Source organism: Prionailurus bengalensis, chromosome A2 (genome assembly GCF_016509475.1).
Source record: "Prionailurus bengalensis isolate Pbe53 chromosome A2, Fcat_Pben_1.1_paternal_pri, whole genome shotgun sequence".
Classification (NCBI taxonomy): domain Eukaryota; kingdom Metazoa; phylum Chordata; class Mammalia; order Carnivora; family Felidae; genus Prionailurus; species Prionailurus bengalensis.
The window spans coordinates 84,711,720-84,855,898 of record NC_057348.1 but is presented as its reverse complement, the minus strand read 5'-3'; positions in this window follow the sequence as shown (position 1 = coordinate 84,855,898).

Below are 144,179 nucleotides of genomic sequence, written 5' to 3'. Positions count from 1 at the left end.
ACAATGAAGTTGAACTGCTCTATACGTTATACAAACATTCACTCTTCATATAAAAATGAACATCGTATTAATTTTCAGCTATCCATCAAGGGCCTACTTTATACTCAACACTGTGTAATTTAATAGTGCATTTAATTATTGAGTTAATCCTATAAATACTGAGTGATTATATATTCAAAACACTGCTAAATGATACTGATATGTGGACAAAAAATATCCCCTGAAAAGGGATTTAATTATAATTGAGAAGCAATAAAAGACAGCTGAAATGCAGTTGCTTCCTTAAAAATAACAGCAATGTATGGTGACAGTAGGTACACTTGTGAGGAGCAGGACATAACATGTAGACTTGTGGAATCACCATGTTGTACACCTGAAACATTGTATCTCAACCATACTTCAGTAAATAAATTTTAAAAATGTAACCAAGTAATTATAATAACATATAGACTATTTAGAAAGATAAGTGTAAGTATATTTGAAAAGGAATTTTCAGTCCTCCTGAACACACACACACACACACACACACACACACACACACATATATATAAACATGATCTTCTAGAAGGAAATAGCCTAATATTACTAATAGGCAAAGTTTTTTTAATGCTTATTTATTTTGTGATACAGAGAGAGAGAGAGAGAAGGGGGGAAGGACACAGACAGAAAGAGAGAGAAAGCATCCCAAGCAGTTTCTGCGCTGTCAGCATAGAGACCAACACAGGGCTTGAAACCATGAACCATGAGATCATGACCTAAGCCAAAATCGAGAGTCGGATGTCCAACCCACTGAGCCATCAAGCGCCCCTTGAATGCATAGTCATACGAATTAAGATAATGGTAAAATCAAGAAGTTGAAATATGTTCCCTATTTGGTTGCAAGTCACAAGGTCCAAAGAAGGTGGTGCTATTCACAAATCTTAATCAGATTCCGTGTAATGACTTTATGTTTGTTTATTGCCCAGGAATGAAGCTACGCTAAAGAAAAGCTATGAGACTTTCTCTTAAGCATAATTAAAAGGGGGTTTCCTTGGTGATTCTTTTTATCAGTTTACATATAACACCATTACACATTGCTATTCTCATTTGAGTATGAATGACTATATAGCAAATTACTACTTTTCACCTGTTTTTTAAAATAAATATTGCTAAGTAAAAGTAATCTGCACAGAATAGTCAGGACACAATCCAGTCATCATTCTGTGTGCCCTAATTATGTGACTTTGAAAACTTAGTGGACACATCTAAAAAATGGTGATAACATTTATATAAATCTCATTCTGAATGGTAAATATATACACACACACACACACACACACACACACACACACACACATGATTTCTATGCACATTAGAACTAAAGAAATTTTACTGTATAATAAATGGATGTAATTTTATACAAAATTAAATACGAGTCATCGTTAATTAAAGTAGTGGGAAAATATTGTTCTAATTTTAAACGTATGCAAGGTATATTTTTAATTTGCTACATTAACACAAAGTTTGGATGAAAAATTATACATGCTTTATTATATACTATGTTTTTTAATGACCACATCGAATTTATAATAAGATTATGATACATACATGCTATTTCACAAAAATAACATGGATATTTAGCTGAACCTGAAAAGCAACTGCTCTAAAATTATAATTTGATTATTTTTCCAGGAGAAGAATTTACTGTCCTATTGATGTAATTAGTATTTTTCCATAGAATTTCTTTACTGAAAGCCCAATCTATAAAGTAAACTGATGACAACTGGATGAGGATGTGTTTATGACAGATGGGAACTAATCCCTGCTTCTAGTAAACCTGGCTGCACCACTAACTGCATAAATTTGAGCAAGTAACCTCTGTCTTATTTTCCTCATCTGAGTTATAGGAATACAAATAGTACCTAATTTGTATTGTTGTTGAATAATAACCTAAAATATGTAAAAGCCCCAGTGGCTGCCAAAGAGTCGACCCTTAACAAATGTTAACTATAGATAGCTAAATGCATCAAAATTTATAGGAATTTTTTAATAGAGATAAAGCTTAATTAGATGACTAAAGACAATTGAGAGGACCAATTTATGCAATCTGACTTCAGGATTTAATCTGTATAATCCCTAACTTCAATCCTATTTCTCTATCCATTATAAATTAAAATACAAAAAGATTCTCTTTGCAGTAGCAATATAAATGAGGCAGCATGAGAGAGCATAAAGAATATGGAATTTGCTCATACACTGGGCCTAAATTCTAAATTTAATATTTACTAATTTTAATAATGGAGAAGTCATTTAAAATTTCTGAAGTCATTTAAGACTTCAGCCTCTTTCTTACAAAGTAGAGTGAAAATAAATCTTATATCATCTCCCAGAGATATTTAAGGTTTAAATAAGAAATACATGTAAGGAAATATTGCCATTGCTGTTATCACTTACAGCTTTTCATTAAAATGAAAGCTAAGTAAATTTATACACAAAGTCAATACTAATTTCAAAATCCTTAAAGTATTTTTATGAATTAGCTTTTTAAGTAGATTACAGTTTCATATGTAATTAATTTATACAAACCAAATATTTCTAATTGTGCAATTTGTTCAAGAAATTACTGAAGAAAAATTCTACCGTGTATAAAGTTTTACAAAAAACATTCATAAATGTAGAATGTTTAAAATGATATAGGATTTATATAGTTTATTTATGATATTTTGAAATAAAGTTTGCCTAAACACAGATGTCAAGATTTTCAATTTAGATTTAAAAGAGAAAAATAATTAGTAAATAATTGAAATGTGACTACAATTTTTATTAGGATAAATCTAAGAAATATATTCATAGAAGTCACTTCACATATGCATCATATACAGTATTTATTAGCTCTAATTTACTGAATGCAAAATCTATTAAAGAATAGTTTCATTTCAATTTGTATTAGAAACATATGCTACTCAAAAAACTACATTAATCTTTCACAAGCATGTAGAAAATTAACATTTATTCTTTATTTAAACAAAAGTTTTTAATAAACCTGTTCCATTCAAAATTGAGAATCTTAAATGTATATTTAATACTATTTTTAGAAGATTAATTTCTTCTCATTTATAGACTCTGTTTTGGTACGCATTCTTACATGTGTTTTTTAGGCAATACTAATTTTAATGACTTAAGATAGATACATTAAAATATATCTTCTGTAAAATAAATGCCAACTTTTTGTCACTCTGGAAACAAAGGAGTGTTTTGGAGGATTTGTGTTATTTGAAATACATTGAAATATTCCAAAACTCAAATGTGAGTTACTACTGGGGACAGAAAACATTCCCCCATAACATCCCTAAGTGCTTTTAACATTTTCAACCTTAATTTCTTAAAGGAGGTGAGGTGGGAATGTTGAACTAGAAAATAAAAGCAGACCACCATAGCTTGGTCATGAATCTTAGTAGACTTCATATTTCTTTAATCCAAACACCCTTGATGAAGGAAATGTTGGTATGTGGCCAACTATTTGAAAGAGCAAGTTCAGTACTTCCCCTAGGCTACTTGTTTGATTGTATCCTAAAGACTCCAAGTTTCCCTTTCTTCCTTAATTTTCACATATTCATTTATTCATTTATTTGTTCAATAAGTACTTTTTAAGCATTAACATGTGTGGAGAAGTGTTCTAGATTCTGAGAATACAACGATGAGTAAGACACAAAACTTGCTCCCAAGTTGTTTCAAGGATTTTTTAAATATTTATAATTGTGTTACAATAGTATAATATGAACAAAGTGACCATATCTAATTGAGGTAAAAAATGAGGTGAAGTTTAAAGGCAGGACAATCTTAATTCATTGCCCAACTAGAACAGCTATTCCAGAACAACTGGATTATTTCAAAACTGGAACAAGCCAAAATTTATCAGCACCCTATTTAAAGGAGAATAGGATTATGGGGAAAAGGCAGAAGAGGATTGGCTAAGGAAGACTGTGGAATGAAACTGATACACTTCAAAAAAGACTAAGATCATTCTGTCTGGAACATAGCTAGTGACTACCAAAGGACAGAGAGAATGAGTGTCATGGTATTATTTACAAAAACGACAGAAGAGCTTCTAGATTCATCTAATTACTGACCTAATAAGTGCCTCTGAGAACTCTAAAGCTGTGCCCTGCATGCTGTTTGTGGCCATGCTCTCTGATACTGTTTCTAAGTTGTGATGTTGAACATTCTTTAACTGTGCACATAGACAACATAGTTCCATCTGGTTTTACTTCAGGTTTTGCCACATATCCAGGAAATCACATTCTGAAAGAATTGTGTTTTGTTTTTACTCTCAGATATAACTTAGAATAAACTCAATTTTACTGTGGAAAAATACAGAAGAAACATGTATCCTTCATCGAAGAATGGAAACCTCTTTGGAATCTAGGAAACAAAATTGATGGCAGTATTATTTAATCTGTTAACATCAGCTTTTTGCTTCGATGCTAATTTTTTAAGGTTTTTTTTTTTAATTTAATGAGAGAAAGAACCAGCAGGGGAAGGGGAGAGGGAGAGGGAGAGCGAGGGAGGGAGAGAGAGACAGAGAGAGAGAGAATCCCAAGCAGGCTCTGTACTGTCAGTGCAGAGCCTAACTCAGGGCTTGATCCCACAAACCATGAAATCATGACCTGAGTCTAAATCAAGGGTCAGACACTTAACTGATTGAGCCATCCAGGCGCCCGTAAGTGTTTGGTATATGTACACACAATTTACTTTAGAGAATTTGGCGGGGGGAGGGGGGGATAAATCTAATATTGATAAAACATGTGCTTGGATAATCCAAATGATTATCATTGAATCATAATGGAGTTTTATATTCAAAGTTGAGTTTGTCAAACATTTTTTTCCCACCTTAGAGCATCCACACACTGTAACAAACCACAAAAAGAATGCCAGCTGTCTAAGTGGTAAACATTGTTTCCACCGATACTGTAATGGCTACTAATTGGGTGTATGGCACACTTAGTCATGAATAAGCATGAGAAAAGAAGTTTGGCTGTATGACCAGGAATAAAAGCAAAGAGAACTGCAGGAGGATGTTTCAATAATCCCAGAATAAGAAACAACACACTTGGATTAAGATGGGTAGGGAAATGAGTAGGAATAAATAAATGAAAAACATTAGGAAAGATTAATTTGGAGAACTTGGTAATTAGTTCAATATGAAGGTGAAAATTAAAGGGAAGACATTGAGGACTTAGAAGTTGCAAATATGGCCGGATACTAATTTAAGAATCCTATTAATCAATATCAAACTTCCAAGCAAAAGTCTAAGACCACTCTGGGCAGAGGTACAATACACACACATTCACATATGTTTACATAATGTATGTGTGCTCTGTTTTAAAAGGAAAATTGTTACGGAAAATTATTTTAGTTCAAGATATTAAAGAAGAATAGATACATTAATGACCCATTTCCAGTAAAGCTGACAATGTTCCTTAAATTACTCATTTAAATCCCTTAAAACCAATGCAAAGGTTAAACTTACCCCTGGCAGTCCAGGTGAGTATGCAGTAAGTAAATCATAACTGAACCTTGAAATCTTGAACTGCAAAGTTTATGTACCTAAGTAACTGTATCTTAAATGAGAACACACCTTAGCTTTAACTCTGAAGCTTAGCTTCTGGCAAAGCTCCCTTCAGGAATATTATCTCTGGCAAACCACATTCAATTTAAAACTCACAGACTTCATCTTCGGCAGCATACGCCTCAGCTAATCACCTAACCCTGAGAGATTTAACCTCCGGTAGTACCGATGCAATCTAAGCTTTAGAACTTCTTCTCCAGGGAACTGATTTGTAAGACATCGTGGAAATCCTTTACTGAACCAGTGAATAACAACAAAAGTGAAAAAAACTACATTTTTTTCAGTTTTAATTTCCTCTCTTTTACTGACCTTTGTTTCAATGTGTAAAGAAAGTCACAACAACACAAAAATTAGAGGGGAAATGAATCCAGTTTCCATTAACTATATAGATTGCAAAAACTGGTTCTGAGTTTTGTATTTTGTTATGTGACTAGTTTTATTAATTCTGTGAACATTATGACGTGGAGATAGAATAATATATCATGATATTCAAAATGTATATCTATTAGTTGCAAAAAGAAAACCACAAATTTTGTCCTAAAATTCATTTATCAGCTCTGATTGTATAGCCTCTTCTCCAGATGCTGATTGTCTCCACATGGCTATTTACCCTGAATTTCCTGGATAAGTGGTGTCTTGAGTAAGATCCAAAGTCATTTTAGAATCTTGGACTCTATTCTAAAGCATAGCAAACACAGTTACCAATAATGCAAAGAATTTAAACATAAATTTATTGAGAAGCCATATCTTGGATTAAATTGATCCTTTTCTACTTCTAGTCTCTCCTATATATACATACCTTTCTTTAAATAGGGATCTGTATTAAAAAAAAATTCACTTGCAGATTATCAAAGACATGCAAATTTAACTGACAGCAAGTTACAATTTTGCCTAAATTTAAAAAAAATCATCCCAAATGCCTAATACTGTTGAGGGTGATATTCAGATACACCCCTGCTAACAAATTATACTATGACAACTTATTTGGAAAACATCCTAACTCCAATCTCTCAGCTCAGCAAATAGCATTTATTTCATTGAAAAAAATATAATCAAACCATTAATACCCATATCACAATCTATAAACTACTGTGATATTGCAATATCATGTTGTCTTTCTTTCTGCTTAAAACACATAAACTCAGCTTCTATCTAAAACCAACCCCACCAATGAGCTACAGCTCACATCATACTTAATTCTTTTGCTTAATTATTTTTACTATATTTTTTCCTTCCCTGGTCTATCATTACCATCAGCATACAATCATTCAAAAAATTTTCTATCTTAAGATAATAAAGTCTCAGAGGCCCCATATCTTCCTGTTAAAGCCTCTAAAACTGCACTACAACAGGGGAGCCTGGGTGGATCAATCAGCTGAGCATCTGACTCTTGATTTTGGCTCAGGTCATGATCCCAGGATTGTGGAATTGAGCCCCACTTCAGGCTCCCCACTGAATGTGGTGCCTGCTTAAGACTCTCTCTTTCTCGCTCGCTCTCTCTCTCTCTCTCTCTCTCTCTCGCCCCCTCCCCCATTAACTCTCTCTCTAAAATAAAAAATAAAAACCGGGCACCTGGGTGGTTCAGTTGGTTGAGCACCCAACTTTAGCTCAGGTCATGATCTCACGGTTTAGGAGTTAGAGTCCCACATCAGGCTTGCTGCTATGAGCACAGAGTCCACTTTGGATCCTCTGTCCCCCTCTCTCTATCCCTCCTCAGCCTGTGCTCTTTCTCAAAATTAAATAAAACATTAAGAAAAAACTGCAATAGAACAGAAATCTTAAAAGAGTTCTCTATAATTCTTACCTCCAATGTCTCACCTCCAAATTTCTCATCTGCCTAATCCTAAAGTTTCATTCAAAACATTTTACTAAAACTGGTCTCGAAGAGATTACGAATGACCTTTTCCTCACCATATTGAATTGCTCATTCTAATTTCTCTTATTTACACAATCACTATAATTTGATACTATTGATCATTCCTTTTTTGAATGTTATAAATTGGTCTATATGATTCCACACTCTACTAGGTTTCTTCCCACATCAATGTTTACTTTTTTGTCTCTTTTGCCAACACTATTCTCTTTTCCACTTTGAAATGCTAGATTTCCTTCTGTCATAGTATATCCAGTATCCATTTTTATACCAGTCCAATGACTTTAAAAAACTCTTAAACTTAGAGCTTCAAAATCAAGCCATCCTCTTAGGTCTGGACATGAAAATCAACTTGCTACCTGGTTGGCTTGGAAGAGTTGAAGAATGGGGAGAAGAGAGGTGTGAGAGGGAAAATAAAAAGAGACAGACTGAGTACATGGCACTAGGTTGTCAGAAAGAATGGTGGGGGGAAAAAGTTCCCATTGCTATGAGACAGGATGTTCAATTCTCATTACAAAGTTACTTGTGTTTCTAGGGTGTAACACCTCCCACCCACCCTTCCACTGCATCATGCATCAAGTCTATATACAAAGATAGCTTTGAGCAAGAGAGGTTATCTTTGTGGACATTAAGAAAATGGTCTGAGTTTCACAGCTGGGTCCATGTGAGGCCAAATACTAACTGCATACGGGGAAAAGCAAGAAAATCTATAAACTAAGCTAATTAAGCAGAAGTAGAAAAATAGAGCCAGAAGGGACTATGATGATGTAAAGTCCTCTTGGGATTTTTCAGAGATGTGGGTAAAGAAATGCATACAATGTGAGTTAAACCTTGAGGGTAGTGATAATAGCTAATTTCCCGACTACACATGCACATTCCCATCTGGAGGCTATTGTCAACAAGAAGGAGGTATGATAAAGATCTGATGTGAAGTAAAATATATTTACATAGCTTCTACCTAATAGTGTCTTGAATAAGTTTCTATTCAACACGCATGCAAATAAATGTAATCTGAATATAAAACTCAATAGGGAGAAATGACCATAATTGAAAAATTTTCATCATGTATCCTATACAGAGTATACAATGAAAAGGGAAGATGTTTTACACAAACTGAGGATGAAAAATATCTCTCTGAATAAAAATATATGGCCTCAATCACACTTCACACACACCTGACTTACATAAATGTTGTTTAGATTAATTCTAAAGACAACATGAAAGCAGAGGGGAAATACCGCATGTGAAAGGATTTTAGAACTGAGTTTATCTAGAAATTAATCAACTTAATCTACCTTAAAGTTTGCTTGTGTATTAAAATTTTCATGAATTTTTCATAAGCTAAATGAGTGCCAAGTTAATAAGGTGGCCTATATCTTTTTCTTTCCTGAAATTCTTTATCAAAATCACATTTATATGCAATGTATCCAAGTAGTGCAGTTGTAAAATAAGAAAACTAGAGTCTCTGTTTTAGTATATTTTCTACATTCAAAGGACAGTAACCACATCTTACATTCTTTAGTTAATAAACTACTTTGAGTTGGTGATGTTTACCAACAAGTGACTTTAGTTTGTAAAGCCAGCATTCCAGGGCTATTATTCATAGATGTATTGATCTAGATTTTGGTTTACAGCCAACAAATGCACAGGGATGCTTAGCTTTAGTTTCAGGTTTCAAATCTTTCCACCTCATTTGGGCTTTTCCTATACGAATGGAATTTTATATTAGAATAGTAAAGTGTAACAATCAAATCACTTGTTTAAATGTTAGCTAAACAATTTAGAACAAAGTATAAACAAGCTAAAGTTAGGCTCAAATCTGATTCCTGTTAGCAAGAATCAGGTTTTGAGACTGCTATCCCCAGACACTTAAACTTCCATTTTGTGTTGTATCATCTGCCTTTGAGCTCTTGATTGCACTATAAAATATTTGATTCCTTGCTGGGCTAGGACACTGCTTGGAGATAAAAAGCTCTATGTCCTCTATTACCGCTAAGAACTGTGTTAATTTCCAGAACAGTTTCAGGTTATCTTCCTTGCATTTCTCATTAGAATTTCTGAGTATTTAAGGTTCCACATCGCCCACAGATGGAAGCAAAACAAAAACAAAAACAAAAAATTCATAGCATGCCATATTTACCATCATGGAATCTTCTTAAATGCATTTAAAAATTTTTATTAAACAAAAATTTATTTTATGTTATTATCAAAATTATCCTAAGTAAATTGACTATAGAAACTTTGGACATAATGAGGGGTGCCTGAATGGCTCAGTTGGTTAAGCACCCGACTTCAGCTCAGGTCATGATCTCATGGTTCACGGGTTTGAGTCCCATGTCCGGCTCTGTGCTGACAGCTCAGAGCCTAGATCCTGCTTCGGATTCTGTGTCTCCCTCTCTCTCTGCCCCTACCTCACTTGTGCTCTGTCTCTCTCAAACATAAACATTAGGAAAAAAAAAATTTTTTTAAAGAAACTTTGGACATAATAGAAATACATATAAAAAAGTTTAAAACTACCTAGTTGTAAGTACTGCATTAGTTTTCTGAGGCTGCTAGAAGAAATTACCACAAATATGACAGTTTAAAACAACATATATGTATTCCCTCACAGCTCTACAGGCTCTAAGTCTGAAATTCAACATGACTGTGCTGCCTACAGAGCCTCTAAGGATGAATTCATTTCCTTCCTCTTCCAGCTTCTGGTGGCTCCAGGCATTCCTTGGTTTATGATAACATCATTCCAAGATCTACATTAGTGGTCACATTGCATCTTCTGTGTCTGTGTAATCTCCCTCTGTTTCAGTCTCACAAGAACTCTTGGCACTGGATTTAGGGCCCAATAGATAATCTAAGATGATCTCACCATCTCAAGATTCTGTTATACCTACAAAGATTCTTTTTTCAAATAAGGTTAACATTTACATTTAAATAAGCATTTACATTTTTTAGTTCATTTCCCCAATCTTACTTTCTCTAAAACTCTCTCGTTACTGACTTCATACTACATAGGGTTTCCCATAAACAATAGAAACCTAAGTAATATATGTTTAGGAATATAGTCCTATTTTGGTAAACCTCATTTTTAACTATGACATAATTGGGGCACCTGGGTGGCTCAGTCAGTTGAGCATCCAACTCTTGATTTTGGATCAGGTCAGGATCTCACAGTTCATGAGATCAAGCCCTGTGTCAGGCTCTGGGCTGGTGGCACAGAGCCTAGTTGGGATTCTCTTTCATGCTCTCTCCCTCTCTGTCCCTCACCCTCCCTCCGTCCATCTCCCTCTCCCTCCCCTTCTCTCAATCTCAAAAATAAATAAAAAACTAAAAATTAAATAAGACATAATAGAGAAAAATCTAAAATTTAAATTCTTGAAGGGAACAGCATGGGGACAAGGGGATATATAGGAGAATCATATAGTTCTCTTCAGAGAGCATACACACACGCGCGCGCGCACACACACACACACACACACACAATGGACTATTACTCGTCCATCAAAAAGAATGAAATCTTGCCATTTGTAATAGCATGGATGGAGCTAGAGAGTATTACGCTAAGCAAAGTAAGTCAGAGAAAGACAAATACTATATGATTTCACTTATATGGAATTTAAGAAAAAAAAAACACATGAACATGAAGGGAAAAAAAGGCAAACCAAGAAAGAGACTCTTAACTAGAAAGAAAAAACTGAGGGTTGCTGAAGGGGAGGTGGAGAGGGGGATGGATTAAATAGGATCATATAGAAACTTAGAACATTAGTAACAATGGCCTGGTTCTAACACCGAGTACTTGTTTCATGGGTGTGTATTTCATTATGATTTAATAACTTATTTATACGTTATATGCAATCTTTGAGTCAATATCACATTAGATAATTGAAGACTTTAAAAGGAATTTTACAGAATGCTCCCAAAATGGTGGTATCAATATACTCTCCAGTAGCATTAGGAGCACCTTTCACACTACAGAACACTGTCTACATTGAATGAAGCCTTAAAAAAAAGAAAAAAAATTGCTACTTAATAAACAAAGAGACAAATGTGTCACATTTTAATTTATATATTTATACCCCTATTTTTTTATTCAGAATTGTCTTATCATTTTCTTAAATATTTATTCTTTTGCATGTATTTCAGAAAAACTCAAGCTTCTGAAAATCTTTGTATTTTGATTGGACTCACCTTAACATATAGTTTTATAGAAAATTAACATCATAAAAATATTGAATCTTCTTAATACTGTGCCTCCTACCCATGTACACAATATAAATCACCATTTATATAGGTTTAATAACATTCAACAAAAATATAAATTAGTTCTCCATAAATGTCATGCATATATTTTGATATATTTATCCCTGTTGCTAGTTGTTTATCCCTGTTGTCTCACTATTCCATAGGCTTCTTTTATTTCAATTAATGTACTTTTCTATTTTTCTATTTGTAAAACACCATATGTCTAATAGAACAATATGTCATAACTGTCTTTCAATAATCAGAAGATTAGATGTTTCCATGTGTTTACATAATTATCTTTATATATATTTATACATATATATACACATATATACATATATGTATACATATATATATAATCAGAATATTTTTAATCGTTAAGTGAAATAAACCCATTTAAAACTAGCTCAAGCAAATAAGCAATCTACTGATCACATAATGGTAAAGGACAGAGATAGAACAGGCCATGAAAAGACATTGTTGGACTCTTTTTATCCATTTCTAGAACTTTACTGAATTTGATAAATTTGGTTAAGAAGTTTTTGTCTAACTTAATCAGTTATTGATCTATTTTTCTTCTAATGTATTTGCCTGTTTTTTTTGTTTCATAGTAGTAATGATACCTGAATTCCTTGATGTCATTTAAATTAGGTTCATTATAAAAACCATACATTTATGTCTGATTTTTTTAACCCAACCCACAATATCCACCTTTGAATAGGAGTATTTGAACTATATATAAAATTCAACTATTGATATAGTATGGTTTAAATCTGCCATCTTACTATTTCTTTTTTATGTACCTATATTATTCTTTGCTTTCTAATCCCCTTTATATTTCCTGCTTTCTTTTGGATTGATGAGTATTTTAACTGGTTCTATTTATCTCCACTATTTGTTTATCAACATTTTTTTCATTTTTTGTGACTGCTTTAAGATCTATAATATACAACTTTAACTTAGTACCATCTACATTCAAATGATACTATACCACTTCCAAACACTACTAATAAGCTTGTAAGAGTCTACTTCATTTCTTCCATCCTAAACTTTGTACTATTATTACTATACATTTTCCTTTGTCATGTTAAAACCATGCAGTGCATTACCTTCACTTAGTCTATTTTTCTAATGTTTATTTGTTCTTAGAGAGAGAGAGAGAGAGAGCCACCCAGGTGTCCCAATACTTAAACATATTTTTAAAAATAGATTGTTGGGGTGCCTGGGTGGCTCAGTCGGTTAAGCATCTGACTTCAATTCAGGTCATAATCTCACAGTCTGTAAATTCAAGCTCTGCCACTGGTTCTGTGCTGACGGCTCAGAGCCTGGAGGCTGCTTCGGGATTCTGTGTCTCCCTTTCTCTTTGTTCCTCCACTGCTTGTGGTCTCTCTCTCTCTCTCTCTCTCTTTCTCTTTCTCTCTCAAAAATAAACATTAAACAAAACAGAAAAAATAAATAAAAGATGTTTATTTAAGTATTAAGAAAAATGTTTATTACTTTACACAGGTAGTTACCAGCGTTTTTCATTCTTTTATGTGGATCCAGATTTACATCTGGTATCATTTCCCTTATACCCCCAACATTTTTTACCACTGATTTTAGTTTAGGTTTTCTGGTGAGTTATTTTACCTTTTGATGCCCTCTTTTATCATTAATATTTTGCCTTAATTTTTGAAGTGGGTCTATAATTCTAAATTAACATTCCTAGTACTTTAAAGATGTACTGTCTCCTGGTTTGCAGTGATTTCAACAAGATACCTGCTATAAAATATTTAACTCTGCTCCTTAGCATGTAATTTGTCTTTTTTTTTTCTCTTACTGCTTTAAATTTTTCTCTTTATCACTGATTTTAAGTAATTTCATTATTATGTGCCCTTGTGCAGATATCTTCAGGTCTCTGAAAGATAAGATTTATTAGGCAAGTTGGATCTGTGAGTTTATCAAAACTGGAAAATTTCAGCAATTATTTCTACTTTGTTTTCTGTTTTCTCATTTTTCCTCTCCATTGGGAATGCTAATTATATACATTTTTAAACAGTTGAAATTGTTCTCAGTTCACCAATAAAGACTGTTTTTTTTTTTAATTTACTTTTCTCTTTGTATTTCATTTTGGATTGTTTCTACTGTTATGACTTCAAGTCCACTAATCTTCTCTTCTGTATATCTAATATGTTCTAATATGCCACAAATCTGATCAAGTGCATTTTAAAATTTCAGACATATAATTACATCTTTGGAAATATGATTTATGTCCTCTATATATCTCCAATATATCTATTTAACAGGTTCAACATTTCCTCTATCTTCTAGAATGACTGGAGTACATTTAAAATGCTCATTTTGTCCTTTAATATTTTTCTTTCAGCTGTTTCATTTACAAGTAAGTTTCAAATAATTGATATTTCTCTTCATTATGGGTTGTATTTTCCTGCTTCTTTGAATGCCTGATAATTTTGGTGGGGATGCCATTGTGAATTTTACTTTGTTAGATTATTTTTTGTATCCCTATAAGCATTCTCAAGTGTTGTTCCATACCCTGAGTATATTACATTGAAACCATTCAACCTTTTTGGATCTTGCTTTTAATTTCCCCCCCCCCCCCAGGAATGCTGGTTATAGTTTTAGAATCACTGATGTAATCATTGCTGCATCTTGTACCTATATTTTATCCCAATCCAATACAAAAGAGAACTTTAGGAAATGTGAAACTGAAGCATATCAGGCTTTATTACCACTTCACTTACTAGGCATGTTATCCTTATTGGCATCTGACTGGTGAGTGATCCAATTCTAAAATCCCAACCTAAAGGGCTACTTTCTAGGCTCTAAAGAACAAGCAGTTTTGTTTGAGTTCCTTCTGAAAGCCAAACTTGAGACAAGGACATGGAAGTATATAGTTTACTGGAAAGGCAATCTTAGAAAATGCAAGGACACGGGAAAAGTAAGATCAGAAACAGTTTTAAGTGACAATAAAGACTGTTACCAAGTTAGTTAGTACTGTCAGCAATTAAGAGACTCTATCCCTTGGGTGACCATCTGAAGTATCATGTAGAACTTGCTACAGAATTAATCCACCAGAAAATGAGGAGGCTGGGATACCTAAGTCCCCATTCACATCCTTCATCATTTGAAGACTATCCCATGGAAATTAACTCCTGCATTCCCTGATTCCACAAGCCCATGGGTGAATGACTTTTTTTGTGGAAACAGAGTAGCTAGATATGAACATGGGCAAACATGCACAGGAATGTCAGCAGATGGGCCAAGGAGATGTGATATGGCGCCTCACAAGTGTCTGCCACAGCCTATTATATAGATGTGTTGAAGTAGCGACTAGAAGAAACAGCTAAGGGTTAAAAATAATTGGATCTGGAGAATAGTACTTAAGGAGTTGGGCACTGGGAAGGAAGTGGGGGCATTAAGGGACTCAATTTTGGGGGATTTTTGCTGTTTTGTTTTTACCGTAAGCTCTAGAGAGCACTTTGACTTTTAAATTGTGCATACATATTATTTTAATTAAAAATTAAACTGTATAGTTGACAAATGCAGTAACTATAGTCTAAAACATGCAGTTTGGTAGTCCTTAAAAGTTGAAAAAAGCAGCATCTGCTTTTTAAATTTTTTTTTAAAGTTTATTTTTGAGAGAGAGAGCAAGCAGGGGAGGGACAGAAAGAGGGAGAAGAGAATCCGAAGCAGGATCCAGGCTCTGAGCTGTCAGCACAGAACCTGATGTGGGACTCGAACTCAAGAACTGTGATGGGGCGCCTGGGTGGCACAGTCGGTTAAGCATCCGACTTCAGCCAGGTCACGATCTCGCGGTCTGTGAGTTCAAGCCCCGCGTCGGGCTCTGGGCTGATGGCTCAGAGCCTGGAGCCTGTTTCCGACTCTGTGTCTCCCTCTCTCTCTGCCCCTCCCCCGTTCATGCTCTGTCTCTCTCTGTCTCAAAAATAAATAAACATTAAAAAAAAAAAAAAAAAAAAAGAACTGTGAGATCATGACCTGAGGGGAAGTCAGATGCTTAACTGACTTGAGCCACCCAGGTGCCCCTGCAGCATCTGCTTCTTAATTTCTCCTTTAATATACTTTATTTTTGTTCTATTTTTCCCATTGCTTCAGCTAAGACATAATAATCTAGAAAGGACAGGCTCTTTTTAATTTCTCTTTTAACAGATGGGTCTGGGTTGATTTGCCAAACATCCACCCAGAAATCTTGACTCACTGAAGAAGGGTGGAGATGTTCTGAGCTAAAGGAGGTTGTTTTCTCTTCCACCTCTCTGAGGCAGCTCCTGCAGCCAACCCCTAAGGCCAGAATCAGTTATTTGGAATTCAAAATCTGACTTCACTCTGAGCTACAAAGTCCAAGACCTCCAGCATCTGCCAGTTTCACTGACATACTAATAGTCTAGAAGACAATGTTTTGTTTTTTTGTTTTTTTTATTTTCTGTTTTGCTTTAAAGAAGATTAAATGAGAATTGCTGATATCACATTATGAAGTTTCTTTTTTATTTTCTTTTCAGAAGTGCATATTTAGTCCAGAAGATTTTTAGTTGCTAACAAAAATCCAAATATTGAATTCAGAAGTAATTTGCCACATTATTATATTGCTCTGTAGTGTTCTACACATTATTCTCTGTGTGCAGCTGACACTACACCTTTCCTGAGAACAGGTACCTAACCTCTTTCATGTCTGTGCACCCCCTTCTAGCCCTAGAATGTCAGGCATTATAATTATTGGTAATTAATGTCTAATAATATTCTTATCTAATGCATAATATCTTCACAGAAATAGTCACGTAATTACTACAAACCAGTAATGAATGGCCAGGTTTTAAAGACAGGAATCCCAAATTCTTCTATAGGGTTCTAAATTTGCATTTTAACAAAGCCTATTCTTGGTAAAAGGTGTCTTACCTGTTTATTTTTATTACTTTTATTGTGAAGCTTCCAAGCCAGCAGTACAGTTGAGGAGATGAATGGAAGAAACTTACTTTGGCCACTTACTTTTTCTCACTCCTCACTATTCACATCACAATGTGTTTACTCTAGCTTGTCCACACTAATGACTGCTGCTTTCTAGTAGGATTACTTCCATGTGATTACATTCTTAAATATACTTCTGTACCATCAACTCCAATATATATCCTTCAAATAAGAGAAAGAGCTGTTTGCCTAATCTTCTGCTACATATATATCACATTCATGGTATTTCCAAATGAAAGGAAATTTAGAAACTATTATATTCAACCACTTATTTTTTTAATTAAATAACCATGGCCCACTCTGAAAAGTAAAATAAATCTCCCAAGTAAACATGAAGAATCAGTGCAGAGGTGATAGCTGAAATGCATCACCTGATTTTTAATTTGAGTTCTCATTGTAGTCATTGACTTTTTTTTCTTGGTTTAAATTAAAATGCATTTACTTATTGATGAGCTTGACATCAAAGCTAAGTGATCTGTGAATTATATTATTCTGTTTATAATGTAAACAGAAAATGTCAATTCTGGCTGCTAGAAAAGAAGTGGAGATACCGGTAATTTAATAATAGATGATTTCTAAAGATAAATTAGTAATTATTTCATTCAAGAAATGGCAATGAAATAATAGGTAAGCATGTTTTCAGAGAACAAAAATAACAATTTTGTTATTATATTCAAAAGATTAGAAATTTTGAAAATAATTATTTTAAGAAAACATATTAAATTTCTAATTTTAGGTGAATATTGGGTTCATTTGAAGATTTGATGTGCAAATTTTTTTTTGTCTGTGTGCTTTTTTATTATTTGTTTCATTAAGTTATTTCTCAGTAGTTAAATTATCATCTGTTGCATACGAATTTCTTTGGAAAAAATAAAGAGGAAAAAATAATCAAAATATAGAAATTGTTAGAAATATCTGAATTTTTCAATAATGTTCTATATATTTTTCAATAATGCTCCAAGTAAGAATAAGGTCTGCAAATTATGATACATTTCTTAAGTAATGTAATATAAAAAAAATACTTGGAAATGCTAGTCTATCTCTACTGGCTCTTTTCATTTATTTTTGGTTGAAATGATTCCCCATTTCTTTCCCAAAGGTCACGGTATTACTAATTTGTCAATATTAACTATTTTGAAGCAAATGTTATAGTTAAATAGTTATATTTGATTTTGCCAAAGTATTGAGATTATTCAGTGAATAACACACACACACACACACACACACACACACACCTTTGGAAAATTACAGATCTCATTATCCTCTATTCAAAAACTTCCTATTAATTTAGTAATCATAAAGTAGACAGTAAAGTACATTGGAGATAATCATTAACAAGGTAGGAAATTGTTTTATATGTGCCATTAAGATGCCAACAAATATATATGGATAGGAATCTATCTATGGATCAGGAAGGAGTCTTAAGGAATAAAAACCGATACTCACAAACAAAAGAAAAAATAATATATCATATATCAGTATCAGGTAGCTTGCAGAATTGAAAGACTTGAAAATCTTTTAGCCAATAGGCAGGAGGTAGGACTATAGCCAAGGTCAGGCCCAGGAATAGCATAATGCTATCTGTCACAGCACAGGTGACATTTCTGCCCCTGGGCACTTACTGCCATTGCTGTGCTCACAAAGCTACCATCACTTTTGGTTTGGTTTTGAAACTATATGCTGTTATCAACACCACTGACACCACTGAATGGTTTTGCAATTGTTTCTACAATTTAGTATCACAAGTTAAGATCAAAAGTTTCCAACGAGGACCTGATTGGGCAAGTCTAGGACACATGTTCATGCCCTAGTTTGTCATAGATGGAAGAGGTTGTATTTGTCTCCTTTGGATTATTTATTTGCATAATTAATATTTCTTCTCACCAAGACTCATTCCAAACAGAACAAATGTTCAGATTCCTGATATAAAAAAAAACAAAAAAACAAAAAAAAAAACGCTTGCAAAGTGTATCTGTGTTAAGATTATAGCTTAAATTTCATCAGTTTCTATCAAAATAAGAATTGTTTTTCTCACTGATTTTTGTTATACTATTATTTTGCAAGATTTGTAAGCTCTTTTCCTGGTCTATGCAACTGATAAAGAACCTTCACTTCTATAATTTCCTATTAAGACAATATAAAATGTTCAAAAATCAGTTTCTGATTAAAAATAAAACTAGTTTCAGGGCACCTGAGTGGCTTACTTGGCTGAGCGTCCAACTCTAGATTTCAGCCCAGGTCCTGATCCCAGGATTGTGGGATTGAGCCCTGTGTCAGACTCTGTGCTGTATGTGGAGCCTGCTTAAGATTCATTCTCTCTGTCTCTCTCTCCCACCCTCACTCCCTCCCTCTCCCACTGCCCCTCTCCTCCACTTGCATTCTCTCACTCTCTAAAATGAAATTAAAAAAACAAACAAACTAGTTTTACTAAGCATTTTAAGAAAATTGGAGTGCCTGGGTGGCTCAGTAGGTTAAGCGTCTGACTTTGGCTCAGGCCACGATCTCATGGTTCATGGGTTCGAGCTTCGCGTCGGGCTCTGTGCTGACAGCTCAGAGCCTGGAATCTGCTTTAGATTCTGTGTATCCTTCTCTCTCTGTCCCTCCCCCACCTGTGTGCGTGCTCTCTCTCTCTCTCTCTCAATAATAAATAAACATCAAAAAAATTAAAAATAAAAGAAAATTGACATATATTACTGTATGTTTATGTTCTAGAAACATGTTAAGGAGAGTATTTGTAGAATTTGAAGCCATTAATTATATCAGTACAATTGAGAAGTGGCAATGGAGATTATAGAGATAAAGAGATAAAGATATAGTTATATAAAATATATAGTATATTATTTGTAGTTATTATATAAAATTTTATATATAGCACTCCTAAAATATTCATAACATATAAATAGTATTTTGAAATGTCAGAGTGAGTCTACATTTTACATACATTATAAAAGTGTGCGTGTGTATGTGTGTGTGTATTTTTTTAAGTAGGCTTCATGGCCAGCGTGGAGCCCAAAGCAGGGCTTGAACTCACCACCCTGAGATCATGACCTGAGTGGAGATCAAGAGTCAAACACTTAAGCAACTGAGTCACCCTGGCACCTCTGCATTATATATTTTTATCATTGAAACAAACTAGAGAGGAAACTGAAGCTCAAGGACATGACACAGTGTTACCATTAGAGCTTAGGCAAGAAAGACTTCATTATGTTACTTAGCACTCTTCCCTGAATATTGTGGAAACAATATCTGTCAGAGCAGATCAAATTCTATCTACTTAGGTTATACTTTCATCTCCTAAGGCTGTCTACACTGTTCTTTTTCTGATTTCAGAGGAGTTCAAAATTGGTAGTCAGAAGAAGCACCAATATGGCCCAATTCCAGCTATTTCTGGATTTCAAGAGGCCTCATTTTGCTGTGAACTTTTGTCCCAGCTCCAGAAGTGAGGTTCTATCCTTCCCATGAACTAATATCCTCCATGAGTCCTTAGCCTCTGTCCCTTTAGTTGTTCCTATTACAGCTAGAAATATGTGGGCTTGTTTAAAAACTATGTGGTTGCCATAGAGGTTCTTTTTTTACTTTTTAAATTGTATTTATATTTTTGTTTTGTTTTTCCATTCTTTAATATGAATGACCAAAAGACAGTGTTAGAAATAACAATTTCAGCATATCACGAAGTTGGGTGGGTTTGAAAACTTCTTGATGGTCACCACTGGTCTAGACAAGACCATAACTGCCCTCCTCAGTGTAGTGGTAAAAGTCAGAATTGAGTCTGTGACAGACGCTGTGGGTTGGCTGTCCCCACTATTTCCAATCCAACTCCACACTTGTTTCTCAAACTCTTTTGCACCTAGGAATATCTATATGATATGCTTACCAAACAGACATCAAGTGGACTATGGCTGGGGAGCTGTGTAAAAAGTTATTCCTCTAAGGGTGAAGAATGTATAGCATATACAAGGAAGAGCAACTTTAGATCTTCCTTTGAAGTTTGAAACAATTTTTCAAACTAATTCTTATTTAGCTCAAATTGATGATCATACTCCTTGATGTAAGCAAACAAACAATCTCTAAGGATGAGGAGTGACTAGTGTACAATTTTAATGGAGACAGTGAGTCATAAACAACCTTGTGCTGACACTATTATCATTGTTATTCAATTCAGTCAGCAATCTAGGGCTGCTATAAAGATCAAGCTGTGAATGCATATGAAAGTTTTTGGGGAATGTAAACCTCCAAATAAAAGGCATAATACTGTTATTATCTTTTCTTCTAATGACCCTTACCCTTTCACGCTTCAGCACTTGACTCTGCTTTCACCACCAAGTTTCTCTGAGTAAAACACGGACTATTGTTGAAGTTCCACTTGCTCTAAGAGTAGAGAGCAAGCGTATCACTGGCTCTACCTACCATCCTGCATCTTGACCATATCTTGGCAAAACTGTCAGCTGGAAAGGGTTTCCTATGAAGAGCTCCCTCTCATCTGCAATTCTGCATTCTGTTTACTGCTAAGACATTAACTAGAAAATTAAAAGGTTGTTTCATAAGGATTTAAGTTGTAATCTTTTGAGAATTAACATTCAGGACAGTAATAAATGATGGTGTTTCACTGATAAGCAGTCAGTAGCTTCACAAAACTCACCACCTAAGCAACCAGCTCCTGTGCTGTCTATTCCCACAGCCAGCCCTGCCTGTTGGGCAACATTGCTGAGACTTGCTTTTGATCACAGTCATTGAAAATTCCTATTCAACAACAAGTTCCTCACTGTTTGCATTTCCCCTGAGGAGGAAGCAGTCTGGACTCCTGAGATTTAAATTCACCATTAAAATGAGGTTTTTCTTTTCCCACCCTTACTGCCAATTATTTCATGGTGGCATGTTCAGCACATTTGCCAGCCCCACAAGGCATACAAATGGGTTCTCCATGGAGATGAAATTCTTCATTGTTGCCATTCCAAAATCGTATGCTTTGGAAAGAATGTGCTAAGTTCTGTAAATACCTCTCCTACTGATATAAGTTTATATCTTTGCTACTGAAGTTTGAGCACTTTTTTTCTGTCAACGCACACACATAAAATGACCTCCTACAGTATAAGTGTATACATCTGACAAGCTTGCTTGCAGACACAGCTGAACTGACCTTTATTTTTTTCCTCCTTTCATGACACATCAACAGCTGGTCTCCTAAAGGGATGGGCGAACCCAGTCATATTTTAAGCCAGATAACTTTTCAAAAAATTTGTCAAGTGTTTTTGCCAAATATCTAACCTCTATTTCTTTAAACCCTTGTGTATTTGAAGAAAACATTTGATCTGCATGTTTCTGAATAACTTTCCTCTAACTCATCAACATATTTTATCAGAAAAAAACTATCATCCAAACAGCATATATCTTATTACTTCAATTAACCTGTTTAAGATAAATTTATGTATTATCTCACAAAATTTGATCTGAGGCTCAAACTAGATTTAGTTCATGGAAGTTATAGACTGAAAATAATACACTGATCTGAATGCAAAGTTTTTGTTGTTGTTGTTGTTGTTGTTTTGTTTTGTTTTTGATTTTAAGGGGAGGGAAGCAATACTTTGATGCATACATACAAAATTTAAAGTTACTTTCTCCCTCCTCCTTTGCTTCCTTCCTTCCATCCATCCTTCCTTCCTTCTTTCCTTTACCCATACTTTCTTTTTTTCTATCTATAAAAATGGCATTTCTGTTATGCTATTTAATTTACTACATTAGTCACATAATTTTCTGGAAGGGTATTCACATTCTAGTCCACATACATTGTACTCCCTGGAATTGTGGACATCATGACCTGCAAAGTCCTGAAATGTATACCCAGGAGAAGCTGCTCATGTTATAATTTAGCATCAAATAGTAATGAATTTTAGTTCAGACTAAAGTTACCTAGTATTTACATATATTAAACTGATAAAAAAGTAATAAATTATAATCAATATTGTTATAGATGTGAGAGTATTTCAAAGGAAGAAAAGAAATGTCAGGACCAAAGACAGTGTAGTTTTTCTGACTTTCTCCCTCTTGGGAAGAATGTGGAGGAAAAGAATAACAGATTACTGACCTCATGCAGAAACTCTTTTTGTTTCACACAAATAGGGATTTTTACCCTATTGTTCAAACATGTGGTAAAAGAGAAGTCAAGAAATTCCATAGAAAATCCTTTTAGACATAGATTGACCTTTGACCACTGAACTGCCTTCATTGTTCTCTAGGAAAAGGAGAAACAGAATTTTGAAAGTCAGTTCTAGTTACATCATAAGAACTTCCTTTTCCTTGGTGTTTGTTTTCTTTGGCTGGTAGTGCACAGCTTCTTGTAGAAAATAAATCCCTTGGTAGTGTTTGTGTTTCTTGTATGTGTGTGGGACTATTTGGCTCAAACAAGTTCAAGCCAAATCAAGAGTTCCAGTGTGAGCTGAACCTAAGCAGCCTTTACCATGAACATAAAGAACATGGTCCATCAGTTCAACTGGTCCTTCCAGCATTTCACCAGTGATGCATGCAGAAATCCATCACAGAGGAATGCATCACTTCATTTGACATGGATTCTTGCCCAGAAACTTAGTAAATCTCAGTCCAAAAATTCATTCAAGAGTGTGTTTGATAACACATGGGTATTAGTGATTATGAAAGGACCACAGGGAAGTTAAGCTTATCCGGAACTGCCTTAATCAACTTTACCTCAGTTTGTGCCTTCCTATAAATCACATTATATTGTTTAAAGTATTAAAAGTAAAATCAGGTACCACTAGAACCAATCATGAACCCAAACAATAATATACAAGCTAACAGTAAAAATAGGAGGCATATGAAAATAAATAAGACACCAGAGTGCTTCATTGGTCTTAAAAAAAAATTCTATCTAGATTCACAAAACATATCCTCATGTGGAAATGAAATCCCCAACATATCAGTGAAATCATGGAAATATTTCAAATGCATTATAAGTTTGGTATATGAGTAAATGAGCATTTTGAATACCATAAATCCACATAAGGATTTTGGTGTGTGATAATACGCAGGTATGAAAATGAGAAAGGAAACAAAGCCAAAATATTTTCTTTTAAATGTTTATTTATGTTGAGAGAGACAGACTGAGAGTGTGCAAGAGGCCAAGAGGGAGAGAGAGAATCCCAAGCAGGCTCTGCACTGTCAGCACAACCCTGATGTGGAGCTTGATCCCACAAACTGTAAGATCATTACCTGAGATGAAATCAAGAGTCAGATGCCTAACCAACTGAACCACCCAGATGCCCCAGGCCTAGAGTATTTTTAAGATGGCTTAGCCATGAGTGTAAAAACAAAAACAAAAACAAAAACAAAAACAAACTGTAATACAAGCTTAATAATGTAATAATACAAGTTATATAATATTTTTTTCAAACAGAAGTATTACTTTTATATAGAGAGTTCATTTTATATTTCAAGTCATAGGGATGGGAAGGGAGGCACATTTCGAGTCTTCATTATTATACAATATGCAGGATAAGTTTAGGAAACAAAACAACCCATGCAACATATAAATAAGTTACAAGTAGATCACAGATATTTATGTCTCTTGTTAAAATGTACACTATAGAGGGATGCCTGGGTGGCTCAGTCGGTTAAGCATCTGACTTCGGATCAGGTCATGATCTCATGGTTTGTGGGCCCAAGCCCTGCGTTGGGCTCTGTGCTCACCCCTCAGAGCCTGGAGCCTGTTTCATATCTGTGTATCCCTCTCTCTCTCTCTCTCTCTGCCCCTCCCCTGCTCGCACTCTATCTCTCTCTCTCAAAAACAAATAAACATAAAAAAAATTTTAATGTACACGTTAAAAAGAGTCAAGCTTTCATCTCTGGCTTTCGATTGTGATATTAACTATTCATGTGGTAAACAGTCTTCCTCATTTATAGGAAACAGAGTTCTGATAGTTTAGAATATTTTCCCTGTTCAAATGTAGATAGGTAATACAAATGGTTAAGAAATGTGGCCAGAGGAAAACTTGAAGAAACTAGAAATTTAATGGAATTTTAAAGAGAGTTTTTTGGTCTTCTCAGGAGAGTCTCAGGGATCTGCCTTCCATTGTTGTGTTGCTGCCTGACTTGGTTTCAGCATGGTTCTATGCAAAGCAAAATTCTAAGGGCACTGGGTAACAGAAAAGCCAATAAGTTATAACTGGTTTTGCCAGAACTGGTTTCTTAATAGGCTCTAAAATCTTTATCTTTTCCTTTAGTAAAAATTACCAATGATCTCTTTAAGAGTAAACACTCCCATTTCATATATTCCTCATTTGCTGAGTTTTTAACATATAGCAAGATTCAGAATGACAACATAAAGCTCAAGCATTAAAATGTATTTCCTCTAGAATCTTCACGATGTTGAAATATCAATATAATTATTTCATGTTGTAGAATATTACTAAAAAAGATTATATGTTGGCTGTGTTCTAATTAAAATTAGAGATATTTCAAGCTCTACATATAAGCATATTTAAATGTAACAGTTTAACTTATTTGGGTAGATTTAAAAGTTCGTGCATTTTTTTTAAGTTTTGGAGATATTCAGAGTGCTCCAGTTCAATTTACTAGCTTCAGTCCTTGAGCAGGTGACTTGATTCCTCAGCTTTCACTTTGCGCTGGGAATAACATTGTTAACCATTTATATACTGTTAGCCAATATTAGTTGTGAAGCTATAATGTAAGAATAACAGTGACAGGCATACACAAGTAGTTTGATATGATCTGATTACCATATTACATATTACCATATTACAATATGAGCAAGGAAGTATTCAGTTTGTGCACATGAACTTTAATATTAAAGTTGACAAGGTTGAGGGTATTTTCTCATTTAAAAACCATAACAATGTTTATCAGAATGATATAAGTATGCTGTACAAAATCTTGAAATTATACATTTTTGCAGTTATAGAATCTTGTGCTAAACAAGCAACTTGACTGAAAGAAGAATTAATAAATCATAAGTTCTGCAATTTGTAAATTTCTGCCTGTAGTACTGGGAATTATATCTATTTGAGATACAGTTGTGAGTATACTACCAGTCTCTTACATCTCCACGTTTAGAGGATGACAAGACATCCAGTCAAGAAATGCTAAAGTAGGAGAAACTGACAACTAGATCAAGGTGCAATTAGGGCAGGCAGTATACCTGGCCAGTCTTCTGTAGACAACTATCTGATGGCTTTTGACTTCTAACAAACGCTGTACTTCATGTGACCTCAAAAGACTAGTGAAGTTCATCAATCTGTAGTAGGAAGACTTATTGAACTAACAGCAATTTTAACTGCTGAATAAGAAAAGTATGGTAGAAAATATTCCATGGAAAAGACAGTGTCAAATAGATATGAATTTGTATCAATATCTCCTATTTATTATCTGAAACTTGGTCAAGAATATCACTTAACCTGTTTTCTCCTTTGTAAAAGAGAGTAACAATACTAGTTCACTGAGTTTTTGTGACGATCAAAGATATATATCTATTTATATTTATATGCACTAAACATGAGTTTTGGTATATAGCACATATTCAGAATATGTTCGTGACTGTTATTATTATGTACCTATTAAATCTGCTAACTTCCGTATATCCATTATATATTTTTTTTGTTATAAAATGGTGGTGATTTCTGAATTTTCTTTGTTAACATGAAAATTTATTCTGGATTTGGCACTCATATATGATAAGTAAAAAACAGACTTAAGCCTTGGGGACCAACACAATCCTAGGCTTGATTTTTCCTATCCATTTCCTCAAAAAAAAGTTCACCCTATTTCTCCCTTCAGTGTATGTTGTGGAGGTGTATTCTTGAAGTATAATTGACATATAACATTAGTTTCAAGTGTAAAACATAATGATTTGACATTTGTATATATTGTGAAACAGTTACCACAGTAAGTCTAGTTAACATCTGTCATCAGAGTTATATTCTTAAGGATGAAGAATTAAATATTTGAGAATCCATTACTCCCAATATCTACTGTGCCCTGAATAGTATTATCTTTTTATCCCTGAAGGAACATAGATAAGAGGTGATGGTAATCTGACAATGCTGACAGCAGTGAAACAATTGTGATGAGTGACTTTAGTCCATTAAGATTCATTTCTAATGAATTTATCTGTTTCTCTTTCTGCTCCTTTACATTTATTTCACTACTATTCGGCTCTACCAATTTTCTCACTTTCCCTGGGTCTTGATCTCTCTTAACTTACAACCAATAATATAGTATTGAAATGTATTTTTAAACTCTTTGATACATACTTTAATAATCTTTTTTTTACTATAAATGGCAATTGAGTTTAATAAACTCTAAGTAACTTATCATGAGAATAGTTTTCTTACCCTCTGGTCCAGACATTTGAAAGAAAATATCCCCTCAATCTAAGACATGGGTTTAAAGTAATTTTTCAGTGATAAACAATAAATACTTCTCTGTCTTTATTTTTAAATGAAATTAAGACTTTAAGTAGGAGTCTTCCCATGTTTTCATCTAGTGACTCAGAAGGAAAAAATATGTACTATTTTATCACTTTGTACCACACCTTCATGTTTAAAAAAAAAATACTTTAGCTAAAATAAAGAACCAGAGGTATTTCAAACAAAATAAACTACCGAAGATCATTTGTGTTAACTTCTAGCCTTCAAGCAGATAAATTTATTATTTCCATATTAAAAGTTAGTAGTCTGAAAAGTAAAGTGTACAGCCTATTGACTTTTGTGCAGTATTCAAAAATAATGCCGCCATATTCTGATAGTCCATTATCTTATGGGATAATGGTACGATATCTTGATACAACTTGACACTTGAGCATTCAATCTAGAGTATTCACAATGTATCAGATAATTTAGTAAATAAAATACAAGCTCTTGGGTAAATTCATTTAGACCTGGTTGAATACTATGTCTCAAAAGACAGGTCTACGAGAACACATGAATGTGACCTTATTTGGAAAAATGGTCTTTGCAAATGTAACTGAGTTAAAGGTCTCAATGAGATCATCTAGGTTTATCCAGGTGGGCCCTAAATCCAATGCCAAGTATTTCTGTAAGACAGAAAAGGAGCAGACACAAATACACAAGTCCAAGCCAAAGATGCAGAAAAGGCTATATGAAGACATAAAAAGAATAAAGCGACATGAAGTCAGAGGCAGAGATTCAAGCTGTGCATCTTAAGCCAAAGAATACCTGGAGCCATCTGAAGCCGAAAGAGGCAAGAAAGGATTTTCTCCCAGAGCTTATGGAGGAAATGTGGCTTTTCTAACACTGTGATGGTTTACATCTAGCTTCCAGAACTATGAGAGAATAAATTTCTGTTGTTTGAAACCACAAGTTTGTGGTAATTTGTTATGGCCGCCCTAAGAATCTACTATACCCAATATTCAGCTTCTTCAAGTAAAAACTAAAGAGCTAGATCAACACTGGTAAATAAAATCATATAATGGATTATATTAGATATATATTAATTATATATAACTACTTCCAATTTAAATTCATAGGCATTAATAGTAACAAACTTTACTCAATTCTATCAAGAAAAACTAGCATGTTTCTCACTTTTCTATATACCAAGAAGAAAATTCACATCTCCTGTTCAATTATTAAACTCCCTTCATTCTCACCTTTATATGGTCTATGCGATCATCTGTACTCATTTTTCTTTGAAAACAGAAGAAATTAAACTTAAATTCCTTCATCTTACACTGGTAAACCTGTAAACCTCCTGCAGTAACAGGTATTTCATCTTCTTCCCAAATGTGACAATGGAGAATGTCCAAATCCACCACCTTTTATCAAAGAACATCTATCAAAATGTTCTGAGGACCGACTCTACTCTTGCCTTCCCAATGAATGAACTTTAGTTTGTCTCTCTTTTCAGCACAGTCTGACTTTTTATCTGTTCTGAAGCACTCCAATAAGCACACAAACATGTTCTAATATTGGCCATCTTATAAAACTCTCCATTGACCTCTTATCTGCCTTCAACTCCAATTCTCTGTTTTCATAGAAAAGATATTGAGATTTGCTCACTTCCCAATAACTTTTAACATTCTTCAATCTGCCTTCTCTCTCCACCATGTTTTCAAAAGGACACATCAAGGTCATCAGTAACCTGTAGATTGTCCAATCCACTGAATAATTCCCTATCCTCATACATTAGATCTTTCAGTAACCATTAATATGGATATCCCCTTTCCTTCTTTCTTGAAGCTCAATCTTCTCTTAATGTCTTTATCACTACATTCTCTTGTTCTTTCTCCTTGCTTTGTGGTTCCTCTTTTTCTACTTGAGGTTTTAATATTAATACTCTTCATGATTCAGTTCTAGGTCATCATCTTACAAAAAATAAAACAAAAAAACTTCCTTTTCATGTGATGTCATCCATACTCATTTCTTTACATTACTGAAAATCTAACTCACATTTTTTTTTAATCTGAAGCTCAGACCCCAGTATGTGAGTTATAGTCCGTCTATCTACTTGCCTGCTAGACATCTTCACTTACATGTCTCACAGAACCACGCCCCACCCCCCACCTAGTTTTTAGCTACTTCTGTATTCCACAAATAAATGGTATCACTCTCCACCTGGCTGTTAAAACTAAACATAATAAATCATTATAAATTCCATACTTCCCTCCACCCTCCACATCCCACCCAGCATAAAGTTTTGTTTATGATACTTACCAAATGTATTTCAACTTTGTCTAATTTTATTGTTCTCCACTGCTACCTTCCAAAGGCCACAACTGTCTTTTACCACTATCTCCCGCTAGACCAAAAGCTTTGACTGCATTGCCTACTTCTACTCTTTTCCCTCCTCCAATTCATTAAGTCTCGTCATTTCTCTGATAAAACTTTTCAATTATTTATTCTTTTACTTCGAACAATATTGAAATTCTTTCCAATGGCTACAGACCCTCCAACATGTAGCAATTACCTATTTCCTTAAATTTACTGCATATACTTCTCTCTCTCTTTAATCATTGTATTCTGGCCTTATTGGTCTTTTTTTCAGGTTTTGAACATATCAAATATACTTTCTTCAGGGTACTTGTAATGTTCTTCTGTAGCTCTTCTCACATGAATTCTTTTTCATCTTCCAGTTATGAGCTTAACTTATCTAATCAGAGATGCTTTACTTGACCACCCTATATAAATAGCTCTTCATTCTATTATTTTCCATTCTAGTCTCTTATTTGTTTTCTTAGTGACAATAATTTGTAATTGTTTAATCTGATTTCTTTATAGTTTCTTGCATTAGAATGAAAACTCTATGATAGTAGGGGAGCGTATCTCCTTTGCTAATCATTGAATGTGCTTGAGAAAAGTCTCTGATTAAAAAAAAAAAAGAGGGGTGCCTGGGTGGCGCAGTCGGTTAAGCGTCCGACTTCAGCCAGGTCATGATCTCGCGGTCCGTGAGTTCGAGCCCCGCGTCAGGCTCTGGGCTGATGGCTCAGAGCCTGGAGCCTGTTTCCGATTCTGTGTCTCCCTATCTCTCTGCCCTTCCCCCGTTCATGCTCTGTCTCTCTCTGTCCCAAAAATAAATAAACGTTGAAAAAAAAAAATTCAAAAAAACAAACAAACAAAAAAAAGTAAGTCTGCTTGCAGACTATCCATTTTATTAGCTTCAGAAAATTAAAATTGTACAATCGTTAACAAATGATGCCCAGATAATAAGAGATAACTGAACTTTGAAAGTAATACTCAAGGGTTTCCTTATTTATTAATGTATTTATTTTAAAATAATTACTAATTGTAACTTTGTATCCAGAACCATCGGCTCTGGATGAGCTCAGACTATAGACCAACTCTCAGTATAATATCTTTATACGGTAACATAAGCCACTTAATTAAGGGAGGAAACTAGACACAAGACAAGTGTTAGAGGGAAGTTCTGTTATGCATGGTAACAAATCTACACTATTGTTGGCCAGTGTGGAGTTGAAAGCGAGACATTAGATGACTTATTCAGGGATATTTATATGAAGAAGTCCATAATACAAGCCTGTAATATCAGACTCATACACTTTCCAAATAAAATCTTCTGGTTTTTTTTTTCCATTATCATTATCAGAGATTCCTCACAGTAGCATTTTGAATTACTAAAGCAGATATGAAAAGAAAAATCAGAGACCTAAGTTAAGACCTCATTTCTCAAATATTCTGGATAAGAGGAGTTTACAGATCATTTTAAAAGAGGGGAAAAAAAGGTAATTGATGGCAGACACATAGATAAGGGTTGTATAGGAAAACTTCTGTCTGCATTAAATATCCCAGGGGAAGTGGCATGGTGTTATTTCTATATCAAGAGATGAATGCAATTTGCAGGTTGAGCCCTGTAATTAGAACAAATGACTCTTGACTCTACAAATGAAACAATCTTGTTTTTTCTTAAAACCAAAAAAAGAAAGAAAGAAAGAAACAAACAAACAACAAATGTGTCAAAGCAGAAACATAAATAATACAGATCAGATTAGGAAACAGTATGTTACAAACCAAGCTACCAGCTTGTGGATAGAATCACAGACTATAAAAAAAGCATGGTTCATATTTTTCATGTACTTTCTGAGAATACAGAAAATGCTTAATATCTTATGTTCAGGCTTTTAAAACAAAATAAAAATTATCAGTCTGGTTAATACATTCTCATTTAGTTTCATGTGGTATTAACAGAAGGGAAATGTAAACTTTATTAATTTCTGAACCTTTATAAGGTATTTACAATGAAATTCTAAGTAATTATATATTCTATTTTTGTTTTATATGTATTACAGCTTTTATAAATGATATTCTTAAATACCATTTCAAAACATTACTAACTTGGCAGGCTATTTTCCTATTTGCTCATAATTAAAAAAATTTAGATCAACAGATGAGAGATCTTTAACCGTAAAATAAATATGTGACCACTCCCAAGTCTAATTTTCTATGGAGAGTGACAAAATACTCATAGTCTGATGGCCTGCCTGTTTCAGCCCTTCTGTGGTCCCCTCAGTATGGAAGGACACCATATTTGAAGACTAGAACTTGTTTGTCCTTGTGTTTTGTTTTTTCTTCTGCCCATTGCAAGTACTCTAAATGGCTGAAATTCAATGGTTTCGTGTAATAGATCAAGGCATTGGTTTAGGGAAAGCTATGTTATTGTGGAACTAAGCATTTAGGACTTGATTGATTCAAAAAGTCTTCAGGGGAAAGGAAAGAGATCTAGCCAGATGGCGCTTAAGAAAAAAAAATCTGAATCACTTACACATAAATCAGCCAATTAATATGCTAAGTCACAAAAGGGTAAATCCCCAAACTGCTCCTTTCCAATTCCAAAGCTGTCCTTTTCTGATGTTTGCTCAATTTTTAAGCTACTTTTCAGTTTTTCCCCACTAATTTTAATGTTTAGATATAGAACTAAAGATTACTACTAAATATAAAAAGAAATGTATATTTATCCCAGATGTTGGCACTGGTCTGGTGGCAAGAATACATAGTAGGAGTCTGCTTTTCACTGACCTTATGCTGCTTAAATATGAACCATTTGTATAACCTAATTATTAAATTTTCTCATGCACATGGTAGGGTGAGCATTACCTTCCTCCAGAGTTGTTGTAAGGATTCAATGAAGTAGAGGATTCATGGTTAAAGGATTCACCATTAGCTTAGGTAATGCCCAGCTGAAATGCAGACATATACAGACAACTCTTTCAAAGCTTGGTGAAGATGACCTAACAGCAGTTTATTTACCTAAACGCACAAGTGGCTTTCTGGTAGAAACCATTTTTAAAAAGGAGATAGAGAAAGACACAAAAGATGCAAATTAGAAGTCTCAGTTTCCTGAAAAGAAAGGTAATTTTGAGCCCAATATAATGATGATCACTTACATCTATTTTCTGCCCTAACCAATGAACTCATGAACAAATCCTAAAGATACTGTCCAAAGAAAACAAATAAAAATTCAAATAGGACAATAAACTGTTTCATTAAGATTTTGAAGATATTGGACAACAAAAGTAGTCATTTTCAAACTATAGCACTAAAATGAGAGATTTGAATATTTTCTGCTTATACATGGAACTTGGCATGGCTATGCACATTTACTGCATATGAGAGCACCTCTCAGCTCTGTCATATCAAGGACTTCAGGGGACCATGGATATCCTTGCCAGGGACAACCAGAGATATCTGGCATCCTGACAGCAGTGGCTATAAATATGAAACTCCAAAGGCCTCTATTTTAGTGGCTTCCAGAGCTACAAACAACATTTACATCTGAATTGGGAATTTAATTTTGTTTTTTGAGAAAGAAGGTAGGGGAGAGGGTCAGAGAGAGGGAGAGAGAGAGAATCTCAAGCAGGCACCACCCTTACTGTGGAGCCTGATGCGGGGCTCAACGTGGGGCTCAATCTCACAACTGTGAGAGCATGACCTGAGCCAAAATCAAGAGTCAGACACTTAACTAACTAAGCCACACAGGTCCCCTTGAATTGAGAATTTTAATTGAGTATAGCCACAGGGGTGATATCCATATGGAAGTATCACATTTAGTGATATTTAATAAGGTAAAGTAAGTATAAGGTACAAGACAAGACACAAGAAAATGGCTACTTGGTACTCTGGGTCAGGGGTCAGCAAACTTTTTCTATAAAGGGCCAGACAATAAATATTCTAGGTTTTGTGGGCCATTTAGTCTCCATTGCAACTACTTAACTTTATTTCAACCACTCAACTACCAATGTAGTGAGAAAGTATCCATAGGTAATTGGGACATGAATGGGTATGGCTGTATTTGAACAGTTATTTTGTTAACAAAAACAGGTTGGGGTTGAGTTCGTGACAGGACCTGTTTGTGAGTGTAATAGAATGATCCTTGAAGATTATTAGAAATAAATAACTAAATACTTAAAAAAAACTTGAAACTATGACTGCACTGGCAATGAGTGTCAAATAAACAATGTTTCACACACTGATGTGATACTCTTCTTAATACCAAAGGAACTATAGTTACATATCCAATCTTCTTCAAATATAGGTGTCAAACAAAATTATTTTATTTCTCTCTCTCCCTCTCCCCACCCTCTCTCTCTATATCTTCCAGAAGAGAAGTTTTTGAGCCTGTTCTTCCATTTCTAACAACAGTTTCACTGTACTAAATTCCACTTTTCTGATAATGTAAATAATTACATTGGTCAGTGTCAACCTGATAGTTTGCCTACTGACTGACCATATATCCTTGATTTTAGCTAAGTTCTGAGAATGTAGGATATTTTAGGATTCAAAATTCTTTTTTTTATATTTTTTTTTATTTTTTTTTCCAACGTTTATTTATTTTTGGGACAGAGAGAGACAGAGCATGAACGGGGGAGGGGCAGAGAGAGAGGGAGACACAGAATCGGAAACAGGCTCCAGGCTCTCAGCCATCAGCCCAGAGCCCGACGCGGGGCTCGAACTCACGGACCGCGAGATCATGACCTGGCTGAAGTCGGACGCCCAACCGACTGGGCCACCCAGGCGCCCCGGATTCAAAATTCTTAAGAGTGACAATCATTAAGATCATTAGTAATTTTCCTTAAGAATATGGAACTGGAGAGTATGCAAGATATGATAATTTACAAGAATGAGGGTTATAGATGATTACTTTTAGAAATGATTGTGTCCTAATTCTGCTAATAAGTTATAAAATCAAGTATGCTGAAGATTATCTGGGAAGGATATCCTCATTGTTAAAAAGACAGATTCCCTACCCTTACATCCTTCTTTTCCACCACTGTCAGCATCTTGTTCTCTTGGGCAATTATTTTCATAGTCTAAGAATATTTCCAGGCACCATTAAAGACAACAAAATTGGGACCTGTTGGTTCTTTTTAAGAGTGCAGAAAGCTTTCCCAAAGGGTCTCCAGTAGCTTTATACCTAAAATGTTATGTAGATGTAATATATATCACAACTGAAACATAAAAAGAGATTGGTAAAGGTACCCATATGGTTGAAGGCTGTAGTTTACTTAAAGTAAATATTTATCTTTAAGTAGAATGTAAAAGTTAAGCAATTATATTTGCAATCCACCACAGCAATACATAAAAACTATAGAGGAAATGGAGTGAAAAATTCAATAGATAAATTATATGAAATAATAATTCAAATAATCAAAAGGAGATAGGAAGAAAAAAATTAAAAGATGGTATGGACATAAAACTAATAATAAAATGGTGGACCTGCATCCAACTGTATCAGTGACTACATTAAATGTAAGTGGTCTAATACACTTTATTAAAAGACATTCTGATACTGAATTATTTTAAAAGACCAAAATATATGCTGATACACATAAGAATTTCATATAAGAACTTGAAATAGAATGATTAAGAAGGCTGAAAGAAAAACAATGGAAAAAGCCGTATCACACAAACACTAATAAAAAGATGCCTGGGGTCACTATATTGATATCTGGAAATAGTGACTTCAGGAAAAAGGAAAATTAGTAGAAATAAAGAAGGATATTATGTTATGATAAAAATGTCAATTCATCACAGAGATCTAATAACACTGTGCCTACATGTAATAACAGAATTTCAAAATACATCAAGCAATAACTGATTATTCTAAAAGGAGAAACAGATGATTCTACAACTTCAGTTAGAGAGTTCAACACTCATTTCTCAGTAATTGATAAAACAGGTAGACAAAAAAAACAGTAAAAATGTACAAGTTCTGAAGAACATCATCAGTCATCCTGTTATTTGTAGAACATTCCACCCAAAATCAGTTAAAATACACATTCTTTTCAAGTAGACATCAACATTTACCAAGATAGACCATATTCTTGGTTATAAAATACACTTATTAAATTTAAAAAATAAAAAGTAAATTCTGGGATCATACATAATAAAAATAAAAACAAAATTAAAAGAAATGTTTGCTAAAATCAAATATTTTGGTAACAAACAATATACTTCTAAACAATACCCAGGTCAAAGAATGTCATGAAGTGAATAAAAATGAAAATATAGCATATCAAAAATGAGTGTTTTAGATAAAGCAGCACATACTGTAAATGTGTATGCTAGAAAGAGGGAAGAACATCAATAACTTAAGCTTCTAACTCAATAAACTAGAAGAGAAAAAAATGCAATAGGAAATAACAGAAATTGATTAACTGAACACCGAGAATCATAGAGAAAATCTATTAAATCAAAAGCTGCCTGACTAAAAAGATCAATAAAAATGATAGACCTCTTAATCAAAATGAAGGATTTAAAAATTGATGACCCAATTAGCATCGTCAGAAATAAAAGGAAGAAGACACTAAGAAAATGCTATAAACCCCTCTATGAACACACATGCAACAAATTCTATGAATTGGATCAATTCCTTGAAAGATGTAAATTACAAGAAATTGAATTCATCATTAAAAACCTTCTGAAAATGTCAAAATAAAAATAAATCCCATGTTTAGATGGTTTATAAGTAAATTCTACTAATAATTATAAAATATCACCAAAGCTACAAAATTTCTTCCAGAAAAAAGAACCAAAAAAAATATTTCCCAAATCATTTTATGAAGTACCATTACTTTAGTAGCAAAACTAGATAAAGACAATAAAAGAAAACAGGGCAGTCCAATATCCTTCATGAACACGAAAATCTTTAACAAAATATTAGCCAAATGAATAAGCAATATATAGAATGGATGAAACATCCTGATCATGTGGAGTTTGTCTCAGGAATGCAAGCTTGCTTCCACATTCAAAAATAAATAGACCTATTTACATCACCATGTTAACAGATAAAACAATAGAGACTGATAAAATTCAATATCTATTTATGATAAAAAAAACAAGTGTAAATAAAAACTTTCCAAACCTGATAAAGTCCATCTACCAAAAACTTAAACCTATCACCATACTTAATCTTAATGGTGAAAAACTGAATGTTTATATCTGTTCTTTATACTCCTACTCTATATCATATTAGTTGCTATAGACTGATAAAGTGAAGGAAAAAAAAAGTGTCAGTTCTCCCTAAATTAATCTATAGATTTCATGCCTCCCAATTAAAATCTTAACAGATATTTTGTAGGTATTATCAAGTTAGTTCTAATGGAAAGAGAAATGTACAAGAAATCTCCAACCAGGAGTACTTGGGTGGCTCAGTCAGTTATGCTTCCAACTTTGGCTCAGGTCATGATCTTATGGTTTGAGAGTTCAAGCCCACAACAGGCTCTCTGCTGTCAGCACGGAGCCTGCTTCCGATTCTCTGTCCCCTTCTCTCTTGGCCCCTCCCCCACTCACTGTCTCTCTCAAAAATAAATATTTAAAAAAAGAAAAAAAATGTCCAAGCAATTTGCCAATAAAAGAGCAAAGTTGGAGGTACAATATTACCACACATTTTAAGACTGACTACTGACCTACAGTGATTAAAAGACTGTGCCATTAATAAAAAGATCAACATAGATGGAAGAGACAGAACAGATAATGCTGAATTAGACCCATGCAAATAGACCAATTGTTTTTTACCAAGGTGCATATATAATTCAATGGAGAAAGGTTTTTTTTTAAATAAATGTTGCTGGAACAATTGGACCACTGATTATGAATAATTCAAAACCAAAGAACCTCTAATTGTATCTCATTCAGTACAAAAACATCATTTCAAAATGGATCAAAAACTATAAAATTTTGTAAAAATACAGTATAAATCTTTATAACCTTAGATTATGCAAAGAATTCCTATATAAGACACCAAAAGCATGATTTGTAAAAGAAACAACTGCTAAAGTAGAATTAATCAATATTTAATATATTTTCCCTCCAAAATACTTAAAAACTAGACATATACTGGACAAAAATTTCCAAATCAAATATCTGATAAGGGAATTTGAGTAGGTGAAAGATCTGAACAGATTCTTTACAAAGAATATATGCAGATGACAAGTATGTACATGGAAAAGATGTCCAATAACATTAGTTATTAATAATAAGAGTTAAAAATTAAAAAGTATTCAGGTACTACTACATACCTATTAGAACTAAAATTTTAAAAAAAAGCCAAACAAGCAAAAAATTAAAAAATAAAAAAGTTAACAATGGCATGTGCTACTGAGGATGCATTTTGCTGATGAGACTACAAATTAATACAACCACCCTGTAGTAAAGTGTCATTTTTCATCAAGTTAAACATAGACTCATGTGATCCAGAAATCCAGGTATTTTAGAATAAAGGTTCTTATTGGTGGGTGATTTTTTCACCCAGGAGATATTTGTTAAAATGTTGGGATATTTTTGCTTGTTACATCCATGGATGCTACTGGCATCTAGTTGCTAGAGGCCAGGGATACTACAAAACATCCTACAATGCCCAGGACAGTCCCCTGTATTAAAAAAAAAAACCTGTACAGTATGAAGTTTCAATAGTTTGGAGGCTAACAAATATTGTCCTAGAAAAAGGAAAAGGTTTGCTATGCAAAAACCTGCAGACAAATAGCACTATTATTCATAATTGTCCCCAAACAGAAAACAACCCAAATACCTTACAATTGGTGAATGGATAAGCAACCTGTGATACATCCATACAATAGAATACTACTTAGCAATAAAAGAAAATAAACTACTGATACATGAAACAACATGAATAAATCTCAAATGCATTATGCTAAGTGAAAAGATACCAACCTCAAAAGATTACAGTATGTATGATGCTTTTATAGGATGTCCTTTTAAAGAAAAACTCTAGGAATAGAGAGAAATCAGTAGTTTCCAGGAAATCAGGGGAGTGTCTGACAATGAAGGGCATCAAGAGGTAATTTTGGGAGCTAACATAATTGTCCTGTATCCTGTCTTTAGTGGTGGTTATACCAATCTGTAAATATGTTAAAACTCAAAGAATTGTTTAACAAAACAAACAAAAAAAGAAATTTATTGTATGTAAGTTTTCAAATGATTTTTAAAAGCACATAAATATTTTTTTAAACTGACAGAAGCAAATAATTTTATATATTTATTTAAATGATTACATTTCTTAATGACATATTGACTTAATAGATCCTGGAGCAATGACAACTGGGTTCAAATTCCAGCTCTGCCACTTATTAGCCCTGTGACCTTGGACACAGGGCTCATCTAACCTCTCTGAACAACAGTATCCTCATCTATAGACTGGAAATGATAATAGTCTCTATATCAGAGGCTTGTTGTGAGTTAATATACAATAACATACTTAGAGTATTGCCTGACAGATTATAAATACACTATGAAATTCAGTTATTTATATTATAAATGACAATATTTATATCGTATGTACTTTTATGTTAATTTTTTAAAGAAGAATTTGAAAGACATTACTATATTAAAATTTTAATACATTTTCATCAAAAAATAATAGGTTGGATATTGTTACATATATCATACTTCATAATTTTTGTGCCATATGTTGGTGCACTTTCATGAACCCCATCAATGTCTTCTTTTCCCACTTATTGGATCATCAATACTTTTCCATTGCAGCAAGTTTGTACATAAAACCCCATTTAAATGATCTAGTATAGATAGATGATAGAGTAGAGATATAGAATGATTTAACTGATACCCCACTACCAAACATTCAACTCATTTCCATCTTTTCAAAAAGTATCTTTTTCCTATATAATTAGTTTTATACTAAATTAGAACTTGGTAATTCTTTCTCCAAGATATTTTATTAACATCTTTTTCAAAAACTGAAGCCCTATCATTTTGCAGTTGCTAGTTACTGAATATTCTTAGAAAGAATTCCCATTCTGCCTTTAAAAACAGTATGAGATGATAATCAATTTGAGAATGCAAATTTATATTTCCAGAACCACATATACATATATGTATATATGAAAAATATCATATATATCATATATATATATTTTTTTTTACCAAAGCAATATGCCCCATTCTATCCTCTATGAAAAATGTATTTGTAACTTTATCTTAAAAAAGCAACCTCAGGCTCTGTACTCTGCTTATTCACTTTTGATTCCCAGCTCCCAGCCTAGACAGCCATGGAAGATGGGTCACCTGCTCTGAAAGAGGACTCTTGTTTCCAAGAGAAAGCATCACTTCTATTATTTGTAGTGGCACAGGTCAGGTCTCCATCATGAATCTTTAGAAGAACATGTGTCAAAATAATTTGAACTATATACTTCATTGATAAAGAATCTGAGTTTTGAAGATGTCTGAATTGCACACTTCCTAATCACGTTATCTAAAAAAAAAAACCAAAACACCGTGTCCAATAATAAATATTTTTTCTCACTAGACTACAACCTTTTCAAACCAGGAAACTTAACCTTACTTATTTCATATCCCTGCAACATGCAGAATGCTCAAATGTGATTTAAATGAATACTTAGTGGATGTATTTTTAAAATAGATATATGTGCATTTGATAAATGCTTAGATTTCTTACTTGTAGGACAAGAGGATAAAAATGTTCTAAGCCAGAACTCTGCTTTGCTGTATAATAATATGATCATATAACCATATAATGACAAAGAATTGTCCAAATAAGCCACAGACTCTTCCAATTTTTTCCCTTATGGTTGAAATGTGATATTACTGTTGCTCTTTGTTACTTAAAATTATAGATAGATAGATAGATAGATAGATAGATAGATAGACAGATCTAAAAGTTATATATAGAGAGAAATGAGATATAGATATATACACACACTCAAAACATCTACAAACAAGTACTGAAAAGGAAGAAAAATATACTAACTTCCTTAAAGTTAGTATATTTACATTTAGGTTATTTATAATCTACATTAAGTGAAATGTTTATCTTCATAGTTATAGAATTTCCAATTATCTTATTTACTCTTATGCATTTTAAAATTTGTAATTTAGGAATTACCTAAACTCTACTATCTGACATTAATGATTTCTCTTCAAGGTGATGGTCCTACGTGCTAATTTAGTTAGCTACAAAGAAATTTAAAAGAGAAATCAGATGGATAATTATATAATTCTTTTGTTTGATGAACACTTACTATTTTTGATAGTTTAGGTAATGCCCAAAATTATCAGTAAGGAATAATAATAATCATTTTAGGTTAATCTGGCAATCAAAAATAAATATATATATTTTCCCCCATTGATCATATGTTAGAGACAATCATGAAATCTGAGTGGGAACATGTTGGGAAACATACTACCATAAATTTACAGCTGGGCTTAAGATGGCTAAGAGATTGATGACCCACTTGTTAATGTGGGAGAAATATTCACAGGGTATATAGAGTTACTTTATTGTGGGTAGTTTGATGTGTTGTATTATGTTAGAACTACTCTATTTGACCTCTGTTCAGTGATGCATTAAAAATGTGAAGTATTGTACTTCCTTAGAAAGCAGACTCAATGCATTTCAACCCCATGCTGGTTGTTACCCAAAGCAAGCATGGTTAAATTACACGCATCTCTTGGTTTTAAAGGAAAGGAAAAATAAGGGGAGGGGACACATTTCTCATGGATTAGCATCCTCTGATCTATTTTTGCAACTAACTTAATATAAATTCTGTAGATCATTTTTTCATGGTTGAAAAGAAAGATGTTTTATGTCTGTGTTTTTAATGTTGAACAGATCTGAAAAACATTTAAAAACAGTCCTGGCAAATGAAGTGGTCACATTAAATATAAATGTTTTTACTTTTATTTAAAATATTTAAAATGTAATAAACTGTGAACATGAAAGGTATAATGTGTACTCGGGGTGGCAGTAAAGTACATATTTCAAACAATAAAAATTTTATTGATTATAAATCTTTAAAATTTGTTTTTTTTTCTTTAAATTGTTGATTTTAAAGAGTGACTTAAAATAATGATCATTATTAATCATTCATTGCAAGATGATTACCAATATAATTTTTTATATAAATATAAGGGATATTAAAAATTATCTGCTCTGGGTATCATATATGCAAGATGTTCTTTTGTTGAAATCAACAGGAGAGAAGTTGGGGTAGGAAAAAGTAAAAGTAGTATGTTACCTAACAGTTTCTATCACATCAGAACATTTCTATGTCTTTAATTTTTTTTTAATTGTCACTTTTTTTCTTTTTTTCCCCCGTGATTATAGCATTTCATTCAAGAAATTATTATTCATGATGCCTGATTAAAAATGTTTTATTTTCTCAGATGCACTTGTTTCAAGGCTAAGAAATGATAAATTCCTCCTGCTTGAGTTATTAAGATTGAACCATGTCTTCAAACTGACACTTAGACTAGCCTATAAAGGATGCATTCAGACTTTTTATGAGCTGTATTTCTTAGAAGCCAATAGGAAGTGAAGCCATGCTTATATAACATACAATTTGCTCAATATTTTAATATAAATAGTGTGTAGTTCCACACATGAATCCCTGAGGCTAAAAATTCTATGGGACATGTTTCTTTGAAATTTGAGAGGAGCCATCAGGGAACTGATATGGAATCATTCATTATTGTGAAACCCAATAAATGAAAAAAAATGAAATAACAATATTAACTTTTAGTAAATGTCACTGTTAACTGTAACTTATTTATCCAACATATCATTAACTAAAATGACATGTCTTGTGGAGTGCTGGGATTTTTCTGGGTCTGTCGCAGGAGGATGGTGGTGGTTGTGATTAGAAGATATTGGAAGAAGCAGAAAAGAAACAGGTATTGATTGGAAAATAAGAAAATAAATTTGACTTATGAGAGATGCTCTACTGAAAAATAAGGAATGAAGATGTGTTTCTAAAAAAAAAAATCAGGAATGGAACAATAAATATAGTATTAAGCTGTTAAAATGAGATCGAAAATCATAGATGTTTAAGTTACCCAACACATTGTTGATGTTAAACAAAGAGAAATATTGCTCCTCTAAAGTTCTAGTATTTTATGGTAACCAGGATTTTAAAACAACAGCAAAAATTGCTACATGAGAGTAGTACTTTAAGAAAATAATGATCTATCTTTCTATGACCTTGACTAACATATTAGCTCTCAAGTTTTATTCTGGGGCTTAGTAAAATGAGCCACACATCTCCCCACATCAACTGTGGGCTTGCCTCTCCTCTATTCCTTTCTTTTTCTTGGCTTTCAACTCCTTCATTTGTGGTAAACTTCTCTTTCTTCATTATTCCTGTTTCCTGCCTCATCTTTTGGTTTAAGCTCTTTACTAAGCATTCCTCTCCACCATATACTTCTGGGTGATATGGATTATTTGAGTTTTCAGGCACAAATGAGTAACGTTTGCATGAAAATGTAACTAATAGTAGAATAGCTCTCTGTTTGCTTTCATGGCAGCTATTCAATAGTGGTTATTCATTAACAAGTTCTCTTCCAGAGTAAAGTACTTGGAAAGAACTGGTTCAGAATGTAGTCTTTGTTTCCAAGTCTTCCTTTTATCTTGGTTTGTTCCCTATGTCCTCATGCTTGAAGCAGTTACTCTGTTCTTGCATGTCAAACTGTTACAATTACCTTCACATTCTACTCGAACAGTCATCACTCACAAACTCCCACTCAACGTCTCTGTATCAGTGGGAATGAAGCACAGTTGATATGATTTCCCACCAATTCAGCAGTGAAGTCAGAAATATACTGCATGGTTTAAAATATATTTCATGGTTTTAGACTTAAAGACACTCCTATTGAAGGATATAAGGCCAAAGACTAATATATATGCAATAAGCTGTGAATGTATGGAACCTTGAGGATTTAAACAAGGAGACAAAGCAAAAGAAAACAAAAATTCAAGTGCTCTGGAAGACAGGTGTAAAACCTATTGTGGGGCATCTGGAGGTAGTTACCTATTGATTCAGCTACTAAACATTTTTCACTGAAGATTAAAAATATGTGGGTAGCATTAAACACAGTTTGAGACTATTCACAAGATGTATAAATATAATGAAAGACACTGTGAACTTTTGTTTAAAAAAATGTATCCTTTTCAGGTGCCTAGGTTGCTCAGTTAAGTGTCCGACTTTGGCTCAGGGCCATAATCTTGCAGTTTGTGAGTTCAAGCCCCACATTAGGCTCTGTGCTGGAAGCTCAGAGCCTACAGCCTGCTTCGGATTCTGTGCCTCCCTCTCTCTCTGCCCCTCCCCTGCTCACACTCCATCTTTCTCTCTCAAAAATAAACATTAAAAAGTATCCTTTTTAAATTACCAAAATAATAAAAAGGCAATACAATACTTGGAAATAAATAAAAATAAAATATATCATCCGTATCTTCTGTTATGGATTGAGTTGTCTCTTAAAAAGTCAAATATTGAAGTACTAATTGCCAGTACCTCAGGGTGTGTCCTTTAATTGTGGACACAGAGGCATGCAAACGGTGAGAACACAATGTGAAGTGGCAAAGGAAGTAAATGGCAATCTACAAGCCACGGCAAGAGGGTTGAACAGATTGTTCCCTCATAACGCTCAGAAGGAACCAATCCTACTAATACCTTGATCTTGGACTTCAAGCCTCCACAACTATGAGACAATAAATTTCCGCTGTTGAAGCCACCTGTTGTGGCTATTGCTATTATTGCATCTACTGTGCTATCGTTGTGGTACCTTGCTGTAGCAGCCCTAGCAAACTAGTGCACCCTCATTACCCAGAGATCATCTCTATAAAAATTTATTATAAATTATTTAATCTGTGAAGATTTCTGTTTTTTAGTATAGTTTTATGTTTTTTTCCACATAATAATAAATTGTGAATCATTGTTTTTTAGGCTTTGGCAATGAGTATTTGTGTCCTATACTGAAATCTGGTATTCCATCCTCCTGGTAGTAATACACCTATTTTGGGGCGCCTGGGTGGCTCAGTCAGTTCAGCATCCGATTTCGGCTCAGGTCATGATCTTGCAGTCCCTGGTTCGAGCCCCCTGTTGGGCTCTGTGCTGACAGCTCCAGGCCTGGAGCCTGCTTCCCATTCTGTGTCTCCCTCTCTCTGCCCCTCCCCCACTCATGTTCATGCACGCGCTGTCAAAAATAAATAAAAACATTTAAAAAAGTAATACACCAACTTTACTGCTAAGCTAAATAATAACATTCCTCAGGCTCCCTTCGTTCTAGGTATACTTATTTGCCTAAATTGAACTAAGGGAAATTAGAAGAAATGGTGTGACACTATGAAGAACTGCAAAGTTTCCACAATCTTATACTTCCTACAATCAAGCAAATAAATTGGCACACCACAGTCCCTTAGAAGCTAGCAGAAGATATGAGATTCATGGGTCAGAGTTAAAGGATTTTATTTCTCACAGCAACAGCAGTAGTCAGAATATCCGCATTTTCCTATTTGTTAAAGAGCCAATTCTAAGCCCTTCAACAGGGCTCTGAGAAGAGGGCCAAGGAAACATTTGTGCTTATGGAGCCTGAAACTTATAACAGTCAGTAAGCCTGCCTACCCTTTGCCCAAGAAGGAGACATTATATGTATTGTCCAAGTATGATGACTATAAAAGCATTCTTTACAAGATGGACCAGTAGCCACATTCTAAGGCGCAACCATGTTCTGAGCCTGGCAGCCGTGTTCTCAGAATGACAGCAGAAAGAGAGGAAACTGAATTCCAGGCCACTACTGGCCTGTCTGCCCCTACATTTCTTTTATGCCTGAGGAAAATTAAATTTCTATAGTTAAATCACTATTCTTTCAGAATTTTATGTTTCATGATTCAAATCTAGTCCTAATTAATAAGAAGTCATATTAAAACATATTTAAAACATCCGTTTTCATAATGGTTAAGAAATTCATATACAGTTTTATCATCATTTACTAATCTGATCCTTTTTATTTTGTCCCCTTTATTCTGTTTCCATGTTTTACTCTAATACAAAAAAGTTTAATGCACATTATTATCTCTGCATTTTTTGTTCATTAAAATTATTTCCACAAGATTGGTTAATGCTTTTCTTTTCTGTTGTGAGGTTGTTTTAGTATATTTTTATGTAAATATGTGATTATGCAGACAAAAAATTAAAATCTTAAGTTTAAAAAATAGAATCACCATTTCTATCTCTGCCTTCTCTATTTTCTTTCTACATATATATAAAACACCAATCCAAAACTTAAGTCTTAAGAAGTAACACCACTTGAATTTTTCAGTTCTGGTAATAAACTGCATAGTTCTATATGGCATGCTTTTATTATGATATCATAGTTTATTAAATCTAACATCTGTTAAGATTCTTCAATGAATTTAGAGTAACTGAGTTTGTTTACATTACTTTTCTTCTCTTTGTAAATATGATTACTTGCACATATATTTCTCTTATTTTTAATTTCTCCCTTGATTGCCAGTTGCTAATGCTCATAAATCCAACTTCTTTAATTTACTCAATATATACCCTTTTTTATTTTTTACTAATAATAGATATTCATGATCAATAAAAGAGATAAATGAGCCTATTTGGACAGAATTAATATCAATAGGTTCTCTTATTGAGGTTGAATAACAGAACTGTATATATTAACTAAGACTATGTTGGTGTGTTTGATAATGCAGAAAAGACCTGGTCATATCCTCCCAGTAGCTTCCAGCTTCCTGTAATTCATAATGCTTTTAGCTCTTAAGATAATGATTTTGGATATAAGTATATTAAATGTAATGCAACTTGATAGATATCCTGCATAGAAAATTTATTTTAAGTGTTAATATTCATGAACATAATTCATATCCATAACATTTTTTGTGTTTTGTGAAATGGTGAGCTCAGAACTTTTGCTTCTTACAGTGTCCCTGTATGTAACTCCCCGTGTGCATGTGTGTGTGTGTGTGTGTGTGTGTGTGCGCGCATAAGAGAGAGAGAGAGAATGAGAATAAGAGAGTCTTGCATGCCTGTATTAACAGCTGCACAAATGCATTTAGGCACCAAGTGACAATTATCTAGGAATCAGATCAAGGAAAGGAAAGTAATAATTATGTTAGATTCACTGATACGCTAGTACTAATACTGTAGAGAGAACAAACTAGGTCTGAGAACAAATGGAAATTTTCTTCCATCTAGGCACCAATAATAAAGACATTTTTAGTCAGGATTCACTAATAACAAGTAAATCCCAATAAAAGAGACACTAAGAACTGAATACTCAATCGATTTGTACATCATAATTTAAACTAAATCCACTGGGTTAGGATCATCTTATGGAGAAGACATCACCTTGGTACACTTCAACTCTTTATTGGTAATGAGCCAAAGCTGAATAAAAGGCTAAAATGAAACCTTTAATTTTTAGGAAGATTAATTTTGCAAATAAAAATGATTCATACTAAAGAGCATCACCAATGCATAAGAAATTCAGGTGGAGGTACAAACAACAGTTCAGAAAATTTTGATCATTTGGGAAAATATAATAGTTTGAAGCTTCTATGTGACCAACGTCACAATAGAAACAGGGATCAAAATCAAGGAGACAAACAATGAGACAGATATTGTTTCCTTTTATGGCTGATTAGCACTGAAATAGTCTTCCTATGGTTGGGCAGTCTGACAGCTTGCAAGGCCTGGTGTAGTCTTCCTGCTAAAACCAAAAGGGCCAGTTCCATATTCTCGTAAGCCCTTGGCAGCTCAAACATAGTGATAATGACCAAGTCGGAGCTTAGGATTTTTGCTCTATTGGTCAGATTCACTTGCCCTCTTAGGTATTTCTGTACTGACTGTTCACAAATCCTCTAGAACACTGTGGTGGCAGTTAAAATAGCCAGAGTCTAATGTCCACAGTAGCAGCTGCATTGAATTCCAACAACTCAGCAGGACATGTCCAGTAGTCTCAGTACTAGATCCAATTTTCTAACCAGACCCGATGCATGTTGTGATTTTGGCTATGTTCTTGACTGCCTAGTCTCCCTTTTGTCTTACTGTTTTTTTCCCAGTCCGATTCAGCAGCTTCCTTTTTGGTTCTTTCATTTTTCTGTTAAACTAACCAAAGGTAGTTTTACTTGTTTGAAATTAGTAATCTTTGCTTGGTTACATTAATGGTCCCAATGATAAAATGATTCTAAACCTCATTTGTAATCCTCATAAATTAAAGATATCCAATGTTTTATATAATCTAAATTAGTGTAATATAGACATTAGAAGTCTTAAAGCACACTTGAAATTTACCGAGAATTTGTAAATTAATATATCAGGTATTTAGAGAAGAGAAAGTGAACTTAATCTAAATAATTTGGAAAATTTCATAGTTTCAAATTCTTCAGAATAAGACTTTAAGAAATTGCTAGTAATAAAAGTTCCTTGATTTGGGGAAGGAAAACTCATCATTCATTTCTTTCATTCTTATTCTCAGAATATATACATATGCATACAAAGAATATACTAAGTATATAGGGGTGCCTGGGTGGCTCAGTTGGTTAAGCATCCAACTCTTGATGTTAGCTCAGGTCATAATATCATGGTTCACGGGATCAAGCTCTGTGTGGGGGTCTGAGCTGACAGCATGGAGCCTGCTTGGGATTCTCTCTCTCCCTCTCCCCAGTTCACACCCTCTCTCTCAAAATAAATAAATAAACTTTGAAAATACATTAAGTATATAATCTTAATTTAAATGGCATTATGCACATGTCATTGAGAATAAATGAAACAAACTACAAGAGAGAATATCCTGCAATATTCTCAGTCTTTTTTTCTAACCCAATTCAAGTGAGAAAACTGGCTATCCTTATTAATAACAAAGACAGACTAAATGTATGACATTTTGTTGAGGTCTATTTGATACTGTTTTGGTATGACTAATATGAATCTGTTACAATGTAGAATCACTGATATTAAAAAAAAAAAAAAAAAACTTGAACAGACATACACAGCATTAGCTAATTATATTATCTTTACCTTAGTTCTGGCCTCCTAATCCCTGGCTTCTAATCCAGATAACATCAGCCTTAACATAGTGAATGCCCATCGCTGCTTAGGGTCAGAAAGACTGTATGATTAAGTAAAGGACTGAAGAAGTCTATTTCACCCATCACTTAGTAATTTTAAAAGCTCTTTATTATTTTTTTTCTTGCCGTTTGCTAAAAATGACCATATCAAAATTGCAGTGTGACATATATCTTGGCTTATGATTGGGCTAATTGAAGAAAGGGAGGAAAGGAAACCTACTGGAGCGTAACAGGCATTTTAGAAGAAGATACGTTGTTTTGTAAGGCTCTTTTCTCCATTCAAATCATTGTGACTAAAGCATTCCAAGAATGGGTAGCAACATGAACAATGAAATGGAGCCAGCTCTGAATGTTGTGTACATGTATTGATGTATTTGCTGTACTTCAATATTTTAAGTGTCAGATGTAAGGAGATCGATCTGAATGGAAGGGCTTATATAAATTACATTAGAAATCTTGCCCCTATAATATAGACTGAATTGTACCGTAACCCCTTAAAATTCGTATGTTGAAGCTCTAAACTCCAATGTGGTAGAATTTGGAGATGGGGCCTTTGGGTCACAATTAGGTTTAGATGAGGTTATAAAGTAGAATCTTCATGATGGAACTAGTTTATTTTTAAGAAGAGGCACCAGTGAACTTGCTGGTTCTCTCTCACCGCTATTTGAATACAAAGCAAGAAGGTGGCCATCTGCAAGCTAAGAAGTGTACCCTCAAAGAACCCAATTATGCAGGCACCCTGATCTCCAGAACTATGAGAAATTATTTCCATTGTATAAGCCACCCAGTGTATGGAATTTTATTATAGAAACCTTGGCAGACTAAGATACCCTACAAACGAGAATTTCTACTCTACTGTGAAACTTGTTATAATTCTTTCACTAACAAACCATTCATCATTATTTTTTCATAACACTAATGTGTTTGTTTGAAAGCATCTAAAAGGAGAAGACTTCGAGATGCTTGTTCTCAAGAACCTTAAAACTTGAAGAAATATCACATGTACTTGTGGACAGCTAGAGAGCAATTCTGAAGTTATATAAACAAGTATACAGGCTATATATACATAAATGCTAAATACAAAGTGAGGTAAGAAAAAACAAGGGCTGGGGTCACCACAGGTTCCTGGAAGAAATATGGCAAAATAGTTGTGCAAATCTGGGGGGGTAGTTTAATCTTTCTGGACCGCACTTAACATTTTAGTTGGTTTCCATTCCTTAGAGTCTGTGAAATTAGGATTCTTAGTTTAACTACCGTAGTGGGAGTCATGCATTGACAAAGAGAAAGGGTAGGCTTTCTTAAGAGCAGGCACAAAGTTTGCTAAACATTTGTTCAACACATTTTACAAGACAGGCCTCTGAAAAGATTTGAGTAAATGGACCTGCAATTGTTTATTTGTTGGCTGACCAGACTGACTAAATGAATCAGCTCATTTGGAGTTCTTATATTTACACAATTATGTTAATATAAACAGTCACTCATTAAGTATCATACATATACCAATCATCCTACATATTTTGTCAGTGACCTTTACTGTAGCTACTATTCAGTTATAAAATGAGTATAGTTGAATCTAATCTTTATAGATGAAAAAATAAGGGTCAGAAAATTTAACGTGACTAGAAGGGCAGACCTGGGATTTAAGGACAAATTTGATTCCAATGCATGTTATCTTTCCACTTTCCACTCTCTAACATTTAGTGAGAATTTACTGGGGACTTGTTCTAAAGGTTGTGCAGATATAAATTCATTTGATTCTTCAGCAACCCCATGAGATAAGTACACCTTTTATCCCTGTATAATAGATGAGGAATCTGAAGAACAGAAAGGTTAAGTAACATGTGGGTGATTACACAGCTGCAGTGATGACACTGCATCATGCAGGCTGACCTATAAAATGCTATGTAAATGCTGGTTAGATGTGTATGGTCATTACTAATTAGTATTAGATGGAGAAAATAACCCATTTTATCACATCTCAGTTATGTCTTAACTATTGGGTGAAATGAATAAAATGGTGCATAGTAAAAGGTCTGACCAAATATTAAGTAAATTGTTCGATCCACCAAGAGCCAAGGTAATTACTTGTGGAGAAATCCTAAAGATTTTCTCATCAGGCTGATGTTATCACTAATAAACATAGGCAAACATTTATTTACAATACGTCAACAGTTGAATTCAAGTTTTAACTATAATCGCACTATGGTAGCAGGTGGTATTTTTTGGAAATAAATTATATTTTATGTAGATATTATTGTCCTGTATGAGACTAGTCAGAGAAAATTCCTTCTCTTTCATTTTATTACATGGCACAACCAAGGAGGGTCTTGGAATGTTTTTAGATAAAAACGAAATAAGAAAAGTGGAAATTTCTATCTGGAGTGAAAAATGGTAGTATGTATCAATAGTGGAAATATGAGCTTTCTTTTGCAAAGAAGCAAAAGGAGAGCTGGTAGGGGACTTTGTCTCTATGGAACTTTATTCTCTATTTAGGCCTATAAAACAGAAAAATTACTTCCTGTCCATATCCCACATCCAGATGTCAGGATAATGATATTCTCTGTGACTTTTATTAAAAACACCACTGTATTTTTACTTTAATGTCATGGTGGCTAAAAATTTATAGAAGTATGTGGGAACTAAGGTTCAGGCACTCTTTTCATTAACAAGTTACTAAGAAATTCCTGAAGAGATTTTCATTCAAGTTTTGCATTTCAAGTAAAGGAATATGTGATTGAAATAATATCAAAGAGAGAACAGAGGAGGAAGAAGGAAGAGAAGAGTGAAGTGGGCAAAGGATTATAAATACTCCTGTAAAAATAGTAATTCAGCCAGAAAATCATGCCAATTATTGGGAGCTTAGAAGAGAGGCTTAGGTCAAAGTTGGGCAAGGCTTTTCCTTAAACAGCCAAATACAAAATAGGTTTTATGAGCCATATGGTTTTTCGCCTAACTATTCAACTCTGCCAATTCAATGAGGAAAAAGTCATAAAAACATGTAAACAAATGGATGTCACTATGTCACTAAGTTTCTAAAACTTCATTTAGAAAATCAGTCCTCAGTCTTTGTCTAAATTATAATGCTAAGATTATATCCCTGTATACTTTCTGATAGAACTTTCCACTTTGAAGGAAATGCCCTGTATCTGTCCAATTTGGTAGCCACCAGTCACAAGTGGCTGCTGAACATTTCAGATGTGAGCATGTGAGTGTGAAGAAAATTAAATTTTATTTTATTTTAATTATTTTACACTTACACAGTCATGTGACTCATTGCTTACTCCTTGGACTTCACAGCCCATTTCTGTTCTTTATTTTTTTCATCTGAGAGTAGAACTACTGAATTTCCTTCTATTGTTAATAAAGCAAAGAAAATTTATGTTGAAGATTTTCAAAGTGCAAAATTTGAAAAGGTGGGAAAACTTTCCACTATAATTATATAAATATTAAATTTAAAAGGCAATTTAACCTGAAAAAAAGACTATTAACCTCACTTTATGGCTTATGATATATTAATATAATATAAATATACAACAAATACCTGAATTTACACATTTGAGGTTCCTTTGCCTCAAGAGAAATTGTGAGAGAGAATGTAAATGTGAGAAAAATACAGATAAAATATATTTAATTTGTTCCTTCTTAAGATTTTGTTCTGATTCAATAATCAAACGAGACTGATGTCATTCTATACACAAGTTTTGGAAATGTATGTGGTATTCATTATATTATGAAGCATTTTTCTAAAAGGATAACAGTGTTATTGGCTGAGAAGAACCTGAGCTTTGTAATTAAAAGTCTTGAGTTCAAGAACCAACTTCATTACTAATTAAATAATATTTCCAAAATGTTACTTCATTTCTTGAAGTCACTGTTTTGCAGGTTCCTTGGTGGTAAAATTGGTATAAAAATATCACCTACTATAATAAGTTGTGGTGGGTTTTGTGGGATTTAATATTATATACCAGTTGCATTTACCATAAACTGGTACACAGGTGTCCACCTTTATTACTCTGAGGTAAAGGATAAATAAGTAGTCCACAATGTAGTCTTTCTGAAAACGTCTGCAATTAGTCATACTCACCTCTCCCACCAATGACCTAATTCTGCAATTAGCAATTTCAGCATTTGCTTCTGAAGAGGCAGTTACTGGATCAAATAAACCTTGGGTTAGGTTTTTAACATATGAATTAGAGGTAAGGGACCACACACATTCAGAGCATAGCTTTGTTCAAATAAGTACTTTTATTCCTGGCTAATTTATTCTGAGGAATCTGTACATCAGGTTACTTCACAATCAGATCTGAATACTGTGATCATAATTTCTTGCTAATTGGAAGTTATTAAATCCCACTGCAATCAAGGAATGCAGCTATCTTGTAGAAATCTTCAGAATAGCATTACTTTTCTATAGACACAAATTGTTATAACCAGCAAGTACTCTATCTGGAATATACACATATATCCTTTGTCCTTTACTGAAAATACCATGTAACAAGATGGTTTACCACCCATAGTGAAAGTGAAAGCTCTTTCCTTATAAAGAACTGAAATTTCCACAGAACAATAATAGGTATTACAAGATCAACTTGAAGTCAAACTGTAGGAAGAGCAGTCATGTCTTAACAGAATGTATGGGCAACAATACATTTTCTCTTTTTCTTTTTGGGTTTTACAGATTTTTAATTTCTGATGCTTTCAGCCTGTTAACACCATTTACTTCTCAACAGTATAGCTTTCCTTTCTAATTCAGTTTCTCATCCCCATAAATTCAGCTTGGCCCTGGGTTTCTTCTGCCACAGCACCGTGACCATTCAACATCAGAGTCCGCTGCCAGCTTATTTAAAATTTGTTACAAAGAAACAGATTATTCCTTTCACCTATAATGGAATGAGTTTCTTTGAGTCAGATGCTCACCCCTGCCCAATCAGCTATGACCAAGAAATAGTGTATGTGGTACAAAACTAACCATCCAGATTTTAAAAGTAAAAGGTGATCTGGGTAAGCACGAAAAATATGCACTCTACCAAAGGGCACGGAATCCTTGTTCATCACCAACTGAACAGTTTCTGGAAGATGAATGATTATACATGTCAGGCTTGTGTGAATGAATCTGGAGTGTGAGGAACTTAATATCCCATTAAAATACAATTCTAGAGATATAATTTCTGTAATAGACTCTGAATAAGAGAAAAATTAAATCTAAAAATCAGAATAACATATTATAAATGTTTTTGGCCTCCCTAAAAGAAAGACATAAAATGAAAAATATCACACAGATGCCATACAATTCTAAGATATATATGTATAAATTTTTATTTGAGGCATCTTTTGTGATATAAAATATTTTATTTGAAAGATAAATATCTTAATATAAATCTAGCTAGAATAAATAGGATTCTGGGTAAGTCTGAATATAACAAATGGTTATTTCTTAAAATGCTAACTTCCCAAGCCTACAAATTATATATGGAAATAGCTATCATGCTGATCAATTTCTCATTAATCACGACCTATAAAGACATATATTTCTTCAGTTCCACAGATACATCACAGAAGATATATCTCCTTCACTAAAATGTTCTCAATAACACGAAGTTTTTGTTTTAGCTTAAATTTACATCTTGCATAGATAACTGGTGCCTGATTTACTGGGCTGGTAGTAATTTAATTGTCTAATATCCCCAAGTGAGGTTGTATACAGTGGAATAAAAAAAGTCAACTATATAAATCATTTTTTTGAAGTTTCTGTTTTGTTTTGATGCCTACTCTCAGCAAACAATACCTTTTCATGGCAATCCAGTATGCACAAATATTTATATCTAAATATATAACTGAAACAAAAAAATTACATAATAATTACTCCAACTATATGTAGTACAATTTAATATTGTCTCTTCTCTTATGCTTATTTAAACCAAAGCCACAAAAGATTATATTGATTTTATGACCCCCTAATGAATTTATCAGACCCCAAATTTAAAAACACTGCACGAAATAATTCTCAATGAGTTAAGATCACAATGATGGTGGGTGGCATTAGTTCAAATATTTGTTTAAGTTTTGTGCAGTCTTTCTGGTTTGGGGCTGGTTTTAGTGCTACTCTAAAGGATTATTGATGGCATTGTGGAACAGGATAGTCCTTTGTTGTATGGAAGTCTCCTCTGTATTGTGAGATATTTACTCCTCATGACCCTTGTCCGCTAAATGCTAGAAGTACCCCTCAATTATTGAAAACCAAAACAGCTCCCACACATGTCTAATGTTTGGAGAAGAGCAGTGCTATGCTATTGACCCACTTGAGAACTCATGAAATAAATGCGGAGTATAATAGCCAGTTAGATTATTTATATATGGTACTTGTGAAAATCAACCCAGTAATATTTCAGAGTAATTATAATAAAATAAAGATTAAATCAACTAATCCATTCATTATTGTTTATTGCCAAATAAGTCTCTTTAAGAGCCTATAAGACACCGTGCATCACTTTCAAAAACAGAAAATTTGGATCTCAGATCATTCACTTACTGACAAATTTCTCATCTATACTGCGAGAATAGCACCAAATTCTCACTAACAGTGTTTTTGTGAGAAGCACATGAGCAAATATATTTAGAATATCTGGCACAATGCCTGGCATATAGTAGGTACTCAATATATTTACTTTTAAAAATAAGATAAGAAAAAATGCACACAGGAATAAATATGTAGGATGAGAATGTACGCTGGTAGGCTGAAAAGTCCTCAGCATAGCAAGTGGTGTCAGTGTTCAAAGCATCTTCCCTTGTGCAGTAGCAGTCGTGTGAGGGAGATAAAATGAAATTAATTTTGGAAAATCACTTGCCTAAAATATGTGGAAAGGACCACCTCTATTTTCTTTGTTCATTGTTAAAGATATGGCTAGAAAAAGCATGATACTTGCCTTTTTGGCAGAAGTTTATTCAAATGATTATTAGTATCAGTAAAAGTATAATATCCCTAAATTATCATTTGGCCTCATGAAAAACAAAGAAAACAAATACCATTTTTGAAGAAATTATTTGGAACTATTTCTTTCTCTTTAAAATATATTTTATAAAAGTCAAATTCATACACATGTGATGTGAACATATGACTTAGTTGAATGCAAAAGAAAAGCTGTTAGATATAAATTGTATAAAGTTAGTTATATGTCTGATTATAAACAAAAAAAAATGGAATAAAGTACTTCACAGAAAAAATTATTTTTCCTAATTTCAAATTATCAAATTAAAAGATCAGGTTTTTTTAAAACCCTCTGAAGTTTGTAGACTATTAAATCTTTTCATATGTTAAGGAGCATACCATCTTATTTACTTATTTAGAATTTGTCTAGGAAATGTGAGTAGTAGTAGAAAATGCAAGAAATATATATGGTCTAATATATCTCCTAACATTACTATCTAAACCACTTATTTTTCTTTGAAAAAAAAGCAAGCAAATAATAACTGCTAATTCATTCCTACAGTATGTCAAACATATTATCATTATTAAAACACTAGAAATTTTGGAATCTGCAAGACAAAATAAAGAAATATCTGTAAGTGTTCCTGGCAGTGATCAAAACTTTTTCATAAATGAACTCTATCTCTGTGGATTTTCTTCACCATTTTATTTTGTATAATAAAATGTTTCCTGTCACTTCTATTTTCCAAACAGTTTTAAAATGTTCTCCACTTTTTTTGGATATAATAAGTATATACGTTTTACACCAACAAAGAATATTTTTCTGTCTTAAAATGAATCATTTTATTTCCAGGAGATTAATAAGGCCTGTGTTCAAGGAACCTATCTATAACATTGGTGACTAGAGACTATTCATATCAAATCACTCCCAACAAGACAATTTTTATTACTCCTCTAGAAAAATATTTTGAAATGATTTATCATTTTTAATCATATCAGTGTTCTACTGATTACAGATCATTCAATATAGCTTCAAACTATTTGCTCTTATTACGTTGTAAAAACAGGGTATTTTCTCTTCCTGTAGAGAATGTCCGAGCCAGAAATTGAGAACTGTCTCACAAATCTCAACTACAAATTCAGGTTTCAGGGCTTCTAAGACAAAGGACAGATTTAAGTGGATCTTAAGGTTTTAAAAAAGTAAATAAAAAACTTGCCTCTCCTTCATTCTACTGTCACACAAACATAACAACAAACATCACAACAAACTAGGTACGGAAATAAACTCTATGAATGTGATTTACATTGAGCAATTATATACACATACATATATACATATACTTACATATGTATGTGTATACATATATGTATATATATATCTATACACATATATATGTAAGTATATATATATGCATATATATATATATATATACATATATATACTTTTCTGTTTAACAAAAAACTGGAGAATGAAAAACTCATAGTTGCCTAATGTGTAATGGCAATGTACATAAGACAAGTTAGAATATCTTTAAAACATGTCTGTTTATTGTTTCAATAGATAAAAATTTGCTGAAATATGTTTTTCATTCATTTTTTTAAACTTTTTTAGATTAAAAGTACAGCTGTCTTATAGAATTGGGGGGTTGTCTTAAAGCACAGCCAGGGTAGGTGGAATGGTGGCAGGAAAAACAACAAAGCAGTATAAAGGTATGAGGTAGTATAAAGGTCAGAGTACTTTGGCCAAGCAAAATGATCCCTCTTGGGGAAAGAAAGCTGATCCAGTGCTCCTGGGAAACACAATGATACACTGATATGTCCCCAGAGTACCTGGCTATCGTCATCAGAGTCATTTGGGAACCTCCAGGAGCACTTTAGCTTTAACCTTCCTATGGCATGGGCACATCTATGGAATCTCTCTTATCTTTATTAAATGGGAAATATTGTGCTGAAAGTCTTAGGTCAGAACAAAATACTGTGAATCTATACTTTTGGTAGATCACAGCTAGATATAATCAAAATTCTTGATTTTTTAAAGTAAAAAAAATGAGCAAAAGCACCAGTACCAGATATTTCACATACACTGTTGCAGCCACACATTTTATCAGTCCTTTTGTCTAACCAGAAATGTGGGGGATTGAGAGATGTACATCAGTTCCAGGGCTAGATAATTTTTGTCTTGAACAAATTCCTGGTTTTAATTGATGTATGTTAACACCAAGTGCTGAAAACAGATCATGTTTTTTAAGCTCTCACACAAGGAAGAAGAAAGCGGAATTATACATCCTTTGAGCATCCATAAAATTTGGGTTGTTAATGGAACAGAATTGAATAATTTAAGACTGATAGGTAATTTTTCAGGAAAAAGTCCTTTTTTTTTTTTTTTTTTTCCCTCACCGATACATCATAGAACGTCTTACTTTCAAGTAAATCTCCTAACGTTAAAAGAACAGAACCACTGGGCACCTGGGTGACTCAGTTAAGCGTCCAACTCTTGGTTTCAGCTCAAGTCATGATCTTACAGTTTCATGAGTTCAAGCCCTGCATCAGCCTTCACACTCTTGTCAGGCTCCTTCAGCGCTGACAGTGTGGAGCCTGCTTGGGATTCTCAGTCTCCCTCTCTCTCTGACCCTCCCTCACTCTGTCTCTGTCTCTCTCATAATAAATAAACCTAATTTTTTTTTTGAAAAAAAATTAATCATAAAAGACTACAATGAGTTTGTGTTTCACAAAAGGCATCAGGAAAATGTAGCATATAATCAGACCTCAGATGACTAGTACCAGAACAGTTTAAAATACTCTCTTCTCAAAGACTGTAAACTCCACTTTACCTTCTCATTTTGATGACCATCAATTAATACTATTTCCCTGCCCATGTTCCACAGATACCTTCAATCAACAAGAAACTTTCTTTTGTAACTTTACCTTGTGATGACCTCTACCTGTACACTCTATTACATTCAAAATTTGGAAGCTCATCCTGATTACTTTGTTGGCATTTCCTATGTAATGTGTCGAATTTTGGGGATTCTACTTTTAAAATATTTCTGGAATTTGTTTTTGTCAAGCTGTTCTATCACTATCCTAGTTGGTTCTAGCCCCTATCTTTCTACCTATGAACAACTCAAATAAGTCCATACTTCAAAAAACCACCTTCAGCGTAATCCAGTAGCTCCCAAAATTTGCAGAGAACCAAAATCATTTAACAAGTTTGTTAAAATATTTATTCCCAGATTCTGCCTCCTACCTTACCTCTTGGATTGTGATCAAGGGAATCTGCAATTATAACTGACATATAGATCGTTCTGACACAAAAACAGACCAGATGCAAAGAAAATGAAAGGGATGTTAACTGTCAGAAAAGCCATGAGCCTGCATTGGAAAAGTGTGTGACTCTGAGAATCAAAGTAATCTGTGGGTACCCAAGCATCAATGAGCAGGAAGTAAGCTAAGAAACCTGTATAATAACCTCAGTTTAGAATTGATCAAGAGGATAGCAGAGAATAAACGAGATGAACAAAAGCTCTCTCAGGAGAATCATATTCTATTTAAGGAACCTCTTTAACTCAATGGTAAGAGGCCTTCATAGTAATCTCAGAATAGCTATAAACTATTGACTTTTTTGACTTCCATCCTTCCCTTTCAAGTGGGACTATTTTTGCATGAGTGTTTTTCTGCCCCTGTTCTACTATAGTATATTGGGTATGTATAGGACAGATAACCTGTCCTCTTAGTTCTTAGGTCTCAAGGCCAAAAAGAGCCACACAGATTCCCAATGAAGTGACTGCTGCTTATCAACTAAAGATTCTGGACTTTGAGCTATATTTATTCACTGAATGTTATCTTTGGTTGTCTCCCAAGCAAATCAATTCTATTAAGTACATTTCTACCCACAGATTCTTTGAGTAACTTTTAACTCCAATTTAAGAATCACTGACATAAACAAAACATAGTTTAGAAAGCTCCCAAACCTCTTTTCAAGACTTATCTTCCCTACTGGTACATATATGCCCTGTGCTGTAGCCAAGCTGTTTATTGGACCTTTGGGTTTTATCAGTTGCATTTGTCTGAATTCATAGTGGCAAAGATTAATTTCATAAAAAGAAAACTAGCTTAAAGAGCAAAATTATCTAGTAGATATTTGGGTTCATATATCTCATGGAAAGCTAGAGAATGAAACTTATAATGCAGACACCAACAAGAGAACTCTAAATGGTTTGTCCATAAGAACCACCATGAATCTAATCAGCAGAAATAACTAAATCAGTACCAGAGAATCCAGGAAGATGATAAAGTTTCCTGAGCAAAGATGCATAGAAAGTCACATACATATTTAAAAGAAAAGAGTTAATTAAAGAAAGAGAGAAACTGAGAAACTAGCACTCGGTCAAGTTATAGAACAGATTTAGTGGGAGTGGGGAAATGGGAGAGAAAACAAGACAGGAAGTTTTGATTATACATGCCAAGTACAAAGTTTGAGTTGTTGGATGTGGATAGGCTGATGAGGTCTAGAGTCTGGTTGTATTACTGGGTGGTCAATCCAAAGTGAAGATAAGTAAAGGTCAGGGTTATCAGAAAGGGTAAAATGAAGTGAACTTGAAGAGTTACACTGATAGAAATATCAAAGTGGAAATTGTGAAAGTGAAGTCAGCTGAAGTTGGTTGAAAAATAAACATATGAACAATCCACTTAAGTTATCCATAGAGAAAAAAAGTAAATTATGTAAGGTTCAATGATAACAGTGATGATTTCACCGTAGACTCAAAATATGTAGCATTCAAATGAAAAGAGAGGCAGGAGACTCTGGTTCAAAAGTGGTGCTGGGAAGGAAATAGCACAACACCTTCATTGATGTTTCAGATGAATGGAAGGACAACCAATTAATTTAGTCTAACCCTATTATCACACAACGGAAAAGGCTTTTTTAGAGACATGATAAAATGGGTCAGACAATAGGTATCTGGAGGAAACCCCATCATCATTAATGGGTCAATTAGTGATCAAGTACAAGCTAAGTACTAAACTTTGTATTTAATTTTTTTTTATTATAAAAGTAATTTATAAAAATAAAAATCAAATTAGGCAAACAAAATATGTATGTTATCCAGTCCTCTCTTTACCACCACCATCACCAAACACACACATAACCTCCCAAGAAACTTTGCAGTTAATGATTTTGTGCATTGCTTGCATTCTATATCATATATTCAATATTCTGCTTTATTTTTTATAGCATCACCTTGTGCTTGTTTAGTTTTAACAACAGAATTACTGTCCCTTTATTTTTTATGTATACTAAATAGTATACAAGATGTGAACACATATGGAATTTACCTATGGAGAGAAAACAATGGTGCTGTGAAGATTTCAATTAATGCTTTAAAATAGAGTCCAAGAAATATATGTAAAACAACAACAACAACCACCACCACCACCACCACCACCACCTCGGGCACCTGGGTGGCTCAGTCAATTAAGCGTCCAACTTTGGCTCAGGTCATGATCTCACGGTTCGTGGGTCTGAGCCCTGCATTGGGCTCTGTGCTGACAAGTCAGAGCCTGGACCCTGCTTCAGATTCTGTGTCACCCTCTCTCTCTCTCTCTCTCTCTCTCTCTCCTCCTCCTCCCCTGCTCACTGTCTCTCTCAGTCTTTCAAAAATAAATAAATGTCAAAAAAAAAAAAACTCTACCAAATATTGACACAGGTTTCCTATGAAACATGAAAATTGTCTTTAAATTTTTGAACTGATGCACTTATATAGAATTTGAACATTAAAATATCTGTATTAACTTTGTTTTCATAAAAAATTTGAATATTTAACACTGGTAATAAAATTTGAAATTACACATGAGAAAATTAAAGGTTGAATAATTAATTGTATATTTTCAAAAATTTTTAGCATCTAAGGCACTTTCTTGATTTTTACACTGGCTCTAATACATCCTTCAAACTGTTAAAAAAAATTAGTCTGATGCTTGTTAAACACAGTGAGAAAGACCTTATCCAAAACCATTGCTGTAACTGTCAAGTTTATCTCCACAGGGGAGAGAGTTCTAGCTCAACTGTAAATACAATAAGGACAAATGGAGTTTAACAGCTCATGAACAGATATGGTGGAGGTCATCAGTGGATAGAAATTATGAGATGACATCAAGGATAGGGGAGATTTTTGCTAAATCTTCTTAACAGACTTTATGGTGTAGGGAGATCAGGATGATCAGATATTGAGGTGGGGGGAGATTCTCTAAACTGACTTAGCCTAAGTCTTGTAACAACTAGGCTAGTCAGGCTTGAAGCCATGGCCCAAGGATGAGTCCTAGTCTTTATAAGAACTCAGAGGAGTCTGAAGTTTGGTCAAGGAGAGAGGTTTTTCAGAAGTACCACATTATACAGCTGGTATCTAGTTTAAAAGCAAAGGGTTTAAACTACAAACTTCTCCACATTATAGATCTAAGAACTTTAATGATCATTAATAAGCTTGGATGTTTCTTTGAGTCTAATTTGATGTTTAACAGCATTTATTTTATGGCTTTTTTACCCCTCAAGGTAGAAGTATAAAAATTCTCAGTATGGTATTTTGTTGTTAACAGACTACTAAATTTGTGTTTCCCTTAAAATCTTCTATGCTTGGTGTTTGCTGGGAAATTCATAGTAAGTTGTTCTTAACAAGTCATAAAATTTATGTTCTCCATGGTTAATTTGAAGCAAGAATGTTAAATAATGTAAGTCTTATCCAGAAACTAATTAAAATTAACACTTCAAATTATTTTTTTTTTGTTGTTAAATGTACTAAATCATTTTATGGAAATGTGTTCCTACTGACTCTCAGTGATTTATTTGGTACAAACCCTGAACTAAAGCTTAATATCTACATGCAGTAAATCACTTATGAAATGACACAGAACTATTTTGAAGTGACTAATCCAGTTTTCTAAGTACCACCAAAATACAAAACAAGAAAAATTATACAAATATTTGTCAGACTAAACTTCCTACATTTACATCATTTCAACAGTCATACTTTATATATCATACTTTAACTGAAAGTATTAACATAGATGAAGCAAACCAGAAACAGTTTGGTAACCCATTTTCATGATGTGGTGTGGTATGTGTTTATATAGGTTTTTATGTTAAAAGACAGTGCTTAGTCTTGAATCAATGTTAAAATATTTTGTCTTTTGCTTTTCTTATAGTCACACTTTACATTTAATTAAAATGTATTATTTTTTCAAAAATGTTTAATGTTTTATTTATTCTTGAGAGAGAGAGACAGAGCATGAGTGAGAGAGGGGCACAGTGAGAGAGGGACACAGAATCCAAAGCAGACTCCAGGCTCTGAGTTGTCAGCACAGAGCCCGATGTGGGGCTCAAACTCATGAGCTGGGAGATCATGACCTGAGCCAAAGTCAGACACTCAACCGACTGAGCAACCCAGGCACCCCTAAAATGTATTATTTTAAATTACAAGTCCCTTACATAAAAATTGAAAATCAGTAGATAATGGTATAGCACCACAAATAAACTGATAGTATTACACTTGTGAATTCATCAACACTTTTAACAATCATCTACAATTTTCAAATTAGTGATTAATTCCACTTTGTGCAAGGGCCTCTCAGAAAAGAAGAAAAGCAACTGTGTAGTTTTAATGTCATCCAACTGCTAAGATAACTCATGTTTTTTATTTTGTGTTTAACCCTATTAAGAGGCAAATTAATGTGATTTTTCTAATACACTAAGGACCTGGTAGTGAGAACGTCACTTTAAACAGATTAAATCCCTGTAACTGATGTTCCCTATTTCTCACTTCTGTCTCCATTCCAATGGGACAAGAACAACAGATCACAGATCATCTGCATGACGTTTCACTTAACCTTTGAGAAGATGAAGAGAGTGTTGATACAGTAAGAATGAGCAGTGGAAAATTTACCAATATGAGTTTTCAGTATAATAATTAAAGCATTTATTTAGATGGGAAGTCAGATAACTTGCAGAATCTGAGGAGTTATTATACCACACAGCCACTGTAAAATTGAAAAAGGGAGCTAAACCAGTAACATTTTGGCTTTGCTCTTATTTCCTCTTCAATGTACAAAAATATGGCATCTTTAATGCTTTGTCCCTACATTCTAATTTTAAAACTAATATGAACCTGGTTCATACAGCCAGGAAAAATCATGAAAGACTTTGAAACAGGCAAAAATGACTAACTTACCCCTCCAGGGTGTCTCCATCAATTCATAGTATTGCACATTATTATTTTCCACATACTAATTAATTCTTTCTAGTGAAGATACAATTTATTTTCCTCCATTCTTACGAAAAAAGCAAAATTTGCATCTATTTATACGTTCATTTTGGTATTCCTGACTTACCAACACATGTAGTGATTTGAAGTCTCATATGAATGAGTTGTAGCATCTTCATGTATCCCTTATTAATTAATGAGTTAAATGTTTGACACAAGCATGTTCATTTTATATTTGTATGAGAGTGATGATTTTGCTTTTAAAAATATCTTTTACAAGATCCAAATATAGTATTTACAGATGTAGCCAATATAAAGTCAAGTTACCTTTATGAATTTTCTTGAAAATGCCAAATGGGGATACTACTTAACATAGTACAATTTCTTAAAAGTCCACTTTCTCTCTTACACACACACACACAAGGAACGAGGGGAAAAAACTGCCATCACCTCCCAATTATGTCACTTCATCCACTCTCCAAACTCTCCTATCTCCACCCATTAGTTCTTGTCTCACTCATCTTTCCCTCTCCTTTTAGGTTATATTCCCTTATCTGCACTTTACTATATGTTTGAACATTAAGTCTCTGCTTTCCACACTACTATACCTCACTTTTTACCAATTTTCCACAACAAAATTCCTCCACTTAATCTAGTAAACAATTCTCCTGTGTTGAAATCAGAAATGTAAAGCTGTGCCTATCCATTCATTACTATATACTTCTCTGTCATATAAATGACAAAGAAGCATTGGAAAATTCATAGAATATGAAAGTAGTTGTAGTTTATGTTATGGATGAAAAGGGCAGAGGCACTCTAGGGATGGAGAACAAAGGGGCTTTTCATGGGAATTTAAAATCCAATGAGGTACATACAAGTTCTGCATTCTCAAAATCTTTTTAATCACATTAAGATTTTGGAAAGACATTTATAAGAAAATGGAGTTAGTTTGGGTGAACCTCTGTATCGTTGCAAATTCTATTTTATTCTATTTAGGTTGCATATATAATAGCAGAATAAAGTAGCACTATCTTTTTCCATTTTCTGTAAATCCACGATCTTACATGCTTACTGCTTATTTAATTATACCTAAATTACTCAAGTCTCCCCAAGATTAGAAATGCATTATTTTCATAAAGTTTTTAAAGTCCCATGTGCTCTTTTGAATAGACCGTCAATTAATCCTCCTCTACAGAAAGTACATGTGGAGTCCAATCAATACTTTTATTCTGAAAATATTTCATCATGCAGACACATTTAACTGATTGTCCAGATATTTCTTCTGCTACAAACCTTCCCCGTCCTCCCTCCCCATTCCCCATGGTCTATTAGGCAATGTCTAGACAAGAAGGTCATTTTGTTCAGTTAGCTCTGAATGTTTGGGATACGAAATAATAATCTTCACAGGAGGAAAGAAAGTTTAATATCTGAAGGAAAAATCTCCAGTGAAATTAAGCTAATCCTATTTGGTGGCTAGTTTCTAGCATTAACTTCCTGTACCTGACATTGCTTCTTTCTATACAAATGTCTCTACCTGTGTATGTTTTAGTGATACTCCCACAGCCAAAGGATATATATTTAATAGCTAGTCATCAAGCAGAAACATAAGTCTTTCTTTAGTGTATATGCTTGTGTGTGCCCATGTGCATCTGTATATCAACGGCCGGCTGGGGTACAGGAACGAGAACAGAGCAGACTTGTGTGGCAGGAAACAGACTAGTATAAATATGCATTGCTGTGTGGTTAACATAGTTTACATGAATGAGAACAAAATAACTGCAACATTTGCTTCTAAGATCTGTGAAATCACAGGGGTCTGGGGAATACAGAATGGTACAAAGCATGCTACAATGGAGGTATTCAAAAGTTAGATTTCTATTTTCCTTACAAAACTTAAAAGGACCTTGCTCTAATAATTTAAAAGTACATCAGCTGGACTCATTATTTTCACTTGCAGTATCCTTTAAACGGGCTTTTCCTCACCACGGACACACACATACATATACATATATCTGAAAAATTCAACTACTCTAAAACAAATGTGTCATCCTCTAGGTTACCAAGGGTGTGGGTAGAAAGAATGGATGAAGACAGTCAAAGGGTACAAATTTACAATTGTAGGATGAATAAATTCTGGGGATCTTATGTACAGCTTGATGACTATAGTCAGCCATACTGTATTATATATTTGAAAGATACCAAGAGAATACCAGTTTTTCAAAGTTCTCATTACAAGAAAAAAAAGAAAAAGGTAACTATGAGGTGATGAATGTGTCAACTAACCTCATTATGGTAATCACTTTAGAATATATATGTCAAATCATCTAAATCCAGCTGTGAAAAAAGAAAGAGTACTGCAGAGCTTTTTTCTTCTCCTCCTTGTCCTTTTCTCCTCTTCCTCTTTGTCCTTTTTGCTACTCCACCAGTCTATACTGTGCTAACACTAGTATGTTTTTTAAGGCATTATTTTGAGTTTAAGTGGCAAGTGTGTGAGGTGATAGATATGTTAATTAGCTTGATTATGGTAATCATTTCACAAAGCATATATATATATATATATATATATATATATTAAAACATGATGTTGTACACCCTATTTACACTTTTTGTCATTTATAATACAATACACCTGGAAAAATAAAATAAAAACACACAAACAAATCTAATAATGCAGGAAGTACTTAAGAACTTGACAAGAAACAGATGTCCTGAATCTGAATCCATTCATAGCAAGATTAGCTTTGCATGCAGAAGTAAATTATCTGGTTTCTTGCAAATTTGGAATAAAACTAAATAAACTTTTGCCTTGTTCTAAACATGTATATATTTTGCAGATTATGTTTTGAAGCAAAAGTTAAAGTTACCGTATCTATAACAGATATCAACTGCATATATATATATATATATATATATATATATATACACACAAACGTATACATATATATACACACATATATATCTGTTTACCCACATATCAATAGCAAATGATGGAAAGGTATATATAGAGTATAGATAGATATAGATATAGGTGATGGTTAATTTTATGTGTCAATTTGACTGGATTAAGGGATGTCCACAGAGCTGGTAAAACATCATTTCTGGTGTGTCTGTGCAGACATTTCTGGAAGAGATTAGCATTTGAATCAGACTGACTAAAGAAGATTAGCCCTCACCAGTGTGGGCAGGCATAATTCAACTGCTGATTGGAGGGCCCAAATACATCAGAAATGCAGAGCAAGTGGGGAGTTCGATCTTGCTCTTCTTCAACTGATATGTCCATGTTTTCATGTCCTCTGAAATGGAGCTCCTGGTTCCCAAGACTTTGGACTAGGACTGAATTAAATCACCAGGTTGCTTTGTTCTTCAGCTTACAGAAGGCAGATTATGAGACTTTTCAGCTTCCATAACTGTGTGAACCGATTCCTACAATAAATGTCTTGCTGTATCTACATTTATGTGTGTGTGTGTGTGTATATGTGTGTGTATTTATTGGTTCTGTTTCTCTGGAAAACCCTGATTAACAACAATAGATATATAAATATATAGATACTTCTATCATATTTCACCCTGTTTCTACAGATAAAGAAATATAATCCCAATGATACGCAAATTGCTTAATATATACAGTCTATTAGTGTAGTTACTAAGAACACAATTCTAGAGATTGTTTGGATGAGCTAAAGCATCTTTGAGTTGAAAAAAAGCATGTATCACAGTATGAACTATAGTGTCATTTGTGGTATAATGGTTATGTTTTAAAATAACGTATCCTGCTCCCACTCACATATTTCTTTAATGCCACTTTAGACCGTATTCATAAATATTTGAAAGTCTTTCTTTCAAATAAAGTTGTTATTCTTTTTACCCCACAGATTATTTTTGGTTGCCTCTACTATTATATTATTCAGTATGCACATCCCGGGAGAAAGAAAATGGCATCATTTTGTTTATTTTGTGCCAAGCACTATGCTAATATATTTTATATACAATTGAATTTCTCACAGAAACCTAAGTGGTATTATTTTACCCTTTCAACAAACGGGAAAATGAGGGTCAGAGAAAATACATAATTAACCATTTCACACAGCTCAAAAATGGCGTAGTTAGGTTACAAGCTCAGTTATTTCTGATTCCAATGGACATGTTTGTTTGTGGTTTTTTTTTTTTTCCCACAAGAAGATGCACCTTGAAGTATCATCCTACTATAAAATATTCATTTTCTTTATTTTCAGTAATCATTTATCTTATAACCCTATGGGAAAAAAACTGTATTTTAAATAATAAGCTTCAAATCCTTGCCAAAATAACAACAGCATTTTCACAGAACTAGAATAATACTAAAATTTATATGGAAGCATGAAAGACCCCAAATAGCCAAAGAAATCTTGAGAAGGAAAAATAAAGCTGGAGATATCACAATTCTAGATTTCAAGATATACTACAAAGCTGTAGTAATCAAAACGTATGGTACTGGCACAAAAATAGACACATAGATCAATGGAACAGAATATAGAGCCAAGAAGTAAAATCTATGTTTATATGGTCAATTGATCTATGACAAAGGAGGCAAGAATATATAATAGGGTAAAGACATTCCATTCATTAAGTGGTTCTGGGAAAACTGGACAGCTACATGCAAAAAAAAAAAAAAAACACAAAACTGGACAACTTTTAACACCATACACACATATAAACTATGAATTAAAGACCTAAATGTGAGACCTGAAACCATAACAATCCTGGAAGAGAACACAGTCACTAATTTTTCTGACGTCAGCTGTAGCAACATTTTTCTAGATAATGTCTCCTGAGGCAAGGGAAACAAAAGCAAAAATAGACTATTAGGACTACATCAAAATGAAAAGCTTTTGCACAGCAAAGGAAAGCACCAAAAAAACACAAAAAAGCAACCTACTGAAAAGTAGGGGAAGATATTTGCAAATGATTTATCTAAGAGGCTAATATCCAAAATATATAAAGAACTCACAAAACTCAACACCAAATAAATAAATAAAACAAAGGACCTGAATGGACATTTTTCCAAAGAAGATATACAGATGGCCAACAGACGTATGAAAAGATGCTCAACATCACTAATCATCACGGAAATGCAAATCAAAACCACAATGAGCTATCACGTTACACCTATCCGAATGGCCAAAATCAAAACCAAGCGTTGGCAAGGTTGTGGACAAAAAGGATCCCTCATACATTGTTGGTAGGAATGTAATTGGTACGGCCACTGTAGAAAACTATATGAAAGCTCCCCCAAAAATTTAGTGGTAGAAATACCTTATGATCCACTAATTCCACTACTGGGTATCTGCCCAAAGAAAACAGAAACACTAACTCAATAAGATATGTGCACCTCCATGTTTATTGCAGACTTATTCACAATAGCCAAGATATGGAAGCAACCTAACCGTCCACTGATAAATGACTGAATAAGGAAGATGTGGCACGCATATATGCACGCGCATGCACATGCGTGCACACACACGAATATTATGCAGTCATAAAAAGGAAGAGATTGTGTCATTTGTGACACCATGAATGGACCTAGAGTGTACTAATTGAAATAAGTCAGACTGAGAAAGACAAATATCATATGATTTCATTCCCATATGTAATCTAAAAAACAAATGAACAAACAAAAAAAGCAGAATCAGACCTGTAAATACAGAAAACAAACTTATCATTGCCAGAGGGTAGGAGGGTGAGGGGAATGGGAAAAATCGGTGAAGGGGAATGGGAGATATAGCCTTCCAGTTATGGAATAAATAGATCACTAGAAAAAAAGGCACAGCATAGGGAATATAGTGAATGATACTGTAGTAGCATTGTATGGTGACAGATGGTAGCTACGCTAGAGGTGAGCACAGCATAGGTATAGGGAAGTTGAATCACTATGTTGTACCTCTAAAATTAACCCAACATGTCTGTCAACGATACTCAAATAAAAAAGTAAAATAAAATAAATAAAAGTCATAATACAATGGTGGTACCCAATCCTTTGTTATGTAAATTTTTATTTTAAAAATAAGCGTATACTGGAGTAGTCAAATATTATACTTAAAACATTTATGTTTAAAAAATAAACTACAACTGAGCAGAATTGACAATTTAGAAACTTAAGAATGTTTCAAAAGCAGGAAAACTGTACACTATATATTTTAATCTTACTATGTATATACAATTTTATTTGATGCCTGCATCCAGATAAGAACTTTCTTAAACTCTAACCTGGTAAAGATAATATAACAAAAAAGTGACAGTATTTATTCTTAAACTTTAAGGAAATTAAAAATCGGTGTTTCACATTATTATTATTTTTTAACTGTATACAATATTCCCCACTAGGGTAGTCATTGGGTACAGATTATTTACGTGTTTATGATATAATCATTATTGATTACATTATATAATTATGTATATTATGTAATTATATATATATTTAATGATATTAGCTGTTTTACTGGAGATTTCACCCATGATATTCTGGGAATTGCATTTTCAAAAGATGTCTATTTTTATAAATTAATCTAAACTTTTTTCCAATTTGGAAATAAAAAATGCTTCATTGTCAGTGGTAAATTATATTTAAACATAACTAGGATAATCATTCTTTTTTTTCCCAGCACATAAATACATTATAGTGTAAATTTTCAATACTTGTCTTTCTGATTCTAATCAGTCTTTACATAACACCTAGGAAAAGGAATCAGCAGATCATCTTTAGAGTATTCCAAGAGAAAAATATGTTCTGTTCAGCATTTCCCCATTATGTGACAGCTAAAATCAAAACTGTTAATATCGTAACCATCAAATGAGATTATATTTTTAAAAACTAAAATTGCTAGTGATTACATGACCTAATTACAGCTAGTATTTAAAAATCTCTATATATTTTGAAAGCATAATTTTGGATAAAACATGTATACTCTGTAGAGAAATTTACCTTGTCTTTTTAACCTCTGAATAAAATGAAATTGACCAATCCTCTTCTATAAATGTGAACAAGACACACACGTAGCCCTGAACAGTCTGATTTTCACACACAACAAAAAAGAACTATGCTTCCCAAATCAATACTCCGGGCTAGGAAAGAAGGTTCATTGTATCACCAGGTAGTGGTAATGGTTATCTGAATATAAACATTTCCTCCCCTTATATGACTTGATTCTTCTTTGAATAAATTGGAGTAGTGCTACAATAGCTGCCTTCTATATCAAAGGGTCCCTTTAAATGTTCCCAGGTGATGCAAGTGTAATTTTGTTAAAGACTTAAGTAAGAACTCAACCTAGATATCGGTTTACCTAGACCCTTGAGTATTCCCTCAATGTAAATTTTCTGTAGTATCCTACAGCTTGTATAATGTGATTCAAATTCTCAAGGAAGACCCAAGCATTACATGCTAAACAAAATGAGGTAACCTCTTGTCATTCATAAGCCTTGGGGACAGTTGCAAAAGTAATAACTGCTATTAATGAACATTTTACATAGAAACAGGAAGGCTGAGCATCTGGTGTTTACATCTCTTAGTAAACATATTACAGGCTTTTAGTCATTTAAATAATTTCCCCAGGTTTATCAAGTCGTTATTGCACTTCTACATTCATTAAAACAAAACAGGAAAGGAAGAAACCATCTTTAAAAAATGCGAAAGCACTGATTCAATGAAATTAAAGTTGTACTAGTGTACTCTAAATACGTATGTATATACAACCTGAAGGTTGATAATATTTACAAGTGGCCCCAAAGTTTCTCTAAGAAACAAGCTCAGGGTCAACTATTTAGTTGGAAAGGGAGTGAGGCTTGAGGATTCATTAGAATAGCAAGTGCACCACATTTTACGAAGTCGGGGTGGGGGGTGTTTTAGGGCAGAAAGCTGATGGAAATTATGGGAGAGCTAAAATACCTTCCCCTTAAAAAGTAAAGTGGTCAAAATCTAGATTAAAAATAAGAAATAAAAGGGGCGCCTGAGTGGCTCAGTCAGTGCAGCGTCCGACTCTTGGTTTCCACTCAGGTCATGATCTCACAGGTTTGTGAGTTCCAGCCCCCATCCCGCTATGCATTCACAGTGTAGAGCCTCCTAGGGATTCTCTCTCTCTGCCCCTCCGCCACTCGCAGAGTCTCTCTCTCAAAAAATATATTTTTTAATTTATAAGTATATATACTTATGTATATTTATATGTAAATATAGTAAATATATAAATATATATATAAATAGGCAAGCCCTCCGCCAGAGCCCGGGTCCCCTGCAATTGCCGGCTTGGAGAGGAGGCTGTCCTTCGTCCTGAGGCTTCTGTGGGTCCCCCCTACTACCTCGGGCTGGAGGCCTGGCCCTTCAACGTGTACAAGTGAGCCTACTAACCCCTATCCCTTGAAAGAAGGGGTCTGCCAGAGGTTGTTGATAGAGCACCTAGTCCAGTGTCCAGTGAGGCTCTGGATACTATCGGGTGGTACTTACTAACTGAACACCTCAAGGACTAAGCAGAGGCCTGCGAGCAATGATAGATCCAAGGTGAGGACCCCTGAAGACGACCGAAAGGAAGCACAATGAGAGGAAGGGCCACGAGTACCACGAGCGGCTCCCTACCTTGTTTCCTCGTCGCCATCGTGGTGAGCCCGCTGAACTGGCTCAGCACCAGTGGGGCCATCTCCCGGGCCGATTTTGTCCCCGAGACGCCGGCACCGTGGACGTGCCGGCACCGTGGTGTTCCAGGTGCCTCGGCTGCCCTGGATGCGCTCGCTGACTGCGTGCTGCAAATGCCCACAAATCTGAACAGAAGCTTTCAGACTAGCTGAAGATGAACTGAATGTGGAAGGAAGGCAAGGTCAGGATCCCAGTTTCCTATAAGCCTTTGGACTTCTTTGGAAATACCCTCCTCGCCTTCAGGATGGCAGCAGTGGGCGTGGCTCTGTCATCTGCCAGCTGACTGCAATGTCTGTAAGAGAAGGAAGGCTCAGGGCTGGCTTTTCATCAACTTTAAATGTCTTCTTTCACGATTGTGGGCAGCGACATGTGGCAAGGAGTCCCCTTCAGAGACACCGCAGGAATGCATGAGGCCAAACTAGCAGTCAGAGGCTGTGGATTATCTGAAGAGGCTGTCATGCTTCTAGCAGTGGGGCGCCAAAGTTCAGAAGGGCCGGCCGTGGTTCGCCAGCCCACCGCCTCGGCTGGGGGAAGACACGGGGACCCAGGCAGGCCGTGGCACGGGAGAACCCCACGCTCTTCCCGACAATAGAAGCCCGACGTCCATGGAGGTCAACCCAGGCCTCTAAGACGCCTCTGATTTGTGGAGCCCCTCCAAGGAAGCTCCACAAGAGCCGCCGGCATCTAATTCCTTGATGAGATCCGCACCCTGGGCAATAAGTGCCCCACCAACATGTCCGGCTTCCACAACCATGAGGAGAAGTGGACTCTCAAAACGGCTTCCGGTAGAAACGGATGGAATGGGCACCACCACCCGGGTGTCCACCAACTGAGCTGACATTTTGGATAGCCGTCCTGTCGAGGCTAGACAGACTCCCCTGTCTTCTTTGACTTCTCTACACTGTAGAGCAGCAGCGCCTGAAGACCCTGAAGCTGGCGCCAACTCGGCAGCTTTCGCTCGCAGAGTCCGTCACAGCTGGTGCCGGATTCACTGACGCTGACGCCTGAGGTATCAGTAGCGCCGCGGTGGAAGGCTGCGTGTACGTCCGCATGTGAATTGCCGAATACCACGTGCAGCGCGTCAGCGTTGGAACTGCCCCAGGGAAAAAGATCCCCTCAAAGGGGGAAGGAAGTGAGGTGGCTGCCTTTCGAGATCTAGGCGGTGTCCTGGCTGGCTAGTGGCTGGAGCACTCTCAGGCTGTGCTGAAGATTTCCGCCTCAGACAAACACACTGTGGGCCTGGCCCCGATGCCTGGGAGAGACCAACATCTCTTCACCAACAGCGGCTGTTTCAGTGGATGTGCATGGCCCTAGGGGGCCTTCCGTCTGGGACCAATTCCTTCAACAATGTCATTTTTCCATGCAGGACGACCTAAGGAAAGTCACCCGCAAAACCTGCTTCGTGGAGAAGCTGTTTGTCGTGGCATGGGGGCGCCTCACAGGGATCCGTGCCCTTTCAGCCAGGGTTTCCAGCAAATGAGAGCCCATGAAGTAAAACTGCCGGTGGGTAAGACCCACGGGCACACGTGGAACATGTTCCGGGTTAGCCTTAACGAGCCACAGGTGGGGGCGAAAGTGAGCCTGTAAAAAGAAGCGGTCAACTGTGAGCACGTGGAAGCGCTCAAGTCCCGCCTCCTCGCCGGCGTAAGAAAATGGCGCTTCCGGAGTGGAGCCACACAGAAAGGGAGAAGCAAGAGGGTGGGGAGCAGGAGGCGTCTCATCGGGCCCCTTTTCCGGGGAAGAGACTGAGAAGGAAGAGTCATCTTGGCCCAAATAGTTGGATGTCCTTGATGGTGCTTTTGGGCGTGTGGCGTTTCTGTTGGATCCGGTAAGTAAGCTTCTTAAATGGCTGTTTCCCAAGTTTCTTTTTATTTGAAATTTTTAAGTATGTTTTTTAGCTCTCACGGGCCTTTGCTGCAGGGCTTCTGAGATCTATTTATTGATTTTCCTATCCACATTTAGTAAACTCCTTTGCAAAGAGGAAAAATAAAACAAGGCGTGGCTTTAAAATGGTATGCTATGGTCCTTTTTACTCAGACTTCTCACACATTTGACATAATGTGTTGAGATGCCATCCTCAGCCAGACAGTAGTGTTCATACTGAACGGAGTTCCTCAGAATGGCATGTTTTCTCTTACCTAGAATCTTACAGAACAGTACTTTGTTGGCCTAGACACGAATTACAATACATCACCGCATCTATGCCCTGCTCTACCTAGCTAATAGATTCATTCTTAAGGATCGTTTGGATATCAGTATCTCTTATAAGCTAAGTTAAGTACTTCTTCTGTTAATAAATCCATGTGCTTTTCACTTCTCACATAATACTGAAAAAACTCGTGCAGTGATAATTCCCTAATGGATTATGAGCTTCTGGAGGGGAGGTAACATGCATTTTAAGCCCTTTAATAAGTAGACTGAATCCAGTGAGGTTACAGATTTAGAAAAATAAATGGTGTTCTCTCTCTCTCTTATTTTTCCTCCACACTAGTGCCTTAAAATATTTCTGTTATTCCCTTCTCTGCTCTGGATGGAATCTTTTGCTATACATTTCAGTTGTAAGAACAAGTTTCATTTAGTAATTGACTCCTTTTGGTATTAAAAAGTCCAATCCAGTTTCATTTAAAACTTAAATCTCACATACAATGCAAAGCTTCTCCCACCTGCCAATGCAGCTTTGACTTGGCTTGGAGACTGTTAGCGGGAAGGCAAGCATGGTCTCAATTTTCTTTCTCGGGGCGCCTGGGTGGCTCAGTCGGTTAAGCGTCTGACTTCGGCTCAGGTCATGATCTCACGGTCCGTGAGTTTGAGCCCCACGTCGGGCTCTGGGCTGACAGCTCAGAGCCTGGAGCCTGTTTCGGATTCTGTGTCTCCCTTTCTCTGACCCTCCCCTGTTCATGCTCTGTCTCTCTCTGTCTCAAAAATAAATGTTAAAAAAAAAATTTTTTTTCTTTCTCTTCTGTCCTTCTCACACTTGCTTCTGGGTCGCATTTCCTCCTCCCGTGTATTTTGACAAAAGATGGGGAATCTTTTGTGATTGGTTTTGATATCATCTGAGTACTCTGTATGTCATGTACCAAATGTAATTCTTTCATTGTTTATATTGTGCTTTTTTAAGGCATCGGTGTATACCTCATATTTCATGGTTCTATTCAGTTTCCCACCTTGTGGAAATACTCCATAGAATACCATTGCTTTAGTCCTTTTCCCCAAAAGAACACCCTCTTGCAAAGGATGCTGTCAAGATGGTTTGTGCCTGGCTATTTGTGCAGAGCTTTCACTAAATCAACAGATCACTCCTACATCATTGCCATGTGTCATTTGCAAGGGTTCAGGGTGCTTGCACTGCATGACTTTCTCCTTACCTTGCCCAGTGGACCCAGATGAAAAATCATACCAGCTGCTTTCTTCGTAAATACTCCCCGAATTATGGAGCTGAATGTCAAACTTGCTCAAGAATATTATATAAATATGTTCTAGTCTGTATGCCCAGAGGTGACCTAATGAGTTTCTGTTATTTAGAAAGAATCCAGGAGTGGAGTGAGTAGCAAAATACCCTTCTGGAGCTCTCCTCATTTGTATTGAGGTGGCAGCTGGGGGAAGAAAGAGAAATAGAGCTCTTTGACTAACCTGATTACTCATTCTGTCAGTAAGTCACTCATTCAAGTTTCTAGTGTTCTCTTATATATTGTGGACATGGGTGAACTGTGTTCATTACTTTAGTAAGTCCAACTTGGTTGTAGCTAGAATATCTATAATGTGTAAGTCTTATTTCCTATTATTTTCAGTTTTGAGGCACCAGTCAAATTCCAAGGTAGCATAAAATATCCTACTTAAAACCAGAAAATCAGTACAACAAAATGGTTAATATTATACACTCCTGTACCAACCAACTGGAGGCAAAAAGTCGAGCTCCATTGTTACTAGCCATATGTGACCTTGGTCAAGTTAATCAACCTGTCTGTGCCTTAGTTTGCTCATTAGAAACACAGGGATAACAATAACAGCAACTTTCTAGAGTATCTACTAACCTCTTAGAAATTAAGAGGATTAGGTGAATTTACTATTTACCATATAGTAAAGGAATTTGCCATATATAAATTGGTAAATTTATATTTATTACATAAATTGCTATTTGCTGTGTGCTATATCATGTTAGTTATTTCCATCATCTGTCCCATTTGCCATTACTTTTCCTAAGTCACATTGGCCCTTCATCAATTTTTATTGAATGGATATCTTCACCAGTGTAATGCACAACTTAAATGATACCACTAATCAAATAAAATGTTTTTTGGTTTTTTTGGGTTTTTTTTAAATTTTTTTTAAATTTACGACCAAGTTAGCCTATAGCGCAATAATGATTTCAGAAGTAGAATCCAGTGACATCTGTTTTGTACCTTAAATTCCACATATGAGTGAAGTTATATTTGTCTTTCTCTAACTTCACTTAGCAAATTACACTCTAGTTACGTCCACGTTGTTGCGATAGCAAGATTTCGTTCTTTTTGCTTGCCAAGTAATACTCCACTGTGTGTGTGTGTGTGTGTGTGTGTGTGTGTGTGTGTGCGCACGCTATTGTCAATAGTGTTGCTATAAAACATTTGGGTAATTGTGCCCATACGAATCAGCACCTGTCCTTTAGGATAAATACCTAGTAGTGCAATTGCTGGGTCATAGGGCAGTTCTATTTTTAATTTTCTGTGGAAACTCCATACTGTTTTCCAGAATGGCTGTATTTGTTTACATTTCCACCAGCAGACCAAAAGGATTCCTCTTTCTCCACATCCTCACCAACATCCATCATTGCCTGAGTTGTTAATTTTTGCTATTCTTACTGGTGTGAGGTGGTATCTCATTGTGGTTTTGTGTTGTATTTCCCTGATGATGAGTGATGTTGAGCATTTTTTCATGTGTCTGGTAGCCATCTGGATGTCTTCTTTGGAAAAGTTTCTATTCATGGCTTTTGCCCATTTCTTCACTGGATTATTTGTTTTTTGGCTGTTGAGTTTGATAAGTTCTTTATAGATTTTGCATACTAACCCTTTATTTGATATGTCACTGGCAAATATCTTCTTCCATTCTGTTGGTTGACCTTTAGTTTTGCTGATTGTCTACTGTGCAGAAGTTTTTTTATCTTGATGAGGTCCCAATAGTTCATTTTTGCTTTTGTTTCCCATGCCTTCAGAGAAGTGTTGAGTATGAAGTTGCTGCAGCCGAGGTCAAAGAGGCTTTTGCCTGCTTTCTCCTCGAGGATTTTGATGGCTTCCTGTCTTACATTTAGGTCTTTCATCCATTTTGACTTTACTTCTGTGTATGGTGTAAGAAAGTGGTCCAGGTTCATTTTTCTGCATGTTGCTGTCCAGTTTTCCCAAGACTATTTGCTGAAAGGACTGTGTTTATTCCATTGGATATTATTTCCTGCTTAGTCAAAGATTAGTTGGATATATGTTTGTGGGTCCATTTCTGGGTTCTCTATTCTGTTCGATTGATCTAAGTGTCCGTTATTGTGCCAGTACCATACTGTCTTGATGATTACAGCTTTGTAATACAGCTTAAAGTCCAAAATTGTGATGCCTCCAGCTCTGGTCTTCTTTTTCAGGATTGCTTTGGTTATTCAGTGTCTTCTCTGGTTGCATACAAATTTTAGGATTATTTGTGTTAGCTCTGTGAAGAACACTGGTGTCATTTTGATAGGGATTGCATTGAATAGTAGATTGCTTTGGGTAGTATCAACATTTTAGCACTATTTGTTCTTCCAATCCATGAACATGGAATATTTTTCCTTTTTTTTTTTTTGTCTTCTTCAATTTTCTTCATAAACTTTCTATACTTTTCAGTGTACAGATTTTTCACCTTCTTTGGTTAGGTTTAGTCCTAGGTATTTTATGGTTTTTGGTGCAGTTGTAAATGGGGTCAATTCCTTGATTTCTCTTCCTGCTGCTTCATTATCTGTGTATAGAAATGCAGCTGATTTCTGTGCATTGATTTTTATATCCTTGACTTTACTGAATTCATAGATCAGTTCTAGCAGTTTTTTGGTGAAATCTTTCGGGTTTTCCATATAGAGTATCATGTTGTCTGTGAAGAGTGAAAGTTTGACTTCCTCCTTGCCAATTTGGATGCCTTTTATTCTTTTGTGTTGTCTGCTCAGGTTAGGACTTCCAATACTATGTTGAATAACAGTGGTGAGAGTGGACATGCCTGTAGTATTCCTGACTTTAGGGGGATAGCTTTCAGTTTTTCCCCCTTGAGGATGATATTAGCAGTGGATCTTTCATATATGGCTTTTATGAACTTGAGATATGATCCTTCTATCCCTACTTCCCTGGGTTTTTTTTTTTTTTTTTTTTACCAAGAAAGGATGCTGTCTTTTGTCAAATGCTTTCTCTGCATCTATTGAGAGGATCATGTGGTTCTTGTCCTTCTTTTATCAGATTGACTGACTTGAGGCTATTGAACCAGCCCTGAATCTCAGGTATAAATCCCACTTGATCACGGTGAATAATTCTTTTAATGTATTGCTGGATCCAGTTGGCTAGTATCTTCTTGAGAATTTTTGCATCCATGTTCTTCAGGGAAATCTGACTATAGTTTTCCTCTTTAGTGGAGTCTTTGTCTGGTTTTGGAATGAAGGTAATGCTGGCTTCATAGAATGAGTTTGGAAGTTTTCCTTCCATTTCTATTTTTTGGAACAGCTTCAAGAGAATAGGTGTTAACTCTTCTTTGAATATTTGGTAGAATTCCCCTGGAAAGCCATCCGGCCCTGGACTCTTTTTTGGGGGGGAGATTTTTTATTACTAATTTGATTTCTTTACTGGTTATGGATACGTTCAAAATTTCTATTTCTTCTTGTTTCAGTTTTGGTAGTTTATATGTATCTACGAACGTATCCATTTCTTCCAGATTGCCCAGTTTATTGGCATATAAATGCTTATAATATTCTCTTATTATTTGTATTTCCACACTGTTGGATTTCATCTCTCCTCTTGCATTCTTGATTTTATTTGGGTCCTTCCCTTTTACTTTTTGATAAAACTGGCTAGGGGTTTATCAGTTTTTTAATTCTTTCAAAGAACCAGCTCCTGGTTTCCTTGCTACTTTTTTTTTTTCAATAGTATTGATTTCTGCTCTAATCTTTATTATTTCCCATCTTCTGCTGTTTTGGGGTTTTATTGCTGTCATTTTTCTGGCTCTCAATGTGTAAAGTTAGGTTGTACATCTGAGACCTTCTTCCTTCTTTAGGAAGGCCTGGATTACTGTATACTTCCCTCTTGTGACCACCTTCGCTGCATCCCAGAGGTTTTGGGCTCTTGTATTTTCTTTTTCATTGGCTTCCAGGTACTTAATCTCTTCTTTAACTTCTTGGTTAACCTGTTCATTCTTTAGTAGGATGTTCTTAAGTCTCCAAGTATTTGTTGTCTTTCCAAATTTTTTCTTGTGGTTGATATTAGTTTCATAGTGCTGTGGTCTAAAAATAGGCACAGTGTGATCTCGATCTTTTTGTACTTGTTGAGGCCTGATTTGTGTTCCAGTATGTGATCTGTTCTGGAGAATGTTCCATGTGCACTCGAGAAGAATATGTATTTTGCTGCTTTAGGGTGAAATGTTCTGAATATATCTGTTTGGTCCAAGCAGTCCAGTGTGTTACTCAAAGTCATTGTTTCCTTATTGATTTTCTGCTTACATTATCTGTCTATTGCTATAAGTGGGGTGTTGAAGTCCCCTAATGTTATGGTATTATTATCAATGAGTTTCTGTATGTTTGTGATTAATTGATTTATGTATTTGGGTGCTCTCATGTTTGGAGCATAAATTTTTTTTTTTTTAATTTTTTTTTTCAACGTTTATTTATTTTTGGGACAGAGAGAGACAGAGCATGAATGGGGGAGGGGCAGAGAGAGAGGGAGACACAGAATCGGAAACAGGCTCTAGGCTCTGAGCCATCAGCCCAGAGCCCGACGCGGGGCTCGAACTCCCAGACCGTGAGATGGTGACCTGGCTGAAGTTGGATGCTTAACCGACTGCACCACCCAGGTGCCCCAGGAGCATAAATGTTAACAATTGTTAGATTTTCTTGGGATAGACCCCTTTATTTATGATATAATGCCCTTCTTCATCTCATTACAATCTTTATTTTAAAATTTAGATTATCTGATATAAGTATGGCTACTCCAGCTTCCTTTTGGTGGCCATTAGCATGATAGATGGTTCTCCATCCCCTTACTTTCAGTCTGAAGGTGTCTTTAGGTCTACAATGGGTCTCTTGTTAACAGCATATAGACAGATCTTGTTTTGTTATCCATTCTGTTACCCTGTATCTTTTGATTGGAGCATTTGGTCCATTGACATTGAGAGTGACTACTGAAAGATATGAATTTATTGCCATTGTGTTGCCTATAGAGGTGGAGTTTCTGGTGGTGTTCTCTGGTATTTTCTAGTCTCTGTTGCTTTTGGCCTTTTTGTTTTGTCTTTTCTCTCCTTAGAGATCCCTTAAAATTTCTTGCAGGGCTGGTTTACTGGTCACAAACTCTTTATCTCTCCTTCTATTCTGAATGACAGCCTTGCTGAATAAAGAATTCTTAGCTGCATATTTTTCTGATGCAGCACGTTGAATATATCCTGCCACTCCTTTCTAGCCTGCCAAGTTTCTGTGGATAGGTCTGCGAACCTGATCTGTCTTCCTTTATAGGTTAAGGACTTTCTTCCTTTCCTACTTTCATGATTCTGTCCTTGTCTGTGTATTTTGTATATCTGACTATTACATACCTTGGTGATGGTCGTTTTTTTGTTGAATCTAATGGGAGTTCTCTGTGCTTCCTGGATTTTGATGTCTGTGTCTTTCCCCAGGTTAGGAAAGTTTTCCACTATGATTTGCTCACATAAACTTTATATCCCTTTTTCTCTCTCTTTGTCTGTTGGGACGCCTATAATTCAGATGTTATTCCTTGTTAATGAGTCACTGAATTCTCTAATTCTTATATCATGCTTTTTTTTGCCTTAGTTTTCTTCTTTTTTTTAATGTTTTATTTTTCTCCATAATTTTGTCTCCCGTATCATTGGTTCACTGCTGTTTCATCCTTACCTCCATGCCATCCATTCAAGATTGCATCTCAGTTACATTTTTAGTTTCATCGTGACTAGATTTTACTTCTTTTATCTCCACAGAAAGGGATTCCATGCTTTTTTCAACCCCAGATAGTATTCTTACTATCATTATCCTAAATTCTAGTTCAGACATCTTGCTTATATCTGTGTTAAGTCTGTGGCAGCCATTTCTTCCGGTTGTTCCTTTTAGGGTGAATCCTTTCATTTCATCATTTTGGAGGAATAAAGAGAATTAATAAAATAAAAAATTAAAATTAAAAAATTAAAAACATCACAAAAATCAAAGGAAGCTATATCCTAGGTGTGTTTTGGTCTGGTTATTGAAAGAAAAAAGGAAAATAAATGAAAAGTAACAAAACATTCAAAAATTTATATATATAAATATATATATATATATTTACACACACAATAAAATAGAATAAAATGAAATAAAAAAAATAACATAGAATTTAAAATTTTACCAAAAAATTAAAAATATGGTAAAAATTTTTTAAAATTTTATAAAAATGAAAAATAAAAATTTTCTCTTTATGTATCCAAGAATAAGAAAAGTGAAAAGATGGACCAGTAAACAAAATAAAATCTAAATGAAATTACATCCAGTTTCCCCTAGACTTCAAACTACCAAGCACTTTACAGTCGGTCACTAAGCAGGCCAAGAGACTTGTGGTGGTCCTTTAGGGTTTGGTTGGTGCAGTTGGACAGGGCTTGGTGTAATGGCTTCGTTGACCACTAGGTGTCACTGCTTAGCTTACTCGGGTGGATCAGTATATGTGCAAGTGCGGGGGAGGTGAAAATGGTGTCCCCCAGCTTCCTAGTCTACAGCACCAGAACTCTGTGCTCTCACCCACCTGCAGTCAAGCACCTTTAACTTTGTCTCTGGCTTCCGTCCACTCCCTGCTTCTACACTGTCCACATCCAATCCAACAGTCTGCCGGGCTGTTGCTGTTCTCCAGGGTCTGCTGGGATCTTTGCCTCTGGGGAAGCCATATGGCATCTTCCAAATGCCCTCCTAGCAGGGGAGCTGTTTCTCCCCTGTGGCCCGTGGACCCCTTGGATCTTGTTGCCTGCTCCTGGGGGTTCATGCTTCCCACCAGAGCTCCACCAGGTATTGGGCTGCAGAATTTCCCACTCCCCTGTTACAGAGTCCTAATGGTTTGGAAACCCTCTCCTTTCTCCATTTCTTATTCAGTTACTTGTGGGTGTTTCCACTCTCTGTCCAGCTACTTTCTGGGGAAGAGCTTCTCCTGAACTCTACTCCCTTTCTCTGTCTTCTCTCCACAAAAACAGCTGCCTACCCTCCAGGACTTCTCTTTCCCCTAATTCACCTCTCTACACCACATAACTGCTGAGTTCTGTGGCTCAAGTTATGCAGATTGTTGTGTTCTCAGATTAATTTTCTATGTGTGCAAAATGGTTTGGTGCTGATCTAGCTGCATTTCAGTGACAAGAGAAGCAGAGAACTTCCATGCTGCTCTGCCATCTTGGCCCCTCCTCTTCAAAATAAAATATGTTTTACAAGTTAGACATATAGAGGGCATCTGGGTAGCCCAGTTGGTTAGGTGTCCAACTTTGGCTTAGGACATGATCTTGCCGTTCATGGATTCGAATGCCACATCAGGCTCTGTGCTGACAGCTCAGAGCCTGGAGCCTGCTTTAGATTCTGCGTCTTCCTGTCTCTCTCTGCCCCTCCCCTGTTCATGTGTGCACATGTGTGCATGCTCTCTCTCTCACTCAAAAAATGAATAAACATTAAAAAAAGGAAGATATACAGAACCAACTAAATTGCATCTAAGTTATACCAATAATGTGTTAGAAAATGAGAAATAATACGGAGGTTTAAAGTTCTGACACATATCAGTGTGCAACCAAATCACATCACTTCAAGAATTTCAAGGTTACAAATGAAGAAGTTTGAGCCAAATATAGTAAGTTCTTTGCAAGATGGGTAAATCCAAAAGGAAGTGTGAAAAGATGACAGGTATACATATGCAGTTGGTTCATGGGTATTACAATGCACAGAAATTAATGAAAAAATTGATTTTACATTAGACTCCTTCAGTAATGGGCCATCACTTTCTAAAATCATTTTTTACATTATAGACAGTGTTGTTATACCTTCCCCACAAGTTTTCCACTCCTGAACTTTGTTCTGAGAAGACTAATGTTTATTCTGATTAGTAAGAGCTCATACCATTAAGGTTATTGAATAGTTGAATATTTTTCATATTACTCTCTTATTATAAGGATATATATAAGATATTCAATCAAATTTATTTTACTAAAATTGTGAAATGTTAATACATCTATCTGAAAAATATATACCTCTTTATTTTAAAATTCTATCTTGAAAAACTGCCAAAGTTTTCAATTTATCCCATGGAAATCAAATTATATTAAGTTTTTTGTTTTTTTTAATGTCCTAGAAAGTTGGGCTTAACACTTATCTTTATAATCAAATACAAATATATGCATGTTTCCCATTTAATCAGAGACTCATGAGGTAATGTTTTAGAAAGTACTAAATCTCTTGTAATTGCATTTCAAAATCAGTTTAGTTTTTAGAAAGTATTAAAATAGTTTTTTATAGATAATATTAACAAAACCTGGATGATACACAGATTAATTTTTACAATAAAACACAAAATGAGAATAATGATGTGTAGACTACATTTAATTGGTTTCCTCTTTAAAACATAATTAGCATTCCATAGATAACATGAGTAATACCATCCAAAGAAGTTGCTTTAACAAGCAAAACAATATAGAACAGCGGGGCAGCCAGTTCATGAGAGCTGCCATTCAAAAAAAAAAAAAAAAAAAAAAATTTCACAGTTCACATTTAAATGCATTTTAATCTATTTTCAGACCTCCGAAAATGGAGTGCTATTGTTCTATTAGATAACGTTTATATTAAAGCAACCAACATTTTATATAAAATTTTATTAAAATCCTATAAGCTTTTTTCGATACTATTTTATAATATCATGTTATTTGAGGGGGAAAGAATGGTCCACACATAAAAGAGTCCTGTACAAGAGAAATTAACTTCTCAAATATAGGCCTAAAATCAAGCTTAAATATAAAGACAAATTGTTATTAATAAAGTCCTATCAGAAATATGTATTTCTTTTAGTAATAAGTAGCTAAGGTAGAAGTGAATAGAACAAAGCTGTAAATATCTCTGTGAGGGTCATCATAGATAGATATACCACCTAAAGAAGCTATTCATGTATTCTAGTCATGTAACTAAACACCATCACCCGTTCCTAGCATATCTAACTTTATACAGTTCTAAAATGAAGTGTTTTATGTGTATATAACTAACTTCTATTTGGAATTATGCTCTGACAGCACCCAAACCTAGGAAATTCCTCTTTAATGGTCCATGCTACTAATTCTAATAATGTCATTAGACCACACCTAACTTTGGTAGAGTGAAGTATTTATTTAGTCTACTATGATCAATTTTGTTACAAAGTTCTTTCACGTAAATGTGCACTGCACTTTTAAATCTTTTTAAAGAGTGAGATTAGAGAGAGAGAACAAAGAATTTTTTTTTTTACACTTAGTATAATATGTTATTTAATAGAATTAGAACCTAAGACAGTTTTTATGTTACTGGAGAAAATATACACTTCAAAAATATTCTGGTTTCAAATATTTAACATTAGTCTGACTCCCCCTTAATATAAAAATTACCAAAAGCTTAGTGTAAATTGTGGAAAGAATCTGAAATATGTAACAATATATCCTGATAAGGAAGGATAGAGGACCTAAGGATAGACAAGTAGGGAAAAGAATGAACAAGACTTCTACATGAACATGTGTAATTATTTGAGAAAAGTTTTACTCTATAAAATTCATGGTCTAAAAAACAAGTGGACCATTTTGTAAGCTTTGAAATCATAATTGAAAGAACAGCAATTATCCAGAAACTACCATTCTGTAGTTGTCTAGACGGGAAATAGCAGACTCAAGAAGTAAAATATTGGCCCTTCATTAAATGATAAATTCTAGAGAGAGTTCAAAAATTTTATCTTTAGGAATTTTCAATTGCATAAATGTGTTTGGACAAAGAATTGGTGTCAAAGCTTTATCGATTGATCAAAATGTCTGCTTTTAAGAGTAAGAGGATCAAAAATGAATTTATCACCTCTATTGAAAAATTTTGATTTAGGTGCTCAGAATAGGTAACTATACTAAATATAGTGATGTTTAACAGAAGTAGTGGAATTAAATCAACACCACAAGTCACTATTTGCACAAAGAAGAAATGGAACTGTAACCCTTTACTACCTGCTTCCAAAAAAAAAAAAATATTCATTTGCTGCTTGGAAATAAGCTAAATTATTTTGTAACTGATGAATGCAATGGAAAGGATTCACATCTAGGAAATATGTATTTCAGATTTATCTCTTTAATTATTATCTGTTTCTTTGGGTAAATCACTCAAACTCTCTGAGTCACTTTTTTGCTATCTTAAAAAAGATTGCTAAGTGATGCAGTGTTTATGAAATCTCTTGAATGCAGTGCTTGATCTAAGTGTAAGGAATTGGTTTTATTTCTACACTAATTTCACCAGAATAGGATTTGTAGTGGATCCAGATGAGGAGATCTATTAGATTCTTTCTACTCAAATGTGACCCCTTAGCCAGCAGAATCAGCATCACCTGAAAACTTGTTGGGAATGAAGAATCTCAGGCCCCACTGTAGACCATATGTTTTATAAAGATCTCCAGCTGATTCATATGTACAAAATGTTTGAGTTGCACTGTTTTAACACAATCATGATGTTATTGCTAAGACCAGTTCTTTTATATCATTTATATTCAAAGCAGTATTTTAGGTGCTGTCATTTACCTATTGACATATAATCAAATTGCTTTAATACAGGCATTCTTTTATATGTAATCAGGTCCTCTGATACATTAGTTGTGTTAATTAATTGGCATCATGCACATGACTTTTGGAGCACTGGGTTAGTTATACCAATTCCTAAGTAACAGACCATAGTAAGATTTAAATCTAATGAGAATATATTAGAAAACAAGCACAGTACTAAGTGAGGCAACGTACATTTTTCAATGAAAAATTTGTACCTTTCCAAGTAAGATGAGTGGAAAGCCAAGATACAATAGTAAGGACCTCTCCCCTCCCCCCCCCCCAAAAAATCTAGAAGCCAAAAGTAAAAAATAAGAGAATTATTTAAAATGTCTAGCTTTGGGGGCTCCTGGCTGTCTCACTTGGTTGGGCCTCTGACTCTTGGTTTTGGCTCAGGTCATAATCTCAAGTTTCATGGGTTCAAGCCCTGCGTCAGGCTCTGCATGGCGGCATGGGGCCTGTTTGGCATTCTCTCCGTCCCTCTCTGCCCCTCCCCTGCTTGTACATATGCTTGCTCTCTCTCTCTCTCTCTCCCTCAAATAAATGGATAAACTTTTTTAAATAAACTATTAAAATGTCTAGCTTTAGTCATTAGTATAGTAGTAATTAAGCTTACAAATTTCTTTAATTTTTAGTCTACTTTGGATGAGATTATTATTTTATATCTGGATAAAAATTATACATTTTAGTTTGTGAGAAAAAAATAAAATTCTCACATCTTTGCATAATTTGAGGAAAATTATTTTTCTAATTTGTAAGTTGGTTTGAACGGAGGATAATAAATTATACAGGTTTCATAAGGATTTACTATGATTCTAAACTATGCTTTTCCTGTCTCCTATTGTGATGTGTTTATTGTCCAAACTATTTATTTATATATTTATTTATGTAAGATTTTATGTTACTAGATCGACTTGCTTACCTTGTGTTACCTCATAAACTCTTTTTGAAGTAAGTAAATCATTGTAGTAGAGAAGATAATAGAAGTCTAGGATTTCTTTCCTACTCATCTTACTCTTTCTCTTTACCTCCCTTTTTGCTTTTTTTTTATTATTATTTTTAAAGGCTACATTATTCTATTTAAAGTTTATTCATTTTGAGAGAGAGTGAGGCAGGGCAGAGAGAGAGAATCTCAAGCAGGCTCTGCACTGCCAGGGACTCAAACACATGAACCATCAGATCATGACCTGAGTCAAAATTAGACATTTAAACAACTGATTCCCCCAGGTGCCCCTAAAGGCTATTTTAAACAAATTATGATTTGTCCTGAAGAAATCAGAGCTAGAGACCAAATTGTAAAGAGATTTTTGCCAAATGTCTTTGATAAATCTACTCTATTCCTTGGGTAAAACAGGTGGTTTTCTTGAAGAGAGTGAATATTTGAGACAAAACAATAAATACATAGGTAGCAAATGAATTATATGGAATTGTGGAGGGGTTAAGATTAAAAGGCTACCACTAATTCCAAGAGGCAGTTGTGTAATATTTTTCATATAATTATATACTTCTGTTATTATCTTGTGCAACGATCAAAGCAAAAATTAAGAAAGAAGTTAAAGAATGCTTTTGGCTGTATTTCCACAACATTGATCTCATCCTCAAACAAATTTGCTGCTAGATTTATTAATAAGATTTCCTGAATTGTTTCTTCATATGACAGGATGACCTGTTGGAACTTCTAACATTCCTTTCTTTGCTATTTCATACACAGAAAATTATCAGGAAATTAGACTGAAGTAAAAACCAAATTATTTTACTAATTTTGGATGATACTACAAATTAAAATCATGAAGAATATGAGTGATTTCTTAGATTGTTAAATGGTGCAAGATATTAAAATCCACACATATTAATAATGAAATGTAATCTCCACATGGGCTTGAATTTTGTTTTATCTGCCCTTGAACTTCTGTACAGAGAGCTTCAAATAAAAATTCTGTTTAGGGCAGTAATTACAAAATGAAATTTTAATATATTTTTGTTAATGATGAGCACATCCTGCCTATATAAAAAAATATAGTACAGCAGTCAGTATAATGTCTAAGAAAGTCAAGAGATCAAACAACTAAACAAAGTTTAAATAAAGACTGGATTAGCACTCTTCTCAGTTGTCGAAGTCACTAAAATAGCAATAGCTTTTAAAAAAGGAAAAATCGAATCATATCCCTAAATATAAATGAGACAGTCACTTCTCCACAAGCTACATGGTTCATGTTTAACTATACAAATTAACTTGAGCGTTTACATAGTCAAAAATTGATGACTTAACAGATTGAAGTAAAAAATCAATTTGAGAAAACAAAAAGCAACTTCTAATTGAAACTATTTTCAGAACTTGACTGCTATGTAGTTTGTTCAGTAAATACTTGCTGTAGGTTTGATGAATGAATTAAAGACTGAGAGGATGAAGGAAGTCAAACAAAAACATGAGAATTCTTTGCTTATCTTAGAGAAACTTAAACAGACCAACCACATCTATATAAGTTGTATTACATTTTTTTCTACATTCTAATAATCAAAAACTAAATCACAATTAAACATGAGTTAGCTAGGAATTGAAAATATGCACAGTAAATTCTAAAAACGTAGTGACCTCAAGTATAGCTTTTATGAGCTATACCTAAAATTAAATTGAAAACATTGATCTGCCCTTTGAAAATGGTAAATTTACACTGTCTTGTGTAAATTTTCTCTAGAAAATATGGGCTTTTGAGTGGCCAATATGTCAAAAAGGATTAATATTAATAATTTTCATAATGACTAACACTAGAAACTGAGTAGAGCTTTGGACTTTTAAATGTTTCATTATACTGTACTCTGGTTTTAAAAATAAAGTATTTAGAAATGCAAAGTTTTTATTTGGCTTACGATACTTACATTGTACTTTTTGTCCTTTCCATGTATCTGCTTTATTTGATTACATTGATAGGTGGACATCATTAGTAACTGTTTGCATATTGTTCTTCCAAGCTTGTCCACAAAGCTACAAATGAAAAAAGCAAGTTAAAAAATAAACAAAGAAAATTAAGTCAAAGTCAAATTTTTCATAATTGTTTAATTTTTAATGTAATTATTTTAATCAGGTAAAATACCATTCCTGTAAAAAAAAATAATGATACAATACTTGTTACATACTCAGCAAGTATGGAATAGATTCAACATAATTTTATGAGATGTGTTCAACTTCTTTTCAACACTAACTTTGCCAGAAAAGTTATTGTGATTTAAGTTAAAAGATACTTTTCTTACACCTTTTATTTTATAGAAATAAGAAAAGCTATACTTATACTAATAAAATAGCTTATAAAGAGAGTAATTTAAATCAATAATAGATCTAAATAAAGGTCTATAATAAAATCTCACATGATTAGCTTTATCACTTATAAATCTTGCATGTTACATATATTGCTGTTGGCTTTTTGCCAGTTTACAAAATACAGCATTTCTGAAAAGCTCTTCACTTTCTAAGTGAGTAAAATTTTCAAAAAGTATGGAAAATGGAAGTTGGATTCCATTGTAACACTATGAAAATACTCCTAAGAATACTTTTGCATAAAGAAACTATAACTACATATATAAAACATAAACGCATGCGTGCACACACACACACACACACACACATCATATAAGTCAAATGATGACTTAAATGGTTACGAGAAAGAAACAGTTCCATCAGGATCCTAAGTGTAACATAAAAAAGCTAACTTAAACCCTATACAGTTTACTACTAATTTTCTGCTTTTTCAGCAATTGGGATAATAAGGAAAAGTACCTAATGTTAAAAAACAAAAAAAGTGGCACTGAAAACATTCTAAAGAATCTTTATATAAATTTGATGCTCAAAATGCCTTGATAGTTTAGAAGTATATTTCTTTAATTTTCTATTAAATCACACAATTTTTTTTGATTGTGGAATTTTTTTTCAAAATTGTGGAAAACAAATTCTCTAACTCTACTAATTGGGTCTACCATATAGCTTATCATTCATAACGATATTACTGCATAATAACATTATGCATAGCCTAATAACAACATATCTCTGAATAAAAATGGGTTGTTTTGAGTGGTTATATTTTTCGTGTGCTACAATATGCATTAAGACTGGTAAGGTAAAACAACATGGCATTCTTCATAAAACAGTGTTAACTTTCTGTAGACACATGACACCATATATTTACCTTGGTTTTTAAAAAATGTCTTCCATGGAATACAGTTTGTTATTGTATCTACATTTTACTTGAGAATCTCTTAGTATACCCCATCATAAGGTATATCCCATAAGGTCACTTTTTTTTTTTAAGTTATTTATTTCAAAAGAGCGATAGAGCATGAGTGGGGGAGGGGCAGAGAGAGAATCCAGATTAGGCTCCATGCTAACAGTGCAGAGCCCCATGCTGGACTCAAACTGACAAAACTGGGAGATCATGACCTGAGCTGAAACCAAAAGTCAGATGTTCAACCCATTGAGCCATCCAGGCACCCCCATTAGGTCACTTTATGAATATAGGAGTGTGTAGAAATATTTCAGTTAAAAAAATTTATGACTCTACTTCCTATAAAAAAAATTAAGATGTGGCTTTTTTTAACATCTTTCACTTACCTTCACTTTTTATCCTTTTGGAGGGTAAAAACTATCCTCCAAACGGACTTATTTTTCTTCAGATGTGTGTTCTGTACTGATAGAACCAAAACTTTGCAACTGTTCATTCATATTTCTTTTTCTTAATTTTTTTAATGTTTATCGTTCTTGAAGAGAAAGCACGCAAGCTGGGGAAGGGCAGAGAGAGACACATATATAGAATCTGAGGCAGGCTCCAGGCTCTGAGCTGCCATCCCAGCTCATCCCAGCCCCCCAGGTGCAGGGTTCAAACTCACTGACCTTGAGATTTTGACCTGGGCCAAAGTCACATGCTTAACCAACTCAGCCACCCAGGTGCCCCTCCTTTCCTATTTCTGGAAGCAAACTTTAATTTAGTTTCTACTCTTAATCCAGAACGTTGGAAGAGTTGTAGGTAATAATATCATTGAGGGAAAAAAAGGTGATCCTAACGTATTGAAAAGACACTAGTAGTTCAAGTTTAAAACAAGTTTAGAAGGTCTTTATTGAACCAATGTTCTTTCCTTTAATAAAAATATAAATCTTTAGTATACTGTTTGGTCGGGTACTCCCCTCCTCCTTTTATGTGTGTTTAAATGCACACACATATGTATGAGTTTCCTATCTGATACTGACGTGATTTTTGTCCCCCATACATATCTTTTCTGGGATGCTTGTGTGGCTCAGTCTGCCTAGTCTTGTTAAACAAAATCCTCTCATGTCAGGTTGACTTTCAAACATTTCAGTGAATATATTTATTAAATTAATACAGCTTATTAATGAGTATGGAATCAAAAGGAAGGAAGGAAGGGAAGGAGGAGGAAAGGAAGGAAAGAGGGAAGAAGGAAGGAAGGAAGGGTCAACATTTAGAAGATCTGCAAATTGCAGTGAGTCAAATGTTTTCCAATAAAATCCAGTAACATTGTAAGATAGGCCAGTTGATTTTAATGTAATAAAATATGAAATATTTATTGATATTGTTTCAGTTCTTTTTTTTTACTACCAACTAGGCAACAGAAATTTAGCTACATTACAACTAACATTTTAGAAACTCTTTGTAGAGTTATTTTCTTGTATCATGAAAAGAATATCCACCATTACCTAAAAGGTTAATAAGGTGTCTTACCTCTTCCAACTGTGAATCTGTGTAAGGCCAGTTTTCTTCAAATGAGACCTATCACTTTCTTAAAATTGTTTGGAAATACAAGTTTTTTAGCGCATTATTTCTGTTCATATTTAATCCATTATTTATGTTCATATTTAATCAGTTTATTGTAATTTCAGATGAATTAATATAAAGTTTTGTCAGCTTTAAATATGTCAACAGTTATCCACATAAATAAAATTCTGGAGTGTTTAGACATTTTTAGCACTACAAACAGGTCTTGAGAGTAAAATATTCCTGAACTTCTGATTTGAAGGAGAAAAAAACAGTAGGTAGTATTAAGCTATGCCATGTGGAATTCGTATTTATATGACAGCCACACATTAAGCATTCCACATTTACTTTCTCAGTTTAAGAATACAAATACCTGCAAGGTTAACATAATTATCTCCCTTGAGAAATGAAGATTTTAAAGTTCTATGTATAACACTATACAATAGAAAAGCAGTTATATCTTATTTAGAACTGTGTTTCAAAATCTTTGGGAAGAAAGAATACTTGTGTTCCATTTTTTTTTTCTGTCTGTAAATAAACTAAATATAGATGACTATTGTAAATATTTTTTTTATACTTTGAAATTCTTACAGTATAAAATTGGAAGCTATTTCTTACACATCAGTAAACTCTAAAATGGGCATTGCCATATTAAAAAATTAAAAATTAAAAACATATTTTCCATTATAAAAATTATGGCAGCTCATCTAAATAAGGCAGTGAACAGATACAGCTTCCCTTACCCTAGAGTTTGTGACCACAGAGCCATGGAAGTTATTAGGGAGCTTTGCTTTTTCAGGCATTTATTTTATTTCTCAGACCTTTACTTTAGAAGGGGATAGAGATCATCATATATTATTATTTAAAAATATCTTACCCTAATTAAAAGAGGGACATATTCATTTTCATGTTCTATGCCACCATAAAAGATTAACAGACTATACTATTAGAGAATTCTACTTCAATTTGTTGAAAATACCAAAACCTTTCTTTGGGGTGGGGAGGGGGAAGAGGGATTGATCTATCCTGTGTTTCACAAAATAAACCTGAAAAAAATTATTCTTTAATTTGAAATATATTATTTTTACAATGAAAAATTTTTATAAAGAGAATAAATTTTTCATATATATGTCATAACTATGCAGTATAATGTATTCACCATTTACCTAGATTGCTTAATACCAGTTAGAAAGACTATATAAAGTTTGACCTCTCACATTTTGTGATCCTAAGAAAGTTTGAATTGAAATTTCAGCAGCACAATGGTTCTTCGATTGATTTGAATTCTAGCTTTACCAGGGTAATTCAATACTATTAATTTAATAAACTCAGAAACTTGCCTTCATGGGTATATATATTTTTATGGACAAAATTCTTCTATGTTATCAACTCTATACATCATCTCTTTTGAAAACAAAAAATGCATTACTTAGAATTTGTAATACAAATAACAAATCAGATTATTAAGTCTCAATGGCATGCAAATATAACAGTACAACTTCTGAAGACCTAATACAAAGATTATCCCTTTTTTAAATATTTATATTTTGAGAGAGAGAGAGAGAGAGAGAGCATGCAAGTTGGGGAGGGACAGAGAGAGAGGGTGAGAGAGAATCCTAAGCAGGTTCCATGCTGGCAGCACAGAGCCTGACATGGGACTCAGTCTCACAAACTGTGAGATCATGACCTGAACTGAAATCAAGTGCTAAACACTTAACCGACTGAGCCACATGTACCCCAATGTGAAGGTTATCTTAACATTAGAGAGACTAGAGCCCAAAGTTTAGCTACTCTTCTATAGTTTCTTAATGTTCTGTGGTACTCCCGTGAGGTCCGTAAAATTGAAGTTTTTAGGAAATGATAAAAACACATGATGCTTGCTCTCAAGGTGCTTACAATTTAGCAAAACCCAAGTGATAGAAGAAACCATGAAAATGAAGATGGGGGATAGTATCCCAGTAAGCTTTACAAATGTTTATAAAAATTCTGGTACATAATAAAGAATATGTATTGGGAAGGGAATTAGGAAAAAAAAAAAAACTTCAGAGCTTTGTATGTATTCTAGATTTTTAAAGTGTCTCTGATGTTTAGTGACTGTCCTTGCTTTTCCATATATATATAGTCAGAATCCATCTACCTATTTTTTTTAAATGTCATGGCAAAGATAATCCCTGCAGTTCATATTAATTTCTTTAGATGAAATTTCATATTGTGCGTACAGACATTGTAAATAGGCCAATAAATAGTTGTCTGTGTAAAACCTGGTCATCCCAACAGATATTGTTAGAGACCCTTCTCCACTCTCAAGCTACCCCTCCCAATGTGATTTAAAACACAGGACTAGTAGTTGCATGGACACTTCATAGAATAAGGTAATGATAAGAATGATTCCACAAATAGAAGCAGAAGCTTTCAGATGTTAGGGTATTTTAAACCTGGGGTGGGATGACATGGGGATAACATTTGTCATAACAGATACCAAGTAGCTCAGGTAAAAGGCAACATTGAAAAGCCTATCTGTTTCATAACCAAAAGAAGGTAAAACTACACCAAAAACCTACAAATAAAAATTTTAGCTACTGATATTTGAAGTTTGCAGTGGAAGAGAGCAAAGACAATCTTTGACTGAAAAGGAATGCATGAGATTGAGAGAACTACAAACAAAAAATATCACACATAGGAGCATATAATTATATGTGTTTTTTTTCAGGGAGATGGATACAATTTTCATTTGGGAAGTTTCACTCAAAGATTGTTTCTTTCTTTGTATTTTTAAATATTTTAAGTGTTAATTGTGTTTATATTTTTCCTCTCATTGGACTATAGAATTATTGAATATAGGGATTCAGTAATACTTTTTTCTTACTTTATCCTATGTCAAATAAAAATTCCCATCCCTGTCCTTATTTCTAAAAATGAAGAAGAATTAAAAAAGGCCAACTGCAAATACATTTTACCACAACACATCCTTAGAAATGTTTTAAAGTGGAAACAGACTTTTGAAAGGAGAAATGTCTTCATCCCGTTTATTGCTTTTTATTGTCTACAACCTGGCAAGAGTTCATTGGATATGAAAACTCACGTTACTAAGCAGAGATTGTTTGGGTAAACATGCTTTTACTTACTTAAACTTTATTTAACCTAAAGAATCTATTATATGCCTCCAGAGGACATAAAATATAGAACACAAGAATCTAGAATGTTATTGTTGGTATGCTGTTGAAAATCTCTTAATCGTGAATCTCAAAGCAAAAGGAAAAAAATCCTTTTACCAGTCTTCCCAATATTTTTTCTACATATGAAAGTGTGCCATAAATTTTGAATTATATGAATCAAGAACCAATCATGTTTCAGCAAAATGTTTTATCCCCAAGTCTAACTCCTACAGATAACATGGTTATTGTCAAGTTGTGTCAGGTTAAATTAGAATGTTATTTTGATTCATGATAAAATCCTCAGTATACAAATTGATCAAATATATACCTTCCTTTAGTTTTTACTGCATTCAAGATATTGTGCTAGTGTTCTGGAGAGTAGAAGCATAAGATACAGTTCTTATCCTCAAAGGGTTTTTAGATCTAGGGAGGCACAGAAACATAAGAAAAAATTACTATAAAATCAGCTAATTCTAATAGGCCCTAAAATAAAAGTGTTAATAAAAACCTTCAGAATTAAGAGGACTAGCAAAACAGTGCTGATTAAAAATTGCTTCCATCAGCAGCAAAGTTTAAATAAAGTGACAAATGAAGATCATTCCTCATATTTTCTTTGCATTATAAATCTTCTTTGGGCTTTGTTACAACATAAAATGAATGCATGTGTTTGTATTCTCCCAGTTAGTCTAGGTTCCTTAAAACTTGTCTGGAAAGGTTATTATTTTATTAGTAGTATTACAGAGGCATGATATCATAGGTTATTTAATTTGAATTTTTTTAAGAAGTTGATTTCATTATTATTTGCAGTCAATATGAATATAACTCCATTATATATAAACACATTTTCATATGTAATATGAACACAATTTAGGAAAAATTGAAATTAACAAATTTGATTAGAATTTTACAAAGGAATTTGTTTTCCATTTTGGAAAATTTTGCCAGAGTTTGTAACCGAGTTGACATTATGACACATAATTATATAATTTTAACTGCACAGTGATATTATCTATATCTGACTACCTCATTATGTCTTCTAGTATAATAATGACTGAGGATTTAAATAATCAGTAAACATTATAACAAATTCCTTTGATTCTTCCTTTAGAGAATAATTAGAGCATAATGTTGACCTTTTTATGCTATGAGAGTAGGTAGGCTATTTTATCTATGATCTTCATTTGGGGATGTTAAAAGGGATATTATAAATATGTATTTCAAGAGAATTTGTAGTCTTCCAAAGAATTCTCTGGAATTTACATTCATGTAGCTGATAGAGACCTTGGGAAAACAGAATCTACTGTACCTCTGTGTAGACTTGTTATGATTGTCCCCTGGACCTGGACTCTCTTCAAACTCAGTCCTATTCCTGCCAAGGTTCTGGTAACTTCCTCTTCTTCCTGGGCTTATTAACAACCAGACGGTCATATGGACACTCTGATCATACTCAAACAAATTGCTAGGGGCAAGTCTCGTGGTTAATAGTGATACACAAGCATCAACACATCATGTTATTAGTATCCTTTAGTACTGAAATGTTTAAGGAACTATGGGAGTACATTAAACCTTCCAGAAAGATCAAAGTTCAAAACTCAACTATTCAAGCTGAGTTTAAAGGATTATTTGGAGTTCTTAATTTATGCATTGGCTGATTTATTCTCTGTCACATTCCAACAAAGTATTTGTCTTGGAAAATTGTAGCAGTCATGAAGATGTGCTCTTCATTTGCTCTTTAAAAGACAACTTGCCAATCATTTGCTTTCAGTACCCACCACAGCATTTTTGCTTAGGTTATGCTTCTCCTGGAAGTTCATGGTATGCAGCCAATAACAAAACATGGTGGGGATGCCAGGGCCTGACCATTTCTGCCCAATGTGGTACTCTACATAAGGTAAACTTGATGTAAGAGTTCTTCTGTGAGGTGCCTAAGACTTATTCATAGTTGTGCTATACCCAGTCCTCCTTCCTCTTCTTTGAATAAAGGAGATCAGACCTGCATTCCAGTCTGAAGGCTTTCTTTGTTCACTTCTCCCTATGCCATTTATCTTTCATAGGCATTATCCCCAATAAATCTAATATACTTCCAACTTCCATCTTATCATCTGCCTTCAAGAGGATCCATCTAGTACAATAATGACGACTGAGGATCCTCCAGTCAAAATAGCATAGATAGCCGCACAGAAGCTTAAAGAAACAAGGTTTGTAAGAAGCTTCTGGAAGTTCAGTTTGGTTAAAACATAAGTATAGTTTTATAAAAGATACCAAAAATGAGACTGAAGAGTTAGGGGGAAACTGTTCTTAAAGCAACATATCAAATGGATATGATTTTATTCAGAAATATGTGGTGTACTATTTAAAAGTTTAATGTACTATAAATAAATAATAAGAATTGGGTTTTAGGGGTGCCTGGGTGGGTCAGTCGATTAAGCATCCGACTTTGGCTCAGGTCATGATCTCATGGTTTGTGAGTTTGAGTTCCTTACCAGGCTCTGTACTGACAGGTCAGAGCCTAGAGCCTGCTTGTGATTCTCTGTTTTGCTCTCTCTGCCCCTCCCCTACAGCTCTGTCTGTCTGTCTCTCTCTCTCTCTCTCAAAACTAAATAAACATTAAAAAAAAAGAATTATGTTTTAAATAAAACAAATTTTTTTTAAAGGCAGTGTCATTTAGAGGTTGAATTGTAGTGTTATGAAATAATCAAGAGATTGGTTAGGAGTATATAATGTGGATGAATTGATGCATGAACCAAACATGGCGTGCAAATAATTGGTTGAGAAACCAAAATCATTACAGTGAGAATCAATTAGTTCACAAAGGAGGGAGTTGATGTGGCACAGGGAAGCTTAATGAGTACAAATTGGTACATTAGCGTCTGATGTTGCTGATCACTGAGATTTGGATATGCAGGGAGAAGCTGAGTAGGTGTCTGTTCATTAAGCACTCTAACACATGATATGGAGCTCTAGAAAGAAAAATGGATCAAGAATAATAATTTATTGGGAAAATTATCAACTTATTTTTGAGGTTGGTAACTGACAAAATAATCTGAAAGGGAATATAGAAATATGTTTATTCAAGGGAGAGTAATATAAGTATTTTCTGTGGGCCATTTTCAAGTTGTTCGCTGTAGTAATTTGCAAGATTCAGAGCAAGATGAAATGTGGGGCTTTTGTTCCAAATGTATGATAAGTTTTAATATGGTGACAGCAGATCGTTAAATTAAGGGTGGGGGCCTTCTAAGCATAAGATTCTGTGTAAATGTATAGGTATCCTGTCCATGAAGCTAGCTCTGGACACATGTATTCCCCTGTACTCAAAGATTTTCATATGCTATAGAACAGTGGTTTTCAACCCTACTAGACCCTTCTATAAGACAGATACTACATAATTTTTCTTAATTAATGAAATTATAGGTAAAAATGATTATATACTCTTGTACATAATTTGAAAACAATTGTCACAGTGCCTCAAATAAAATATAAGGGAAACTAAAAAGAAATTACAAACACGAATTACAAATATGTGTTTAAATATATAAATGTTTGGTTGCAAGTACCTTAGAAGATATAATGAAGTAATCAGATCCTTACACTCATTTAAAATAAGAAACTTTTGGGGTGTTGGGTGGCTCAGTCAGTTAAACGTTCAACTCTTGATTTCAGCTCACGTCATGATCTCACAGTGGGTACAAGCCCCATGTTCAAGCTTGGGATTCTCTCTCCCTCTCGCTGTCCTCTGCTCGCTCGCTCTCTCTCTCTCTCTCTGTCAAAATAAGTAAACTAAGAAGAAGAAGAAGGAGGAGGGGGAGGGGGGAGGAGGAGAAATAAGTTTAGATTTATGAGAAGTAAGAAAAAGCCATTCCATAGAAAAGGTGTAGATAGCTAAGAGAGCTGTATTCTTAATGGGGGGGGGGGGGGGGGGGAACACTAGAGTTAGAACAAGTGATAAGTTAAAACCAGACTTAATTATGTATGGAAGATAAAAATGATTTTAGTTGAAATAGGTATATCACATCAATACAAATTTCCAGCTGTCAAAGAGGCAATAAAATAAACACTATTCTTCCAAACAAGATCTAACTTAGAAGTGTAGTGTCTAGGCACCTGGGTGGTTCAGTCAGTTAAGTGTCCAACTCTTGATTTCTGCTCAGGTCATAATCTATGATTCGTGACAGCGTGGAGCCTGCTTGGGACTCTCTGTCTCCTCTGCCACTCTCTTGCCTTCTCTCTCTCTCTCTCTCTAAATAAACCTAAAAAGTGTAGAGTCAAAATAATTTCTTAGGACATTTGATAGGATGGACTAATCCTATATTGAGAATATTCCTATGTATGCCTCATTCCAAAACGCAAATTTTACCCCTGGTGCCTAAAAATACCTTGAATATTTTATATTTCATAGATAACTTGAAATAATGAATGGATTAGAAAAAATACAGTACTATAGGATAGGTATGACATACCTCCAGGGATAATATCAGAATACTGCTTAAAAACTGCAGGTGATAGAAACATAAATATATTTTCAATAGAGACATTTATTCAACATAGATTTGCAATCATTGTACAACAAAAATACTGTTATTTAATAGTATAAAATATTTCTAAATAATTTTTATTAACAAAATTCTAGGAGATACTGAACTTAGTGTATTTTTTTGATTTAATAATTTTGATTTAATTTGATTTAATTGATTTAATAATTTTCCCTAAGTCTGATGAAGGTTCGTTCAGGTCTCCTCTGTTACGCATTTGTTGTAGATTATATTGATTTTGCAGTGATTGTCCTCCATTATTGGATCTTCTTTTTTTCCCTCTGAAGGATATTAAGCATCCCTGGATCTGAGTCTAACAGCTCAAATTATTACACTTCCAACTCCCAATCTCTGTTCAAGCATTTTGCTTCTAAGAAATTCCAGAGTGCCTCTTAAAGGGCCCACTCTGAAAGGACATGTGTGCCACAGTTTCATGATTCATAATCCATGGTGTGAGTTTTCTCTATATCCCAGATGTTTAGCTTGGAAAAAGCTTAAAAAACAGTGTTGTGGAATGTCAAAACAGAGGCGGGGTAACCATGAATATTAAAGGATCAAATAGAAGTAGATCCCTTGAATTAAGGAAGAACAGCCAAAGCGTTAGTAAGCATAAAATGGTATAGTGTTTTACTATTTCAGGGATTCTTTTGCACTTTAATATGAAACTGAAAAGTATTAATAGAAGAAAATAAATTAATTAATTTGTCATTGTGGTAGACTGGAAGAGATAGAAAAAATCATTTTGAGACCTAGAGCTTCTTTTGCCTATGTGGATGATTTCCAAATTATGATTGTAATTATTTTAATAATTTGAAATAGGCTTGGTCAAGATCTCCTGAGTACACATATAGGAACACAGATCTTGAATTCTTTTAATTTAAAAATTTATCAATAGACTACTATAAATATGCAATGATTGGAATTAAACAGATACAATATTGAAATAAATTGGAGATTATACACCACAAACTCTCATTTAAAGGTACTGTCACTATAAAATCATGTTATATATCATATGCAGTATTTTAAATTCATCTGTCTAGGATATTTTAACTTGATAAATAACTGATATTCATCATAATTATATTTAATGTTTACCCCAAAATAGTTTATTTTCAATCATCTAGACTATCATAGAGATCAAGTAAATTTATTTAAGCTACAGAAACGTGTGTGTGTGTGTGTGTGTGTGTGTGTGTCTGTTAGGTTAAGGTAAATCTTCAAAGATAAAGAACAGAACAAACAGGGCTAATTCATCTAAGATCAAAGCTAGAATCTTTATAACTGTTTTAGGGACTCTAAGTTTACATAGGCTAAATTCTTACCAGGGAAAGTGAAAGAAATGATCATTTCCTAAAGCCAACATTTCCCTCTTTAAAATTTTTTTTAATGTTTATTTATTTTTGAAGGAGAGAGAGACAGAGTGTGAGTGGGGGAGGGGCAGAGAGAGAGGGAGACACAGAATCGGAAGCAGGCTCCAGGCTCTGAGCTGTCAGCACAGAGCTCGATGTGGGGCTCGAACCCACGAACTGTGAGATCATGACCTGAGCCGAAGTCGGACTCTCAACCAACTGAGCCACCCAGGCGCCCCAACATTTCCCTCTTTAAAAAGTAGCATGCCTATCTCCACTCCTATCATCACATGGAAAGGAAGGAAGATATTTCCAGAAAAAAGATATTTCCGTGAAAAGTTGAAAATATGGCCAGCAACTAATAGGCACACAGTGAGGTCTAGTAGTTTAAAAACGGAAAGAAATATAATTGTCTGCTAAATACACATTTTAAAAATAGTAGAAGAATGGACCAATATCAGATTAGGGCTACCTGGGGAAAAAAAGGCTCATCACATTTTCAGAGAATGAGTTAAGAACGATAACTTATAGATTAATTGGAAGAATTTGCCATTAAAACCATCTCAACATAGCAGTACAAACATGGCTTAATGTAATACATCTAAATATACATCCTGAAGTCAAGATTAAAAGTGAAGACAAAGGAGTATAGGATTATGAGTCAACACTAAAAGACTGAAGGAAAAATCTGAGCTGGCATCTGTTCCTTGCAAAAAAAAAAAAGGGGGGGGGACTATAATTAATTTTCAATGTTTGCTATAGGGTCTGGTAGGAAGCAATGATGGTAGCATGCTATGCTTCTGTTACTACTGATTTTTAAAGCACAGGATATCTAAAACTCAGCTCAACAGTGAACAATGAAAAAAAATGTAAAAACCCAAACATACAAGCACAAGGAAGAACAATTAAAACAGAAATTATTTTTTTATTTTTTATTTTTTTCTATTTAACAGAAATAATTTTAACCACAAGGACTGTGAAACTTAACAGTCTGATAAGACCCACAAAATAAAATCTTGGTTTTTATTAATGAAAATATAACTCGAGTATATTCACTTGTTTCATTTGCACATCAGCCATCTCATTGTGTGCTTCATATTTGAAGAAAAGAGAAACAGACTGTCATAAATATCCTTTGTGAAATCTATTTTTCCCTGGGAAAGGTTATTCACTGGTATGTTTATACTGGAAAGGTGAAGACTTGGAGGCCCCAAATGGCTACCTTCAGCATTATGGAGCAGAGGGTGAGATGATTTCGTGCAGTTAGAGGGTTAGAACTAGGGATAATGGATGAAAGTTAAGAATTGAGTTGGAATTTCTTAATTCCTTATACAATTATTGAGAAACTTCTATATGTGAGGACAGAATATTTGATGAATACAACAGGTCAGTTATTCAAAAATAACATTAAATTCTTTGGGAGAAGTGAGGTTCCTGCCCCATTTAATGATCATCAAATGACCTCTTTCAGGGAATTTCTCTACCAAATGGAAGTTAACTTTTAAGATCACTTTCCAGCCTACAATTTACTTATTTTAAAGCTCTATTTTAACTAGTAATGCTCATTATTTGAGTATAAAGACAATATATATTATGTAAATGAATGTATAGATATAGATATATATTCATGATAAATGTGTTTAAGATACTAATATTTTAGATGTTCCAAAATAAAATATGTATATCTATATGTATGTATATATATAGATAGATATAGATAAATGTATGAAAGGGCTTTTAATTTCATCTATAATCATTTTACAAAATCTCCCTGGTGTTGCAGATCTGACATCCCTAAATTCTTATGTTTATGTGAAATATTTGACCTTACTTTAAATGGATTCTATATATCATATCCATAGCAGACATATTCTCTTGGCTTTATTTCTAAAAACACAGTGAAGAATGAGATAGATCTAACATTACGAAAAACTACTTGAAAAATAACTACTTTATAGTTTGTGAAAAAAAAAAACAAAAACAAAAAAAACTATGCTTCTAGGGTTTACTGTCCAAGAACAGATGTGGAGACCAAAACTTAAGACAGCTCCACATAATAAATATCTGGGTAGTCCAGGCAAAAGTGATTGTGGATATATTTGGGAGTGTTTGATCTAAAACACCATCTCAATCTGCTTCCTAACTTAGACTGCCAAAATGGAGTTTGAGGATTATCCCCATGATGCCAGGCTACTTTTCAGATAGCAGTTATAAACTTCAATGAAATATGTATGCCAAACCGGTGGTTTGGCTCAGTTTAACCCACATTGAAATAAAATGATTAGTTCAATTCTGTGATAAAAAAGCAATTTTTGTTAATAGAAACATCACTGAAGTAAGATTCAATCAGCATTAAAATTGTATATTTAAATTCATTTATACTATTTTAACTAATCTTGAAAGTCAATTAGACATCTTAAACCAAAACAATCAGGAAGATTAATCTTTGCAGTCTAATTATAAATTGAACATATAATGTGCAAATTCCAAACTTAGATTGAAATTAATTTTTGTACAATTTAATCAGTAATGAGTTTATCTGTATCTTTATTAATCACACTATGTTAGACAATAGAAATAAATATAGCAATAAGTCATATTCCTGTCTTTGAGGAATTCATGGTTTTACAGAGTTGTTAATCTGGTAAAAGTTATTTTACATAAAAGTGATCCACTGAACATAATTTTTATGATCTTTCATTTTTTAATTTTGATCTCACTATCAATACCACTACCTGCAAAAGGATCCAGAATTATTAAGTCATGGTTTATCTCTCCCTTGAGTTTTAGTTTCTCGACTTTACTACATCCATGAGCTCTCCACAAGCGTTACATATAACACTTGTTATTTTCTATAGTTCAGAGGTTGGGAAGTGAAATGGAACAAGTCGTATGTACATATTTTTCTACTGAGTTCACATAAAGACAGAGTAGGCGATATGCAGATTTACAAGTTGTGTGGAGCATGATTGCCAAGGAACAGCATCCTCTCTCAACCCATGGGAATTACGCACTAAGGTAGAAACACGGGTTCCAGATAAACTGTAATCCATCTCTACTGCAAGAGCCAATACAGAAAATGTTGGTATGTATTATGTTCACAACATTAATCTTTTAACAGTTTTTTTTTTAGAAGGCAAATTGCAAAGCTGAAAGAGGACTGAAAGAGCATTAGCTAACAGTTTAAACCAACCAAGACAGTGTCTTTTCAGATAATTATCTAATGTTCTATAATACTTCCAAGTTCACTTGGTGACTTTCTAAAGACTTAACATTTTTATTTAACTTAATCCTTAAGCAGCATTAATTTTATACTTTAAATGCACTCCTTGCCTATCATTTACTAACCTCTATGTTTCTAAAAATTATATCTATATACAGACCCTGAGACATTCATTTCTTTGCTGCCTTCCATTTTATCCTCTTTATATTGAGCGTGCACAATTCCTTAATAACTACTTGGCTGATAGTCATAAAATAACACTGACTATAATACACAGTTTCCAATATGTTAGGAAAGTAATTTCATCTTTATTTCAGTTTCCTCATTTGTAAAAGGAAGATGGTAATAACTGACTTTCATAATCATAGAGGATATTGAGTAAGATAAAAGAGAGATGAAACACTTCGTGTAGATAAAAAAAAAATCTCTCATAAAAATTATTTCAAAGTGTTTTTTTAAATCTGTTTCCAAATTTGAAACCCTTTGGAGCTTGGGATCACAAAATGACTCCTCCTTGAAGCCTTCAGTCATTTTTCCAGATCTCACTGAACAGTCTCACCTGTGACCTCTGCCACCATCCAATACTCATTAGTACCTACTTTCAAGGAGACAAATGATTTGATTTTTCAAAGGACAATATATGAAACTGCAAAGTCTTTAAAAATACATGGCTTTAAAGGCTAGTAACTATAATTATGTTAAATTATATTAGAATTAGAAAAATGAATCTAAAGATCCCCTAATTAGAGAACTGAAAATTACACCAGAGGACCAGTCATCATTGCCTATAAGCAAGCTTTTTATAAAGCAAGAAACTGGTTATCTCGGCACTGTGTTAAAGGTTTTCAAAGTTAATGGTATGGCAGTGTACCATGATTGCCTGTACTAGTGTCAACTTACTCTTAAAGCAGACGATTTTTCCTAACATACATCATATGTGGTAGATTGTTTAATTTGCTTAGTGCTCTTCATTTCCTTCTTTGTTGCCATACTGCTCTATAGATAAATCGTAGTTGGTTGAATAATGGTTCTCAAAGATATCAACTCCTATTCTCGGAGACCTTTAGAGTTAACTTATTTGGGGGAAAACATGGTCTTTGAAGATGTGATTGAATTAAGGATCTAGAGATGGGGAGATTATCCTGGATTATCTGTACTGGCTCTATGTGTCACACTTATAAGAGGGAGGCTTGCATTCAGAAGAGGAGTCAGTGTAAAGACTGAGGCAAAGATTTAGAGTGATATGGCCACAAGTGAAGAAATGCTGGAAGTCATTAAATACTGGAAGAACAAGGAATAGATTATCCCCCAGGGCTTCTGAGTGCCCTCAGGAGTACCACCTGATGAGCATTTTTATTTTAGTCCAGTGACACTGACTTCAGGTTTCTGGCATCCAGAATTTGAAAGAATAGATTTTTGATTCAAGCAACTAATTTGTGGTAATTTGTTACAGCAGCCAAAAAAAAAAAAAAAAACCTAATACATAATCTATATTTCTCTGCTTCACTGATTTTATACTTTGCCATGTAACTTGGCCAAAGGAATATGAGCAGGCGTTATAGATGTCATGTTCAAGCAGAAGATTTAAATGCATGCTCCTGTCCTCTTGCTCATGTCATCCTTCCTTATAACATATCCCAGATAGAAACTGCTCCTTCAGCCTAGGTTCCAGAAGAAACATATAGACTCAAGTCAAGCAAAGCATGGTCAAACACAGCCAAGCCTGACCAAGTCATGCCAAACTTAAACTGAGCCCGGCAGAACTGCTTCTGACCTGTGGTGCTCACAAAATGTGAGCAAGGAATAAATGTCACAAACCATTGACATTTTAGGGTTATTTTTGAATAATAACATACATAATGAGCCAAAAGTAAATGGTAATGCACATAATAAACCTCTGAATATTTTACCCACTCTCACCTTTTTCTTTTGATTTTTTTCATGATTATTGTTTCTTTTCTTTAAACTACAGAAATGTGTTTCTTCTAATTAAATACTGCTTTTCTGTTTAAGGTCTCTAGGGAGATGAATACTCAGCATTCTCAGGATAACAAGTCCTTACATGAATGAAGTGGGTTAATAATGGTTCCCTGGTCTTCCCTTTATAACAACTGACGGCAACGTTTTAAATATTTCCTAATTCCAGCAATGTTCTATTATTTTGATATTACCAAAAGTTAATATCCTTTCAGAGATATGAAAACTGTTTTGTCACACTCATGACCATAATCAAGACAGTTTAGTTTATGTTCAAGGATATCTTAAAGACATTTGATAAGGCATTTCTTCACCATAGTATTATTTACTTTCTCCCTTCATTTTTTTTGTGCAGTCTCCATTTTCCTCTTTCAGATCCCCACAAGCAACATTCTGCTTCTTTCTAATATGTATTTGCTTCTCTATTCTAAGTATGATGTACTCAATTATATTTTTATTTTTAAATTTACATGGTAAAACCATTTATCTTTTGTTGGTGAATATGCCTTGTGAAATATATGCAAGCAATTCTTACTTTTGTTTAAATAATTTTCCATTGCTTATATGTGTATGTTGATGTCTTTAACAGAGAAATCATTGGTAAATGAGGGCAATTATTTTAAAAATTATCTCAAAGGTTTATTGATTGCTTATAGATTGCTATTTGAGGAAGACCAGTTTTAGAGAACTAGACAAGGAATCAGAGCTCCACACAGGATTGTGTAGGAGTCTCCTATACAAGACCACCTAGCCCAAAAGGAAGGTGATAGCTGAAATTCAGCCAGCCAGCCACTTATCAAGCCCTAAAACTTTACCATGAGGTCACAGCGACATGGTGGGAGGAGGGGTATAATTTTCTGTTTTGCACTAAGTTTCCATACAGTCACCAAGATGTGCCTTTGTGTTCTGCATCTATCTGGAAGAGGTGCCAGAGAGAACTGTTAAGCAAGTCTCTGTAGCCATGTCAGACAAACTTGCCTCTGGCTCCATAATTTGAAATGTACAAAATCCACACTGTTGAACTGGTTGGTTGACTCAGGGTGACTGATATCTGACTTGTTCTTTACATTTCCTGCCAGGTGTAAGTATTCTATGCTCACAGGTACTCATTATAGAGTGACTTCATTTAGAAGCCTTTTGTTGAGTCTTGCTTCAGACTGAGGCAGAAATGGTAATTCTAGGATAATCCCTTGAGTTTCCTAAATGTATATGTGAATGAGGGTATAGATGGAACAGATTCATGGAACACATGAAATCATATAACAGGTAATAGCAGTGAGTATTTCTTATAGATAAAGAAAACTTGTGACCTTACTCTCTAAGGCCAATATCAGCTCATGATTGCAACCTTCTTATTCTCTCTTTGTTAGTATATAACAAACTGATGGTTTTGCTTGGGTAAAACAATGAAGAAAATGTCTGGATTTCAGTCTCTGCTGTTCACTATCACCACCATTTTTCTTCATGATCTTCTAATCAATCATTGTTATGCTGCTTAGAGATTCCCTTATAGTGTCCCTCTTCACTGACCGCAAGGTTGGCCTAAAGAATCCCTAGCTAAATGTCCATAGCTAAAGCTCTCAGAGACTACCCTGCACAGGGCACTCCTGAGCACTTTCAGGGGCCCACACTCTTTCTTCATGAATAGCTGAATTAAAGCACAGCCATCTCAGTAACCACCAAGGATCAGGTTAGTCTCTTCCCTTTCTGAGGTCTGATGGCCTCCAACCCCTGTAGGCTTTATCCAACATTACAGCCTCAAAAGCTTAGACCTTCCAAACTAAAAACCTGGGAAGGATATCTTCAGGGGGCTAATTGTCTGTTTATCCACAAACACAAATAATTTCCACCTGAGACAGGAAAGCCCAGAACACGGGTACATGGAGTTGGGTGGAACAATCATATTTTCATTTTCTTTGCTAATAAGAAAAAAGTCAATTTTACTCTCTACATTAATAGTAATAATAACAACATTATACTCTATTAAATGGAGTATAAACAAAACTGCTAAAGAGTAGAATAAAATACCATTTGAAATAGGTTTTTCTTGCAATGCATGTGTGGGTGTGTGTTTTGGGGTTTGGAAAACACTATGTCTGTAATTGGGATTTTGAATCTTTTGAGAGTCTGCCAGACCAGTAAGTCAAGTTCTATGATACAACTCAGCATAAGCTCCATATTAAATTTAAAAGCAAGAATGTGAGGGACACCTGGGTGCCTCAGTTGGTTAGGTGTCTAAGTCTTTGTTTCAGCTCAGGTCATGATCTCATGGTTTGTGAGTTCAAGCCCCACATCACACTCTACGCTGACAGCACAGAGCCTGCTTGGGATTGTCTCTCTCCTCCCCCTCCTCCTCTCTATGCCCCTCCCCTGCTCAAACACACACTCTCTTTCAAAATAAATAAATAAACTTAAAAAAATAAAAGCAAGAATGTGAGACTATACAAGGCCTATTAATCAAAATGGTAAAGTTCTTTTAAATTCTTCTGCAATACTAAGCCGTGGCAATTTCTTTAGCAATTTCCAGTTTTGCACTGTGGAAGTTTAAAGTATGTTAATAAGTTATCTAAAAATAGAGTGGCTGGGGGCGCCTGGGTGGCGCAGTCGGTTAAGCGTCCGACTTCAGCCAGGTCACGATCTCGCGGTCCGTGAGTTCGAGCCCCGCGTCGGGCTCTGGGCTGATGGCTCAGAGCCTGGAGCCTGTTTCCGATTCTGTGTCTCCCTCTCTCTCTGCCCCTCCCCCATTCATGCTCTGTCTCTCTCTGTCCCAAAAATAAATAAACGTTGAAAAAAAAAATTAAAAAAAAAAAATAGAGTGGCTGAAGTGAAGAAATTTTACATACTGTACCTGTGTTGAATTTCACTTGAATATGTGTTAGATTTATCACTGTTTTTTGCTTAATTCAATAATGCGTTCACTGAGTAAAACCAGTGCCAGAACCTTGAGTCAGTGAGGTAGCCAGACTGGAAGTGGCCAGCTGCTGGATATTGATAGATCTCTTGGGAGATGATGGTGGCTACAAGTGGTCAGGACAGGTTTCAACAGCAGCAAGTGCAAGGAACTCCAACAAGAAAAGCATGTTCTGTCAGAGAGACCCATACCTTAGTGATAGACAGGATCTTGGAGGATGGGACAAAGGTAACAGATGGAAATCTCAGATGGTACAATGCTTTTAGCAAGCAATTTCAGAAACCTAGGCAAAATGCTCCTATGACTAACATAAAATAAAAAGAGTAATAATTTCTCTTCAATGTGCAAGGCATTCTGAAATTATTAAAAGCCATTGAAGTTGGTATGATTATTACCATATTATAGATGAGGAAATAGAGGCTCAGACAAGTAAGCAACTTGCTTAATGCACACAAATGTCAATGAATGGACTTCTACTTTAATCTGTTTGGAAGACAGTGGGTGTAAGACTCAAAAGGACTAGGATAGCAGGCACGAAGTCAACTGAAGGATTCAAGTATAAAGATAGAAGGTAGGGATGTGAAAAATGAAATACAAAGAGGAGGGGGGAAATGTCATAAATTCTAAAGCCCTCTCTGCTAAGCATCTTGTAGGTTAATTTTCCAGCCAAGTAGCTTCATCGGTCCTTTTCTCCCTGACATCAGGTTTCAGACACTGTTACATAAAGTTGACATCTTTCCTCATTCATGCACTCATTCAGCGCAAATAGGCATAAGTCTGACTCATCTTCTGCTTTTAAGGAGGTAATTTTCTGGCAGGGTACCCAGGCTAAGTAGAGAGAAATTCTCCTCAGCTCTCCTGTCTTCCATTCCTCCAAAGTCTGTGTTACTTTTAATCATGCATACAACTCCCTTCCATTTTACAGTCTTACTGTAAGATAAACAGATGGAAGAACAATCATGACCAAGTTACATATCCTGTGGAGTTCTTAAAGTCTGTATATTTCCTGAATGTGTTTTAATAAGGTATGTGTGAGCATCCTACACTTGTTTTTACTCTTGAGTGGGATGTTTCAAACATCTCCTGTCTTTCTGAGCTAACTTTTAGTAAGGACTATGGCAGCCTCTCCTCATTTCCTGGACATTGACATCACTGAGGACCTCCAGCCCAGAACTAGTGGGAATTAATCTCCATAAGCCTTTGCACCCCATGAAGTCCCCATAAAATGACTCTAGGCACATTTCCTTACTCCGGTGGAAGGGACCAACAGAAAGCTTGCCTTCATGCTGAGGCCTGAATCTGCCCTCATTTGTTTTTCCAGTTTGAAATGGCCTGAGGTGGGACTGAATCTGCAGGTGGAATTCAAGTCCCTCTAGATGTGGAGGCCGGAGGACTGGAGGAGCAGGAACCTATGCTGGCCATTATGTTTATGATCCTGCATGTAGTTTTCTAGTGTAAACCCTAAAATTGCTAAGGATTTCCTTCCAAATTAATGTATAGAGAAATTTTTTCAATGATGATTTTCTTGTAACAATTTATACATTTAAATAAAATAGGGGTGCCTGGGTGGCTCAATCAGTTAAGTGTCCTACTTGACTTCGGCTCAGAGTACTATCTCACAATTCGTGGGTTCGAGCCCTGCGTCAAGCTCTATGCTGACAGCTCAGAGCCTGGAGCCTGCTTCAGATTCTGTGTTCCCCTCTCTTTCTGCTTCTCTTTCTCTCTCTTTCTCTCTCTCTCAAAAATAAAAACGTAAATTTTTTTAATTAAAAAGTAAATTGTTAATAAAATATTTTACAGAAAAGACATTTTAGGAAACTTTTAAGGTTCCTGTCTTACTTGAGCCTTAATAACAGTAGGAGTGCAATGACAGTGTAATTTTATCCTCTTTTTCTCAAGTTTTTCAAAGAGTTTCCTTTGTTTCTGTCCATTTGACTAATCTCTTCAGGTGTTGTCTGTCGTTTGAACACCTACTTTTATTTGTCATATTCTCATAGACCAGAAGATTGTTTTTCTTCATGTTTGAAAAAGTACTTAGTCATTTTGAAACTTCTCAGAATAAGCATTTTTAAATGCAGATTGATGAGATTGATTAATGTTTTGAATAGTTTAAGAAAAAAAATTCCTGAAAATCTTGCATTCTAATGGCATTGTGGACCTCAAACTCCCAAAACATTCTTTTGTAGTCTGGCTTGCGCTTTGCCTCTGGATAAGTAGCAAAAAAGACTGACATTTGGGTATGCTTATTTGTGCTACCTCATTTGTTGCATTTTTAGATTAGAATTAATGAGAATTTTCAGAACGTGCTGGCATCATATAGTAGACCAGTGGCAAAAAGTGAAAAGACTTATTTTCTTTAAATATTCAATTTATTTAGGGGCTCCTGGGTGGCTCAGTCAGTTAAGTGTCTGACTTAGGCTCAGGTCATGCACTCACAGCTCATGAGTTTGAGCCTCGCCTCGGGCTCTGTGCTGACAGCTCAGAGCCTGCAACCTGCTTCAGATTCTGTGTGTGTCTCTCTCTCTGCCCCTCCTCTGCTCACACTCTGTTGCTCTCTCCTTCAAAAGTAAATAAACATTAAAAAATACTCAATTTATTTAACTTATTTCATTCACACATATTTTATATCATTTAAGCCTCACAACCACTGAGCTTCAGCTAGGTTAAATGATTTATACAAGGATTTATAGTTAGCAAATATCGCAACTGGAGTTCAAAAGCAGATCTTCTCAGTCTGGGCCCTTTATTTATTTCAGCTTAAGCATTTTAAAAGCCACATACTTATAATAGCATGGATACAAAATGACCTAACATGGGGCTCAAGTAAAGCAGAAAGGAGTGAGAAGGAGGTAGGAGAGAACAGGCATCCCATGGGATGGACACCTTAATCAGTGTTTCCTGGTGATGCTTCGAAGGTATCAAAGAGTACTTTCTGCTTCTCAGACTGGGGTAAGTCCTCTTCCTTAACTATGACACAATGTGCCAAGAAATGCCATAGGATACAAGTTAGTAAAGGACATAAACAGGCAATTTATCAAAAAAAAAAAAAAATACAATGGCTTTTAAATGTATCAAAAGCTTTTCAAATGTACCCTTACAGATTATAGCAATAATGAAGTGTCATTGTTCACCTGCCAGATTTAGAAAGCTAAAAAGTTTTTTAATGTAGTATTGGCAATATTATAAGGAAACTGTGAGTGTAACTTTATACAACATCTTTGAAAAAATTGCCAGTATTTATGAGAACATTAAGAGCACTTCCTATTTGAATTGTACTTCTGGGAATTCATCCCATAAAATATGAACACATGCAAAATGACATAAATAATGAAAATATTTACAATAAAAAAGAATAAATATGTTTCTGTCAATACAGGAGTAGATGAATAATTTATGGTATATCTGTAATGGAATAATACTATATGTAAGTAAATATGTACATTTACAAATATGTGGTAGATACATGTATACTGCTAATGATACATCTTGGAGATACATCATAAGTGAAAAATCAAAGCAATGTGAAATGTGTTTTAGCACATAGATGCATAGAATACTATGGAAGCTTACATAAAAATCTTTGAAATATTGTTGTCAACAAACAGGGAAGGAGACCAAAAGCAGTGGTGATAGACATATTTTTGTTACAGACACGTTTGTCTTCTTTCACCTTTTTTACATTTACATGTATTTTAATAAAAAACAATAGCCAATGCAAAAAAAAAAAAATCAGAATGACCCAATATTTATTGCTGTGGTAGCTAGGATTCTAAAGTTGCCTCCAAAATACATGACTTCTGGTATACATGACTCCTGCCTCCTGGTATACATGACCTGTAAAGTCCTCAACCCTGAGTACAAGTGGAGCCTATCAACATGATGGATTTCACTCCTGTGATTACAATATTATTAGATTAGATTACGTTAAAGGTGAAGGGGCTTTGCAGATGTAATCATAGCCCCTACTCAGTTAGCTTGAAGTTAATCAAAGTGAGATTTCCTGGGTGAGCTTGACATAATCAAGTTTAAAAGAGGGTTTACAGGAAGGTTTACGCATCATAAAGATATTCCTGTTGGCCTTGAAAAAGTAAGCTGCCATGTTGTGAGGGGGCCTCTGTCACAGGAATTTGAGGCGAGCCTTTATTAGCTAAGAGCCGTCTCTGGGTGACAGCTTGGTTGCACCCTTGTGAGGCTTTGAGCAGGGTACCCAGTTAGCTATGCTTGACTCTTGGCCCATGAAAATGGAGATAAAATACATTTGTGTTGTTTTCAGTTGCTAAGTCTCTGGTAATTTTTTATGCATCTATAAAAAAATGAATACATCTGAATTCTCACTATTCACCAAACAAATAGGCTTACGCACAACATGGCAAAGAAAATTTTCTCTTTGTCAAGTAAGGAGAATTGAATCCCATAAACTAAATCCTCACAGTGTAGCCACAATATGTGGGGATATAGCAACCATCACCTCATCTGCCAAAATAGAAAGTGGGTAGTGAGAGAGCAACTTTGCCCTGCATACTTCAGTATGGACTGGTGAATTTAACCTCCCAGAGAGCACTTGTATTTATACTGTCTGCTTAGCCAGGACTGCACAGAGCACCTCCCATAAAGGACATGTCTTGATGGACAGGCAGCAGAAGGGACAGGTGTAAGTCTTCCTCTAACAATAGTCATGGACTGAGAAAATAAATAAGGATCAGGGTAAGTGATAGCAGCTGTGAAAAAGTAAAAGCATGTATGAATGAAGCCACAGAATCATGGTTTTAGACTTACGTCTTCATTCCTTAACACACTTTAAAAATCATAGTTTCCTCAGCTTGAAACAAACTCAATCAGTGTAACTGAAAAGGTCTAGGATGAGGCACAGCAGCTAGAATTTTTAACAGGAGTGTCAGAAGATTTTGATGCAGGGGTAGAGGGACACAATTTGAGCAGCACTCTAGCTGAGCTGTGAGTCTCATCCACTGGTGGAGTCCTATTAATGCAACATTGTGCCCAGACAGAGTGAGATAGAAAGAGAACTGATGTGAGAAAAGGTTGTACACCTAAGATGCTTGGGGAAAGGAGGCTCCAGGGAGATTAATACTTTGGGTAAATGAATTATCCTTTCTATAACTAAGGGAATATTACTGGTAAACAATGTACATAAAAACACTGCTCTTCCTACTTTGAAGGTATCATGAAAACAATGTAATTATGTGTATGAAGAGCTTTGGAGGGCAAAGTTTGTTTTTTTTTTTTAGTGTAAGATGTTAGAGTCAATTTCAAAATTATGTAGTATTATCAATACTATCTTGAAATGTGATTTTTCCTCCCTATGGCTTTGGTGTTTGATGGTTAAATACCACTTTAAAGCTCATCGAACCATCATTTATCTTCATTTACAAGAATATTCCCTTATTATTTATATGAGGCCTGTCCTGGAAACATATGAGCCTAAATAAACTAGTTAAACAGTTACCCATCTTCTCATGCTTTGTTCATATACAGATAGTAAGAACATGTTATGTGCCAAGTACACAGAGATGTCTTGGATTTGTCAGCAAAGTATTTCAGTGCTACCTGATAAGTACATGTAGAAACTATATGTATAAACTTTAATGACACAAACAAGTTGAATTCTAAGGGGGTAGGAATTAAGGAAAGTCTTCACAGATGAAGTGAATATTAGGAAAAGTGAACTATGTATCAGTAAAGACATGCCTCTTAAGAACCATGAGAATTTGTATCAATTCCATTCCTTTTAATGGTAAAGAACAGAAGGCACATCTAGAATTCACTCAAATAATATGAAAATTGATATCTCTTATAGCAAGATTGGAAATAGATAATGTCCAGCATTAACGCAATAGTTTGTGGACATCAAGTTTCTTTTCTCTGAGAACAGAAAGAGAAAGTTAGCTTTTGTCCTTGAGTTCTTCTCCTCAGAGTATTTACAGTATCGCAGCCTCCCAGTATATGAACCAATAGTAGGAACAAGGGGAAATTCTGCTCTTTTCTCCTTGCTTTAAGAGAGGAATTTAGGGCCCCTGGGTAGCTCAGTAGGTTAAGCATCCGATTCTTGGTTTCAGCTTAGGTCATAATCTCATAGTTGGTGAGTTCAAGCCATACGTCGGGCTCTGTACTGACAGTGCAGAGTCTGCTTGGGATTCTGTCTCTCCCTGCCTCTCTGCCCCTCCCCTGCTCGTTCTCTTTCTTTCAGAATAAATAAATAAAGTTAAAAAATTGTTTTTAAAAAGTGAGAGGAACTTTACTAGAGCCTTGGCTCACATGCTTATACTAAAAGTGATCTCTGGCTAGAGGAAAGGTTAGGAGAGCGAGAAACACCATGGTGGGCTTAGAGTAATCACGATTCATCCATGGGAGCTGTAGAGGGGCCCAGTGCTCCCACTCAACCCCAAGTATGTGCCTGCTATATAGAGGAAGCAAAAAATTTAGTTGTTGTTTTTGTTTGTTTGTTTGTTTTGTAAGGCAAAGTGAATGGGGATCACCGTTATAGTCAAACAAATTTTAGATATTGTTTGAGTGAATGGAACCATTAGCAAATACATACATTTGGAAGACTGCAACAATTCAATATAACTGGGTCATAGAGACCAAGTCTAGCTTGACAGAACATGGATCACGGAGAGTCTCACATTTGTCCTATGGAGAACAAGGACGTAGGAAATTACTTAGTGAAACTTGTGTTCTAGAAAGATCATTATGAAAAGATGACCGATTTTGTAGGCAAGCCAGCTAATAGGATTATGAAGTTCAAGTGAAGGATTATGCCTTAAAGTACTGGCAGTATATGTAGACATAAAAATGTCTGGTTCCAGAGATACTTCAGAGATAATATTAGAAGGATTTAGTTACCAGTTACTTGGCGGGAGGGATGAGGGTTAAGTCAAGATCAATATCAAGTAATATTCAGTTCCCTTCATTTTGTACATTAAAAATGCACAATAGGAGCTAAAAACAGAATTCTCTTATGTGGAACTGAGAAAATACCAATTTAATTAAGTGAGATAGTTTCAAAGATGATACTGGATAGATACATTTAAAGTTTGTGGCGTAGTAAGTCACAAATTTCTAAAATTTCTCACATATGGATATAATTTCAAAATATTCTTCTAAAACTATTAATTGATTTTTTGTTACACATCCTAACTTTAATGTCTTGGACCAGAAATATTTTATTCTCACCCCTAAAGAATTTAGTCCACTTTATAAAAAACACAACTTTAAAAGTACCCTAGTTAAAAATTTGGACACTAGTGTTTCAAGGTTACTTTTCATTCATAACAATTTTTTTTTTCAGAAAACACTCAAATAAGATTGAAGCCATTTTCTTTGTGATTGGTTGTTTTTACATTTTAGCAGAAATTATTTGGTGTGGAAGAGGATTTATGTGTTGTTCACTGGGAGACCCATCGGGTCTTTAGAGAGCCAGGTCCCTCTTGTGGGAATAGCCTCACACTTGGAGCTCAGCTGGCACTGGCAGGAATAAGGCTGTAATCTGTGTCTGTTACAGAGCTTTCTCTGTGTGAAGCAAAGTGATCTGTTCAAGTATTGAACTCATGACCTTTTATTCACTGGCAGCAAACTCCAACCAACTAGCGTAACAGCTGAGAGCAGAATGGAAGAATTCCCCCATAAATGTCTGCTTTAGAGCTTGATCTAATGGAAAATACTCTCTGGCCTCCTCAGCTGGAACACACTCCCTGTGAGAGATCAATTAAGTCACAAGAACTGTCTTTTGTAAAAATCTGCCTTTCTAAGTCCCAGAAACAAAAATCCTTTCCACAGTCAAACAAGGCAGCCAAACAAGACCTACAAGTGGAAATCCAGTCATTTATCAGACCAATTATCTAAAGCTGATTTCTTACAACATTGCCATGGCCTTTTTTCTCCTCTTGAACTATTAAAGGGGAGAACCCACTTCTATTCATTATTTGCTGAATTTATCTAAAAAGTTTAGTTACTATGTAAGCATCACAGGGAACTATTTAGATTACTCAAAACATATTTCCATATCAGATTCACTGATTCAGTACTCTGAAATTATTGAAAAGAACTATTTTGCAAGGAAGGCAAACTTCATTAACAACTCTACTGTTTGTACAGAGTTCTCACCACTCCCCACATTCAGCTGCACATTTTTAAATCAGTCTATGGATCAGAACCTAATTGTTTCTTGAGACTTCATCTATCTAAAAGAAGCTAATTAAGAAAGCAAAACCTTAGATAACAGCTAAAAGTTCAGAAATAGACAACAAAATATCTGTATTAAATACTGAAATGTAACTGCTTCCATATTTCGATCTCCAAGTTTGCTGTAAAGTGAATCCTAGAGACCAAGACAATAGTCATTTGTTATCTCGTGTGTTTATAGTTACCATGTGCAACATTGTGTATCTAATAGCTCTTAAATTTGCTGAGAAGGTAACATGACAAAAGAGAATCAATTATGCCTTTATCTTTAAAAATATTTTTAAAGGATTTTTTTCCCTGAAATAGAGGTCTAAATTTTGTCAACTTATTGGCAGCATCCCATGTTCTACATTCATTATTTTGACTTTTCCAGCCCAGCTTAACCCATCTCCCACCTTTGGATTAATATGTGTCTGGCCAGTATGCTAATAATAATAATACCCATCTATGTTAATCTTAAATTTTACCCGCCAATATGCAGCAGAGCAATATTTAGCAAATATGATGGAAGTCCTCATTTCCATGGCTTTGCCATTTCTTTGTGCTCTAATAAGGGAAATCCTTTTTTCTAGGATTATAAAAAAGAAACACGGAAGTCTCCATTATCGCATAACCAATTTATACAATACAATTTCGTATTTTATAACTATATAAATAGTTGACAAATTACAAAAATGTATAAACATCACCTGGGATCTATAATATTTTATTTTTTCTTTTCCAAGTTACACTATGTCTAGAGTAATTCCATTTTGCTAGCATTAGTCTTTAGCTTTTTACAGTTCGCTAAATTGTTTCTTCTCTAAATTTGATTCTAGTTTCAGAGGAACTGGTTTTGCGTGTAAATCCAGATATGAAGATGCACAGAATCTATGATATGCTTTTAAATATATACAATTTCTATACTCCCAATAAAATACAAAGAAAAATGGCAATTGCAGCCGTGGTTTGGTGTCAGATGGAGTTTGAAATTAGGCTCTGTTGTTGACTTCATTGGGAGAGATTATTTAAGTTCTGTGAGCTTTGTTTCTCTTTCTATAAATGGGGAAAATAATTCTTACATCAAAATCTCATAGGTGTGCAAAAGGAATGGAAAGAGTTTTATACAAAATAATGATTATAGGGGTGCCTGTGTGGCTCAGTCGGTTAAGCATCCTACTTCGGCTCAGGTCATAAACTCACAGTTCAAGTTCAGTTCGAGCCCCTCATAGGGCTCCACACTGACAGTGGGGAACCTGCTTGCGATTGTCTTTCTCTGTCCCTCCCCCCTTCTCTCTCTCAAAATAAATAAACTTTTTAAAAAAATAATGATTATATAAGGTATATCAGGGTACTTAGCATGTATTAAAAACTGGTAACTGTGTTTGTGTACACCACTCTCCACATAGGAAATCTTTTAAAGCTCAAACCTATCCAGATGTAATGTTTAGATAGTTGGATATTCACAAGGACAATTATGTGTTCTCTAATCTTTAAACAGGACTGTAAATCTAGGGATTAGAAAAGCAATCTTCTTCACAACTACTTTTACACAAAAGTTAAGAGGATCCGAAACACCTAGATTTATAGACATCTCTTGTCCTTTGCCTTAATTGCCACGTCCAAATGATACAAACATGGACAGAAATCCTCCACTTCGGGGAACTAGAAATTCACAGAAGGCTTGAAGTTACAGGGAATCACTGTTTTCAGAGAAGATGGTGGTCACCTGGGAGAATAAGCTTTCAGTTCAGTTTTCAAAAGATAAGAACATTGATGTTTGGGGGAAAGTTAAGTCAGGAAAGTAATTCTATTCCCTTAAGGAAGTTCTTAACAATATTTATAGCTAATAGACAATAGAACTGCGGGAAGACATTTTGCTAAAAACATCAAAACCAATTTGGCAACTATACTTGCCTTTCTGATTCTGACCTCACTTCTCTGGAATAAGGGGAGCTTAGTAGCAAAATATATTTTATTTTTGGAAAAGAATTAGTTATTGTCACTTTCAAGAACATGGCTTCATGTCACAAACATAATATTGTGTGAAAGAAGCCAGACAAAAAAAGCATAGAACATACAGTGCCACTCACATGAAGTCAAGAACCAATGAAACTAATCTCTTACTGATTGAAGTCATAAGAGTGGTTATCTTTGTGGAGAGGGATTTATTGAGTGGGAGGACTACAAGGGAGCCTTCTGGGGACTGGAAATGTGGCAGTTACAGAGTGTGTACATAAGTAAAAACTCATCAAACTATAAACTTAAGATCTATGCATTTTAGTATTGTGTATGTTATACACTAAAAACTTTAAAAATATATATCACAGTGTTTGGAGCGTCTTCTAAAATACAATATGGTTTCTACTTTTACATAATGACTACAGAATGATTTTACTCAAAATTGCATTTTCTGAGCCTATAAATTTTCTTCATGGAGTCTCAAGAAAAATAATTGATGTTCTTGATAAAATTAACACATAGCACTGTAAAAATAGTATATAGTTTACTAATGAAATATTTTCTTATAAAGGTAGATTTTGTACCCCTTTTCATTATCTGTTCTATGGCTAGGTTTTTTCTGCCTAAAGGATTCATTTATTAACTAGAGTATCTTATTCTGTAACCATGAAAACAAATAGAAAAGCAATCAATATTTGTATTGCATTCTAGAGCAGTGCTGCCCAATGAAACTTACTGTGATGATAGAAATACTCTATGTCCTTGCTGTCTAATATAGTAGTCACTATCCACATGTAACTATTAGTACTTAAAATGTGGTTACTGTGAGTAGGGAACTTACTTTTTTTTTTTTTTTTTAATGTTTGTTTTTGAGAGAGAGACAGCATGAGCAGGGGAACGACAGAGAGAGAGGGAGACACAGAATCTGAAGCAGCCTCCAGGCCCTGAACTGTCAGCACAGAGCCCAGCGTGGGGCTCGAACCCACAAACTGTGAGATCATGACCTGAGCTGAAGTCAAAAGCTTAACCAACTGAGTCACACAGGTGCCCGGGAACTTAATTTTACATGTATTTAAATTTAATTAATTTAAGTTAAATAGCCACATATGGCTAGAAGCTATCATGTTGGACAATACAATTCTAGAGCTTAAAAGATAATTTAATATATTTTTCATGTTTTAGAACAACCCTGCACATAATATTTCCAGTTTACAAATATTAAAGCTAAAGCTGAGAGGGACAAAGGGATTTTAGCAACATCCACTTGGATCTTGTAATTGCACAACTATAATTATAATTCTTTTATAACACACTTCACAGCTTCTCTGGATGTCCCGTAGTCTCTATTGTCTACTTTCCTGTCACTTAGTTACTCTCAGAAAAGTGCTTTAAAAATCAGCAAAATTCTCTTTTCCACTCGAGACTGTCATCAATATTGCTAATTTCTTGACATCAGGAAATATATTTCTGTTATTTAACCTTCATGTATAGAGTACATTAGGATATATGGACAATTGTCCTGTGGTGAGTCTAAATATGAATTATTTTCTGAGATTAGCTGTGGTGAATCAAACATGAGTAATCCTATAGGCATAACACTACATCTACTAAAAAGGCCAATATTTAATTAAAAATCACTTGTAAACATTCTGACCCACCTGTAGTACCTGTGGTTTATGTGTGAAGACTCTTCGTAAAGGCCTGTCCATGATATCTTTTCTGATTCTCTAGCAAAAGTGATCTTTCTCAAGTTCCTTTTTATACTTCTTTCAAAATTATCTCATTCTACTTTATATAATTTTCTATTTTAAATATTTTTTTTTCCTCTTTGAAATTGTGTGCTATTTTATGGTAGGAAGAGAATCTTTATTATTTTTTTTAGTGTTTCTTTATTTTTGAGAGAGAAAGAGAATGAGCAGGGGAAGGGCAGAGAGAGATAGAGACACAGAATCTGAATGAAGCAGGCTCCAGGCTCCAAGCTGTCAGCACAGAGCCCGATGCGGGGCTCAAACTCAGGGACCGCAAGATCATGACCTGAGCTGAAGTCGGACGCTTAACTGACTGAGCCATCCAGGAGCCCCATGTAGGAAGAGAATCTTATTTATTTTTTGTATTTCTCTTCAAAGTCCCTAACATAATGCATTGTATACAGAGGAATTCAGGATATATTTGTGGAAATTAATCACTGGGTTTTTGTAATGCATATCTTAGTGAAGTTATACATGATTAAAGAAAAATATTTATGATGTATAACTTCTTAAAAGTAGCAACATGAAAGTGTAGAAAAGCCATTTAAACTTTCCCAGCAAATTTATCTCTAAATAAATTAAAAATTCTCACCTCTTTAAGCCTTGCCTCCGTAATTATCTGTTATCTCCATTCTTAGTACCATGCTGTCTTGTAAAGGTATTATTTTGCATTAAAGATATTCTTTGGCAGTTATATCCTGCAACTTTAATTTATTTTGACCTCTATAGTAATTAAAAGGACAAATTTTCCAGACTTATTTTTCATTAAAATTATACTGTCTTCAATCTTCACATCTTTCTTAATTTTACTAACTGAAAGTCATTGCATTCTGTAAAAAAAATCCTGTGATCAAGTACTTTTGAAATAAGACAAATTCACATGCCATAAGGATGATATTGATTCCATTTTAATTTCACCTACACTGTAAATTAAATGTGGTTGCTATACAAAAGGGATGGAACTTGAGGGTATTATGCTAAGTGAAATAAGTCAGTCAGAGGAAGGCAGATATGATGTTTTCACTCATATGTGGAACTTGAGAAACTTAACAGGAGACCTTGGGGGAAGGGAAGGGGAAAAATAGTTTCAGAGAGGAAGGCAAACCCATAAGAGACTCTTAAATACAGAGAACAAACTGAAGGTTGATGGGGGGGAAAGGGGGAAAAGGGAAAATGGGTGATGGCATTGAGGAGGACACTTGTTGGGATGAGCGCTGGGTGTTGTATGTAAATGATGAATCACGGGAATCTACCGCCAAAACCAAGAGCACACTGTATACGCTGTATATTAGCCAACTTGACAAAAAATTATATTTTTACATGTGATTGCTATAAAATATATAACACATTTTAATGGTAGTTGAAAACAGGAGATTCCGTGGAAGAAAAAAGACAATAATTTGTCATCCCCAAACTTCAAATACTTTAATGGCTCTTAGAATTAATCTTAAATCTCTCCACTGACTCACAAGCCTGATCTCATCAGAACCACTCATTTCTAGTGTAATACCTCCTTATTTTCAGTTGAACCTTGTGACTGTCTAATTGTTCCTTATGCTTCCTGGAAGGGTCTGCCCTCAGGGCATCTCATGGCTGACTGTCTTCAGAAAGTTAGTTCTTGAAGCACCTGGGTGGCTCAGTTGGTTGAGCCTTTGACTCTTGGTTTCAGCTCAGGTCATGATCCCATGATTTGTGCGTTCGAGCCCCATATTGGGCTCTGCTCTGACAGCATGGAGCCTGCTGAGGATTCTCTCTCTCTCCCTCTCTCTGCACCTCTCCTTTTCACTCTCTCTCTCTGTCTCAAAATAAGTAAACATTTAAAAAAAATGTACATTCTTAACCAGCCAGTTTGAAGCAGAATTTATGCTCTCCTTGTTCTCCTTTTCACTCCTTTTCTAATACATCAGATGTGTCTCCAGTTTTACTTAAAGTGTTTTCAGATGAGTAAAAGAAATTTGGAATTATAGTGACTTAAATAAGTGTGATCACTGGCTTAGGTGGCTGGATAGCAAAGAGGCCATTTTTTCCCCTTTCTCTTAAAAGGGAGGTAATTTCTTTTTTTTCACAGTGGGTCAGCACAATCTTCCTCTCATGTTTAATTGGCTATAATTATTTACATTACCATCTTAAACCAACATTTAAGATCAGGTGAACTAAAAAACTGTTTTAATTAGCTTTGAGTTGCTCAACAAATTGCTTGCAAAGAAGCAGAATTACTTTTTGAACAATCGTGCTCATACCTGCTCCTAGGGGAGACATCAGATTTTCAAAGGTCTATGAGCTATATGGGGAAAGAATAAATCGCCAAACATCAGAGCAAATCAATGCTGCGGATGCAAACAATAAGTGCACTACAACCCAATTTTAGTTCTCATAGCACTGCTGCCACCTAAAATTGTTTACATATAGGTTGTTAAGTTGATTTTCTTTGTTTCCCCAAACACAATGCAAGCCCATGAGAATAGGGATCTGGTATGTTTGGTCCACTGCTGCGTCCTCAGAGACTAAGTTTGACACATGGCATAGTAATAAATTTCTGCTGTCAAAATAAAGGTCACTGTGCCACTCCACTTGTGCTTTTTCCTAGTGAAATTCCACTCATTCTTTTGGTCTTGACCTACACACATCACTTTCTCTACTAAAATGTACTTACCTGACAAATTTAGTATCGTACAACAACACAGAATAATTTTGTATTTAATAATCTCTACCACATAACCATAAACTCCAAGATGTTGATATCTCTTTCTAACTTGGTCACTGTTGTATTGACAATGTTGATATCATTTCTACAACACGGAAGTATTGTCCATATATTTGTAACCAAAGGAATAAATGAAGAAAAAAGTCCATACAGGTTCTGTTTTAAAGTGTTTTTTCTTTCAGCTAATGTTGCCCTTAGGGGAGAAAAAGTATTGGAATTATCAGTTTAGTGTTTCCATATGGCAACCCTATAATAACAATTTAAGGTGGCAAAAGCCTACAGTTACTGTAAGTAATACATACAAATTAAGAAATGAGTAGCAGGCAAGCAGATGGATGCCAGCACTGGTGTCTACAGAAAGTCTGCTGACTTGATTGGGCCTTACCAAGCAAAACATTGATCTAAGGATCTGGCCCCATGCCTAAAAAAAAAAAAAAAAAAAAAAAAAAAAAAAAAAAAAAAAAAAACCAGCTTTCAGTGCTCAGGAATAAAGAGTTCTTCAGAGAACTGACACAAGTATGAGAATTTATTAATTTATGATGAGAAATAACTGTGACATGAACCAGATTAATTGAAATCCAAATTATCAGAGCATTATTTCCCTGGGTCATGCAACATGGGAAGTCAAACATCAGAAGTGTGCTTTAGTAGTTGTAAATTTAAAAAACAAACCATAAAACCTGTCTGTCTGTCTGTCTGTCTGTCTGTCTGCCTGCCTGTCTGTGTATGTATGTATGTATCTATCTATCTCATCTATCTGTTATAGTTAAATGTTAAAGTTCTTTCTCACTGTGTAAATAACTTTGCCAGTTGTAGGAATATAAAAGTCAGTTGATCAAGACATTTTTAGCCAAAATAATGGGAAAACTGCTTACTATAAAAAGAGCTTTGCTAATTCAACCAGAATATTGAAATACTAAGCCAGTAATTATAAAATTCTGTTTTAATATCCTCATGATTTTTTTATTCTTGTCCTGATGATCCTGAGCTTCTATTTCACTTTATACTATTATATATAAATACCCCTTTTTTAATGTTATAGCAGTTTTTGGTTTTGTTTTGGGGATTTTTTGGTTTTGTTTTGTTTTTTGTTTTTGGTAATAGCCTTAATTACCAATGAAGCTTGCCAGTTCCTACAACAGCTTCCTTGATTAGAGACATTATTGTTGTCACATTCAATTTTTTTATTTAGCTTAGTACTTCAGGGCAAGCTAAGTGTGAATTGTGTGGTTAAAACTTCTAGGTAAACTTTAAAATATATATTTAATTCAAGCCCAAAAGAAGAAATAGTATGATGTTCTATTTCATTTTCTATATTCCTTTGTCAGGATTCTACACAAGTTTGGAATTCCATAAAACTTTTGATGTCAACTCATATTACCAACCACTTTTTCTTTTGCTTTATTCAGCTGGACTCCTTGTCGACTAAAGCTTCTGACAACTGTGAAAACACTTTTTTAGATTCTTTGAGTAAACTCGAAAGAGATGGGTTAACTTTGCTTTGTAGTCCTTGGTATTGTAAGTCATCCTCACTATATCATTGCTCTTATTATTTCTGATACACACATGTTTTACTTTTTATATTTTCTGTGGTCATCTTGATGTACGTAATGTGAGAGATGAACTTTATTTCTGAAAAATTCAATGTGGCATGATCTAAACAAGACACAATGCCCTCTGGGCATTGACTGCCCAGAGGGATTATTGACATCCTTGCCTTAGCAAGAATCATGGATGTGTTTGTCATTTGAACATGTTTCATGGAAACTTAAGATGTTTATAAGATATTTGTATTTTATGTGGGGTAGAAGTATATTATTATTTTAAAGAAGATAATGTCTTCTCAAATCTAACTAAAAAAATTAGTAAACGTTTCCAAGTGAGTTAATTTTTTTGAAAAAAAAAAAAAGACAAGGAATGGCAAGACTAGAGTGTATGATGGTTGGTACCAAAATGTAATAATTGGAGGAGGGGGGGATTCCTTCCTTTCTTAGGCTTTCTATGAATGAATGAGGATGATCTTTTTTTTTTTTTTCAAATGTTTACTATGTATTTTAGAGAGAGAGTACAAGCAGGAGAGGGGCCGAGAGAGAGACAGACAGACAGACAGAAGCAGGTCTCAGGCTCTGAAGCAGGCCCCAGGCTCTGTGCTGGCAGCATCATGACCTGAGCTGAGGTTGGATGCTTAACTGACTGAGCCACCCAGATGCCCCATGAGGTTGATCTTCTAAACTATGGAAGGATTATTCAGAACAATTTCCTATCCATGCTAGTTAAGTGGCAATCACCTGAGTAAAGAAGACTTATAAATTGAAATCAGAACCTAGTACACACACACACACACACACACACACACACACACACCAAGACTCAGGTCCTACGTGATTATTTTTATAAACAATATATTACCGCATGAAAGAGAAACAAGTCAGTAGCACCCCTTAAGATTTATTGTTGGGGCATCTGGGTGGCTCAGTCAGTTGAGCTGCTGACATAGGCTCAGGTCATGATCTCACTGTTTGTGAGTTCGAGCCCCACGTCAGGCTCTGTGCTGACAGCTCAGAGCCTGGAGCCTGCTTTGGATTCTGTGCCTCCCTCTCTCTCTGCCCCTTCCCTGCTCACACTCTGTCTCTCTCTGTCTTTCAATAATAAATAAACGTTAAAAAAATTTTTTTAATTAAAAAAAATTTATTGTTAAAAGTACATGTTCTTACCGGTGTATACTGCATCAGCATACCACTGAAGAATGAATGAACAGCTGCTGCTCCTCCTGCTGCCACATGAACCCACCACTGCTGAGACTGTCACCTCTCACCACTGTGTGCCATCTTTCTTAGCCTTCCTGCAACCATTGTTGCCTCTACTAAAAATTGAATGAAGGGTGAAATCATACAAGTCTGTATCCATCAAAGACAGGGAATGCATATCAGGAGGGTGATAAAAGGGAAGAAAATCAGTGAAGAAAGTCAAATGTAACCTAATAACCTAGCCAAACATGGCTGTGGGTACAAACTGAAGTCACAGTGACATTATTATCCAAAATTTACTATTTTGTCTTCCATGGTTAGATGATCTCATTACCTCCTTTCCATGTGTTCTGTGTGTCATGTTCTCCCATCTGTAGTCCTGAGTTGTAAAACACGTGAGGAAGACACTTCACTATTGTCATGATAACAGTACCTTCTAGAAGAGTGATTGCCATGCCTAGACTTTATTCTGCTGGTGTCCTAAAAGCTGCAAATCACTGGAGGAGACTGTGGCCAATCATTATGTCTTTAGTTTCCTACACTGCTAACAAAGCCTAGATACCACAGATTGGCTACTTGAGACAGCTTTGAACATGATACTGAGGAAAGTATGTTGAACCCCCTCCCCCATCTTTTGCCTTAGAATTAGACAGATACCTACCAACTCTATGTTCAGAATAGCCAGTTCAATTTACTTAGCATCTCCTCCATCTCTGGGGAATTTACATATGTGTCTCTGTTAGATCCTTCTCCTTAATGATGAAGAATGAAGCCTTACTATCTTTGAAAATCATACTTTTCTCTCCTTCTAGAGGCTTAATGATGTGAAGGGCCAATAGACTGGTTATCATCTCAACATCTGGACTCGGATACCTATTTTTGCCCCAAGGCCTCCATTACACAGTAAACGCCAGCTATTCACATTCATCACCACCCTTAAAACTATTTGTGTATTTGGCACTCCTCAACTATTTGTTTATTTGTTCTATTTGTGTATTTGTTCTCTCCTCAGACAGTTTCCCATTGCATCTGCTTGTCTATTATTTCTCTCAGTTGCACTGTGAAACACCACACATGTAGCAGCAAGGTCAGCATCTAAGATTTCTTGATAATTATCTATGAACAGCAATAAAAGTTGGGTAAATCCAAGATTTTACTGTTCATATCCAGTCTCATACTTTGTTCCTTGGCTGGTGTGTGTTTTAGTTCAACAAGAAGAGAAGAAGGGGAAAGTCCCACTTGGCTCCACATTCTCCAATTCAGATTTACCCCTGGGAAAGTTAATATGTTGGTTCTTACCATCCTCCTGTAGCAATTTCTCAATTGGTTTAAAATCTAACTGGTAGAAAAAGGTGAGAAATAAGTTTCTCCAAATTGTAACACATTACTTTTGTAAAACTGTCTTCTCTTCTCCCTCCATTCTTTCTCCTCTCCTCTATGAGGCCTCCATCCCATTCTTACTCATTTTCTAAGCAGTGTAGTTTGATCTCTCTTTTTGTCCTATCCCAAACCATGCTATTTGAGTCTCATTTTACATTATAAATAGTTTATCCATTTATTTTGCTAAACAAAGAAAAGCTCTTCTGTAGAAAAATATTGACAGCTTTTCATTCTCTGCTTGAGAGTTTTACGTGTACATTCTAGAAGGAAAACAAATGAACAAGTAAACCAGAAATAAAAACAAAATGAAACAGTTGTTCACCTCTTCACATTTCTGCCTTAGCTCATAAATCTGGAAAGTGTTAGTAGTAGATAAGTATCCGCCCTTGCCCCCACGTTTTATTATCCCTCATTACCTCTTTCACATGGAGGGAGAAATGACTTCTTTAATCTGAAAAACCAGGAAGAGTTTCTGGGTAGACATATCTGAGCCAGCCTGAGATTCTCTTACCCACTGGCCCACTAGTTCTTGTCTATACTACTTCTGTGATATAATCTCATTAAGACAGCACTGCCCTTGTTGTGGGATGTCACCATTGTCCAGCTCCTAAACCTAAGACTACGTGGTTGACGTCCATTCAGGCGAGAAAAAAGCAGCAAATTCAATCTGGCTCTAAATTCAATCCGGCAATCCAACCCTACCTCCAAATAACTCCTGTAGCTATTTTTAAATTACTACAGAACCTGTGTGGGAGAACTGATAAGAAATAAGACTATTCCTTCCGGTGCCTGGGTGGCTCAGTTGGTTAAGCATTTCACTCTTGATTTCAGTTCAGGTCACTTTTTCACAGTTCGTGAGATTGAGCCCTGTGTCAGGCTCTGTACTGGCCTCAGGGAGCCTGCTTGAGATTCTCTTTCTCCCTGTCTCTCTGCCCCTCCCCCACTCACTCGCACATGTACTCTCTCTCTCTCTTTCTCTAAATAAATAACATTATAAATAAATTGTAACATAAAATTTCATAAATAAACATTAAAAAAGTAAATAAGACCATTCCAAACTGTAACACATTCTTTCATTCTTTTAGTAGTGTTGCTATCCTTTCCATTTGGGATCATGAAAGAGATATTTAAACTCATTTGTGTTGACTGAACTCTTTGTCTTATTAGACAAAGAGCTGAAAATTGATAACTAAGGCAATATCCTTGCCTGGAAGTTGTTACTAGAAGAGACCAAGAGTTCACTTGCAATAATTACAGTTTAGTCATATAGACTTAATTGTGTCCCCTTCAATCCATGTGTTGACTCTAACTCCCTATGTTAAAGCCCTAACTCCCAATGTGATGGTATTTTGAATGGGGCCTTTGGGAGGTAGTTAAGTGTATATGAGGTCCTGAGGGTAGGGCTGTCATCATGGGATTAGTGCCCTTATAAAATGAGACATCAGAGAGCTTGTTCTTGCTCTCTATCTGCCATGTGAGGACACAGTAGGAGGGTAGCCTACAAGCCAGGAAGAGAGACTCACCAGAACCCAACCATGCTGACATCTCGGTCTTGGACTTCCAGCCTCCAGACTGTGAGAAAATAAATGTCATTTGTTTAAGCCACCCAGTGTATGGCATTTTGTTACAGCAACCCAAGATAAGACATGTAGTTATTCAAACTACATCAGCAGAACTTTCTAGCTGCTTGATAGGGGGCAAAAACTTTAGGCTTTTGAGTTTTTGAGATTGTATGGAGTGGAGTGAGAGGTTTATTTTATGCCTGCTGCAGATATCTGAATTTTTGCTCATGTACCACAAAGAACCTATAGATGTTTTCCAGGAGTGAAGGATGTGTTTTGGATATGTTTTAAAGGAAGGTAATTGATGGTAATGTGAAGAACAAAGAAGAATATGAAAAGGGTAGACAGACATTTGAAAGACATAGCTGAATAAGTGACTGTTTCATTGGTTAGGTGGGGGTAAGGTACATCAAATAAAGTGAAGATAGAGAAAAAAAATCAGGTCCTAAAGTCTTTGCTGATGTGGTATCAATAGAATTTATTTACAATTGAATGCATATCATTAATCTGAATTAAAAATAGTCCAAGAAAAAGAGGCAAACAGGACCATGGATGGTCTCTGTCTTTATTGGCTAGAAGGCAGAGGTGTCTAGAGTAGGATTATGTTTCCTATAATTGATCATTCTTATGACACATGTATTTTCTTAATGTGATATGTTTTCTATGTTCTGTATCATATAATTGAGAAAAGATCTCCTTACTTCTCTTCCATTATTTTTTTCTCCCTGCTTTCTAACATCATGATATTCATATCTAACTGTAAAAATCTGTAAGTCATAATGTAACTTTAAGTAGAGTTGTAGCTGGACATAAGAAGAAGAGAAAAACACCAAACAGGAGTCAAGACACTTTAGCTAAATTCCAGTTTCATTCACTTGCTGTGTAATTGTAGAACAGCCATAATGTTAGAGTGTCATACTAGCCTGAGAGTGAAATCTTTAAGGAATTCTCATCTGCCCCTCAATTTTCAGGCATTTCCCCACCTCAGTCTAGGAAAATTAGAAGCTACAGTATTAAATGTAAATAAGAAAATGTAATAGTGTTCTTGATTTTAAATACAGTATTTTTAAGTTTTACAAAAAGTACAGTCAGCTGTTGGATGGCAATGGGGATATAATAAAACTCTTGAAAATTTATGCATAGAAAATTTAAGTTACATTGTGTATCATTTGAAGAAGCAAATGGAGGTTTAGCTCTAGGAACTATTCTAGCCTACAGTACCCAAGTTTTAAATTTTAATTAAATTCATTTTACAATATCTGTACACCCAGAAAAGGCTTTTGTTCCAGAGAACCTCCTAATCTGTGCCCACTATCCTAGCTGGTTGCAAATGGGTTGCAGGTATGCCTAGAAGTGGGCTCCTCAACCCCGGGTTTTGCTACGGTCCGTGGGCTAGTCTATTCCTAGAGCAGCTCTTATCTCTTTACCCAAGTATCCAATAATATAATTTTTTAGATGTACTGAAACTATCCATGTATTTATGCTCCATCTCCCTAACTAGATTGTGTGTCTTAAAAGCAGGGAGTGAGTCTTCTTTAAGAGCCTACATGATTATGTAGAATTTATGCTTACCGAGGATTGTGGATTTATAATCAATATAAATATATTATCTCTGGCATTTATGATCTAGGCACATATGCACTAATAAATGTTATCTATTTTGTTAAAAAGAAAGTTTTGAAGATCTTTCCTACTCTTGATGATATCTGCACTATCTCTTGATGAAACTGAATAGAATAATTTCATGAGTCATTTATATGTTCAACTTGTACTCACATTAATCTTTCTTTTCCATGATCTCTCTTTTATAATGGTTATGTGTTAAATTTTGTCCTCCTGAGATGAGACCAGGACTAATCAACCACACCCTGTGCTTAGTTATGGAATTTCCAGAGCTTGGATGATCTTAGAACTAGAGTGTTCCAGCACTCTTATTTCACAAATGAGGAATCCAAAATCAGAAAGGTTGAAGTTTTCAGTTCAAGAAATAATGTTAAACATCTGTCACATGCTTAGCCCCAGGCTACATCCTGAGGCTAAATAGGCAAATTAGAAATAATCACATAAGGATTAAATGTGATATTGTATGTAATAAATATAACACAGCACTTAGCATGCCATACTCATTCATAAAATGTACCAGCTATCCTCTCCTTTAATATATATACATACTATATATATATATATATATATATATACACATATATACATACTATATATACATCTGTGTTCTTCTGTAATTAATTTTTTAATTTAATATTAAATATTTATGAGATAAATATTTCATATCTATATTATTAGTTTTAATAACTGCATATTATTTATGGCTGTCCCAAAATTTGTTTATCCCTTGCTGTAAGGCTGGGTTTTTTTTTTCCCAAATTTTAACTGATAAACACCTATTAATATCCATATCTTAGGGGCGCCTGGGTGGCGCAGTCGGTTAAGCGTCCGACTTCAGCCAGGTCACGATCTCGCGGTCCGTGAGTTCGAGCCCCGCGTCAGGCTCTGGGCTGATGGCTTGGAGCCTAGAGCCTGTTAACGATTCTGTGTCTCCCTCTCTCTCTGCCCCTCCCCCGTTCATGCTCTGTCTCTCTCTGTCCCAAAAATAAATAAAAAACGTTGAAAAAAAAATTTAAAAAAAAAAATCCATATCTTAGTAGTCTCAGGTTCCTAGACGTGGAACTTCAGCTGGAAAGATACAATCATGTTTTATCTTTACACGTATAATTTCCCCTGTACAGTGTAACCAGTTTTTGATCCCTATAACAACATTGAACAAAATTATTTTTTCCTACAATAATAGGTATCAGTGATAAATCTATTTTTTTCTTTTCATTGCATTTATTTAGTTATTTGCTAGAATGATAGGATTAAATATGATCTCCCACTTAAATTTACGTTATTTTTGACAATTACCTGTTAATTACTTTTACTATTAAATTTTAAATACATGATTCTCACAAAAGCCTCAGTTAGTTGCTCTTTAATCCTGGTTCCCATATTTCTGAAATATTTCCTAGAAATTCTATTAATATTATATGATTCTACCCTCAGTATTTGGTATGTTTATGTTAACAGGTTGGTTGGATTTCATGTTGTTTGTTTTTAAAAATAAAATGATTATATGTAATCAGTGTGATGCTGCTCTGAGAGATCACAAACTTAGCTGTGTTGAAGCTTAAAACCTCATGGAAGGCTTTTCTCCCAAAACAGGATTTGGAGGAGTGTTCTGCATTCTTCAACTTGTTACAGTGAAAGCTAGCACGGGAAGTTCAAGTACAAGCAGAAACCTTGTACAGATAAAGCTGATTATGCAAAATACTAAACAATTAGCAGATGAAAGCGTTTCCATATTGGCTTATTGCTTAAGAACAGCCCCCATGCTGCAGCATGACATGCACGCAATAATTATTGCACTGAATTATATAGAAGGGCACTTGTATAAAAGAGATGAAGTCCAGAACTCCTATGGCAGGAGATAGAATCCCTCAGCACAACCTCCACTTTAAAACATAAAAATCCTCATTGAATTGTTTTGGGTTTCATGGGTGTGTGTTTTCTTTCTTTCCTTCTTTCTTTTTTTTTTTTTAACTTTGTTGTGGATGATTCTCAAAGCTCTATCTCTTGTTCCTATCTCCCTCCTAAATTTCCACATGTGCCCCAAACATTCTTAGCTGGTTGTTATCCTTTTGCCCTAATTTATCACGCCTGAAAACAAACCCACAATTCCTGCCCTCCACCTCTGATCCACACCACCCCCAGATTCGCTGTTTCTGTTCAACATTGTTGTCCCTTTTATTCTACTTCAAAAATCTCTTCATTTCTCCCACTTACAATCTGATTTCTATGTTCTTCTGAGTTTTTTGTTGCAGTGGTTTGCCAGGATTTTCCCCTCTAGCCTTTTATATCCATCTCAATGATAATTACCCTAATATTGACTATCATTACCTTACTCCTTACAATCAAGGGTAGGAAAGGAAAGGGGAGGAGAGAAGAGGGAAGGGAAGGGAGAAGAGAAAGAAAGACACAATTTTTTTTTTAATTGGTCTCTTTTTCCCTAGTACATAACCTGCCAATTCTTTTCAAGTAGCTGCTTGGTTGATCTTCTTAAAACAAAGCTATTTTCATATTACCCACTTAGAAAGATTGGAGGAGGGAAATTTATTAGTGTCTCTCTTGGCAATGATTGAACCTACAAAGTAAAGTACAAATCTATGTAGCTTGACATTCAAACCCCACATAATCTATCACCACATTAGCTTTCCATATGGCTGTCCTCTACAAACATGCATCTAGATTAAACCAATCTGAAGCACTCCAAATCTTGAATGGTCTATGTGTTATCCAGTCTTTTACCCTTTAAACATACCATTTTCCCTGACTGTAATAGCTTCCCCATAACCATCCATACCATTGTTTTTCATATTTGGAAGCTAAATTCAACATAAATGTCATGTAAAATGATAGGTACTATCACTGGGCAACATGGGGTCATTATTACAGTGACCTCTCCAATAACCATATTTATCTATTTAGCCACCTACTGACTTTCTACCCTGTCTTAAGACATAAGTATATCATATATGCCTTCAAGGAATATTTGGATTCCTATGAAAGTAAGCATTATTTATACAATTTTAGGACCACAGGCCCAGGCTCTAGTATGCCAGTCTTTCTAAGATTCCTATCTTTGTTATTATTTCTGCAAGAGCAGGTAACAAAAAGGGTATTAGAGCAAGTTGTCTTTAAATACATCTTCCAGGGGCACCTGGGTGGCTCAGTCGGTTGAGCGTCCGACTTCGGCTCAGGTCATGATCTCACGATCCGTGAGTTCAAGCCCCGCGTCGGGCTCTGTGCTGACAGCTCAGAGCCTGGAGCCCGTTTCAGATTCTGTGTCTCCCTCTCTCTCTGCCCCTCCCCTGTTCATGCTCTGTCTCTCTCTGTCTCAAAAATAAAAATGTTAAAAAAAAAATTAAATACATCTTCCACTTAAGAAAATCTGAAGAGTAAATGTTTAATTTAAATGTATCCTACTTTTTTATGTATGTATAAGTAAAAAAATAAATCAACTTTTTGAAAAGATTTACTGGTAAATGGTAACTGTTTATCAGATAGCCAGAAGTGTTTGGAGTTCTAGAAATTCTGAAAGCTGGAGGAAATCAGCAATATAACCTAATGTTTCAAGGTCACTCAGGTATATACAATATATAAATTCTTATTAGGTTTTTTTTTTCAGAAGAAAAAGACATTTTGCAACCAAGCTGTTTCTTTATAGAGAACCTTGTCATATTTTACTGTTGTCCAGATTTAACAAGAAATCCCAAATAGAAAAAGTGTTGAGAGGAAGTACATATTTAATTAAGTAGGACTACCTAGCCACAGCTAACAAATTAAAATTTTCAATATTCCACACAAAATCTTAGGAAAAGTTTAAAAAGCATGAAAAGCAAAAATGTTTGCACTCAACATTGCTAGATCAATTAAACATTTCTAGGCACAACATTAGTAGTATTAGATACTTAAGTAAATAGAACTCATAACTACAATAAATAGAATAGAAAATTTAACTACAGTGTTGATGTGATAACTTTATTTGCTTATATTCTTTGGTAGTATGCTTTTAGGGCCCGATTACATTAGTAATTATCTCATGAAGTTCAAATGGCAGGATTCCACATAAAAATAATATTGGATTATAATTTCTAGTTGTCTTTATGTTTGACATTGGAACACATAGACTATAAGTTTATAGCACACAGATTTTCTTAGATAACAAGAAGCAGTCAAATACTAAGTTTCCCTATTATCCTCACACAGAATCAGGTAAAACTTGAATTTTTAACCCAATAGTACTTAAAAATACATTAACTGCAACACATGCAACATTGATGCACGATTTGACATACAATTTCTCAGTCTTAGAATGATACCCTAAAACTTTGTGGGTTTAGCCACAAAATTATGACTAACCAAGATGTGAATATCCTATCTTGAAATAACGTATGAGGTAGCTCTCAGGCTTTTGATATGAAAGAATTCCAATGGAAAAATCGAAACTTTACTTAACCATACAGGAGTAAAAAACAGATCTGTCCTATGTCTTCCTCAAACCCTTGCCCTGTTGTCCAGGAGTAAAACACAACTTACCTGAGGTTGACAAAACAATGACCCAGGCAATTCAATGCCTTGCTGCTGGCAGGACATTATCTTTGAGGTAAATGTTATTTGAGTATTGACAGGAAGGTTCTTTTTCTACAAAATACAATTTTGATATTGTCATTATAGGTACATGACTTATCATCCAATGGTTTCTTCTTTATCAACACTAACATCACATATATAAGTATTTTCACTAATTAAGCAGTTAGTTTAGTAGATCTTTGGGATACTGTAACCAAGAGGCTATCACTGGGCTACAAATTAAAAAGAGTAAAAACAAAGCTGCCAGAGCTCTAGCCAAACTCTTCCTTCCACCTTACATCTTAGATAAGTACATCCCAACCCCTGATAGAGGCAAGCTAGTTCTAAACCTCCCCCTACCGAAAGAAAGAAAGAAAGAAAGAAAGAAAGAAAGAAAGAAAGAAAGAAAGAAAGAAAGAAAGAAAAAGGAAATTTTGGTAGGCAGTTATTCAGAGGCATCAGTTGAAGACATGATATCAGACAATTTTGTCAAAAGAAAAATAAGGAAACTTAGAAGAGACCCTTGGATAGTATCTGTATTTAGGAGTTAGGAGAAGTGTTAAGTGTCAGCAAATAAAACAGAAAAAAAGTGAAAGGACAATAATAAAAAATATAAAGCATTATAAAGCTGGAAAAGAAGGGGCCTATTTCAAAGCTATCAAAATGTTGAAAATAAATCAGAGAAAAAGGACTGCAAAGAAGACCATTTAGAGACAACAGATGATTTTCAAGAAAATTTCAGGAAAGTGGTAGGATAGAAGAAGGAGTGTGAAGTTAAGGAATTGCTGGGTGATGAGTACATGAAAACAATTTTCCAGACATGGACATTACTAAGAAATTAAGAGGTAACAGCAAGGCAAGAGATAGGACAGTAGTTTAATACAGAGAGGTTGTTTTTTTTTGTTTGTTTTTTGTTTGTTTTATTTTGCTTTGCTTTGTTTTATTTTCTCCTGTACTTGTTTTATGCAGAGGAAAACAAGTGGAAAGGGTAAGCCTGCCAATGCAAGTGTAATAAAATATAATTGATAGTGGAAGACATGGCAAAAAGTGCCATTAGAGGGACATTACTCATCTTTAAATTCCTACCTCCTAGCATAATTTCTGGCTCAGAACAGAAGTGGATAAAAAGGTTTTTGAATTAATGAGCACAATAGTCTCGAGGGGTTAGACCAAAAAAGGAGAAAACCCCTTCTGAAGCCACAGAAAATAACAAAAGCATGGGCAAACTTATGAAAACAGTCTGGAAAGCAAGAAGGGATAGAGAATATAAAATAACTTCATAAAATAGAAAATTTCAGCAAAGTGGGAGGCAGGCTATTTTGTGAGCATGAATAATGGAATAAGGGTGGGAGAGTGATTGGAGCAGAACATTTTTGACATGAACCCTGTGGAGAACTAAACAGTCCTGGAAGAGCCAATTCTAAGAAGCACTGGCTGTTCCAAATGAAATACAAAACTTCAGTCAATAAAATTCAGAGTAAACTGCCTATGTTTTTGACAGATCTTTATGATAACATTTTTTCAAAATCACTCTGAGTTCAGTGATTAATATTTCATATTATTTATGTTCTTTTTAAGAAATATTTCTATCACTCAAGACTCATTATACCTGCCAAATAACTTCTAGAATCTGGAAAGTTAATGCCCAATTTTCTGTTCCTCTTGTAATATAATACCTTTCTGTTCCTAGAAAGCCAAGACAATTAATAAATAATATTCCATTTATGTACAATGTTATTAAGTTATCCTTTTAAATTACATTGTATCTAAACAAAATGGAACAGAATAATTCTATTTCCATGTCTTATTTTGGATCAGCTTTTAGTTGAATGGAAATAAGACTAGTTTCCTTATTGCCAGCACTAGATTGGACCTAACAATGACAGATCAAAGCTATTAGCCTGTCCAGAAGATCAGTTAAAGTGGGAAGTCTCTCATCATAATCCTTGTAACAGCTGTCATTAAATTCCTGCTGCTGAGCGAAAGGCTGGAGCAGCTGGAAATGGAGAAAAGCAGTTAGGAAAACAACTGGGTTTTGATCAAAAGTGTTTCCTTACCTTTGTCTACTGTCTTTTGACAAGGAGTACTGCTGTGCACCCACTGTGTCTAGACCATGAGTTGTCGACACTTCCTTCTCAATGTTTGTTCTTTGATATTGAATGGATATGAAGTGAGAAAGAAGACAGGTCTGATCTGAATTTGAGCACGCTAACATTCAGCTGTGGGGATAAAAAAAAAAAAAAGCCCTCTTCACTCTTCTCCACCTGGACCGTGAAAAACCAAATTACACTTTGCAATACTTTGAGATAGTGTGATGGAGTTGATAAAGAATGCACTATGGATGAAAGGGAAATATTCTTTTATTCTTTTATCTTAACTGCTATCGTAACTGTGTGACCTGAAGAGAAGTATTTAATCTGATGTCTTAATTCATCATCTTTCAGATTCAGGTAACAGTAGGCACATAGGGTTGGGAGAAGGATGGATATAATGCAAACAAATCACCTAACTCAGTATCTGACATACCATTGGCGCTTAATAGATGTCTGTCTCCAGTTGCTTCCTTTCATTCATGTGTAGAAGAAGGAATCAGACCAACTTTGTTAGATATCAGTTTTTCTGGGTCTTCTGGTGTGTTTATTTCGTAGCATAGAGTGTTTAAAAAGGAAAATGGTGTTGGTTTTCTTTGATGAATGAAAAGAAATGCCCATCAAATCTCTTTTTTGGTGTAATAATTCATTTCAAACTCTTTCAATTAGTTTAAAAAAAAAAGTCTTTCAAAATCCTCATCTTCTTTGGGGGAAAAATACTATCTTTTAATTTCAAATTCATCACAAAACTAAATAGTTTACATCTTATAGTTTCTGAGTCCCAAAGGATTCAGAAAATTCAAAACCTGCTTTAGGAAAGAATGCATGAATTTTGCCTTCTAAGAGAAGTATTCTCTGCAAAACAAATTTTATTTTGTTCAATAAGGAAATAATTATCTTCAAATAATTTTAATTACCTTAAGTCTAGTATTCATATAAATCAGATTCTTTTATAATTCCACAAGATGAATTACTAGGAAATATTGTACTGAATTTTTATAATATCAAAATGAGTAAGTGAATGTGTCTTCAATTAGGCTTCAATGAATAGACCATGCTATTTTTTAGAGGCAGTTTGAAAAGAATTACAAACACATTCTTCAAATGTGTTTTCTTAAGGCCAGATGCATTTTAGGAAAATGTAATCTTTATTATTAAATCACTTATTTTGAACCCATTAATTTTTATATCCAAATTTATCATTTTTTACTTCCAGAAATTCAGCTGTGTGTTTAAGCATCGTATAAACAAAAATTATTGTCACAATTTGTCAAGAAAGATTTCAGTTTATTTTACCACTAATCTTGAAGGTTAATCATATCAATTATCTTTCACCTTTATCATCAGCTTTTCCTAATGACTAACATGTTACAACTCTCATGAGATTTTTTTATTTATCCTAGTTATTATCTTTTCAGTTCTAAAGTTTCTACTTTTTCTGCTTTGTATGTTCTCTTTCTTTGTGGTGAGACATTCTATTTTTTCATTTTGTTTATAATCCATAAAAGCTTGTTGAAGCATTTTTGAGATGGCTGCTTAAAAATCTTTGTCCGGTAATCCTGACATCTTTGTCATCTTGGGTTAGCATGCGTTGATTGACTGGACATTCATTTGCAGAGGAGGAGGAATTAATCTACCTTGACTGCTTTCTGTTACTAGATGGCAGTGAGGCAATTCTGGGCACGGGGTATCTTTTTCTATTAGGTGGGGGTGGAGCAGCGTGATCATAAGCCACCCTGCCACTATATTCTTCTTCTAGTCCTGAGGTCTCTAATGATACTGTCTTCCTCATTAAATTTCAAAATTTCTCTTTTTCCTTTCAGAATTTTTCTTTGTTTGCCTCTTGTGTTATTTCCAGAGGTATAGTTGTAGTTAATGTAGAGAAATGGATTTATTTCATCTTTTCTGGCCTGGAAGCCTTCAATTTTCCTTTTAAAACAATGAGCATTTGTTCTTTTAGAAGTTAAAAACACTTTGAAAAATTAACATATAATACAAAAATCACATTTACTTGCTTATTTTGTAATATAGATTTTATTTAGTGTGTATCACAGTGAGACAGAACTCTGATCACTTTTGTTAAGAGTATTGTCCTAAATGGGTAAAGATGAAAATGTAGTGACTGTTCACCTAGAGTAGTTTAAAAACGCTTAAATCTAAGAAAACTATTTTTTGTAGTAATAGGGAAAAATTGTCTAAAAATTAAAGCAATAAAAAAATAAAAAAGCATAACAAATTAAGATAGAATAAGCTGTCATTCCAGAATCTGCTTCTCATTTTTATTGCATAATCATTGTACATTTCACTTTGCCTCCATTTCTGCTTTCTTGATCATGGAGTTCATACCATGGCATCACAAAGCAAATTTTAAAGTAGAAAATCAGGGAATGGTCTATGATGTGGCTGATTTACTGAAAAGTGTTAGGAATGAGATGGAGTGATTTTGATAAAAGAAATAGTGTATTCATTTTTATTGAGGGATTTTTAAGTTTAAAGCAAAGAGTTGATTTAATAAATACAAGAATTAAAAATCTAAATAATTCTTTCTCTCCTCTACGTCCTGATCTCTGTTATCACTTTGTGTTATGTGGAAATCACCTTAAGAATATGTTGTGGAAAGTTGACTTTAGTATACTAACATATTGCAATATATTAATTTACAATCTTGTAACCTAATGCATTTTAAATATTCTCCTGGAAGTAAGAGACTATTTTAGAGAAATAGATTTAGAAAATCTTGAGGATTGCAGTACTCTTCAAAACAGACCTGATTGTACATCATTTCAATAACTTGCTTAAACTTGAATTTCTGACAAATGCTCGAATTGAATGTGTTTTGTTCAAACTTGAAGAATATACCTAATAAAACAGCAACAATAAAATTTCTTGTTCTAAAACTTAACACTACTTATGAGATAAGTTGCTAAGCTTTTCCATATGCTTATATTATAAACAGAATGTCATATTTATTATGATACACATAACGTACCCTAATTACAGTTCATTATATCAGAAATAAAACAAAGAGTAAAACAGTGAGTCTTTCTAGTTAAACTTTGACTTTTGGCAAACCTTGGTGGGTAGAACAATTTTGCTTAATAAAATACCTATTAAACCGAACATTTGCCCATGTGAAAATATACAATCAGAGGACCATGGCTTTTGTCAAAAGATATTTTAAGAGACAAATTGTATTTAGACTACCAAATAGTTGCAATGAACCCTTACCTTTCAACTAGAGGGAAAAAGGAAGTCCATCATTAAACAATCTGTTGGGCAATGCCATGTTTAACTATTGACATTGTTTGATTTTAATTACATGTTTGTATCAGGAAACTGATTCACATCCTATGAATGCCATCTAAAATTATAGCCTAAAATCTAAGTATATTTGTTGTTAAGCAGTAGGTACCATGTAGGGAAAAAAAGCGGAAGTGCCTGCCTACAAGTATCTTTGTCATTGCTTTAAAGAGCCTTTTACTTTTTCATATGAAGGGTTTCAAATGAAAATGTAAGGTTATCAGCTTTAGTTACAGTCATAAAGGTTTACCTGTCCAAGTGACCACTGTTCCAATAGCCATATGTGGCTAGTGGCTACAATACTTGATACTTTAGAGAACACTTTCATTATTGCAAAAAGTTCTATTGGACAGTACTATATAGCAAAACAGAATAAATCTGTTATAGTTATTAATTGCCTTTCTAACATGACAATCCTTTGTCATTTTGTTTGTTTTTGAGTGGTCAGATTTAAAATAACTTTAGTCAATTAAAAATGTCAACATAACAATCTATTTTAAGAATTTAGGGTACATTAGTGAACAGAATAAAGATTCTTGTCCCCATGGAGCTTTCATTTTAGCAGAGAGATCTAGCCAAAAACCAACCAAACAAAACAATGGCTGTAATAAACAAGTAAAATACATAGTTCTAAACATTGATAAGTCTCATGGAAACAAGAAACACAGGGTAAGGAGACTGGGATGTAGACACAGGGCTGGTTTGTAATTTGAATAGAATAGATCAGTAGGCTTCATTCAGGTGATGTTTGAGCAAGGACTTGAAACACGTAAGGGACTTAGCCATGTGACTATTTAGGAGAAGAGTGTTCCAGGTAGAAAGAACAAGCTGGGCAAAGGGCACTGCAAAGCAGCCAGTGTGACTGGAGCAGAGTGAGCAAGGAGGAGTGTAGCAGCAGACAAGGAGATCAGGACGGTGAGGGAGAGAGTTGTACACAGCTTTGTAGACCCTTGTAAGTACTCTGTGGAGCCACTGTAGAGTGAGAGAAGTGAAATTTTCTGGCATTTTTAAAAACTAAATTCCACTGAACTGTTGAGAATAGACTCAGCAGGGGATGGAATAAATTGTAGGGTCAAAGCATGGAGTTATATTTATTATTTTGCATGGTTTATAAAATTATTTCCTGACCCTTATCATCCTAAATTTCCATTGTATCCTCTACTTGGCATGATCCTGTTTATAAGTGTCCCTCTTAAAATGTGGCTTCAGAAATAGAACACAATATCCCCGTTGATACAATGAGAGGCACATGAAACAGTTATTTCTCATGAGATGAATACTGTTATTCTAATGCTACACTTAAAGATTTTGTGAGATGTTTTTAATTGGTCACATCTTTTGCAGATTTTGATCAAATTCAACCCTCTGAAAATTTTACTAGATTTGTTAACAGAAGTTTCCTTTATGAAGTTTGTTATTTTGAAATTAAACACAAATCTTCTATTTCTCCTTCTAAATGTTATCCTAGTGTTTTTTGCTCAGTATTTCATATTAACCATTATCTGGCTTTACTTACACTTTAAATGTAATACATATTAGTCCTATGCTTTCATTCAAGTTTTGAAGACTTTTTTTTTTTTTTTTTTTTTTTTTTTTTTATAAAACAGGGACAAGAACAGAGCACTGGGGGATTCCATTTTCTGGAAATTCTATTATATAGAAAGATGATAACTTGGGTGAAAGAATAAAGCATTGCTCATTTTCCAACTTAATACTGAAACATTAATTTTCATTGAGTACAATTCAGTTTTAAAACCACTATCTTTACTATGAATAACAGTGAGAGAATTTTTCAAAACCTTTTAAATACCTATATCTGTACCCAATCTGCTTTCAAGCATTACATCTCTGGTCATATCTCTTATTACTCATCCCTTTTTCTTTCTGTCATTGACACTCAGGACTTCTTCATAGTTCCTCATACATGCCAGGAATGCTTTCTCCTTAGAACACTTGTATATCTTGCTCCCTCTGTTCATAATGTTGTTCCCTGATCAGATAACCAAACAGATTGTCCCAAAACTTACCTTAAATATTTCCTGAAATACCATCTGTTACAAAGATCACTCTCTATATGTCTATATTGTATGACTCTATATGTCTATATTATATGTCTATAATGTATGACATTTTAATATGCCTCAATATTTCCTGTCCATTTGCCTACTTTTTTCTTCACATTAATTTACATTTTATAACACAATATATTATATTTTATCTAGTCTGTATGTTACCACTTGATCATATGATCTATAATAGAGGGGATTTAGCTTATTTCTATATTTCCAGTACTTATAATTGTGCTTTGTGCATAATGGGCAATCAGTAAATATTTGTTGAATGGATAAATGAATAAATTTTCCTATCTCCTAGGACTATTCCCTTAAGTAATTTGACTTTGCTGTTTACCTGTGGAAATCCAAAAAAGCAAAATCAGTGAAGAAAATTACTGAATCTCATACCATTTCAGATGAAGTCAAAGAATATCCTTGGTTCCAAGGATATTGACTTATGATCCAAGTAATTGACTTATGATCCAAGTAATTGACTTATGATCACCAAAATCCACCTTTCTCTATATTATATGTTTCTTTCTCAATATTATAAATATTTGTCATGAAGACAATGAAAGATGAACTTCTAAATTTGACTATAGATATTAATATTGTTTACCTGAAAATATTTTATCAGATTTATATTAACAGGAATTGAATACATTTATTTTAATATTTTTTCTTATTTCTCTTGTATACTTTATTCTCTGGGATACTAAAGAGTACAGAACTAGAGCCTGAAAAATATAAAAATTGAATAATCATTTGGTGTATAATTTAAGCTAAACCATATTGAGAAAAAAAGTTTTAAAGAAAGTAATTTGATAGTCGTCGTTAATCTGACTGGAGCTTGGTGGTAAAAGGGTGTGGTGATGGAGAGACTCATCAAATACTAGGCCAAATATTTCAATAAATAATAGATAAACTTTTTAGATAAATACCCACAACCTTTGTCTTTGGAGAGTTAAGTAGTTTCTTCCAAG